Source organism: Manacus vitellinus, unplaced genomic scaffold (genome assembly GCF_001715985.3).
Source record: "Manacus vitellinus isolate BGI_N305 unplaced genomic scaffold, ASM171598v3 scaffold_4_pilon, whole genome shotgun sequence".
In the NCBI taxonomy this organism is placed as follows: Eukaryota; Metazoa; Chordata; class Aves; order Passeriformes; family Pipridae; genus Manacus; species Manacus vitellinus.
Genome location: NW_021940604.1, coordinates 7,941,082 through 8,085,260, shown reverse-complemented (window position 1 = coordinate 8,085,260; position 144,179 = coordinate 7,941,082). Strand labels below are relative to the sequence as shown.

General features: G+C 38.0%; 4 protein-coding genes across 6 annotated transcripts in view; 3 read left to right on the top strand and 1 right to left on the bottom strand.

The window, feature by feature from the left end:
• Positions 1-43,945: 43,945 nt before the first annotated feature.
• Positions 43,946-61,606, bottom strand: NMBR (neuromedin B receptor). Its single transcript, XM_008932377.4, has 3 exons — positions 61,188-61,606; positions 46,718-47,066; positions 43,946-44,358 (listed from the first exon to the last, which is right to left on the bottom strand). The coding sequence occupies exons 1-3, from the start codon at positions 61,601-61,603 to the stop codon at positions 43,957-43,959; spliced, it is 1,167 nt and encodes a 388-aa protein (XP_008930625.1). The 5' UTR covers positions 61,604-61,606; the 3' UTR covers positions 43,946-43,956.
• Positions 61,607-69,243: 7,637 nt separating this feature from the next.
• On the top strand, positions 69,244-72,863 carry GJE1 (gap junction protein epsilon 1). The gene is made up of 3 exons (XM_018077728.2): positions 69,244-69,339; positions 69,926-70,108; positions 70,516-72,863. The coding sequence occupies exons 1-3, from the start codon at positions 69,301-69,303 to the stop codon at positions 70,909-70,911; spliced, it is 618 nt and encodes a 205-aa protein (XP_017933217.1). The 5' UTR covers positions 69,244-69,300; the 3' UTR covers positions 70,912-72,863.
• Positions 72,864-75,469: 2,606 nt separating this feature from the next.
• On the top strand, positions 75,470-110,956 carry VTA1 (vesicle trafficking 1). 3 transcript variants are annotated; one of them, XM_018078181.2, is made up of 8 exons: positions 75,470-75,605; positions 86,106-86,200; positions 89,561-89,688; positions 90,335-90,410; positions 94,282-94,393; positions 101,809-101,985; positions 103,712-103,792; positions 109,812-110,956. In XM_018078181.2, exons 2-8 carry the CDS (start codon positions 86,120-86,122, stop codon positions 109,955-109,957), a joined length of 801 nt encoding a protein of 266 aa, XP_017933670.1. In that variant the 5' UTR covers positions 75,470-75,605; positions 86,106-86,119; the 3' UTR covers positions 109,958-110,956. The 3 variants fall into 3 exon arrangements, with proteins under 3 accessions (XP_017933670.1, XP_008930601.2, XP_017933669.1); XM_008932353.2 differs by lacking the exon at positions 75,470-75,605 and adding an exon at positions 75,943-75,987 and having other exon boundaries at positions 101,812-101,985; XM_018078180.1 differs by lacking the exon at positions 75,470-75,605 and adding an exon at positions 75,943-75,987.
• A 28,643-nt stretch (positions 110,957-139,599) lies between these two features.
• ADGRG6 (adhesion G protein-coupled receptor G6) overlaps positions 139,600-144,179 on the top strand; it is a 114,395-nt gene continuing 109,815 nt past the window's right edge. Inside the window, exon 1 of the mRNA XM_018078311.2 lies at positions 139,600-139,643. The gene's annotated coding sequence lies outside the window, so the exon portion shown is untranslated. The remainder of the gene's footprint in view (positions 139,644-144,179) is intronic.

Below are 144,179 nucleotides of genomic sequence, written 5' to 3'. Positions count from 1 at the left end.
GTTGGTGGAAGGTGTCAGGCAGAAGTGCCATGTGTGCCAGGAAAACCAAGAAGCTTGGAGTAGCTCCACTTTTTTTCTAGAGATATTCAAATTAAAATGTGCTCTTTTAATCCATTTTGCCAGTCTAAGTAAGTTTACACATTAAGTAACAATGAATGTTTTGTCTATTTTCAGGGGTTTGGGGATTTCTTTTGGGTTTTGGTTTGGTTTGGTTTTTGTAGAAATCAGCTAGTGCTGGCTTCTTGGAGAAAAAGTAGGAGAAAGCAAGCTTCTGCAAATATATTATAATGAAAGCTGCTAATGACTGAGATACAAGAATCAGTTGAATCTAATGAGTTCAACCCAATAAACACATGAAAACTGTGCAGTTAATGCTCCTTACAATAATACACAAGATGAACTGGTAGGTCAGTGCAGTAAATCTGTATGATATCTCAGAAGTTAGTCATGTGGGTTTATGGATTTGCCAAGCTGCTAAAGTGGAAGGATAGATAGGGCGAACAGAGGGACCAGTGTATAAGATGAGATAGATAGTCTGGAACAGCAGCTGACGGTCAAAAAAACTCTAGAGGGAATGAGGCTGTCTAAAGGTGCCAGGTCCTTTCTCAAGCGCCCTGTTTTTCATGCTAATGAGCTGTCTGTAGGTCAGGATTAAAGTGTTCATGAAGAGGTAAGTGTCAGAGAACTGGTCTCTGGCAAGCCAAACTCACTTGTATCTGCAGAAAAAAATCTGTGCTGAAGTTTGTTCCAGATTATGTGTAAATGCGTGAATGATGGAGAGTCTAGACCCGAGACCAAGATCAAATATGTGCTAAGTGATAAACCTGGAGTTTCCTGGACACATAACTGAAAAGTCTGGTGGAATTTCAACTGTAGTTTTGAGTGTGGACTTGGTGTGCATTTGTGGGAAACAACAATAACAAAAATAGAACACATCCCAGACAGTTCTTGCAATGAGCTGTGGTAATAATCCTTCTGGTAAGTGGAATGAGTTCCATCTTAAAATATTCGAGGATTTTACCCCTCTATCCAAAATGAAAGTGCACTTCTTAGGCAGTTAGATACCTTCTGCTGTTTTACAACATAAAGTCATTGACTAATAAGTACAAATCATCTGTTGTTTTCAGTGACATACAGATTGGTGGGTTTGCAAGTTTCACAATATCCTGTTACTGCGTTTTGCAGCATTATTTTAGAATATTCTAATTTAGTCTCTTCTATTGTAAAATAGGTTTAGAAGTATTGCAGCTGTATTTTATTGATCATTATCTGTTTTTTAGTGCCCCTGGAATAAGCCTTGTAGCTACCTCTATTATTCAGTTTTCTATTATTCTCATGAATATTTGCAATTTTTCTGGTTTGTTTTCCTGCTGTTTGTTACTCTTTCATGCATTTCACTTCTTGCATACCTGATTTTCCTCTTTTCAGGTATCAACATAGGTTCCCAACTTCTTGCCTTAATAGAACTCCTCTATAATCATGTCAGATCTAAAAATCTCACACAGCGTCTATCTCCCTAGGGTGGTTCCTATTGTGAACACACTTCAGCTATAAACACCAAAATCTCCTTCATATTCCTGATACTTAGACCATCTGATCAATTCATTAGCACTTTCTCTGTTTAGTAACAAGAAAATGTCACTGAATCTCACCTAAATCTCTGCCTGAGAACAGTCAGCCTGTATCTAATCAATTAGGAACTTAAAACATCTCTTTTAAGAATATTAGGGGAAAAAAACAGTAGAAAGGTAAAAAAGAAATGCCAGTTAGCCTCCTGCCCCACCTCCCTTAAAAAAAAAAGGTCAGTGAAGCAGACAGAAACCAGTATTTATGGATATCATATGGCAAGTATTAAATAAAACATTTTGAAAAATGCATACAGGAGGAATAACAGAAAGAGCAGGACTGAAGGTTAATATCGACATCACAAGTGGGCAGATTTATGTGGGGAACCATAGGCCTTTCACCAGAGGAAGTCTAGGAAGGAAGTATTTCAGTCAGGAGCAAAAACACCTATTTCTGAAAAGTACTCTTTGTAATAAATTTCAAGAATAATGCTCTTTCAAGGCTCCTATTTAATTAAAGCAAGACTAACAATTCCCAGACAGAGACTCAGATAATCTGCAGTGATACCATTTGATTAACCCTTTAAGGAAGTGCTGAGAGAAGTAAAAATCAGGATTTTCATGCCTAACTGACAATGCTAACTGGAAGCCACTTGCCATTCTCAAAGTACTCTGTGCAGGAGACATCCACACCATCATTCCCTATGCAAGCAATGAGAAAGTATGAGAGATTATCACTGCAGAAATCCAATTTATGGATTTCTCGCGCTCCCTTGATGTATCTTTTCTGTGATCTTTATACTTAATGATGCTGATGAAAATGAATCAGTCTTCTACTGGGTTTGAATTTGTACCATGAAGAATACAAGTTTATTCTCTCTCCTTTGCATGAGTCTCCCAAATATCATGGGAGACTCTTCCTTAGATAGCAGTATCTCCAGAAGTAAAATGACAATGATTTTTTACTAATTACACTTACAATTTTGGCACCCTAATATAACCATTATGAATGTTATTCTATTGGCTCTTAACTCTTCCAAAAGCAACAAGTATCAGTTCCTGTAACGTGCGACACGAACTGTTAATTAGGCTCAGCTGTTCAGCTTTAGTTTCCCATTTTGAAGCTACCAGAAATATGCTAATTGTAACACAGAAGGTAAATAATAATCTGAAACTCCATTTTACAGCAATTACAAGGAAGCCAAGGTAAATGTGCAAGTTACAAATGGATTTTAAAAGCATTTTCACTGAAAGATAAGGAGATCTATAAGTTTCTGCATTCTTCCAGCTCCACACATACAGGACAGGATAAGAAAATGTCAGCCTTGGTACAAGAAGATGGAAGTATCTTGTTCCTGATACTCACTATTCTCTGGCACCATGGAAGTATAGGTGTCATAAGACCTGACAGGGGACCTACTGGAAGAAAGCAATTATACTCATCAGGTTTGACCAACCTGACAGTTCTAGAAATGCATTAGGAAAATAGCAAGATGACTCAATATTTCCATCTATTGGAATACTGATAGCTGCTGTGGCAAAGTTCTGCATTAAGACTATTACGTTGATGTGGAGCAGCACTGTTTGTCACTGGTAATACAGTAAGCAGACCATTCAGAAATAGCTCTGCCCTTCTCAAGATTGGACATTAAAGTTGGGGGTTTTTTTATGAATTGTAAACTGAAATTTTCTGGGTTTTGGTTTTGGGTTTGCTTTATTTTTTCACTTTGCCATCAAACCTCTGCTCAAACTCATAGTTATTTTTCCCCAAGAGATTGTTTTAAGGGAAACAGACACAGCAGGGGTGCTTTGGGTGACCACAACAATTTAACTATCTTTTGTTAGAAACCAGCCTTGAATGTGAGCCTGCATCCTTACAATATAAGCTGATATCACTACAGATGAGAAGGTTTGTATCGCATCATAACAGAACAGCATGTCCTGCAGGAAAAAAAAAAAAAAGGCAAAGGTGTAACATGTAGACTTTCCCTCAGGTCCATAAAAAAAAAAAAAAGGATGGTAGAGCAGTAGAAATATTAAAAACAAACAGACATACACACAAACTAATAAATATTTCATAAGTATTACATAAATTAAATACCAGCTTTTGTTGAAGGACTAATTTTTGGCTAGCTTGGACACTTTATGCTACCTTATGATGGTTTATGATACATTACTATTTCTCATAGCTACCAAAGTTTCATAATTCCCACTATGTTTTATGATGCCTTTGGTGAACATTAATATCATTCACCAGAGAGTCCAAGCATGACAAGAAAAAAAATCTCAGAGCTGGAACATCTTTCAGTATACAGTGAGGCTGAGGCATAGCAGGACCAGCTATATTCCCTCTTTACTCCTTTTTATGAGGTCAGTGTTAACACATTTACCCTAATTATCTATATTGGCATGTCCTTTTGAATTTCTCTGAAACAGATTCTTGCTTTTCCTTGGAATGTGGATCTTTCAGGGTTGGCTCCTTTCAGCCCATATCCCTAATATGCCTCCTGCCTTGCAATATCCAGAAAAGCAAATCTTCCCATGTGTACTTATTGCTTTTTCTCTGCCAACAAATACAAAGTGAAAGGTAATTTCTTTCTGCTTCTTGAAAAGGTTTCTTGATAAATAAAGAGTTGTAGTTCAGATAACTGCAGTATAGAGCAATACACAAACTACTCACAGGCACATTATGAAAGACTGTTGACACGATTGAACTGAAAACAGATACTCTGACATCATCCTTGATGTCTTGACACATTTTCTCATGTGTAGTCATTTAAAATCCAACCAGAGGCCTTTCCGTGTCTGCTCAGTTTCACCCAGTGCTCTGCACATTGGTACCTTCATTTAGGATTCCTGACATAATTTATCCCCCATTCCCATCACTTTTCTGAAGATCAGCTCCTTAACATCTCTATAGTAGAAACTGGGAATGGGGAAGTGGAAATATATTAAACTATCTCTTGCTTTCCCTTTCTTTTGCGATAGTATTGGTAGTAATATGCAAGTGCAGGATAATGTTACAGGCTTTCCTCAGAGAATGTTGCCCTCAGTCTAATCCTTTCATTAGAAAATATATTTGAAGATCAGATCCTGTTTGTTAAATCTGTTTTTTCACTAGTAGAATTATAAAATTGTAATAAATCTGTTTTAAGAAAAAATATTGAAAATATTCTTGAAATTCATATCAATGAAATTCTGAGAGGAAATATCATGAAAGAGGTGAGACAGGAGTTGCACAAATGTAACACAGCAAGGAGAATGGAAGAGGAGAATATAATAAAAAGGGGCAGCATTTTTCCCCTCTCCCCTGCAAATGGTAGAGCAACTAAAAGGAAGCAACAGAGCCTGAAAATCACAGAGAAGCATATGAGAAGTGGAAACAGACAGAGGAAATTAATAATTTCCTGTACAACCAGAACAATGTTTTCAAGATAAACAATAGGCTTACAAATGAAAACAACAAAGGGAGAAAAAATTTCTAGAGACTATTCTTTCTTCTTGAAATGCTAAACAGCCCAAATTCTCTGTATATTCTGAAAGCAACCATTTTGTGAAAAAGCTTTGTGATTAGGCTAAATTTAGCAAATATAGCACTTGTTTTTTTTTTTAATACAATCAAGTGTGTCTTAAACATATAACAATATTTAGCCAAGAAGATATATCATAGTAACAGCTTTTCATGTGGATACTAGGAATAGACAGCTATAATGCTCTTTGCATAAAATTTTGTGTACTTCTTTATGATAGTTATGTTATTTGTATTAAATAGCAAGTTAAGGATACATTAAATTAAATTATCTGGGGCATCATTAACACATGAATAAAACATGCTTTTGGTAATGTAGAGTATAGTAATACTTTTGGTGCATTTCTCTAACATTTAATGTAGAGAAAAATACACTCCAAGGAGCAGAACACAGCATGGGAGGCCTACAATGCTATCACTCTTCTCACATTGGTGGCACTGATTTACATCAAGTGAGGGTTTGAGATGAAACGCTCACTTTTCCCATTAACAGTCACCAAGTAAAGTAGATGTAGATATGACTTAGGGACAGTGAGTGATGTGGTGTAAGACAACTGTCTGTGGCCTTTGATCTCCTGCAGTTTGTGAGCAACTCCAGAACAGTTCCCACTCCAGGGCCAAGTCACATGAATAGCAATGCAATTTTGGCATCTAAAGGTTGCCAAGCAGTACAAATTCTCAGCTTTGGGAGCAACTGAGCCAAGCACAGGCTAATGAGTCTGATATTAGCACAGTGTGATGGACAGAGACTCAGGTCAGTGGGACAGAGACTCAAGGCAGACAATTCTTTCAGGTTTCAGATTTTGATTCTCTAGTGCTACTGAAAGACTGACAAAAGATGTTCCAAGTTTGTTATTCAAAACCTAAGTACTCAGTCAGTATGAGCTAAACTCATTATTTTTCCTTCTTTCTAGGACTACCAGAGGTAAGACTGCAACTAGTGCATAAGAGAATAAGAAGTGTAGGGTTGCTTTTTCTATGCATTGTACTTCAATAGTTCTGAACGTTAACTTACTTTGATGATCACTAAAGATTTTAAAAACAGTTGCAAATTAATTTCCTGGCCAGAGCAAAATGACAGATAATTCATATAGATTGTAGAACGTCCTACTAGTCATGCTTGACAAGTAAGACATGATGAGTTTCTTTTGCTTCATTTACCCTACTATTTTGACATGAAAATGAGGGAAGGATGTGATGCAATTGCAATATACATGCCAGAAAAGAAGGGGAGACACTGAAATTTTTCTACTTAGTTACAAATCATAGACTGACATAATACTGAATTTTTGTCTATTGTGGATTAACTTTTTTAAAACAAATTGAAAATAATTTCAGTTTAAAAAGAATAAAAAGGAATAAAAAACACATAAATAAATATATAGACAATTTTCTCTCTGCTTAAGAGATATTATCTATCCCTTATACTGATTACACTGTAATTACACTGAGCCTTCATCTTCAAAGGTTGTGTTGGCCCTAAACTCATCCTGTCTAGGGTACTTCACTCTTAACATGTATGAAGGGCCATACAATCAGTCCGAAACAATATTGTGGATTTTGAGCTAGACCGCAAGTCAGTCCCAGCAGCTGTCTGACTTTACTTCAATAACAAGCCTTAGTGTTTTTCTGTAGAATACCTTAGTCACTAAAGGTTTTTACTGATGCAATAGCAAAAATTTTCTAGGTTTCTGCGTTATTTATTTAACATTCAGCTCGGAGGGTGTTTGGATAACATCAGTGGTGGAAGCCTTTGGAAGTCAATGAGATAATTCAGGGGTTCATTAAGCTAATAATTCTCTTTAATATAATTATGTAATGGAAAGATGACACAAATACTTTGCACAAACAGAGCAATGGGTAGGGATTACAATTATTTGGCTTACTAATTAAACGTCCCATTTGGCCTCTTTGTGACAAGTTTAATTTCATAAACTCATCATGCTTGTCATTCCCTGAGTCATGGAGTAGTTAAACTGGTAGACTATACATAAATTTCATGTCCTATTGGAGAACTTTACTGAGACTTTCCTGTGTGTTTGTGGGTTTGGTTTTGCTGAAAATGTTCTGAAACAATGGTAATCAATCAAATTAAAAGCCAGTAGAACTCTGGGTGTTTGATTCAAAGGTCATTAAAATCAGTAGAAATTCTTCATGGATCTCATGGTTTAAGACATTACAATAGTAATGTCAGTAAAAAACAGTAAAAAACTCCAGACAACTGACAGTATGAAGGTTAAATGAATTTGGATACCAAACTACCAAATATGTTCAGTTGTTTGAAGTCCTCAGCTCCTCTGTTGAATGGGAGAGTTAGTGCCATACAGGAGAGAAGTCAAAGGGCAGTTATTGTTGCGAACCCCACCACACCATCAGCTGCTCAAAGAGACTAGAGCTAGTCTTTGGTCCAAATATGTTCAGGTTTAGGGACATAAAACCCACTAAGAGAAACATAAGTGTTACAGATCTTCTGATCTCTGACAGGGTCAATCAACTGTCCGGACGGCTGGGCCCAGAGAGAGGTGGTGGATAGAGTTACATCCAGCTGACGAGTGGTCAGTAGGCTTATTACTGTGATGAGTCCTGTTTAATATCTTTGGATGTGGAGATCAAGTGCAGCCTCAGTCAGTTTGCAGGCAGCACCAAGTTGGGCAGGAGTGTTGATCTGCTGGAGGGCAGAAAGGCTCTGCAGAGGAATCTGGACATACTGGAACAATATGCCAAGGCCAATGGTATGAAGTTCAACAAGGCAGAGATCTGGTCCCTGCCCAGGGGTCACAACAACCCTATGCAGCGCTACAGGCTGGGGGCAAAGTGGAAAAGGACCTGGGTATGCTGGTTGACAGCAGCTGAACACAAGCCAGCAGTGTGCCCAGGTAGCAAAGGAGGCCAATGGCACCCTGACCTGTATCAAAAATGGTGTGGCCAGCAGGACAAAGGAAGTGATTGTCCCTCTGTACTCCATGCTGGTGAGGCCACATCTTGAGTATTGTGTTCAGTTCTGGGACCTTCACTACAAGAAAGACATCGAGGTGCTGGAGTGTGTCCAGAAAAGGGAACAGAACTTGTGAAGGGTCTGGAAAGTAAGTCCTGTGAGAAGCATCTGAGGGAGCTGGGGTTGTTTAGTCTGGAGAAAAGGAGGCTGAGGGGAGACCTTATCACTCTCTACAACTACCTCAAAGGAAGCTGTAGCAAGGTGGGGATCAGCCTCTTCTCCCAGGCAACTAGCAACAGGAAAAGATGACATAGACTCAAGTTGTGCCAGAAAAGGTTCAAGTTGGACATAAGGAAGAATTGTTTCGCTGAAAGGATGCTTAAGCATTGGAACAGGCTGCCCAAGGAGGTTGTGAGTCACCATCCCTAGAAAAGTACGAGAAACAAACGGACATGGCACTTAGTGCTGTGGTCCATTTAACAAGGTGGTGTTTGGTCAAAGGTTGGACTCAATCTTCTCAGAGGTCTTTTCCAACATTAATGTTTCTATGATTGTGTGATAAATACAGAAAGTTTTGATAACTTGATTTTAATTGTAAAAAAGTTTAATAGAAATCTATTTATTGTTCTGAGTTATATTCCTGCCTAATATTCCTTGAGTATGAAAAAATTTCAAACTCTATTTTCAATTTGCATAATTTTAATAAGATGAAGACTCTTCAAGAAAAAATAGATTTCACATTGTTTATCCTTCAAAAAGTAAATATACATCACTCCGATAGAAGCCTGATAAACAAAGGATGCCATAAAAGGGGCTCATGCTTATGGTCTATATTATACAGTTGTTATTAACAGCTGCCAAGGGTGAATGATTCTTTGCACACGCCAAATACAAAATTATTTTGATTTTGTTTTTATTTTCAGTCATAGTGTCTCTATACTTTTTGATTAGGCACTACTGAAATGAGTGCAATGAATCCACCAAAAAAAGCAAGTCTCTGGAGTGAGAGTCCACATATGACATACAAACATCCATGTGGTTATACACACATATGCACTTGCACCTATAAAATTCCTGTTTCTGGGGATTTTTTAATGTTGGGAGAGACCTTTATATTTTCATAACATGTATGCACATTCTCTTTGCCAAATGAAGAATATTTTTGGCATAGTTTTAAATAATTTTTATTAACATTATCACTGGTATTTAGTAACTTGGCACACAAGCAAGGACTAAATCACTGTGCAGTGAACTTTGAAACTGCCAAGACCAAAGTGAGAGATATCAGGCAGACTATTGACACCAAAATGTTTCAAAATTAAGAACACTTATAGTAATCTGTTTCCAAGAGGCTAAAACTCTAGTAGCTGAATCCAGAATAACGAGTTTCCACTGAAACTTAATGCTTTGGCTTCAGAGAGCTTTGGTTTATTAAAATGCACACAACGTAAGGGGGAAAAAAGGAACTTTTAAAAATATTGCAATAATTCCAAATCTTTATTGTATGTTCAGATAAATGCATATATGCTTCACTCATGAGTCTCTGTGCCAAATTTCTACCAGTAGCAGCTTGTTGCTATTAAAAGAACACAACACATGAGAAGATGGTGAACCAGGTGACAGACTGAATCATGTACATCTGTTTTCTCTGGAGACTGGATTGCCTGTATCAGCTGGGGACAAATGAAGCTGAATATAGTTATCCAATGTTAGTGTCTGCCAAAACCCAACACAATTTGGCTAATTCTTTCCTCCTGATATAATTATCTGTTTAGCTGAAGAGTTACCATATTCATTATAATTCTGAACATCTCCTCAATCTATATTAATTATATGGATAATATTATTTAAAACACAGAGCTCACAGAGTCACATCACCAGTCAAGGAAGCACATTAGCCTCAGGCTAATTGCTCAAGTAAATTGTTGGGCTTCTGTATGTATTATTTAGATCATAATTCTGTTCACAGCATAAATAATCACTAACTTGGCCTAAGTCATCCTTTCAGAAGTTCCTATGCATACTTAAAAGGGGGAATTTTCTCCCTTGTGGATAAAGAAAAAGATTTTATTTATCTTTAGGTACCTGTAATTTGAACAGTCATTCCACCAGCAGTGTCTGTACTTTTTCATCATGAAATGGAGGCATTATAAGAATGAAAGTGGAAACCACTAGGTACACAGATTTAATGGGATCTTGCTTCATAAGCCATTTGTAAATCTAAGCAGCAAATGTATTCTACTGCTTAAGGCAGGATAAATGGCAAGTGATAAGGCAGTTGGAATGCAAAAAGCACAAAGCCAATTATATCACTTATAATTGATAAGACAATAAACACAGAAAAATGTGAATACTTGTAGTTGATTTTGTTGACAATCTACCAAAGCCACTAGTTTATGAATTTTAGCCTTGCAGGGACAATTAATCTGGATGTCTTTTGCAAAAGAGACTGATGGAGCATTTTCCCTCACACAAGAAAAAAACAGCTGATATATCTGGATACTCAGCAAATCATAAAACATGTAGTTATCAGTGGCCATCATTCTTTGTACAGTAATTAAAAAAAAAAAAAAAAAAAGAAAACTGGTTTGGCAATGATTCCTGCCATTCAGATGCAGCAATCAGAACCTCTGCTTAGTAAAAATTTTGTGTTGTTTGAGACATCACGACTAAGTTGGCTTACGAGATGGGTCAGGGAGAGTGAGAAAGAGAAATGCATTATGTCTGCTTTAAAATCAATCAGGCTGTATGGGGGGAAGTGTGGGACTCTGGAATAGGAACACTAACACTAGCAGATTGGCTGAAATCAGACCAAATCAGATTTAATTCAGGGTACATTTTCAGTGCAAAGATGTGTTAGGAACAAGACATATAGCATTTCCAATTTTGTAAACTCTTCAAAAATTAAAACGGTTTCTGTCTTTTTAGACCACTCAGTATCATCCTGAGCACACATCCTCAAACATGGCAGGTAATCTGCACCAATGATATTCTCTGCTCGGAAGAACTATGCTTTCCTATGGGGTAGGCGGAGCCTAGTGCTGTCTCTGCTTGCACTTCCCATCCACGGGGTTAATCGATCCTTCAGCACAGAAGGCACATTCTGATCTGTTCTTCAAAACACATTCAGGTTCCTTTGAAGTCTGTAGTAGTGTTTCTGCTGACTTCAAACAGCTTAGGAATAGCTCTGTTATGGGTAAACCAGGAAGAAAAATAAGGTGAGCAAGGAAAAGTAGCTTGCAAAAAAATACTGTTGGTACTGATCTAAAAAGAAAGCATGTATTACATAGCATGTGATAACAAGGCATTCTCATGTAAAAGCTGGGTCACAATCCATTTTACATGCACAGGCATTTAGGGGGGAAATTTCAGCATAATTATCAAGATTGCAAATGGTATATTGCTGAAGCTAATGCTTCAATATGTAGTACACTGCTGAGGCAGAATTTCCCAGAAGAGTTTCATGCCAAGAGACCTCTCAAACTATTGCTACCATTAACTCAATCCACCAAAGCTGACCCTGGAAGCTCTGTTCACCCAAGACAGCCTCTGAACTACCATGCCTTGCCTCAAGAAGCACCTTTTGCTGTGGGTCTGACCTTCCACATCCGTCAGGCACTTCTGTCACACTGTGTGAGCTTGTGTCCAATGATAAATTAGGGACTCTCTGCTTTGCTCTCCATTTGTACTGCAAGCATGCCCTCAGGCATCCTGAGCATTAATATTCCATAGTATCTGCTGCTTCTGAATATATTAAATTAATAAGGAGGTTTCATCACAACCACACAAACACTCCAGGTGTTCTTGGCTACTCCCAGTCTGCTGAGACTTGCTCATTGCAAAATGACTGCCTTTGTACAAAACATTCAGTAATTGAAGGAATTAGACAACCTTCTGCATGAAGAAGTATTTGCTTGATTAGGACTGTTTTCTAGTCTTAGGCTGTTATTTTGAAAATCAGAAGCTTAGAATGCTGCAATTTTACTTTGGTTTGGTTTGTTTGTTTGTTTGTTTTTAAAAGACTTACGAAGGCTGATCTAAAAGCATGAGAGCATAAAGGCTAACTCTGCATTGCAAATATTTTACTTAGCAAGCCACAGTCACAGAATACCAGTGCTATAAGCAAAGTCCTCATGTCAGCTACAGTGCTGTTCTGACTATCCATCTGCTTAGGTTTTGGCAGTAGAAATCACATTTTACTGCATTTTGGAGCAGAAATTAAGAACAGTGGGGTGTATTACCACTCTCCAGATTATATTAGATATGACAGCTGTTTGTGATTGGATATGTGAAAGAGCCTTGCCCCATCTCCTTCAATATGCTTTATGGATTTTTTGGTTGAACTGCACTGAATAGCAGTTGAACTACTGCTATTGGCAGTTCAGACATAAAAGCATTTTGCCAAGCACTACCTCCATCAAGCTTTCTTAGCCTTCTAAGACAAATACTTCTCTATGTAAGCTTACCATTAGGAAATGACCATGATGGTTTTGGAAGAAGAGAGGAAAGGAAAGAGGAAAGTATTGCAAGAGATATGCAGAAACATATTTCCTCTTTCCACTTCTACTAATTTACACACACATCCGTTAGGTCTATTCCATATATTGCTACTATATATACAAAATCCTGGTTTAAAAAGGTACATCTGGAAATGCTGATGAAAATCCTGAAAGCTAGGAAGAACTAGCAATTTCTTTGACTTCTAGCCTATCTTGATTTTCTCTCATTTACTCTCAAATTAACCTCAGTAATTTGAATTTGGCCAACACGTATTCCCAGAAATAATTCAAACTTCATTTGAAGATCCTAATAATAAGTGTGATAGTAAAAATATTGGTTTTGTTAATATTTACTGCTTATCTTGGTGATTTCGATAATGGAATAATTATGGTTTTTGTAAAAGTGCACTTAATTTCTCATCGAAATTATTCAGCTTTAAGTCCAGAACATTTAGCTTCATCACATTTTAATTTTTTTAGTGAGCTGGAAAAATTTTATTAAACCTAGTATTTTCTCTTCCTGAAGATACTTTTACAACAGAATCACTTTGCCTCTCACACTTCCCTTCAATATACTAAACAAAGTGAACCCTTCTATTCTTTTTAAAAAGCCATGTATTACAGACCTTTCATCACTTCCAGTCTTAGCACCTCCCTATGTGCAATATTCCACCATCCTTCTAAAAATGTGGATAGCCATGGAGTTCAGTGTGTTCCTTCTGTAGGAAAAAAAGCCATTTACAGAGGTAAAGCCATGTATTTGCTAATTCGTTTCCTCTATAAGTAAGGATAACACCAGACCTTTTTACTACAACATAACATTGTGATTCTATTCTTAGTTAAGTTTGGAAAATGCTTTTTGCCAAGAGGGGTGCGGCAGCAACTTCTGTACTTGGATCTGGTAACATTCATACATCTTCTTTTTTTTAATTATTTAACGAAACTTGTAAGTACAACTATCTAGCCTTCATTACTTGTGACTCAGTGTTGTCTTTGTCTAATGTGTACATAGGTATTATTATTTTTTTTAATCTGATTCTTGATTACTGATGAGTATATCAAGTCATGCTGCACTGAAAGCTGCTCCTTGAAAATCTTCAATGAAAATTCCTATTCTAGATACTCCATTCACCTGTTATTTCTTATCAATGACAAGGTTTGAGATCTTTGGGTCATCTCTCATCTAATTATCTTGTGCATAAATGCCAGATTTTAATCTGAAGGTCATAAAGTATAAATCACACTGCTTACTCAAAGACTTTGTGTTTTACAGAGTCTTTATCAACCAAACTCATTATCTCAATTCAAATTTACGTTATATATTGTAAAACAGATATACTCTGGGTGATTTTTTTGGTTTCTGGGTTTTTTTGCTACAGTGCTGCCATTATTAATATTCTCTCCCATCACTTCTTTATGGATTGAATCCAGTCTGACTTTTTCTGTTATTATTCTTGAGTAGACTGTGACTCTCCAAGCAAAATAATGTCCGATCTGCAGGAGAAGTAAAACAGCATTTGATTCTGGTGTCATGACAGGCTGTCTGGAGGAAAAGATCAAGACTGTTAATCAGTGTAATATATTCATTAGCAGCCAGCACGGTAGATTATCTTTCTAATTCATTGAACCTCTAGGAACTGGGAAAGTTAGCACTAAACACCCTACATGCTGCACAAGACTTTGCAGTTCACAAGGCACCCTTGCAGTTACTAAGGTTTGTTATATCAGTAGAAATGCAACCGAGAGATTTAAAATTTACGTATCTGTGACCTTTATACGTGATTTTGTATGAACACCGAATCCAAATGCAAAATTTGAAGGATCATCACATCTTTGCTTGCAAACTTTGAACACTATTGATTTTGCTCTTTAATTTTTGTCTCAGTCGTATCAGTTAATAACAGCTTTGGAATGTATATGCTTGCTGATGTTGCTATGGTTCCCTTTGCTGTGCTGAGCAAAACCCCATGAAATGAATTTGCATTTTGCTGAGAGAAATCTGTTTTTTGCTTCTTCTCACCAGGAGATCATTCTTTGTGATATTTCAGTCTCTTGCTGAGAACATTGTCTTAAAATTGCGGAGAATCATGGCTTTATGTGAGGTGACAATAACAAAAAACACATGTGGCTATTCTTAAAACAAATACTATTCTTTATCAAGATGCTGTGTTGAAATGTAACAAAGGTTATTTCATCAAGTTAACAAAACAAAAAGAAGAATCAAACAGAACTCAGGACACCGTATTTAACAATAATTTATTGTAATGGTGCAACAAAAAGAATACCTCAGACTTTGTTTTCTTCTTTTTTTTTCTTTAAAGATAGAAACCAGAAGAAAAGAATTAAGGTATTTGAATATGTGCAAGAAATAAAGAAAGTTTTAAATTGCTTTTATTTTCATATTTCAATACTAGAAGAAGATGAGTCATATATCAAAGAAAACCTTCTAATGTTTTAGATTTTCACCCTAAAATTGAGCAAAAAATAGAAATAAGCTATTGCTTCTATAAGCCAACATTTTGTGTTACTGTCTGATGTACCTAATATTGATATAATCTAACTAAAGTGCTTAAATCATGGGTTAGGGAATAACACTTGCAAAATGTCTACATCTCCTGAACTGATTGTGTTTATAGAAAAAAAACCCAACCCTACAGATACTATAGTTGCAAAAATGTGGTGGTTTGTTGTGCTATTGGAAATACAGGGATATAATTTTGCTACAGAGCTCTACATCAGTCTAGAATGAAAAGGCTGCACCATGAGAGTCTAAATGATGCTCACTGCCAGGATCCTTGTGAATATGCAAAGACATCTATTTATCTTGAGGATATATGACTTGCTCCTCTTCTCAGCAGGCAGAGACATGACAAAATCTGGAACCGGAGGCCATAGAACACTGCGTTTTCTCTTCATGTACCCACACATATTGGAGTGTTGTTGCTAGTGTAACTTAAGGCAATTTATTTGCTCTTCAAAGCAGAAAGGAAGAGTTTAAATTCCCCGCCTTAATGAAACATGGACTTCGGAGTGACAGGAGACCACTTCCATGGCACTCCTTTTCCCTCCTCCTTCCTTCCCTAGGGCTAGTGAAGTAAGGACCAGGTATTCCCAAGGTAAAACGTTAGCACTCTTCCTGGTATTAGCAGGTAATAATGCTAGCATTTATAGCTGCAAGTTCTGTCAGAAGGGAAGAGAAAAGTTGTTTCTTAGAGGCAATGATGCAGAAGAAAGCAGGCAGGATGCTGCAAGGATCCTGTCCTCTCAGGAAAGGCTGTTTTACTATATGGCACATTTTAATAATAGGGAGAAATGAACCAAATCTAAACATAATTTGAGATCTAATAGTGCATTCCAAAATGTTCAAAATATTTAAAATCTTTCTTTATAAGATCTGCCAAGTAGCTTGTGAAGCTGCTTATTATTCCAGGCCTAGGCATCAGAAGATAGTAACAACTTCAACTCAAAATGAGAAAAGCTGATGACTAAATCATCCATGAGATGTACTGGAATTATTTTCCAATGCTTGACTTAGACTCATAACACCTGCAAGCCCTACAGTATTAGAAAACATTGCTAAAGTGTTTGTGCCTAAGACCAATTCTCAGAAAGAAATCAGAGAGCACATGTTCATGAGCTGAACTTAACCCAAGCATAAATAAGAGAGAATTTGCACTTTAGCTTCATGTAAAAGGACATTCTTCTTCAAAAGCTCAGTCAGATGACTGATCACAGCTAGCAATTATTCAAGCAGATAAGTTGAGATTTTGTCATTAATGGAGATGGTAATTGAATACATTGATTAATGTAATTAAGGGTAATCCAGCGTTCAGACTTTCAGTCTGAGTCAGCATTAGATATTATTTAGAGTTTTATTTTGTAGGAAGCTCCACTTATTCAGTTTCTCAAACTCCATGCAAACATCTCTGAAAAATATTAGAAGGTGTTTTGCTACTGGAGGTACTGACTCTGAGTGAGATAAAAATACCCAGTTGTTTTCATAGAGATACAAATGCTGAATCTATTGAAGTAAGGAAAGTTATGTGTAATTCTATTTTCTCCGGTGTCCCTGTCATATTCTAGCATAAGTGTCTCAGAAAGTTATAGTCTTTGAGAGCAGAGTAGAAATGATGCAAAGCATCCAGATGATTTGTTCTTTCTTCATATTTAACATGGTCATAGGAGCAAAGTTTGCTTTTTAGAAGATAATAAAACTTGAAAACAAGAGAAGATCAGCCATATCCCTTAAAAATGTGGTAAATCATTTGCCCTCTTTCCTATGGTAAGCAGGCAGGAATATTTATAATTTATTTTAATATAATTTTTAATTTATTTTAATATAATTTCAGTACAAATATAAAGACCTTAATTTTCCACGTCGTTTGTGTGGCATCAGGGAGTCAACTGAAAACTGGCTGGCCTTGGTCATGAACACCACAGGATGCAGTGTTTCCCTGTGCAGTTACTGTTCGCATCCTCACAGATATTGCTTATATTTAATGTGAGATGACAACAACTGTTAAATGCAGGATGACTTCCCTTTACTGTCCAAGAGATAGAAAATAATGGTTAATTCAGAAAACTTCTTGTGCCTTAGTATCTTTTCTCCTGAACATGTAGCTCCTTAGAATCCCATTTCATGCTATATTATTAATTGTGCAAATAGCCAATAGCAGATTTGTACAAGGGAACATAAGGTTTTACAGGATCTATCTGCTATTACAGTGAAAGAAGCCCTGAGAAATTTAACAGGACACTCCTTTTTAGTGCAGTAAGGTGTTTTCAGCTTAAAGCCTTTTTAACTTGCTAAGGTATATCTGCTCTGGGAGACCTGCTTGAGGCAGTGGCACGGGATGGCACGTTTTCCATGGCATGTAAAAATGTTTAGTGGCCTAGATGATGGTCCTAGGAAGTACTCTTAAGAGTGACTTATAGAAAATCAAAGTGAAAACCACTTTGGGATCTTCCAGTATTAAAATCAAACTGTATCATGATATGATTATGTTTTTTAATTTTCTTTTTTTTTCAGTTAAATTCAAGAAGATAGGAGTCTAAGCCAACACTGCAATGAGTATAAGGTTGACAGTAATTTTCTAAGGAGTGAAAAAGGGTTCAGAGGGGGTTTTTAATGACATTTCTCTGACTTGATGCTTTATTAAGGAGAAAAAATGAATGGAAGAAAATTCTGGAAAAGATCATGTAAGTCAGTGTTTTAGGACAGTAACCAGCTATTCTGGTTAATTCAGAGAACAAAATAAGTTACTGTCCTGTTAATACACAGAAGAAATAGGCCAGGTCAGTGGTAATCATCAGTAAGGCAGATTATGAAATCACAATGACTGGAATTATCCATTTATTTCAAGCTAGAACGCGTATCTCTTTATCAGAGACAAAACATCAGTTGTTATACTTGTTATAGAGAGCCTTTAAAGTTCTTCTCAATTCATGTTATTTCAGGTTTCACCTGTATATCTCTTCTTTCACCCCAAGAGATATACAGTATTATTTCAGCCTCAGAGAAGTCTTCATTGGAGATTTCCTGACAATACAAATCATTCTGAAAGTTAAAGAAGCTTATTAAATGTGTTTAAGCAAATCATTCTTCCTTGTGATTTAACGTTATACCTGAATTCCCATAAAATTATACAAGTCTATTATCTGTGAAGGACCCACGATGAATAGATAAAACAGAATTTTAAAACTGATTTTATCTTCCTTTCACTAGGATGGTTCTCTATTTCATTTTGCTGCTATTCCTCCCCTTTCTTTCTTTTTTTTTCTGTTCACTCTTTGCTATGATAATTCAATAGTTGTAACTCACACTATCCAAAACCACAGTGTCCATACGATGAATAAGGTGATTAAGAAAGGGATTACAGCAACCTTCTTTGAGCATAAAATAATTACCTTCTAGAAGACTGTCCTGTCCTATGTTAGCAATGCATAGAAATTAATAGAAATATTGTTGTGTTACATGCAGAAAATAAAACAGACAAAGGGATTAATATTTACAATGGCTGTGACCAGGACTGGTTTTCTTCCCAGTCAAAGAAATCAAATACCTTTAATATTATTAAGAACTAATGTTGTGCTGAAAAGGCAATACATTTTGTTAACTCATCAAAGTGGATCTATGTATTCAGACCTAAATGAAAAGTGTTTCATTTATAAGCATTCTCTCTTTTCTATAGCTGCATATCCATTAATTTAGCTCTGTCTTATCTCATTACTGAAAATTACTTAGCTCATCTTCCTGTCGTCATTTGAAAGTAGTTTGGTTAGGAAAGAACATCTAAGCTCTCTTCCTTGTGTTTCTGGTTCCTTGGGCATTGAAAAAGGCATTTCCATTGTGTGGTACCTAAAAAACATCAAGTAATCCTAGTAATGGAAGAACATTCTTGTAGCAGTCATATGAGTTAGCAGACTGCGGTAAACAATGGTGGGAAACCAAGCACATGCTCTGGGCTGATATCCTGGTGAGAATTACTCATTACATCTATGTTATTCTGTGCTTTTCAGTGGTCATCATTAGCAACAGGAGGTTTTGTCTTAGGTCACAACTAAGCGTCCACCAGGGTAAATAAATAAATAAATAAATAAAATATCTAGAATGAAATAGAGCAACAAAATGTGTTTTTTCTGTTAATAGAAATGAAGTCCACCTCCCATGAAAGCAGAAAGTTTTCCTTGCAAAATCATTAGTACACCTTGCAGGTAAGTAAATAAGTGGCCTGAATTATGTCAAGCAGCTACCTCTCTTCAGATTGGTTCTATAACATTTGATACTATGTTTTTATTTGTAATTTGAACATTTGTCTGAAGTATGAAAATTTCAGAACTCAAATAATGAAGTATGAGTTATCAGCATCAATACATTGACAATTAAGGTAAGTTTTTAGATAATTTTGTAGCAATGTATTGATTTTATAAGGTTGTCATGGTCACAGATGATACACCAGATGATACACCAGATAATACACCAGCTTTAGAATGAATGATTCCAACAAATTGGATGCACAAAAACCAGTCTTCTGTTGACACTTAGAAACTTGGTAGCCAGAAAAATTCATTATCACAGTATTATATCATCATTTGTATAACCTGTTATTTAGTTAGTCAACTGAATTTTGCTGAACCTTAAAAATAGTTCTATCTTTACCGTACTCTTAGCTTAAGCAACAGGAAACAACTGTTGCTGTGTAATTGCTAGTAGATGTTATTTTTTTAGTAATAATCCTGTCTTGCGCTTATGTTTAACACAAATTTTTCCTCTTGCACACAAAAAATGTTTATTCAGAGAAGGATATCTAGAAACTATAAAGTATACTTTATGGCTTCCTGATGCTGTGCGCTGATCTGAGTCAGTATGAAGGCTATACGAGATAAGAATTGGGAGAACACAACTGCACTGCCTTTTTGTGCCAGATCTTTCTTTCACTGCAGCTGGTAGTGACAGGGACATTACCTAGAGCAGCTTTAAACTAGTTTTTCACTTGAAGCAGCTTTTGTTAATTTGTACTGCCTCAAAACAATGAGCTGAAATGTAGACAAGAACATGAAACGCTCTGTCCAAAGATCACTGGCTAGCAATAAGCTAGTTGTCTGGCAGGTGTTTGTAGGCAGACATATGTAGAAGGACAACCAATTTGTTCTGCAAATAATAATAATTAGTGACTTTGCAACTTGCAGTGATAGTCAGCAGCTACCAGTGAACCAGCATCTGGAGCTTTCAGCAAAGGTACACAAGGCTTCTGTCCCAATTTGTTTTTTGAGTCTGCCTCTCCAAAAGGCAGTCTTAGGCATACTTTCTCTCTATGTCATGGAAGCTGTTGCAGAAAACACCTGGTTGTTCCCTAGAACATGGATCCTGGAGGATTTGGACTGTCTGGTATTCATCCAATCCCCACAATATCCACCACACCCACCCCACAGTCAACACAATTACTTTATTGTAATTAAGGTGTCAGGTGATTTGGGCACACTCTGCAGGTTTTCCCCTTTCCAGTTGCTTTCAGGAGAGGAAGCCTCCAGAGAGTGCTGTGAGAGTTGAGCAATATCACCTAGAAATAAGCAACCTTACTCCTTGCTTCCCAGATAGACCTTTTTCACAGAAAACAATATACAGTAAATTGAAAATACATCAAGCTGTTAACAGCAGCTGCCAGAAGTCCCACAGGTACTGCAGTTTTATCACAGAGCCACTATCTCTTAGTGCAGCTTCCTTCCTGCAGGCTATGAGAGCTTCTGCATGGCCAAAAGGCATACAGCAGCTTACTGACACATGTGCTGAGTAGATTCAACTTCCCCTAAACCAGTGTCCTGCTTCCAAGGTCACTTCTGCCTGTTTCCCCTGCTGCTTTATCTTCAGGCTAACCAAGCCACTGCTTGATTTCATCTGCCTACCTCAGCCTGTCCTGTGTGTCCTCTCACATCCCTGTTACTCTATGAGAGCTTCTTGGCACCTCCCTGTTCTTCACAGATGGTTTATCTTCTAACACCTACTTAATTCTAGGTAATGCTGGCAAGCAAAGGAATCACTTCTCTCCTTCCTATCCTATTCACTCCTGTCATTTACTCAAAAGCCAAGATGGCCACAAGCAGATTGCCCTCTTTTTCCAGCATTCAGTACAGTGGATCCACCATTCAGTACAGTGCGTGAAAACTGCTCTGTTAGGATTATTGGCTTCCCTGACAGGTTTAGTAGAACACATGCTTTAGAAAAGGTAAACCAAATGGTGGAAGGTAGGATGGAAGCATGTTAATCCCAAGGCTAACTGGAGAATTAGGAGACAAACTCACTGTGGATCCCCAGAGAATATGGTAGATTGGTAGGGTATACTAGTGAATAACATTTAGATGTTGAAACTCACTGCATACATTTCAACTTCTTGTCTACTAACCTCATTAGTGCCCACTGTGATAATTTTCTGACTTTTAAAACCCCAAGTATGGCATTTGGGGAACATTCCTCTCAAATAAAAGTCTTCTGTATGTCTTAGAGAGTTGCAGCCACTTCACTTTACGAGTGATGGACTGAGCCACTGCTACTTATGGTCCATTACATTGTTGTAGACACACCAAAAGAGCACTCCTCTGCCCAATGAAGAAAATATTTCTCTTTCTGCAGGGTTGACTCTTCAGCTTCATTTTCCTCCCAAGAAAAATCTTCTCTGTGCTTATATTGATGAAAAACCGTAAGCATAACAAAAGAATTGGCTTTAAGAAAACAGCTAGAGGATTAATCACTTGAGAGAAATATGTATATTTGGTCAGTTCTGAGTACAGGAATATTTTGGAAATCCTGTGTCAAAACAGATTACATTTTCTGCAGAGCCAGAATATCTGCCAAGAACTAGTAAAAAGTAACAACTCTGTTTAAAAGTACTATGTTGAAAAATTTTTTTTAAAAAAAAGAGATTTGAGGTTGAATATTATGAAATACTATTCTGGGGAAGTGAACTAGCAAAAAATGTGCAGGGCCAGTCATTAGGGGATTAAGTAACCTCAAATCTCATTCAGCTGTGTCAACAAAGAGTTTAATCCGTTGTGGCTTACTACCAAAATGTGAAATTCACACCCTTGGAGAGAAAGTCTTAATTAGAAAAGGTACCACAGTACGTACTAATCAACCCTCTTCAGTCATTACAGATATGCCGAAAGCTGAATGAGCATGAAGTCTGGGAACAAGGGAACTCCTGAGAGTTTTTGGAAATACAAGATCCACCTGAGAAAATATTATGTATTACACGTTCTAGGTAATGAATATTGTCATTAAGGGAGAGAACTAAGGCTAAAATATGCAAACTTGGGATTAGGCTTTTGATTTTTCACCTTTTTTTTTACATAATAACAATCTTTCTGCATATCATTCTTACGCTTCTTAACAGCTATGAAATAGTTTTACTATGAAGTACTTTTATAGATAGGGAATGAAGAATCAAGGAAAACACTTTTTGTCAGTTTATCAAAGATACTTTCAATTGAAAGCTAAGATGCATAGTTCAGAAGAGCATTTTTTTGTTCTAAGTAAGATTGCATTTATCATGCCAAGAAAAGGAAAAAAAATGTTCTTATAGAAATAAACTGTAAGATGAGTAAAATTCAGGCTCTCAATCCTCGCACTGTTATTTCCTGAGTGGTAAATCACTGAGGGTCATAGAGTATACAAAAGGCAAGTGATTTATGTTTTAGCATTTACAAAGAATAAGAGTTATGAAGCAGATACTTTGAGTAGGATGTAATGAAAATATTTGCCTAACTTTACACTCAGATTTCATAAATAGGTAATATGACATTATTTTTTTAGCATTGGTTCCATTCTGCTAATGCTTAAAACAGCAAAAAAGAGTAGGAACCTTCAAAGATACTCCATGGACACATATTTACAAGACAAATACATAAGTCAGAGAAAGAAAAGAAAATAAATGAAAGACACATCTTAAAACACATCATGGCCAGGAAAAGACCACTCCAGCGCTGTTTAACATCCTTGTATAAAACATGGACAGTGGGCTTGAGTGCACCCGCAGCAAATGTGCCAACAACACCCAGCTGCATCATGTACTCAACATGCTGGAGGAAAAGGATGCAATCCAGAGGGGCCCTGGGAGGTGAGCGTCTGCAAACCTCATGAAGTTCAACAAGGCCAACATGCACCTGGGTCATGGCAATCCCCAGTATTAATGCAGATGAACTGATCAAGAGCAGCCCAGCCAAGAAGGGCTTGGGATGGCTGATGGAGGAGATGCTGGACATGAACCAGCAATGTGCACTGGCAGCACAGAAAGCATCCTGGGCTGCATCAAAAAAACAGGGACAGCAGGTTGAGGAAGGCAATTCTGTTCCTCTATTCTGCTCTTGTGGGATCCCCCCAGGAGTACGGCATCCAGCTCTGGGTCCCCCAGCTTAAGGATGTGGACCTCCAGGAACAAGTCCAGAGGAGGGCCACAAAGCTGACCAGAGGGCTGGAGTACTTCTCCTATGAAGGGAGGTTGAGAGAGTTGGAGTTCTTCAGCCTGGAGAAGAGAAGGCTGGAGACACCTTATAGCAGCTTTCCAATACTTAAAGGGGACCTACAAGAGAGCTGGAGAGGGACTTGCTACAAGGGCATGTAGCAATAGGTTAAGGGTGGAATGGCTTTAAACTGAAGGAGGGTAGGTTTATATTAGATATTAGGGAGAAATTATTTACTGTGTCAGTGGTAAGGCACTAGAACAGGTTACCCAGAGAGGTTGTGTACTCTCCATACCTGGAGGTGTTCAAGAACAGGTTGGACAGGGTTTTGAGAAACCTGATCTAGTGAGAGGGTCCCTGCCCATGTCAGGGATTGGAACTGTTTAAGGTTCCTTCCAACCCAAACCATTCTACAGTGCTTTGTAATTATCGTGTCCGTGTTTGTTATGCTGGACCAGTGGAAATCTCAGCAGCAACGTGCACTATAACACACCTAAACCTGCCTGAGACTGTATATATGATTAGAGAGTGCAGTTATACAAGCACACAGACCCAACACATAAATATTTAAATTAACAGTTCTGATTAGATTTGCAGCTCATCATAATTTTTACCAGGACAATCCATTGAGTATTAATTCTTATCAGTACTTGTGTGTGTCAGTGTGTTGAGGGAGTATTTGGACTCTTGTCCAAGTATGTCCAGGCTATGACTCTGTTTTCCTGCAATGTAACTCATGCAGAGTTACAGCCTGTGACTATCAGGTGTACGTATAAGGGATTTAGTGGAGGTGTAGCATATCCATCAGCAGTTCCAGTCTGTGCATAAGAGAAGTTTTAGATGAGGTTTGTAGGGACTGTAGGGTCTACTCTGCCTGCTCACACAGTCCCAGGAGGGACCAAAGCACCAGCACATTGCAGCCTTCATATCTTGCATGCCTGAGTACCCTGAGTACAAATTGTCCTCATGGCTGGACTGCTCAGCTGGTGTTCGTGATGGGAATGTACTGTGGTTCCTAATGCTCCTAAGGTTGTTTTTTTGAAGTAAGGTCAAGTTGGTTCAGTCAGCACAAAAGGCACATTCACACTCTAGAAATCTGCTGCTTCTCAGTACAAGGCAGTGTTTGAATGTAAAAACTGGAAAGAAGGTATTGAGATAGCTTTTGCTTTACACAATAGTTTGAGTATTTTTCCAGACATGATCTGCCCTTGAAATTTCCAATATCTGCTCAGAGTAAAGTAGCAATGTCCTGTTTCAGTAAGGCTTTTAAAATAGATGTAAGGCCTCTTCTGTCAATACAGGATGTCGGGATTTATTTTAAAAATAAATAATGGTGTTTTATGGTCCTTTTACTTACTTTTTCAGCTACTTCCCACTCTCTCTGTCATACCTCTATTAAAAGTGCTCCTCCAAATCACAGTAAGGGTCCTACCACAAAGACCTACCATTCTTTTTTAAGATAATCACTAAAAAGAGAAGTTTCCTTTTTACTAGAACTCCATATATGTGGTAAGTTTTAGAGACCAGCCTTAACGTTATTGTATTATCTCTTCCTGAAAGGCATACTGGTGCTGCAAGAACATGTCTGTATTTTTAGGCATTTTCCTGTCTTACCTCTATCCCAGCTTCATATCAGTACATGACTTTGGCACTTGCTACATCCTCCAGCATATTACAGACTGTAATCTGTAAACATCTTAAGTAATTTTCCTTCCTAAGTACCATAAACTTTATGTAGGTAAAGTTAGTTCTGTATAGTCTGTGAAGTCTCATATATTACCTCCTAAGACTTAAAGGCTGGTCTCAGATGTCTTGTTTCCCCATCCATAAAACTATAATCTTATGAGGACCATTGATTTTTCAAGTTAGTGTTCTGTCTTCAACTCCCACCATAGCAAAAGTGGGTTTGTCTTATTATTTAGCCCGTGGAGTTTTTCCAGAAAGAACAACACTAACTGCCACAGGAATGGGGAAGGAGAGGAAAAGCAAAGTGTTATTTATCACCGTAGCCTGGGGGTGTAAAAACAGACTGAGAATATAACATTCTTCCTTTTTTTTAAGACATTTCTATCATGATATTACTGTATAAAAGATTCATTTCCAGCTTTGGGTTTTTTTCTTTCCCTTGTGGAGTTGAAAAACTCTCACCAAATTTAAATAAGAAGAGAAAAAATAGCTCTCTTAACTGCTACAGCACAAACTGCAGCATATGAAATTGTCCAGATGTTTCTCATGGTGTGAACAATCAGAATGCCTGACAGAATGGAAAATCCTTGTGTGTACATTACATTGCAGTACACAATTAGAAATGCCTGCTGAAAGGAAGCAAAAGAAGCTCCAACTCTTCAAAATCACTGATGAGGGATGTGTCACCCGATTCTTCCTTTCTGTTTATGTGACACTTTACCCATGCATCTTCCTTTAGAAAGGGCTCCCCTAGCAGGAAGATGTGCAGATACATCTACGGCATTGACTTGTTCTAGTCACCCATACCCTAACAAAATACAGTGAAGTCTCTGAAGTATGTTTCCCCCTGGACTTGGTGAAACCAAGTCAGATTTTCAGAGTAATGTCTCCTATTTTGGGAGACCTTAGGAGCTTCTTCTCTGCTACCTTCTTATTGTCTTCTTTCATTATTTCCTCATCTGATGCCAGAGGAATTCCTCCTCCTTGATGAGCATGCCACCATAGTGCTCTCATAAGAACATGTATAATGTCCAACTTGTTGGGCATGCTGAGCAGCTATTCAGTTGCACAAGAAAGTCTGCAGGACTGATCAAGCTGTCTTTTCCAGACATGGAAGGGAGGGGTTTTTTTGGGGCAGTCAGTGAAGCATGCACTATGGTACTTGGTACAGTGTTCTCTGAGATACTCAACCACTTCTGCTTTCAGCACTGGTCTTACAAAAGTTATGCCTTTCTCTTCTGGCAAACACCATTTTTGCAGATAATGGCATTCTTCTGTTAATGAGTCCTGAAAAGCAGGAAGGATTTCGACCACTTTCTTTGCAACAGTTCTGATGATTACAATGAGGAAGGACTGCGTACAGAAAAACAGAGTGGGTTCGTTTATGACTGGACAGCAAAAAGCTTCCTTCTAGTTGCAAGATTGTATAAACATCCAGGCATTCAGGCTGTGCATTACTCTGGATGAGATCATAGACATATACACTGCAGCACACTCTGTAGAAGGTAAATTACACATCAGTGTTAGATGTCTAGCCTATATTTGAATGGATGATTACAGCGCAATGAAGCACAATGTTAACTTTTACTTTAGCTTCATTAACATGAAATTAATACAATATTGTAGTTGATTTATCAACAGACTAATAGTGGTCTGGTTTTGTGGGGTTTTATCAAGTCCATTTTCTTGATGAGTGCTGTGCTGTTAGCCATCCCCACTTTAGACAAATGCCATAAGGCAACACACTCTCTGAAGGGTATGGAAGCCCTCAGCAGGCCTATGGGAGTGTCTACTCAGCAGTAGCAGGTATGTGATTTATTCTGGTTCCCTGCTATGTATGTATGGTTTGTGAGGGTTTTGTATCCTTTGAAACTTATTTGCCACTTAGCAATGAAAGTGCAAAACAGATGCACTGCAAAATCAGCATTCTTCAGTTGATTACACGACCTATAGTATTTTCTGCTCACTTGTCATATGTTATGTGGCTTTATTTGCCACATTTTAGAAAACACAGGAGAACTAAAAAGTCATAGACTTGACATTTTCTCTTATTCTTTATAAGTACTGCACACAACCATTGATCCAACAGGATTTTGTGAAAGACAGCTACAAAAAAGGAAAGTTTTAATCTATTTGACATGACTGAAGGGTGTACCCAAGGGCTCTGCCTGCAGGGTATGCAGTAAAAAGAGAAAATGCTTTTGCACTAAAAATTTCTCTTGGTTCTGCCATTGTGCAAGCTCTGGGAAAACACTGAAGTGTTCTGATGTGCCATGGCTTCACTTTTGCAGTGTCTGATATTAAACTGTGTCAGAAAACATCTTTATTTTCAGTGGACAGACTGATGGAATAACCACATTTACCTTCTGTCTTTCCATCAAATTACTGTGTTGTGCTTGTTCATAATGATATCTTTCACATTAAATAAAAGCCAAATGTAATGTAGTTAATATAAAAGTGATTTCCTGGTAAAAATTCTCAGTATACAGGACAGATCCTTTAAAACTTGACCTTTTGCGTATATCACTTCTTCATGGGGACTGTCAAACAGTTCCCTAGATCTAAGACTTATGCCAGAGTTTGAATTGGGCAGTTTGTGTTCCTCTCCTCAAAACCATTAATTTTTGCTTGATTGAAGTAGTACTGTAATTTTTCTTAAGAGATTTAATTTTTTTTTTTACCTAAAATGTGACATTTTCAAGAGGAACTTGTTGAGATTTTTTTGTATAATTTCTTTTCTTGGGAAGAATTTCAATTTTTCTAACAATCCTAATGGAAACCATCACATGGGACACCTGAGTTTAGTTTTCAGTTGTTCTTTGTTGGTTTTGTGCTTCTGTGGGAGTTACAGAGGCTAAATGAGATGAATAAATGGATTTTTAACAGGCTTATTACAAGGAACATTTGCCAACATGTTCTCAGCTTGAAACACAAAGCTCTTAAGATTTAATTTTTAGCAGCTTTTCTCCAAAAGTAAAATTTAATTAGAACCCAATTATTCTGCAACTCAGGCAACTGCTGAGGTAGTGCAATGGATATTCGGTCCCACATGGTCTGATTTATAACCCACAAGCACTTTGAGGAACTATTGTCCTCTCTATATTTATATGCATTTCCTATGGATATAAATAAGAACTGTATGACTGGTTTGCATGTATTTGAGAAAAATTTAAAGTTGTGTGAGAATATTTTACTATATATTTACTATGGCTTTACACCACCAAGAATAAACATGCATAAATTCATGTTAAATTTCAGGGCTTGAGAGTTTCTATTGGAAAGATAAAGTAAGAGAATCTGAAATATCAGTATCACCTAATTCCTTAGTACAGAAAAACCTTTTTAGAAAATACAGAGTAAGGTTTCCTGTTTTGTACTCACACCAATGTAAGCCCAAAATAATGTTTCTGAACTCATGATTTCTAGTTATTCCAGACTTAAAATGAGGTCTTAACAAACATCTCTAAGCTATATGTCAATCCATTAGCATAAAAAATTTTAAAAAAAGACCAAAACCAAAGATCCAGACTACTGTCTTACCTCCATCACTTTTCTTTCAGAGAATTCCTGACACTTTTAAGGGCTTGTATCTGAGATTACTTGCTAGTTACATGACCAAAACTTATAGCAGAAAGTATTTTCATGCTCTCTCTATGTAAGGCGCAACATAAGGTACAAGACAATGCAGGGCAGAAGGGTCAAAAGCAGTTGGCCTGAAGAATTGGCCCTTCTTGACTCATTCTTTACTAAGTTTTGGTCAAATTTCAAGTGAAAAATAGCTGTGATTCCTTATCTTTTAATATTTAATGGGAAATGTTAATGATTAGGTGGTAATTAGTTGCTTACCTGATTAGCATTTCCTACAAGGTAATTTGATGTGGACTTAGGTTAACTTGTAAAGCTCAAGCTATTTTTTCCAAAAATCATTTTGGGTTTTCAAAATGGCTTCTGTAAGAGAGAAACCTATATTTTAAAAACAATTTTCTGAATGGTCAGCATGATGATCAGCTTTGGCAGGTTAGCTAAATGGCAGTAAGATGCCAAATACTAAGTAAGTGTTTTGTTAAGACCTAAAAAACTTTTCTTTTTTTGTAATGGAAAGCTCTTCTTACTTCTTCTCATTCTCTTATATACAAGAGCCTTAAAAATATTGTGTCTATTTTCTCCAGTTACAGAGTCTGATTGTAGACCTGACAATGTCATGGGAATTGTCAACAGCTCTGCTTGTTGGCGTCTGAATGTCACTGAATGCTGATACTGTACATCACCACTAACTTCTCAGATCACACTTACATCTACAATCCGAGCACTGCCACAGAAAGCTGATGAGCATTCCCAAAGAGAAAGAAGGACTCTATGACCTCCTATGTAAACAATCATTGATCTGCAGGATACAATCATGGAATCATAGAATTTTTAAGGCTAGAAAAGACATCTAAGATCATCAAGTCCAACGGTCAATGTAGCACCACTACCATGATCACCATTAAACCACGTCCTCAAGTGTGGCAGCCACATGTTTTTTGAACACTTCCAGGTACGATGATTCCACCACTTTCCTGGGCAGTCTGTTTCAATGCTTTATAACCCCTTCTCTGATTTTTTTCTCCCCTAATATTCAGTGTAAACTCTCCCTGGCACAACTTGAGGTCATTTCCTCTCATCCTGTCATTTGTTACCAGAGAGAAGAGACTGACCCCCACCTGGCCACAACCTCTTTTCAGGTAGCTGTAGAGAGTGATAAGTTTCCCCCTGAGGGAAACAGCCACAGCTCCCTCAGCCACCTCTCATAAGATTTGTGCTCCACACCCTTCAACAGCCCCATTGCCCTTCTCTGGACACACACCAGCACCTCAGTGTCTTTCTTCTATTCAATGCTTGATTACACACTGCTGAAAGGTAGAAAACTCCTTAGCAATGTGCTCCTTTTTTAACCCAAACCAGGCTGCTACTGTCATTATAAAATAATCATAAAACATCTTTTCATCTTTGAAAAGGAGCTGAGAAGATGATTATCTTCCTAGCACGTACTTGCCCATTTGGGAATCTCACAGGCGCACTGGCCCTCCTGTACATACTGTGTAAAAGACCATTTCCTCCTCTCTGCACGTAGTTTCTGTCCTGTATTGCACTTGTGGGCAAAAGAGCCAAACTGGGAATTTGCATCTGCTCGGCTTTTAATAATATTATTCAGAAATACATCTTTATTAGCTGCTTTTCTGGTCAGGCACTGCTAAATCCTGTCCAGGTATAAGCTGATTTGAAGCTTTGATGTTTAATTGAAATGTATTCTCGAGCTGTTGTTAGTACTGGTCAGTGTGCTGGGAAATGCGGCCTGACTTCTTGTGGTACAAGCTGCCAGTGTGATGCAAACACTTCGTTTCAATAAAGGTTAAACCCACAAAACCACTTTTCTCTGTAAACACCACACAGAACATTCAAGAAAACCACAGTAAAAGGTCATTAGAGTGACAAAGGAAAGATCTCCAAAATTATGAAATACTGGATTTACAGTGATCCTTACTATCTTTAGCTCCTTCCCTGTGCCATGTATAAAGAGAAGTCCTATGGGAGTGGTTTGTGGTCCTAGAAGTCATGATACCAATGATGTCTCACTCAAAAGACAAGAGAGATGCACCAGTGATTTTAGCTTTTTCTGCTTTATCAGCACTCTGGTCCAGCAGCTGAGCCAGGTTACTAGAAAAACCTGGCTATAGATCATACAGCCATGGAAGGGACATTAAAGATCGTCTCGTTCCAATCACCCTGCCACAGGGAGGGACACCTTTCACTAGACCAGGTTTCTCAGAGATCCATCCATTCTGGTCTTGAATAATTCCAGGGATGGGACATTCACAACATATCTGGGCAATCTGTTCCAGTGCCTCACCACCCTCACAGTAAAGTTCTTCTAATATCCAGCCTAAACCTACTTTCTTTCAGTTTGAAGCCATTCCCCCTTGTCCAGTCACTACATACTCTTGTAAATACTTTTTCTCCATCTTTCTTGTAGGCCCTCTTTTTCCAGTCACCTGGGACTTCACCTGACTGACAAGTCTTTTCAAATATGGAAAGTGGCTTGGCAACTACATTAGACAATTCCCTGTGAACTCTGGGATGCATTTCATTGGGTCTGATAGACTTAGGTACATTAAGGTTCCTCAAGTGGTCTTGAACCTGATTTTTACTTAAAATGGGAGATACTTGGCTCCCCCAGTCCCCGTCCTACTGTCCATCCACTTGAGATGTGTGGGCAAGGAGGTTGCCATTGAAGACTGAGAAAAAAAGTTATTGAGTGCTTCAGTTTTTTCCATTGTTACCAGTTTTTTCAGTGTTGTTCATCAGCAGGGGTACACCTTCTTTGACCATACTTGTAGAAGCCTTTCCTATTACTCTTTGTGTTCCTTTCCAGGTAAAGTTCCATCTTCACTTCCTCACAAGCTAACTTCATATCTATACCCTTCCTGGGTTACCTGTCCTTTTTTCCACTGTCTGTGTATTTGTTGCTTTCCCTTTAGTTTGACTAGCAATTCCCTACTCAACCATACTGATCTCTTGCCTTCCTTGCCTGATTTCTTGCTCCTGGGGATTGCTAACCCTTGTGCTCTCTGGAAGACTTCCTTAAAAATCTGCCATGTCCGTTCCACCCCTTTGTCCCTGAAGGCAGTATCCCAGGGGATTCCACCGACTATCTTCCTGAAGAGCTGAAAATCTGCTTTCCTAAGTTTCAGGGATATAACCTTACACCTTACTTCACCCATACCCCTCAGGACTGCAATGCATGATCACTGCTGCCCAGCCTGCCTCCAGACTTGATGTTCCTGATTAGCTCACTTGCATTGGTGACCAACAGACACAGTAAAGCATCCCCTCTGGTAAGGCTGCCTATGACCTGGCTTAGGAAGTTATAATGTTAAACTGAGGCACAGGAGCCCATACAGCTCCTGGGGGTACAAAGGTGGTTTGGAACACTACCATTCCTTCACTGAGTGGAAACATACTATAGGCCCTGGGTTTTCTTCAATGAATCTATAGGAAAATGGTAATAATGAAACATCTTGAATATATCTGCTTTTGCCTGCGGAGGAAATGAAAGCAAAGAGTGTCTAGGTATGGGAGAAGCACTTAAATGAGGCTTGTGTGTAGTAAAAGCTATAATATTCTCTGTTCTGGCATTCTCCCTTCCGGATAGATACTTCCCCTGCTGCTGACAGCTTCATTCTCTGCAGCCTCAGAATCAGATTGGAAACACTGCTGTAGATTCACAAGCCTACCAAAAGCTACGTTATGCTTTTCTGATCTGAAATGTGTGCGCTGTTACAGATATTAAGTAACTCTGCTCTCAGACAAGCAAAGCTGGTGAGGGCTTGGCAACATTTAGTTTCAGACATTGGGATGCTTAAAAGTAAGGGTACTTTGCAATTTTAGAACCAGCAGTGGTTTTAGATAATATTGATTCTATTTCACTGTCTTAGAACCCTAAGTTATTGATTCTATTTCACTGTCTTAGAACCCTAAGTTCTAAGGATAACTCCAGACTTTCATAGTTCTTAAAATACAAACAGTTCAAAACTATGTATAACTTAAGAGTGGAATTCAAATCTCAGCTCAGCCTGGGCAAAGGGCTATGCACTGCTCTGCAGAGCATTGCAAAAAGGCCAAGAGACACTACATGTTGCTGGGAATAGTGGTGCTCCAACTACAATAGTCATGGCACACAGGCAACAGTGAGTTGTCTAGGCCAGGGGCTGCAAAGACTTTCAGCAAAAGGAGACAAATCTTGGGTTGTGTTTAGAGTTTTCATCTGGGGTTTGTAGTGACAAGGGTGACAGTCACAATGCACGGAGAGAAGACACAAGGGGCTCTACCCTTGTCTTTTATGCCTAAAATACATATGACATTTTTGTTAATAGTTCAGATGGAGCACAGATACTTTCCAAAGGTATTCACCTGTGGTGGAGCTGTTTTTCCGTTATGCATATAGGGACAGGACAAGAAGGAATAGGATATAGCTGAAACATCTTTTCATCCTATTCCTGCTCTACTTTTCAGTTCCCAGTTACTGTGAGGCTGCTACATGCCTTGGCCTTGCAATGAGAAGAATTTGAGAGGACTGAAATTAGAAGGATCTTATTTGACAGGCAGGTAAGCAGTACATGGTACAAATGCAGAAGGGGCTGTCTGCTATAGAGCAAGGTCTTGCAAAATTGCTAATGTCAGCAGAGACATCTTGTCTCAGATGCCATGTAGATGGGACCCTCCAGCTTTATGGAAGCTAAGGCAGCAAGTTGCATTCACACTCTACACAGTGGGTCAGCTGGAGGTAGACTGTTGAAGATGCATAAGAAATGCAGTCCATAGGCACTGGGCAGCAGTAATACAGAATGGTTCATGAAGCACTGAGAAACATGAAGAGTTAAAACCAGCTAAGCTGTGGTACCATCCTCCCCTCGAGAAAGACAGCATTAATATCTCCTTTTGTTCACTCGAGAGTATTTTTTCTGAGTCAAACATCCACTACAAGGTGAATCAATAGAGCACTGAGCCACTAATGATGCAAGGCTTTTTACTCACAAATGACTCAATTTATTTAAAGAATGAAGTAACAAAATCCACCTCTTGACAGATTAAAAACAGTTCACCAGATTACTTAAGAATGGCCATATATTATACCTTTTCTGTTCAAAATCAATGCTATAGAAATTTTCTGTGTGCATCATGTTGTAATACAAAATCCAAGCTTAATTTACGTCATACACCTAACATCCTCAACTATACTTCCTAAAAGTGTATAGTATCAAGAAATAAAGAAATAAACAAACAAACAAAGGCAACGACATTATTTTTGGCTCCAGTATATTGCCATTTTGCTACTGACTTAGGCCATTAAAGTCATTTATTCATTGAAAGGAAAATGAATTTTTTTACATTCTTGATAGCCACCAAGACAGAGTAGAATAGGGAGTCAGAAATAAGTCAGAAACAACTACAAATAAAAGCAACATGTCAAAAGTGTATTAGACTTGTCTAAATCAAATCAGAAATCAAAAGCAGATCTGTCTGAGCAATATACTTTTCATGCCAACCTGCCACTTAAGCAGCTGCAGAATGTGCTTTAATGTAAAGCATGCAGTCAAGTTCTTCAGTCAAACTTGCCCCTTCACTCCACTGACCAGGACCAATCCCAGAAGTGCCTGAATGCACTCGTGAACTGTACTTAGTTCTATGTTTGTTTTATATTTCCATAACTTGAAATATAAAACATTTCATCTCTTTGGAAAGCTACACCTCTTGAGCCATAGCATGCAGAAGACATTTCAGATGTCTTGTAGATCCCAAGGGACCTCTAGCCTACTAGAAGTTTTATGCTTTCAGACTGTGTTTGCTGAAATGCCGTCATGCTGGAAATCTGAGTCAGTAGAGACCATTTGAAGAAATATCTTTTTAGTCTATCCTTTTGCTCATTCTTCTTTCTCCTATAACCGTTTCTGGCACGGCAGATGGGACCCCAGTAGCAGGCAGGTGAACGAGAAGACTCAAAGAGGGAAGAAGCCTGTAGCAGGTGACACTGAGCATCCTGTGTTACAAGTACCACAAACATGCAGGTAGATTTTCAAAAGCATCCAGTGATTCTGTGAGGTCGAGCTGTGATGTCATTGAAGGGCTGACTATTGTACAACAGGCTCTTATTTTAGAAATAAATGAAGAAAGAAATGTACTGGAAATTTTCAACTTAACATGAGGCCATTTAAATTATGAGAAATCATTTTTCTCTTCAACTTCTAAATTGACTCTCCCTTTGCTTGTATTTAGAATCATAGAAACATCAAGGTTGGATGAGACTTTAAGATCATTGGATCCAACCGTCCACCCAGCACTACCAATGTAACCTAAAATACTAACACATATCACTCAGTGCCAGATCCAGAAGCTTCTTAAACACCTCCAGAGATTATGACTCACCCTGGGCAACCTATTCCAATGCCTGACCACTTTAACAGTGAAAAAAGTTTTTTCTAATATCTATTCTGAATCTCCCCTGTCTCAGCTTAAGGCCATTTCATCTAGTCCTCTCACTGCAGGTGCAGCAGAAGAGACTGGTCCCTATCTCACTAGAATCTCCTTTCAAGTAGTTGTAGAGAGTGATGAGGTTCCCTCTGAGCTTCCTCTTCTTAAGACTAAACAAACCCAGCTCCCTCAACCATTCTTCGTAAGATATATTTTCTAGACCTTTCATGAACCTTGTTGCCTTTATTGGGTCTGGCTGAGCTGGAGTTCATTTCCCCACAGTAGCCCTCACAGTGCTGTGCTTTGTATTGGTAGCTAGAAGGGTGTTGATAACACACCGGTGTTTTGGCTACTGCTGAGCACAGCATCAGCACTGTAACATTCCTTCCTCAAATGAGAGCAAGATCCTGGGAGGGGACACAAGTAGGCCAACTGTCCCAAACTGACCAAAGGCATATTCCAGACCATATGACATCAGCTCAGATATAAGAGCTAAGGCAAGGAGCAGGAAGGAAGGCATTCATTGTCTGCAATGGTTGCCTGCTGAGGAACCATTATGCTTACCAAAGCCCTGCTTCTCGGGAGTGGCCGACCATTGCTGCCCATGGGAAGTAGAGAATAAATCTTATTATCTTTTGCTTCGTTTTTGCCCACGCAAGCTTTTGTTTTACTTTGGCTTTAACAAACTGCCTTATCCCAACCCACGGGTTGTTTCCATCTTACTCTCTCCCCTATCCAGCTGGGAAGGGGAGTGATAGAGTGGCTAGGTGGGCACCTACCGTCAAGCCAAGGTCAACCCACCACATTGCCCTTCTCTAGACACACTACAGCACCTCAATGTCCTTTTTAAAGGGAGGGACCCAAAACTTAATGCAGCACTCAAGGTGTGGCCTCACCAATGCCAAATGCAGGTTGGGATGATTGCTTCCTGCTGGCTACACTATTCTTGATATTGGCTAAGATGCCGTTGGCCATTTTGGTCACCTGTACACACTGCTGGTTCATGTTCAGCTGGCTGTCAACCAGCACTCCCAGGTCCCTTTCTCCTGAACAGTTCTCAAGTCACTCCTACAGTGACTGTAGCACCTGTAGTGCTGCATGGGATTGCTGCAACCCAGCTACAGGACCCAGCACTTCGCCTTATTACTCCTCATGCAGTTGTGCTAAGCCCTTAATAGAGTCTGTCCAAGTCTTTCTGCAGAGCCTTCCAACAATCAAGCAGATCAGCACTCCCACCCAACTTAGTGTCATCTGCAAATTTATTTAGGGTGCACTCAATTCCCATGTCTACGTCATCAATAAAGATGTTAAACAGGACCAGCCCCAAAACTGAGCTTTGGGGAACACCGCTAGCAACTGGCTGCCAACTAGATTTAGCTCCTTTCACCATAACTCTCTGGGCTCAGTTTTTTAGCCATTGGACAGTCCACCCATCCAAGCCATGAGCAGCCAGTTTTTCTAGGAGGATACTGTTGGAGACAGTGTCAAACACTTTACTGAAGTCTAGATAGATGACATCCACAGTCTTTTCCTCATCTACTAAGAGGGTCACTTTGTCATAGAAGGACAAAGTTGGTCAAAGAGGACTTGCCTTTCATAAATTCATGTTGGCTGGGCTTGATCCCCTGGTTCTCCTGCATGTGCTGTGTAATGGTGCTCAGGATGAACTCTTCTGTAACCTTTCCCAGAACCAAGGTTAGGCTAACAGGCCTGTAGTTCCCCAGATCATCCTTCTGACCTTTCTTGTAGATGGGCATTACCTTTGCTAATTTCCAGTCAAATACTGGTTTGGCAAGTTCTTTCACCAGTTCTCTCATTACTCAGGGGTGGATACCATAAGGGCCCTTAGACTTGGGAGTGTCTAATTAGCATAGCAGGTCAGTAATCATCTCCTCCTGGGTTATGGGGGCTTCATTCATCTCCCCATCACCAACTTCCAGCTCTAGGAGCTGGGTATCCTGAGGAAACTGGTCTCAATATTGAAGACTGAGGCAAAGAAGGCAATAAGTACCTCTACCTTTTCCTCATTCCCTGACACTGCACTACTCTCTGCATTTGACAAATGAAGGAGACACTCCTTGACCCTACTTTTGCTGCCAATGTATATATAGAAACTTTTTTTGTTGTCTTTAACTGTAGCAGCAAAATCAAGTTCTAGTTGGGCTTTGGCCTTTCTCATCTTCTCCCTACATGACCTTGCATCATCCTTGTAGTCCTTGCAAGTTACCTGACCCTCCTCCAAGAGATGATAGATTCTCTTTTTTTCCCTAAATTCCAGCATAAGTTCTCTGCTTAATCAGGCCAGTCTTTTTTCCTGATGACTTGTCTTTCTACACACATGGGGACAGCTTACTCCTGAATATTTAACAATTCCTTTTTAAAGCACACCCATCACTCCTGGAGTCCTTTGCCCTTCAGGAAAGTCCCCTGACTCTCAAGGGACTTTGTCAATCAATGTCCTAAGTAGGCCAAAGTCTGCTTGCTGGAGGTTCAAGGTGGCAGTTCTGCTGGTGCTCTCTTCCTTACTTCGCCCAGGACTGAAAACTCTACCATTTCCTGGTAACTATGTCCAAGACGGCCACCAACCACCACATCACCCACCAGTCTTTCATTGTTCAGAAAAAACAGGACTACTAGAGCACCTCCTCTGGAAAGTTTATTTACCAGTTTTTTTAGGAATTTGTCTTCCACATACTCCAGAAACCTCCTAGACTGCTCCCTCTCTGCTGCACTGTATTTCCAGCAGACAACTGGCAAGTTGAAGTCACTCATGAGTACAAGGGTCAGCAAGCATGAGACTTTTGCCAGCCACTTGTACAATGTCTAAAGAGCTTATAGCTATCCATTGTAGTACTCTCGTTGTGAGAGTCATCCCACCATGTTTCTGTGATAGTGACTACATCATAACTTTCCTGCTGTACAGTGGCTTCCAGCTCCTCCTGCTTGCTGGCCATACTGAGTGCACTGGTGTAGATGCACTTCAAATGGGCTAATGGTTTTGCCTCCATCCCAGGTATGCCACCCCTAGGCTCATCTTTAGTGAGCCTGGGTGTGGTGGGGGAAAAAAGGTTTTCCCCCTGGAGTTAAAAAAATGGTAACCCCCAAGGGGGTGGTGTCCCTTGGGGTTGAACCAATCAGCGCTCCTGCAAAATATAAACATACCACAACCAGACCAGAAAAGAAGGATGTTGTAGTTGTTGGGAAGTGGCCATGTTGTAAAGCCACGAGGAGAAGGGGCAAGAGCCCCTCTGGGGAGCCACAGCCCCCCAGCCCCCAGTTGGAGTCATAGAAACTCAGAAACAGTATTAAACTGGACCAGAGTCTGTGACTAAGAAGCTGAGAGTCTTTCTCCACTGTGAGTGGGCAGCAGGAGATACTAAAAGTGGCAGCAGAGCAGCAGTGGACACAGAACCATGGCAGAGAACCAGAAAGAGATAAGATGCAGCAGAGACGGCCTGCAGCCAAGCAGGAAGACACAGAGATCTCTAACAGAGAGAGACAGAGCAGGACTAAGCTCTACAGAGAGAGAGAGTTTGGAGTAAGAACTGAAACAAACCCCCCAAACCCCTCTGAGACCTCCTAGAGAGGAGGAGGAGATGGACTCCTATTTGAGAGGAGTCTTGGAGTGCAGCATGCACCGGAGAGAGGAGCTAAGAAGCTCAAGACATCCCAGAGCTGGACTGGGACGGCCAGACGGAATGCGGAGGGGGTGACCTTGCCCCTCCCCGCCACTGCTGCTGCCAAGCTAAGCTGGCAGTTATGAGACAGAGCACAGGAGCTCTGATAGAACTCTTGAGGCAAAGGCTTTCAACTGAAAGCTGCCCGAGACGTTCTGACTCAGGGGTGAATCCCCTGAGGAAAAGGACCGTCACAAAGACCCCCTGCACTTCGTGATATGACGTGGTGACGCGAGCTTGTCCCTGATATTCCAGTCCACGGGAGAGAGAGGGGGTGAGAGGAGACCCCTCTTGTGTATAATGGAAGGAGATCCAGCTACAACAGTCCAGCTACAGCTGCTGTATGGAAGAGGAGAGACGTTGTTCTGAGAGTGGAAAGGATCTCTTCCTTCTTCCCTTCTGAACTTTTATTGGACGGAGAAGAGATTGATCCATTGTAAATACTGATTTATCATAGGAGAGACAGTTAAGATTATGTATATGATGTATTGTAATATTTATTTGTACAGTGATTGTAATATAATTCCCTTTCCCCCCATATTGAGTCTTGTGTAGTGTCTGGAAAACCCCTCTCACTGGGGTGAGATGTGGGAGGGGGGCTTGGACTCGAGAATTGGATTTTAAGGGTCTCAAACTACGACACTGGTCCTATTACCTTCCCCCTTTGAGCCTAGACTTCACAGCCTGACTAACTTCTGGGACATAATTTCTGTAAACCTATTTGACTGAGCTAAGAAAAATATTTATGGGGCAGGCATGTTGCAAAGATTTGTTCCATATTGTAACTGAAGTGGTTTTGTTGAAGATAATTATCATGTCACAGTGTAATACTAAATGTGGTGCCTCAGGTCAGTTAAGAATTTAACCATACTGACATTTCAGAATTCACCAGTGTATATAATGCTTTTATGACTGACAGGGTGGAGTGACAAGATGCTATCAGACTTATTCTGTACTAGCTTTAGTCTAGAGAAAAAAAAAGTCTTACACTGAGGAAACAGTAATTACCTCTATTCCCTCATTTTTCAAACACTGAGAAGGGATGGTAGTTTTCTCAATTGTTGCAAAAATATGTTTGAAAGACACCATCTCAAAATTCAGGAGAGGAAGACAGAAAAGAACTGATGTTTCTGAAATGAGAAAGTTTTCATAACAGAAAGAAATAATCAGGTGGTATTTTAACAACTGTTTTAGCACAGATCTAAATGTAGTATGTGAAAAGGTGACATGATCTCATTTATGGATTTCCTTTGTTTCTTTGACTACAGTTAGAAGAAAATACTTCATAAAATGTGTTCTACAATCATTTAATTGTTAGCAAGTAGTGTTCTCTGAAAATAGCTTTATACATACAGCTGTACTTGTATACAATATGTACAGAAACACAGTAACAGACACTTCCAAAATGTGTATATTGGGCTAGCAATACATCCAGTAAAGCTCCAGAAAGATTAACTAATTCCGGCACGCCATGCTACAAGAATTTGAGAGGAGCAATATACAGTTTAGGTTACTTACTCAAAACAGACTTGGAGTATTAGGTCTGGGAAATAATGAACAAAAATTGTGCGGATTTCCTGACAAGAAGGAGTTATAGTCTAGAACACCTTCCCCTCGCAACAAAAAGAAACATAATGTAGCCTGCAGTTCTGCCAGAAAGCTGGCTCATGCTGTCCATAACACACACAGCACTTTAAGATGCTGAGTGAAGAGTATGAATCAAACACAAGCATCAAATCTACTACAAATTAGATTATTATTTTTCCAGTAGGGCACCTGTATCATCTGGTAATGTCCCCATCAGACAAATGCATTTAGGAAATAAAGAACACAATGGATTTAGAAGTCCTGTGAAATGCTATGCAGTGTAGAAAGTTGCTAAACAAAATCAGGAGCTGGGAACCAGAAAAAAAACAGCACAAATGAATGGGAAACTTGATTGCAGTCAGTGATCAGCACTAAGAATTGACAAAGGAAGATTAAGCTTTTGTGGTTTGCAGGTGTGAAATATTTGTGAGTAAAAAGGATTCGAGACTGATCAGAAGTGCAGAATCCAAAACTTTGGGAACACTAGATTGTGGAATACCATTCCTAAACCACGACAGCTGACAATTTGCTAAACCATTACACACAGATTTACAAGTTCGAATCAATTGGCTCCTTTGTGTAAAGCCTTCCAAGGAGCCACTGAAGCCACAGGGCAACAGCAATCAGCTAGGGCAGGTAGTATGGAGCTGAACTACACTGAACTTTATAAGTTTTCTCATTTGAATGCTGCACACAACTTTAACTACATTATATCACCCTATAGGTCCATCCAACTGGACCATGCTGGTTGACATTAAGAACTTCAATCTGTTACTTTCCCTGTTGAGTGGTAACAACTGGGGATTTTTTTTCTCAGATAATTCGCTATATCATGTACAGATTACATCAGTTTAACTTCTTGCTGCTTTAAAAATTGGGGTAGGGGTATGACTAGTCTTGAAGACAGGGGAATTGAGAAAGAAATGTTGAACTTCCGATGGTTCCACAGTTACAAACAGAACTAAATAAATGCAAGTGCATAAATAAGGACAAAAGGAATAGTGAGTTGCTACACTGCATTAGCACTTCAGCTTTTGAAATTATAAGGCTGGAAACTAATTCTGAAATCCAATCTAAATTTCTAGTGTACTTTTAGTATTCACCTTAGACAAGTCACTGCAGAAGTCGAGGATACAATGTTGTGACAGATCTGTACTGGTGCAGTTCCAACCAATTTCAAAGAGAAAGGTATTTAAAATTACATTTGGCTCATGAACTGGCCATAACAAAATAATTTCACAAGGTGCCCTTATCTGCCATTACTGCCCCTTCTCCTAAGAAGGACACTGTGAGCATTTTCTCTCTGAAGCTCAGACACAAAACAAACCCTGCCCCAGCTAGCCTCTCACCTGGCTTGGGAATAATTATTCATCTGACACCGTGCAGCTGTGTAAGGGGGAATCAGCTCTGACTCCTCCCAGAAGCTTTTATATGAACAGCCTTGCTTGAGCAGCAGAAATATGTTTCCATCTTTGTGCCTAGTTGACTACCTCTGTTGGCATGTGAACTGATTAAAAAAATTTTTAAAAAAATATATTATTTTAGGGCTGAACTTCTTGCTTTCTTGAGATCTGAAGGGTAGTTTTGCAAACTTTGTATGGAGTATCCCTAGCAGAGATCTGTAACTGAAAAAAAGAGGAGCAGATCCTCGTAGCAAATTTGTTCTGGACATGATGGTAATTGGTACTAGAGCCTCACACAGCATTCCCAGTTGTTTTAATCCCAGGTCTGCACTGACCATGTACCTTGAAAATGTCCTCCTAGGAATAATGACAAAGATGTATGCTGCCCGTGGCACTGGAATGACTAACAAAAACATTAGAAAATCATTTTTTTAGGCAGCTCAGACAGGATTTTCAGAAGTGCATTGACTATTTATGCACATGAGCCTTCAGGAAAAGAAAAAGTGTCAGATTTCCAACAGTACTGGAGCCTTGTTGAGACTGGTAAACAGTGTGTGCATTAGGAGTAGATCTAGAAGATAGAATAGAATCAAGATAGTTAAAATTGGAAAGGACCTCTAAGATCATTGCATTCAGTCATTAGCCTAGCACCACCATGTTCACCACTAAACCATATCCCCAACTGATATATACACACTCTTTTTGAACATTTCCAGGGATGGTGATTCCAGCACTTACCTAGGTAGCCTATTCTAATATGCCTGATCACCCTTTCAGTGAAAACATTTTTCCTAAAATCTAATCTAAACATTCCCTGACACACCTTGAAGCTATTTCCTCTCGGCCTGTCAGTTATTACTTGGAAGAGACTCATCCCCACCTGGCTTCAACCTCCTTCCACAGAGTTTTAGAGACTGATAAGGTCCCCCTGAGCCTCCTTTTCTCCAGACTACATAACTCCCGCTCATTCAGCAACTCCTCATAAGACATGTGCTAAAAACACAGAAAGCAAACAGCTGGTACTGAGCAACCAATGCCAGCTACTCATGCCAGCCACCCATGTTTCATTAGCTGGGGGTTGTTTCAGGCTAGGACTTGTCTGACCCATGGTCTGGATGATCCTTAGCCATCAGAGTATGTTGAGTGCGCTCCTGCATGGCATCCTTCAGTTTGGTTTTGTCTGGTATTAATCTGGGTTCTGCACTCTGAGATCCTGCTGAGCTGTATGAAGACTTGCCACAGAACCCCTGTGAAGTAGCCACTCAGAATTTTACCTTCTTGAATGTTCAGCCCTCCCAGTACACTTAGCATCCTTCTTAGCTGTGTACTGATATCAACAACATCAGTTAGCAGCAAATATATAGCATGTAGAAACTCTAAACTGGTGCCACAGTCTTAACAGTCAGAGAAATGAGCTTTCAGACACTGAGTTCTAGAAAACCTGCATGTTGCACACATTTTTCTTTTGATATGTTAACCATGAAAAGAATGAAATTTTAGCAGATAAACTTCTGACCTCAGCAGCAAACAGAAGCTTCAAAGAGTAAAATCTCATCATGTATGTCTACCAAAGTGAACAAACAAGGTGGATTTCAATGAGGTAAAGATCTGGCACTCAATACTTGAATACTTTTTTATCTGAAACTAGAATTTATGTGTTGCAATGGCCCTTTAATTGAGTCCAAAATGCCTAACAGTCTTAATGAGCAATGTTTGTAGATACCACACAGCTAAAATAATGCAAAATCTATTAGAGTAAAACATAAGCCTGGATCAATATTCAGTTGAAAATACATATTTTTTCAAATCGGAAAATCTGAACTTTTTAAAGCAATATTATATCAGATACCCTACTTTCCTTCATGTTAAACACATACTAGCATGTCCTTTAAAGTACAGTGTAACACCAGTCAGTTTTGGTTTCTCAGTAAAATGTACTGCTCATTTCTATCTAAGAGTCAGACTAGGTGTGAGATAATCTGATACTGGCCAGACTTTGAGAGAACCTCTATTTTGAGTACTTAGACAGTCTAATCATGAGAGCCAAAAGTGAGTTACAAACTGCAAATAAAATGTTCAAATTTGTTTCACAGTCAAAAATTACACATGTTAAATCATAATGACATTTCTTGTTTCAAGTTGTGCCCATTCAGTTGTGTCATGGTAGTTGCTGTGTTCCTGGTATTGCTTTTCAGGGAAGTCATTTGAATGGCAGAAGAGTTGTGCAAGTAGCTGGCAGATCTCTCTTGCTGAGCTTTCTTTCTGCAGCAAAGCTGGTTGTTGAAATGCCTTCTGAAACTCTCACTGAGAAAATACAATGCAAATGGGTTGACACAAGAATTGCAGAAGCTTAGCACTCGGGCCACTAAGGTAACAACCATATGTCCTGTTGATGGATCAATCTTATTGTAATGAAAAGATCGGTACATGTATAGCACATGGTTAGGAAACCAGCAGATAGCAAAGAAGCCAACAAAAACTAGAACAATTTTTGCCAGACGTTTCCGAGTTTCCATCTAAAAAGATGAAGAGAACCCAAATGAACAACAATGAATAGAACTACTCCACATAACAGACTTAATTAAAACATGTAGTATTTTGCTTTATATTAGCTTCAAAAACTATCATAAGTAAGGCCAGTAAAAATGCTTCCTTCAGGGGTTGAATTACTTGTCCCATTTCATTTACTTTCCTTTCTCACTTTCAGTTTACTTTCACTGACAGATCCTAGCTGTTTGCAGTTACACAAGGTTGCTCTTTCTATACGATATACACAGCAAGACTGATTCATGACCCAAGGAAACACTGGCTTTTAGCCTAAAAGTGAGCTCCAAAGGATGTCATGAACCGTAATCTTTTCTGACAAGATCTCAGTGCTTGGCTTGAAACTTAAGTTTTAGTTAGAAAGCTATTTAGAAAATGTTGGCTTTAAAATCTAGAGACATTGTGAATGAAATGTAGAGACATTACTAGGGTGTTAGCCATTCTATATATATATACATATATATTTATATCCCATTGTTTTTCCTGAAGTGCCTCAGCTTGCCCCTCTCTCCTAGAGAAACCACCAAAACTGCATTACACAGTATAAAGCATCTTAATTCCAGGGTAAAGTGAAAGGTTCCATTAAATCTTCAATAATGACATGAAATGTACCTTAATTTCAGCACTAAGTTATAATGGATTACAGTGACGCTACTGAGAATGGCTGAAAATTTGGCAAGATATGAGCCTACACAGTGAATCCAAAGTGAGACAGAGACTGAACAGATAGAAGGCACCAAAGAGAGGCAGAAAGTTTCTTCATATTCTTCCTAAAAGATTTATTATGTATATGAGGTATGAAAATTTTGCAAATGCGGGAAAGTTTTCTAGCTCTGCTCAATTTTCTGGAAAAAAAAATGAAACAAATTTATTCTAACAGGGTTTCAAAATTTGTGAAATTAATCTTTAAGTAGTTTTCTTGTCTCTATCTAAACAAAAAACAGTGGGGAATTCCCAAAAGATGGGAAAACTCTAACATTTCAATTTGGTCGCATTTGCACTCATATTGCAAGAGCAAACTAAAAGGTGCAGAGGCAGAGAGTGAATTTTACACTTGGCCTAAAGAAACATGATTTGATAGCAATAGTCTGAATTTATTTCCTCTTGCTGGAAGACATGCAAGTATACCAGAATTTTCTATTCTTCTGAGCCTCATAGATTAAAAAAAGAAAAAAAACCAAGTAGAATGAAAAAATATGTTCTTACTTTGAAAATACATGTGAGTTCAGAAATGTGATATAAATTAAACATTTTTTTTCCATCTAGAGAGTTCAGCCAAAAGGCTCTCTATATTTCACAAGAAAATAAAATAATACCTGAAGAGCTAATATGTACGCACTTTTGACAAGAAACAGACCAGAGTAGAAATGAAATGCTGCTCAAAAAGGACATGAGGGAATGTAGCCTTTCCTTTAAATGAATATGCACATACTATATATGCAAGGAGATTTCAGTTAGTATGGAAGTAGTTTTATAAAATACTGGAAGAGAAAATCATTCAAAGTTGTTTTAATAGGTGTAAGTATTTTTCTCTATCACTACTAATGCTTTTGCAAAGTGTTCAAGGCACTTTCACTGCAAAACTGGTGTTTGTACATGTAAGTGTTCCTGCTAATGTTGCTATCTTACTGCTTCCTGTGCCTTACAGGGAAGATGGCTTTGTCCGGCATTTTAAAAAGCTTTGTCTCAAAGGTATACAGAATCTATACCAAGAGTGTTATAGCATCTATAACAGAAAGGATATTAGAAAAGTGAGAGTTCAGGATTATATCCAAGGAAGATCTACTAAGAAAGTCAAAAAATAATCAGTTAATGCTCTGTGTTCATCTTTTCAGCACTCCTTGGTCTGAGAAGACCTTAGATTTCCTACATAAATTTTCCCTGCTTATGTCAGTTTTCTCATTTCCAAGCACAAATAAAAGAGGGACAATTCTCAAAGATTTCTTTCCCAAAATGGCTGCCTATAGAGACAGGTGAAGCCTGTCTACATTAACTACAAAAAACATCATTCTTTAGTAAGAACACAAGTAATGGTTAAATTAACAGCATATACAAGCACATGTACCAATGTCATTTACTGTTAAGAATGTGGATTGATGGCATTGAATTTATATTTTTCCTTGCTCATATTAATTTACATACTGGGCTTAATACTGAGTAATTGTGAAAACTAGGAGATTTTTCAGATGATCCTTGTCTTAGTTCATGTGGAAACTGAACTCATCTTCTGTAAAATCCAAACTATTTGGGTGTTATAATTCCTTTACTTTCATTTATAAGTGTATACAAAACACAAATCTTTCAACAGGATGTAAAAAGCAAATTGCTTACCTGTCTTTTGGAATGCTCACTGTATTCTCCAGGGATGTTGTGAGCACTTTTTATTAAACTCTTTGCAATATGATAGTAGTAGATACTAATAATCACAAGAGGCACAAGGAAATATACAAGGAAAAGCAGCACAGAATGGATCTTTGGGTGCATGTCATCTGTCATGGGGTATGGTATGCACGCTGTGAAAGTGGCATTATCCGTGTCATTGATGTGAGCCAGTTCGGAGAACACTGCTTCAGGAACTGCTAGGAGCATGGAGATTACCCAGATGGCAGTGGCTTTAAGACAGGTCCACAGTACTGCACTGGAGGTCTGGATGTCCATGGGATTTACAATTGCTTTGTACCTGAAATTGATCAAAATGCAGATGCAAATTAAAAGGTATTCAAATTCAACATGTGATGCACAAGATCACTTCATGGCTTTGATTAAAATAATATGTTTTGCTCTTATTTGAAATGTCAAGAGGCTTGTAATCTTTCTTAAATTTGCATTCTCTAAATCTCTACCTTTATTTGTATACATATTCATCAGAGGTGGCAGAGGGAGGCACCATAACCTGTGGCTGTAGGTGCCCGTTCCAAGCCAGTGTGGTGAAAGCCCAGAATCAGCCATGACTCTGCACTTTCTTTCTCCAAATACCCCCCAGCAAACCCCCAAATGTGCATCCTACCTCTGTATTTCCACCTCCCTCTTCTACCAGCACACGCACACTTAGCATTTCCTTCCTTCCTCAGCTCCTGAAGCCCAGGGCTCCTTCCTGTCTGCCACCATAGCTTTCCTACTCTAGAATAGCCCCAGTCCTCCTCAGAGGAATATATACATCTCCATAAAGTCAGGCAGAAATTACTCCCAACAGCCTGCAACTATTAAACTCTTACATAAAGTAAACATTTCCACATCCATAGTTGGAAGCTGCTGCTCTACACTGCATTTTGGAAAACTGTCTCATAATATATGATTACATATAAACCTTTGTGGAATTGATAATTTCATAGCCCTTACAATGAAAACAGGAAGAATTGCAGAGAATGGAAATATCACTCTACAGCAAAGTAAAGTAAACAAACAGAGGTAGACTCTGGTCAGGAATTATTTTATTAAACAATATCATTGCAGGAAGGGAGAAAAACTGAAATTTTCCACAAGAAAATGTACATGCTAAAAGGGCAAATATACTTTGAAAAAAATTTAGGGGGGATATCTTAATGTTTTCCCTAGATTTTTTAATTTATTTTTTTTGTAAGTAAGTTATGCTTTAACGTTTTTATTAAAAACTAAACCTTAAACAGAACATTTCAGTTTGTCTAAGGGGCGGTAATTTGGAAGGTTGCTTTGTCTCATAAGTTCTTTTAGCTTTCTCAATTCTTTTGTTTTTATTTTCAATGTGATTTGAAACGGCTGGGTTTTTTTTCTGAAACAGCAAAAGTTTTGAGAATTGGAAAAAATATTCTTCTTTAATATCTAAAGGAAAATTTGATAAGAAGAAAGGAGTCAGGAGAGATTCATACTTCAGGTACATAACTTCATCCATCTTCAGGTCTTTCTAGTCAGTGGAGATATACTTTCAAAGAGTGATTCAGATTTCAGGTGCATTAAATCACACTCTCAGGTGTTTATTTTTCTCTGTTAGCTATACAGTGAGATTAGACTGAGAACTCTAACTTAGATGCCTATCACTTTGTGATAAAACTCCATATCCAAGCATCTAGATACACATACATGCATATAGACATTTAAATATGTATGGCTATGAGCAGGGGTCTAAATACATACCAAGGGTTAGTTTATACCCAAATATAACATAGTTGCTGAAGGGACTGCTGGAAAATGGAGTTGTGATCCCAAATATCCTTTATGGCTACTTTGCAGGTCCTGACAGGTAGTTCATAGCTTCTCAACACCATGAGCAGATATTTGATGAATTTTGGATTAAAGCTGTACCACCACACAGCAACTTTGAGTTTGCTGGCAATCAGCACTTCAGCTGGCTATGCCATGAAAATGTCTGGAGCAGAGCACTGTCTTGGTATCTTTTCTTCTGAGAATATTTGAGTCAAAATGTGCCTTGGAGTCCTCTGTCTCAGAATTGTGATAATTTATTTATCACTAAATAATTGAAAATAATGTCTATTTATGTGCATATCTTCTCTGAATTCAGAAAGATTTTTACTGTATCTTCACCCATATCATGCATTAGAAAATGAAACTTGGCAAACTGTCTTTGTTAATTTATGTTTACCATTTCTCCTAATGCACAATGAGAAACTCCCTGGACACCAAGGTGTAAAGAAATCCTTTATACCGCCATAAGAAGGACAGAAGCTTCTTCACAAAGCATGAATACTACCCAACACAAACTGTGACCTTATTATTCAATAACTGCTTCCTATTGCTGTCCGCCTTGATTTCATTACATAGAGACAGACCCTCTATTTCATTTCATTCAACTGAGGTGACGTCAAGTCCTTACATCTGCTCATTTTTAAAAAAACTTTACATTCTTTGGGAAGAGCTGGTTTGGGGTCTTTGGGGTATAGGGAGGGCATTGGACAAAAATAATATATTGTACTACAGATTACTTTTAGCTTTTCTTTCCCATTGCATTGCTTCAAACTATTTTGACCACAGCCCTATGACCCAAGACAATGACCGTATCACAAATAATTGTTTTAGCATTTGTTAATCTCTAAATGGAAGATCTTTTCAGAAGTCTTCACATTAGAAAAAGATGTGGCATATATTTCTACTTTGGCTGTTTCAGCAAAATATCATGCTTTTCCTTGAGCTATGACTGACTCCAGTTGGAAGGCATTGGAGCAAAGTGCCCCTTTTCACAAAACAGCTGAGTTTACTACAAAAAAATTTCTTTTATTCTACTTGCTACTTTACTGACTACAAGTGTCCTTCTTCTTCCTAGGGCTCAGTTCTTCACAGTACTCAGTGTCAACGAGAAGAAAAAGACACTAAGTGCTGTACAAAATCCATCATCTTGTTCATATCTTTGCAAAGATATAGAGTAGAAAGAGACAGGTTACAGATAAAATCAAATGTAAACTGAATGAAATGAGAAGTGTTCCCAAAGTGAATACACAAACTCTTTCTTTGTATAAAACCAATGTAAGGCTAAAGCATACCACCAACCATTCAAATTAAAAAAAGCATATTTTCCGTCAATTAAAAAACACCAGTAAATTGAGCAAAGGTGCAAATTAGTCAAATTAATAAATAAATCCATCTTTTCCTTTACTTCGCTGATGGAAAAAAAGCAAATTATAGATTTATGTGAAGTTCAGGAAATATTCATAAATATGCATTTGGTTTTAATTAGAAACCTTCATGTAAATTCTGTCTTCCTATATCCTTTATCATTATGACTGCTGACAAAGAGACCCCAACTCAGGAAACACTTCCTTTCTGTGGAGCTGTGGTTTCTGCCAACAGACACAAGCACAAACTTGCCCATTCTGCAGATTGGTTTTGTTTGTATAGTGTTTTATCAATAGAAAGAAATCTCCTCCCTTCTACACAACCCCAAAAAATTGATGAAAAGAATATCCTCTTCCTCCAGCATTATAACTTGTTGCTACCTTATAAATACCAATCTATCTTATTCTCCTAACCTTTGTTTTCAAAGCCATTCGTAAAGGTATTTATCAGCTTCAAACTAGAATGGAAAGCTCTATTCCTGTCTCTGCTGCTTCCACAATGCTATTCCCCTCCCACACACTTGACTTTAAAAGAAGCTGCTTCATGCTTAGAGCTAAGCTGTCTTTCCACTACATTGCTGCTTCCTTTTCTAGAGTACTTAGTTGTGATGACCTTAAAAACAAACAAACAAAAAAAACCCAACACGAAGCATCTAGACAACACTTAGGCAGCAACTGGACTAAGATAACAGCCAACAATTCCAACCAGAATTGCCACAATATCTCCTTGCCCTTTTGATTCTGGATTGTCTGTTGTCATTTCTTAAAAACCCTTCAGATCAAGGACTTTGTTCTTGTTCCTGTTTATATAGCACCTATCACAAATAGGACACTAATTTATAATCTAGTTTTCTACATGCCATCACAATGAAAATAAATATAATAATGAAGTGTCATAAAGCAAGGAGAGACACAATTCAGGGAGGGCAAATCCATATTATCTGGCTTTAATTTTCATTTCAATCCTGAAGCTGGAGGGGTTGGTATAATTTGCCTACTCATAAATAAATTTTTTTAAGTGATGTTGCTGTGCCATAGTACTGCATTTCCTGAAAACTAGAGTCATTTACCAAAACCATTCATGTGATAATCTTTTATTGTGTCACTGCGTGGTGATTTCAAACACAAAAAACCTAACAACATAAAACATATCTGAATAGAAAACACAGCTGTATGGTCAGTAGTTGTTGAAAATACAAATACCATGTCCATTCCACTACAGTAGAATGAAATTTTGGATAGGACCAAAGTCCTTTTCCTTGTATGGCAGTTCATTTGACTCAACTCCAGTTGAATAATTAAGAGGAGAACAATTTATCTAGCCGAGAACAATATGGGATCATTTGATGTCCCACATTTGTGTTGTGGGAATTTCTTTCACAACAGACAAACTGTCTGAAATTTGCATTTATTCTATTTTATTCTTACAAATTCTTGCAATGCAAAAAAGATATCTTAATGTGTTTTTTTCCACAGATAGTCCCAATATTTTTATTCTGTGCTTATCTCTTAAAGGCAGAGAATTGCATTCACTCAGGAATGAGCACCTCTTGATATAATGAACAGTATTTGAAATGAAGACCAGCAGACCATGTGTAAACACACTTAAAGTGAATGTCAATGACATGTGTTCTGTGTTTCTTAAGGGGAAAATCCCAAGATTTTCCCAAGGCAAAAAAGTTTTCTACTACAGAAATATGCTTTGTTGAGCCAAAAAGCTATCAATAATGCTTCGACAAAAAAGTCTGATTTAAACTTTTGGTTGATGATTTCTCCACCCTGAAAACAATCAAAACAGAAGTTTCCCAGGATGATGAGTGTTTCTGCATGAAATATATTACCTGTCCTGTCCACTCAGTGTATCAGAGAAGAAATTTTGGTTTTCTTTTTCATTTTTGTTGTCTTGCTACTTCTTCCCCTTGCTATTCACCTCACATTAGATAACTATGCTTCTTACAAGCTCGTACAAATCTTGCAATGCTAACTCATTGCCCACAATCTGGATTTTTAGTTCTACTTCTCTAAAGTCATTTATTTATAACTGCAATAGTTAAAAGTACCATCAGTAATTTCTTCAATTCTCCTCCTGAAAGAAAAATTAGTAAATTGTTTCAGTGGCTATTATTCAGAAAAGTTCATATATTTCAGTATTCCCAGTAAATTTATATTTAAGTTTGATAATTCCAAGTCACTCATCAACATATGTTCACATATCTTAAGACAAAGAGGCGTTCATTAGAGTTGCAGTTTCTCTAAGTTTCTACTTGTAGAAAAGAGAGGAGAGACAAGATGAGATAAGACAAGCAAACATGAATGTAATCTAATAAACACTTATGTTACATTTATATGAGCAAACTAAATAGTGCTAGAGTCTATTCTTAGGCCTGGAGGACAAGTGGCATTGGCTGGACATCCATGACTAGTTCAATTCTTTAATATCCCAATATGAGACCACCACTTCCAACAAAATTAGGCAGTTTACACTTCTATTGGTAATGGCCTCTGAGCTTGTGTTTAATACTGGATCATGCCTAGAAATTGTTTAGGAGAATATTGATTGACCCGGGTGAAAACCACACCATGAACTGCTCTAACAACTGTTTGACAAATGGTTGACTTCCAGCACTCAGGCCTATGCTTTGGTACTGTTGAATATGGGTTTGTGAGTATATATATATATATGAAAATATATATATATAAAACATAAATATATGCAAACATATTTATGTGTATGGCAAAAACCCCACACACTTTCAGGTGCCTGGTCCCAAAAACATTATCCAGAAGCCTCGCACAATGGTGGCCCGTTCCAATCTGCTGTGCACATTCTTTCTTAACTTCTAAACTAAGCAAGCAGTTGTATTTCCCCTGCTGTGCATGCCAGGATTGTACCTACTTAGCTGGCATCTAAGCTTCATTAGGATCCTGTAGCTAAGCACAGAAAAGCTGAGGAGCCTGATCTCAAAGTTGTGTTTAAATAATGACTGGAGCACACCAAAATCATTAACCTTCACAAAACTGCCATGGCAAAGGCAGCTCTGGTACCTGCCTCTCCAAGAACAAAATGGAGCCATTCATTCAGCCAGGGTGTCTGAGAGTCATTGATCAGGCCTGCTAGACAGCAGCTCAAAATTAGCATTTCACTTGTGAGGAGAGAACCCTATTCTTAAAGTACAAGGCAGTTTAGCATGTGTATTCTCTTGGCTTTTATTGCCTTTCTGGAGCATTTACCTCATTCCAACACTAATTTGGGATTCTGGATTTTGGATTCTGCTCTGGAGGGGTGGAGAGGCGGAGGGGAAAGTCAGCACCTAGGCTAGACACTAGGCATTGCAATGTGGAGCTAGGACACCTTACCTACTATTGGCTTTGTTCACTCATTCTCTGTTCTCCATTTAAAAAAAAACCACCTGGAAAACAAGAACTAATCTTGTTTTATCCTTCCAGAGTTTATCTTCTGAAACTTCAAGGGTCAAAAGACTTTGAGAAAAGAGAAACCCGTATCTCCAAATGGGCTTGATCCAAATTCCATTGATACCCCTACATTTCAATTGATGAGACAGAGATGCATGCTTATCTGCATATTCACGGCATGCTTACTACATGTCTCCCAGCAACAATATCTATACATATTTGAATGAAGAAGATCTCACAAAATCATCACTGATGGAGCAGAAGGTCAATAAAAATATCAGTCACAGACACTAAAGTGCCTGGAAGCAGAAATCCTGAGTGTAAACTACGTTCAGTGCCAGTTTACCTTTATAAAAGTTCTGCTGTTACAAAACATTTCCTCCCGTTTCCTTGAGGAACTCAGTTATAGTCCATGCCATGGCAGATAGCATACTATTGCAGAGAACATCACATGGTCAGATGATTTTTAGAAATGTTACAAGCCAGGAAGAATTAAATAACCAAATCTCTATTAATATATCTAGAACAGACTTAGATTTTACTATTTGAGAATTTAGATCCCAAATCTCTAATTTCTAAATTCAAAAAGCAGCAGCTTCATTTATTTGTTCCAGTATTATCATCTAGAAGGCTCCACTCTGCCACTTTTAAAAAAGTTTCCAGTTCAGTTTCATTTGCAACTTCTATTCTTAGTCTACCTTGAAATCAGTGTAGATGGAAAGAACAAGTAAATACCATGGAAAAAAAGTGAAGATTAAAAAAATCAGAGGAAAAAGTTAATATAGCAATCCTTAAAATACAAACAATCAGACAAACATGGAGCCAAAACACAAACATGACACTATTTTTAAAAAAATACTGTGAAAATCAGTTGGAAAAAAATGAAACCATATTGGGGATAGTCATGTGAGGGAAAAAACAAAATCATACGAGATACAATGACAACATATTGAATAATCCATTTCTTTCATGTTTGTACACACACCACAATTTTATTTGTATATATGCTCACACAAAGCTGGAAATATACAAACCTGTATGCAGCAGATATAATTACACCAAGCTTCATGTGGGTTGTTTGTCTCTGGTTATTTTCTCTGATATCTGACAGGTTGTGTGAAGTTAATGCCAAAACACACTTCTCTGTAATGGACACCAAAGGAGGTTTCCTCATACATTCCACAAATTTCATGAACTAGTAATAACTTACTTGCCATTTGTAATTACACTATCAAACTTGGCTGAATCTCAGCATAGATTTAGAATTTCGTAGTAGAGATACATGTCTAGACCTAGGGATTGTAACTGCATATACATTGTTTCATTAGTACATATAAAAACACATAAAAATAATTTAGCACCAGGAATATATAGTCTGGAAGAATGGTTCTGCAGCAAAACTCATATGATAAATACAGAAGTTCTTCTATAATTAAACTATTCAAAATGAGGACTCAATTAAACTGTCCCTTTTCCGGAGAATATTTGAGAGTTCCATCACACTGCACACATAGAAAAGAGATCTATTATTTATTCTCTAACAAATTTATCATCACAGTAAACATGTAAAAGCATTTCCCTAAAGAAAGCACACTTGATCTTTGACATAATTTCTAAGGACATGACAAATGCAGACTTGAGGATTCCAACAGTTTGATTTGTATTAACCCATTGCAATGTAATATACAAGGTAGTTGTGTACCATGTCATGGCAAGAGCCAAACAGATAAAATAAATGAATGGAGATTTACATGCTTGGTAAGAATTGGGCTGGATTTGCTGTTTAGCAGTTATTTTGTCTGTCCCCGGCACAGGCTTTTACTGAATTGACCAAAGAAGCAGGAAACAGGAGGGATGCTTTTGAAACTGTCTCCCAGGGTTTAGGTTGTGGCCTGTGAAAGGCTACTGGACACTGGCATTTGCATTAGTCAAAGCAAAGCTGGCTGTTGCCAGCGCAACACAGCCACTGCATTGATCACTGACCAGGATAAACATCACAGCCATTTCTCACTTGGCCATCCTCTATCTAAGCTGCTTCTGTATGAGTTGAAGAGCACACACAGGACACAGGCACAAAGGCAGGAGTTTAACAGATGTAGGTGTCTGCATGAATTTTGAGAAACAGTTGCCTAACTTGGGAGGAAAATGTTATTTACTGAAAAATCATTTTCAGCTGTGTAAAGACGGACACAAGTGGAATTTCTCCAACAGTTGATTTGACTTGCCTGGCTTGGACAATATTACCCTAGAATAGTTAACTCTTTAACCTACTCCAGACATAAAATTCTTTCTGCAATGTTCTGTGGGAGTTTTCTGACATCTCTTTTGTTTCTTCTGAAATATTTGCCATCATATTCTTTCATCTGCATAAAATGAATATAAATCAATAAGAACATTTTAGAGTGGAGATAGGTGAGAACAGGCTTCACTGTTTAACTTGACAAAGGTGTTTTAGCAAGGTTTATTTTGTAAATCAAGTTGGCACACATAAACTAAAATACAAGTTGAAAAAATGTGACAGACAAAGCTTGCCAAATGACTCTTATTTTTCTTTTGCTTTGCCTGTTATTGCACAATTATAACCATGTTGCTACAGCCTACAGTGAGAGAAACATCTGGACTGTGATTTATTTTAATGTTCTTCAGTGACTCATTCATTCAATACATTTACCTCAAGTGTATGTGTTTCTAAGAAGATTCATACTTCTACTTGGTCCATATAATTTTTTTTCCCATCTACTATATACAGTTTTTCTCCTATACAGATAATCTTTCATTTTACCTTTGATTTTTTTTCTTTATTCTTCAGTTAATTTTCAAGATGTCATTTAATACTACTTTCCCTGTTAAGGCTCTTAATCCCTGAATATCAGCTATTAGAGCTCAAAAGGAAATCATGTCCACTTTCCTGCTTCACCTGCTCCACCACATGTAATAAGAAATGAGGATTTCACATTTCTCCAATCACAGTATTTCAGCCTGAATCAGCATCTTCCATAACAAAAGAAGAAACTGTAAGTAAATTCTGAAAAGAGTAAAAAGAAATTTTTATTAAGGTGCTATTACTAATGAAAAACCTAAAGGAGTTATTAGTGCAGCTTTTTACACTTCTGAGCGTCTTCAAAACACTTCCTTAGTTCCCCCAAAAAAGGGAGACAATAGACATGCAAACTGAGCCAAAATGGATTTTGTTACCAACTGTCATCAGAAGTCATCACATAAATAGTAAACTTGCAAAAACCATTTTTTATCCTTTTTACAGTTTTAAAAATACAGATTAATATCTCACACATTTAAAGCAAATAAACAAAGAAATAAAACCAACAAAAGAAGGATCAAATAGTTTAGCTATGCAAATCTATAGAATATATTTTAAATATCTCAGGCACTGTATTTAGTTATTTAAGTATGAATTTAAATTTTCAAACTCTTACCTGGTTAATCAAGTATTTGTCTCATCAAAGGTGTCCTTACGTCACACTTTTTAGAAAGAAAGCAAAGAAGATGCTATTTTAACTGCAGCAGGGTGAGTTCAGCTTTGCTGTCTCCATTAGAGTGTAGCAGGACTGCATTTGAGCTAACACATTTAAATCCTTCATTAAAAAGAAAATTCAATGTAGGAAAAGTAGCAGAATTAAATTTAATCCTATTGTTACAGATTACATTAAAAATGAGGCATAAACCACAGCCAAGGAGAAAAGGAAAGACTATGTGGGACAAATCTAGAGCTGTTTGAAGACACTGACATATATTCCTTCAAAGTTTACTCCAGTGTCTTGGCATTTTGTGGGTACCACACAATAATGCAGTAATGGCCAAAGGCACACATTGTTACTCACTCTTAATTCACTGCCTCCTGAGCTTTTCCAGCCACCCCTCCACACCAAGGTTTATGTGTCATTCAGACCGCTAGCTCTGAAAAGCACCTTGGAAACACCTTTCTGTTCTTGCTGTCTATGTCTTTACCCTACCTGGATTCCTTACCAGGAACAGGTCCTTGCCCTACCTAGACTCCTTCCCAGGAACAAAGCAGCAAGACCTCTTACTCTGAGAAGAGAGTGAGGAACCTCATGGGCCCAGTTTGCATTCTGAGCTAACTGCATGGTCCACCATGGACATAAATTGGAAAGGCACTCCTTGGAGTAGTGAACAAGTTCATGGGATGGTCCAAGTCAGATTCATCTGTGGTTTCTGCCCTTTTTTGTAGTGAGGAGGTACTGGCACACATTTTCTTCATGTGTGTCATGCTGCAGTCCCTCTGGCAACACTTCGCAATCTTTATTTTTATCCTCCTTATCAAAGACCACACCAAGTCCTAGGACTTTCTCAGTAACATCCTTTAGATCTGGTCAAAACTGCAGTCCATGAACCCTGGAGAAACAAGCTCATCAGAGACCCCACTTTTAATTCCTTGTCCCATCGCATCTTTAGGACATGCATCCCTGGCCTTCATACATCAGCCCTGTGGGCACTTTCAGGGTATGTTGAGTGCTATTGGGGGTGTTCTGCCCTATGGTGCCCTTAGTTCCTTTTATTTTGTTGTTTTGTATATTTTTCTCCTTCAGCCCCCTTCTTTTTTTTTCATTTGTCATACACTGTAATTACTAGGTTTTCTCTTTCTGTAATCCACCTTCTCTTTTTTCCTTGGTTTTATAAACCAGAGAAATATTAACATTTCCAGACGTGATCTGGTTTCTCCACAATAGAGAAGAGTGGCCATGGGGGGCACGGGTGCTGTCCCTACACATCTCCTGCATGGCAGTGAGAAGGGATGTCTGGCTCAGCAGCACAGCTCCTATGCTGCCTTCCCCTTGCAACCTGCTCTCACACCAACACCCTGCACCACCAGTGCATCATCTCTACAACCGCCACCATTCCCACCATCTCTACCACTCCCATCCCTCTCTGCCCCAACATGTGTGGGGCTGCATCTGGGCACCACTCCCTGGTCAGTCAGGCCACCAGGAGTTCAGGGATGGGAAGAACCAGCTTCTATTCCTCTGATGGGGGTGGGCAGCAACCTATGCTGTGTGCTGCTAATTTCAGTTTCCAAGTGTGCTCTAGGGAAGTCTGGGAAGAATTGTTAAAAATTACATATCATGTTTGTACACATACACAAAGAAACCCCAAACCCAAAACAAAACTCAAACCATCTCAGTACAAGATAAAGAAGCTTTCAGTTAAAAGGTGCATGTTTGTCAGACAGAAAGCATTACTGATGCTGAAAGGGACTTCTGTGACAAAAATCCATATGAAATAAAGCAACTTTAGAACATATATATATATGCAATTAGTACTATTTTTTCTTCCTTAAATCTTCAGTTTGTTGGTAACAGTCATTCAGAGTTTATAGCTTCTGTAGCTGCTTTTGTTAAATTATCAACATACATGTAAACCATCATGCAGAATTTCCACATAAGCAATAAGTGCTAATTACACTGTGGAAACCAAGACAACCTTCCTTATCCTAATTCACACAGGCATGTTGCAAAGAATTCTAAATATTCCTAAATCTGTTCCTTAGTGGAATCAATGTCTGGCATTCCATACAGTCCCATGGTAACAGGGAATAAAAAGCAGGAAAGGCTTTAATTATCATATATTAAAATGTACTTTGAGCATTATCTGTGAAAGAGACAGAGAAGACATTGTGTATCAGACCAAATATGTACTGGATTATAATGGAGCCCATGTAGTGACATCACTACATACAAATATTCTATGCTAGATTCACTTATCTAGAGAAAACACTGCACCCAGCCAGGCCTCACCTCCTCAGCACCTCTTGGGTGCAGGATGCTGCCACCACTCCTGATCTGCCTGCATAATTACCCATAACTGATCTAGTCAAGACGACACATGTTAGGATCAGGCTACAAATTAGTGTGATGCAAACCCCTCCACACCAGTGGACCCTCTAGTTCAACACAAGTGTCGTACAAAAAAAAGTAGATGTGATTCCAGCTCAAACTCCACCGACAGTTTAGCCAGCTTCACTCAGCGATATCTTGGGCCCCTAGGAGACTGGTCTCTGAAGTCAGTGGCTGATCTTCTGACTGGAAAATAAATGCTTTTTTTCTCAGTAACCAAAAATAAAATTGCAGAGTTTAAAGAAACAGAGTTGTTTAATTCCTAGTAAAACCCATTTCTGACATTGGTATATACTGCAGACTCCAAAATGCTAGAGGAATGTATTTATTATGAGCTTATATGATCTCAGCACACAAACTGAAGCTGTTTTCTGGTATGTGCAATCCTAAATGCTTTCAGTGTAAACAGATTCAGCATTATTACTTCTTCAATCTTTACTGATATTAAAGGAAGGATCAAACAATGAGTGCTCCAAATCCATATAAAAAGCAAATGAATGAACACTTAAATCACTGGCATTCTCTCACATTACATTTCACTGGGAAACGATCTCCACTACAAGCAACTTCTTCCCTTTTCAAATAAGATACCACAATCATAATTTTAAACAGTGGAAATAGAGCAGAAAGAGCACTGCAGGGTTTCCTTGGCTCTTTAAGGACAGATTTTGACATACTCTTTAACTGAGTTAATCGGAGTGCTACAGGTGTTCACTTTAAGGTATGTTTTGCAAGCTATTATTAAAAAAATATAACCAATTTTCATAAGTTATGAAGTCTTTATAGACAAGTGTGTTCAGTCCTGATTCGAATACAACTGAAATTTATGTCTACTGAAGACTATCCTCAGGTATAATCAAACAATTTACTGAATTAGCAAAAAAAACCCAAAAATTACAAGACCCTATTAAAAAAAAGGGGTTAAGTTTTAAAGAAAGTTTAGTTTTAAAGAAACATTACTGTAATTGTGAAGATATATCACTAAACTCAAGACTTCACATTATGCACCAATATAATGCAGTGCCTCGGTTTAAAACCCAACAAAATAAAATGTGATAATTTCTATGGAGAAGGAATTAAATATTTTCATTTCTGACTTAAAAAAACCCTGCTTAGATAACAGAAGAAAGATAATTTCATTTAATTCAAGGTTGCAATTACACTGCAAGATTTTGTCTTTCAGAGCCTGAAGCACAGTCCAACAGGCACTCAGTTGTTATAAATTCCTTAAGTACCCATTCACAGTAATTGGAAGGAAAAATTGGGGATCCAGCTCTTTGTTTCTTCCTAATTTGACAAGTACTGAAGATGAAAGTGTTACTTTCTATTTGTTTTGGGGTATTTTCTTTTTTTTCCACTTTTCTAAAAGTTCAGAAGACAAAAAGAATAGTTTGAACAAAAGTTTAAGACTGACAATTACAACAGAACAGTTTGGATCCTCTGAATTCCCAGAAGCCAAGCTAGTTCTGGCAGTCACCTCTGGTAACCTGCTCTTCTACTAAGGTACAGATACACGTACATACACTTTCTCAGCAGAAAGAAACAAATTGATTAAAAGTACCTCTGTGCTTGACTCGGTTTAAGTTGCTCACTGCCTGTTAGCATAACACTGTGACTTGGCAAGGGTCATATCTGGCATCTAAAACCTTCCTCAAAAGAATAAGATTTCAGTATATGGCCTGTTACAGGCCCATCCCAGAGGCGCAGAAGACAGGGCTAAACCCAGTTTTTGCAGCTGACACCCTGGAAGCTGAAGGCCCAGGCACACCCATTTCCAGATACCTTTTAACTCCAGTTAATACCAGACTTGCCATCCTCAGTGAGGGAAGCAGCACGGGCACCTCACAAGCTGGAATGAGGGGACTGCAAACCAGGGACACCTTATCCAGAGGGGCACTTCACCTTTCATGTTAGCTCCGGCCAGCCTTTGCCCAAGCTGCAGAGAGCTGAGAACTGGCAGCCCAGCTTTCCTACCTGTCAGCACTGAGGGCAGTGAGAGTGAAGACGGAGACACCAACGGAGGTGAGCTGGATGACAGGGATGAGCTTGCAGCCCAGCTCCCCAAAGAGCCACTCCTCAGAGAAATACCGGGAGGCGTCCACGGGGACACAGGTCACTAGCAGCAGCAGATCACCAGCTGCAAGGCTGGAGATGAAGATGTTGGGCACACTTCTCATGGCACTGTTGGAAATGAAGATCTTCATAAGTGTGATGTTACCCAGCAAGCCGACAGTGATGATGAGGAGGTAAAGCGATGGGATCACACAACGGATGATGAACATGGCCGTGCCCTTCTCTGGGGGCAGCAGGGCTGTGTCGGGCACCAGGTGGGCACTCCCATTCTCCCCAAGGGGCATTGTTGTGAGCTCGGGTGAGAGCTCTGGCTCCATCCTCCAGCTTCGGGTGGACTGAGGGTCTCTAGCGCAAAGTGCAGTGGGAGCCACTGGAAAGCTTTACTTTTCTGCAAGTCAACCAACTTTCTCCCCCCTTCCCTACTGCCTTTCTTCCTTCCCCTTCTTTGACGAGTTTTTTCCCTTCAGAAATGCAGAAGAATGTCCAACGGTGCAGTGGCAGGGGAGGGAAATAAAAATTCCCATCTTCTGCCCCTCGGCTTTTCGCACAAGCCTGTCCCAGTGGGCAGGTGGGCAAGAGATCCTGAGCCTTGCGGGCAGCGAACGCCGTCAGGACAGCGGCCGCCTGCCCTCGTCCCCGGGAGAGCCCTCGGATGCTCGGTCCGGCCACCTCCCCGCGCGACCGCAGCGGCCCCGCGGCCGCCAGCGCTGTCCAGCGGCGCCGGCGCTGCTCGGCCCGCAGCTGCGGGCGGCGGCGCCGGAGGCGGGGGCGAGGCGCAGAGCAAGCTGCCTCCTTACTCCGCAGCCCCGGTTTATACCTGGTACCGGGAGGGGCCGCCCCGCCTCTCCTCCTGCAGGCGCCTGTGCCCTCGCCCCCAGCCCCGAGCTGCCGAGGTGGATCTTGCGCGAAAGGGAGAGGCGGATCCCGGAGCCGACGCCGTCCCGCGGGGTCCCAGCCCCTGAGCGCGATGGAGACGACGGGAGGAGCGGGAGGGGCGAGGGGAGCTTCACCCCCCGCCGCTGCCTTCCGCAAGCAGTCCCCGAGAGGTGCTCTCCGCCAAACCGGAGGGCTGTCCGCCACGTCGGGCAGAACGCGGGATCGCCTCCGGAAACCAGTCTTCCAGCATTTTACCCAGGTGAAACCACGGCGCTTTGAAACGCAGGGTGACGGGGAGCGAGGGACTTGGAAATAAAGCGATTTTATTCCTGACATCCATTTGTGGGTTCTGCATAGATTTTACTCAAAGGCATCAGCTGTGTTTAAAGTTTTAGGGTTTGATTCGCGAAGTTGCATTTCATAGTGGTCTCGACATGGAAAGGGAGACAGGTGGTGTCTTTTATCCGTGACTTACTACGCAAATGGTATAACACAGTGGAGAATGAATGTTGTTTGCCTTTTTCAAGAGTAGCATTTGTCCCTAGTGTTTCTCGCTTTTCAGTGAGGTAATGTCTTTTACTTCCTAGTGTCTGCACGTGTGTAGGCTTTCCAAACAGTTCCATCTGTTTCCAGCAGAAGCCATGAATGTACATAGCCGTGTAGATATGCTGGAAGACGGGCAGACCTACTGAACTGAAGTTTTCAAGACAAAGTATTAACGCAGAGGAATAACAGCATTAGCCATTAACATGCTCTGCAGACTTATTCCTTTATTTCTTTTTTTCAAAAGGAGGATGTATGAGCTTGTAGCAAACTTGCTTATTCATGTTATTAAGAGTTCTCTTGAAGCTCTGTGAGTTTAGGACAGGTGTATGGAGAGTCTGTCCACTCAAATATCAGAAGCAAAGCATGTCCCATGTGCAGTGATACATAGTCTGTCCATGGCATGCTGTCTAGTGTAGGAATTAAATCAGAGATTTCTCTTAAATAAATTTTTACTAAGATTATCAAACAAAAAGCATTAATGTTTCTTAAAAGTTACACCTCTCTGTATCAATTGATTGATCGTTGTGATTCTTCTCACATCCCTGAAGATATAAATGTGTTAAAGTTGTGTAAATTACTGATTCATATAATGCTGAATAATTTGTTAGAGACCCAGCCAGTGCTTCGCCTCAGAAAAGATCAGGCTAGAGACTTCACCTTTACCACTAGGCGGCTCATTGGAATTGTCACAGAGCTCCTCTGGAAGTGATTCTTGTTACTGATCAAGTTTCCTCCACACAGTGTTAAATGCATCTACAGTTCCTCCGAGGCAGCCTTACTGATGGCTTAGATATTTATCTAAATTGGTGTGACCCTCTACTTTGCTGAGCATACATGAAATTTTCTACGATCATCAATATTCAGGTCTCTGCTAACGCTCTGAATCAGTCTTTTTGGTTCCTGTTGCGGGATCTAATATATGTCTTTAACACTGTGAGCTACATTGTAACGCTGAGAGTATGATCCTTTTGCTAATTTATTTGAAAGTGGGTTTATATATGAACAATCAATATGCTTCCCATTGGGAGAACAGTTTAAATTCAACATATATTTAATATTAATTTATTTGGGACAAGAGGAAGTTGAGTCTTTTTGCATGAATATCATCAGAAGAACACTTTAAAAGCTTCTATTGGCAGAAGCTTATTGCAGTTTGAGTGGAGAGAAGTGAGACTCCTTGCTTTTTGTTGCACAATATTACCACTCCTAGTGCTGCCTTCCAGGAGAATTTCTTCTATCCTAATAAATTTTATCTGTCCTTTAGTCCACAGTAATTCCTAAGGTTAAGGAATTAGAAACATTTTCAGTGTGAATTTATGTTCTTGATTTTTATCGGTACTTGATTTTATCTACTCTATGTTTTTCAGAACTCTGAACAGCAAGGAAATAAGCTTTGGAGAGTGAGTGACTCCAGCTCAGAGAAAACAAAAATTTAGATTATGATTCTAGTGTTGTTCAACAGATGTCTGTGTAAAGACAAGGGAATACACTCAAACAGTATGAATATAATTTCCCACAGAGGCAAAAAGGTATTGGGGGGAAGATCCACAGACCCTGACATAAACCAGTCGGAATTCAGATCTCCACATAAACTGTTCTTCATTCTCTTTTCAAACAAAATCAGTACACCCACGTCTTTGGATCTTATTTCAGATTACAGCCCTGAGACCATCTCGTCATGCAGCTGTGACACAGTACTTGGCACAAGAGCAAGGGATAGAGTGCCACAGGTAAGTGTCCTTAGTGAGAAAGAAACTGCACAGGCACAATCAGCCAGCACAGATAGAGTGTATCTGGGAATGCAACACCATAGGGCAGGAACCACAAACGTGAGAGGTAAATACTCTTCATCAGTAATTCCCAAACGTAGGGATTCATCAGTTCATGTAGGAATGAGGAACTCCACACACCTCACAAACGCCCTCTACCGAGAAGTTGTTCTGACAGAGAAAAACACTTCTTTCCCACGTTTGTGCGGCTCAAAGCACTTGATAATTCCAGGGCTAATTCCAGATTTGCACATCACAACAAGCTTTGTGTAGTCCCATGAAAATTCAAGCATATCTGCCACCAAAACTACCTGCAGTACGAAGACTTTATTCAGTATGTATGCTTGCACATTAAATGAAAACTGGGTTCAAATGCAGCCCTGGAAGTGATCATGTTTGAAAGCCTGATCATCAGTCACATTAAAAAGAAACATGGCAACAACCAAGGAAGAAATAGTATTTGATTTTAAACACTGAGCATCGGGAACCAAGCCTTTCAATAAATTTTGTAGTATCACACCTTAGACCAGCAGACACAGCTGGAAAAAGTGGGCATGCATTGTAACAGAGAGTGACTTCTTCCAGACAGTCAAATGTACAATAACCTTAAGTAACTCCTGTTTTCTTTCTTGTTACTTCTCAATAGACGCTTTCTTATTTTGATGGAGGGTTTTTTTGGCAGAGATTTTCATTTCAGCTTCTTGAGTTAGGGGCTCTATTTAAAGGACAAGAGGCTACTGAAATAGATCATTTCCCCAGGTTTCAGAATACATAACAGGGTTTGCAACTGTTCCTATGTGGGTAGCTAGAAGTGGGTCCAAGAAGCAGCTGGGAAGAGTAGGCAGAGTCGAAGAAAGGCTGGGAAGGAGACAAGGTCTCTCTAGCTCGGTATGAAATACTCCATGTTTGGAGTCAAGGAGGACAACTGTTCAGTTTCTAAGATCACATCTCTAAGACCAGACCTCAAACTCTAAGGTTAGACATTCAAATATCAAGCCTCTACAATTCTTTTACTAGTAAAATAGCACTGGAAGTTAAACATCTCATAGGCATTGCCAGTGCACTCCCTGGGAGAAGCTGATATGAGAAGAATTATTCTAAAGATAAGAATTATCGTGGATTTGTGTGGAGAATGTCACAAATAGCATAAGCTAGAAAACTAAATATGTTTAAAAGAGAAACACTAAGTTCAACTATGGCTGCTCAGGGATAAGCTAACTAACATATGTCTGATATGTGCCATGTAGTCCTTTCCTCTTCAAGACTCCAGGGAACAGAAGAAATACCTACATTCTGTGGTTAATGCTGGGCTCTGTCTAACACCAGTACTATATCCCTGGAGCACTGGGCTACAAGCAGAAGTTTGTGGCCTCCCAAGCCTGGAAAGCTCCAACAAACACCAATATAGAAATTCTTCCTGTTAAGTCTGTATGGCTGGGCAAACCATGTGTAGAAAAGAATACTAGTGATTCATCATGTGTATTTCTTAACTTTTTTAGATTAAAATGACTTTGAATTCATTTTAAAAAAAAGTGGGGAAGAAGCTGTATTTATGATACATCTTCCCATATTGTGTGGCATGGCTGAGCCATATCCCTGTCCAATAAACCTAGACACTAGTCCACCCCTCTCAGCTCTCAGACTTTACATCCTGCCTCCTATTTTTTGTGCCACATATAAATCAGCAGTGAGGAGGATCTGAGGAAGTCACCTGACTCCTAAGACTCCTGGCCTAGTGGAAGGTGAAGCAACCTCCATCTCAGATCCAAACTGAAGTGCAGGCACCAGTCTGCAACTGATAGAGGCCTCCACTGGACCTAAGCTTCAACACAGGGAACTCTGCAAAGCAAAATGGAAATTCAGGTGCTTCCAACATTAGACAAAGCTGGAAAGCTGTCAGAAGCAGCTGTTCTCCAATATTTAGCATGCTACCTCTCTTTTTGCAGAAAAAAACTTATTTTATTGATACCTATTCAATTTTTTGTGCTGTTTCTTTCATGGCACAAGGGTAATAGGGGCCACTGCATTTAACCATTCTATTAAAGCAATGAATTGGGTGCTTAATGTTAAACACACAGCTCATCCCTCCAAGCACAACTGCAGCTTTATGCATGCATTTAGATTCCATTTGTTTTACTATGATTTTTCAGTAGGACTCCAACTCATTAAAAGGTTAAAGAGCACATAGCTGAGTTGCCAACTTGAGTCGAAAGACAGGCTTAGGACTGACTTGGAAACAAGTGTGATATCAACATCTTCCGTCCCATTTGTTTGTGATAGACAATTAACAGACAGCTGCTTCTATAGATTCAAAACAAATACTGATTTTCTGTCAACAAAGTCCCACGGAATGGCTTGAGTTTTGTCAGCAGACTGCATTCAAAAGGACTGCACAATGCCAACTTACTCTACTTCCATCTCAAGTTATCCTCCTAATGTGGTGTTGCAAAGCACATTATTGAACACACATGACAAAAGAAAAACATTGCTATTAGTTTCTCCTAGTGTGAAGATAATGGGATTCCTGTGCTTGATCTCACATGGCAGGTATTGAGCCACTTCAAACAAAGTGACAATTTTATTGTGGGCACATTTATCACACTCAGGGGGGTTTCAGTGCAGACGCTCATGGGGTTTGTACTGGGTTTATTTGACGACCTCTCCAGAATTTTTTTTTTTTTTTAGTTCAGTGCAGCTGTATTCCTTATGTGTTCCCAGAACTAAATCAGGGCATTGCCAGATAACTCTTCTTTTAGCATCTTTATCACAGGACAGAAATTCAAGTTTCCATAGTGCTGTTTCTGAAGTTCTACAGAGAATGATTTGATTGTCTTAAGATTAGATGATCTAGTCAGGTAAGTAATTACATGATCCTCACCTAAAAATAACAAGATACAAAGTAGCATTTGTATAGTGCAGCTTTTTTACCTAAAATGTGTTCTTAAATATTGTTTCTGTCTATAGTGGAATCAAATGCTGACCAAACTTCATGACTATTGTGTGTTCATGTGCATCAATTAACGTGCAAATAATTACTACTATACCAAGCATAATGAAAAGCATGGAAAGATCTATCTTCATTTAGAAACTAGGAAATTTTCAGTTTTCCTGTTATTGCATTTATAAACATTTCTGCTTAAAGAGATGATAATAAATACTAAAACAAGTATTTTTTGAAGTATATTCAGCAGCAGGTTTTCAATAGCAATTCACATTTTAAATAATGAAATTATTGAAATATTACTGACATTAAACATCTGCACAGTGTGCTGAGCTAATTTAGTCATTGCATACTATTGTGGGAACATTCAAATTACTTTTGGATGATAATTAAGCTCCAGATATATTATGTACTGAAAAACAATTCACTGTTAGCACAATTACCGCGTTTTGGTGAAGGTTAGTCACACAGTCTGGGAACCACAGTACTTTATTATAGATTACATACCACTATGAGGCATTATTGCTTTTAGTTCATTCCACATACGCAAACCTCAGCATTCACTCTATGCAGCAGAGCAGAGCAGAGCAGCAGATTGCATTATTAAAAGTTTGGAAACCCAGTCTCGGTATTACTGATACAGCACCTTTTACAGTACTCCATGAGATAAACAGACATTTCATTAACTGCCTGAACTAGAAATTGTAGTAAATAACATGTACTTATTGAAGCATTTTTCAACATCTTTGCAATTGAGCTACTTCAGCAGACACAGGGCAGATTCCCCTTACAAAGGATGTTCTGATGTCTTACTACAGTTATTTTAATGATGTCATTAATGCAGTCACATCGAGGTACCTTGTACACACACAACAGCTAAATCCATACATAAAATGAACAGTGATTCCCATCTCTTCCCTCCTTCTGCCTAGGCTTCCATGCCTCTGAGCATTCATCACAGAGGGAACAATGCCTTTTGTTACATCAGCCTGAAGTCACGCTGCAACCAGTTACAAGTGAGGTTATCTCATGATAGAGGGAAAAGAATAAATGCCCCTCTTTGGATTTGTCGTCTGGATTTCACTTTCTTGTGCGCCCAAAATACCAAATAAACTATTGCGCTCCAGTGACTGACAAGTTAGCATTTGCCCCTTTCCTGTCTTCTTCTTCCTCTCTCCATCTTCTCGTAAAACTCCCACTGGGTTCAGACCACTGAGTTGAGGTAAGTCCTTGAGGCTATTTACCAGCAGGAGTGTCTAGCATCCGTATGGGCTCACATGCCTAGCTCTTCTAGAGATCTTTCAACTGCACATACTGAGTAAGCTGGCAAATTATCAATTGCAATTATAGCCATTAAGTTATTAATAGCAATTGTAGAGTGGTTAATAATATTTAATTCAATTGCTAGTTCTTTGAATTCAGAATTGTGGACCAACAGATTCCAAGTCTTGTTGTGTCCTTTCTTTTTTACTGGACTTAGTTAAAAAGCAGCTATTAAACTCTGGATGTTCCGGCTCGCTGGGTGCCGGGTCCTCCAGCCGACGGCAGCCCCGATAGCGATGCGCCGGGTTCTTAAGCGGGACCGGGGCCGGGCCGGGGTGATGGTCGGTACAGCGGCGGTGAAAGGCCGGCGTAAGGCAGCGGGGCAGGGGCAAGTGAGCAGCCGGCAGGGGGGCGGCGGTGGCGGCCAGCGCTGCTGACGGTGCTGGCGCTGGGATTATCGTCGGCGCCAACTGACCCCCCGCTTTTTGCTGCGCCTGCCGGCCCGACCGGCGGGGGCCCGCCTGGGCAAAGGGCGGGACGAGCCGGGGCCGGGGCAGGGCCGGGGCCAGGGGGGCCCGGCTCTGGTCGCCGCCGCCCACGCAGAGTACCTTCCCCAGACATGTCCCCCAACTACATCCGGAGCTTCTCGGAGGGATGTGTGAGTACCCGGGGGCGGCTCCCCACGGCACTGCCCGGAGCCGGGGTCTGGCCCCAAACCGCGCGGGGGCCGCGCCGCGCCCGCCGCCCCCGAGCACAGGGCAGCGGTGCTGCCCGGGCGGGACGCTGAAGGCGGCTTGAGGGGGGCTGTGAATGGCCCTGTGGGGACCTGAACTTTAATTTGCTGGAATAAGTATGGTTTTAAGTATGGTCGGGTTTGATGGTGGAACGGCGGTCCGTGCTTTGCCATCACCTGACATCATGTCAACAGCAAAACGAATAGACTTTGGGTCGAAACGCTCAGCTCCGTCTGGCGCGTTCTGCAGCAGCGGAATACAGATAAAGGCAGTGAAACAAATGAACTGACAACTGCTAGACAAATGAACGTTTATATAAAATTAGTAGGAACAATAAAAGTGTTGTAAGCCGTTATTTTGTTAGAAAGCTACTGCAGCCTTCATAGGCAAACTCTTTTTAAAACAAGTAGAATAAAATAAATATTTTGGATAATGAAAATGAGCAGGTAGACCTCCAACAATAACAGTGTTCATTTTTGTTTTTATGGTGAATAACCCTGTGACTTGCAGCTCAGGCCACCAACGGTAATTGGCCAATTCCACACTCTTTTTTTTGGCTCAATTCGAATGTTTTTCCTTGGCGTTTTGGGCTTTGCTGTTTATGGAAATGAGGCCTTGCATTTCAGCTGTGACCCAGACAAGAGAGAGGTTAATCTTTTCTGTTACAACCAGTTCAGGCCTATAACTCCTCAGGTAATTATCTTTTTTTGTTTGTTTGTTTTTTTAATTGCAAAAATCTAATATGAAGAAAATAAACTGCAAAATTTAAACATGAGTGTTCCATATAAGAAGTAGTAACTGACTGGGCTAATTATCCCTATCTTTTTTTCATTAGTATATTCCTTTTAATAACCCTTTATCTGTGACTAAATATGGATTTGTGCTTTCTGTCCTTCATGACAACACTCCTAATGTTTCAGAAACCAACTGAAATTTCAAATCAAAACATAACAGTGATTTTTACCTTTATTGTCATCTAAGTGTTTAAACATTTAATACATGTTAAAAACAGACTTGCAAAATGTTCCAATATGTGTGCATTTTAACTGTCCCTATGCAGTTGTAAATGATCTGACAGCTACCTTTCTGCTACATTTTAGGTATTCTGGGCTTTACAGCTGGTGATTGTACTCGTACCTGGAGCCTTTTTTCACCTTTATGCTGCATGTAAGAGCATCAAACAGGAAGATATTCTCCAAAAGTCATCCTACACGGGGTTTTATATCTTCTCTGTTTTCTTAAGGATTGTCCTCGAAGTTGTTGCTTTTTGGCTTCAGATTCAGCTCTTTGGTTTCAAAGTGAACGCAATCTACATGTGCGATGTGGGAGCACTTGAAAAAAAGTTTAACGTTACCCGGTGCATGGTGCCAGAGCACTTTGAAAAGACAATTTTTCTTATTGCAATGTATACATTTACTGTGATTACAATGATCTTGTGTGTTGCTGAAATTTTTGAAATCTCATGTAGAAGGCTAGGTTTCTTAAAAACTCAGTGAGGTCAACCACTCCTACTCATTTACCACCGTGTCCACCTGTAGTTTTATCAAAATTATTTCAAGCCATAACAAAAAACATCTCCTGTCCTCTATGTAGTGTTGCAGAAGAGAACCACACTCACGATTACTGCTGCAGAATAGTCATCTGACATTTACTCCTTATCTAAAAACTACCACATTATGTGAATAATCTTTGTTTCCATGTCAAGACTAAAGACAATAAGATTTACAAGAGTAACATATTTTCATGACCTGCCACAAACAATAGTTTCGCCTCCAGAGGAATGTCTGTATGTGAAGAGGAGGTAATTTATAAATGTACTGTTATTCACAGGTTTTCTGAATGCATGCGATGGGGGCTAATAAGGTTATTGACCTTCCAAGAAAAACTATTCCAAATTTCTTACATGTTCTTATGGCTTGAGAATTAAGCGGTAATGGTGGATAATCTCTGAGTACCAGAAAGCATTTGAGCATCTTCCAAATTAGTGCCACTGTTACAACCTGCATCTCAGCTCCCTAGGGCAGAGACTCCTGGTTAGAACTGTGGGGACAACATATCCATCAATACTAGCTTGCTTTGTAGTGGTCCAGCTAGTTTCACGTGCTGGCTGGGAATCTCCTTTTATAAGTGAGAGAGTCACATGATATTCTTTGTGCTGACTGGAATGCCTTACCCTCCTTATGTTTTGGCTTAACATGTAGAAGATTTTTAATAATTTAGTATGATCTCATTTTGAAAGAAGTAAAGACTTAATTTTGCATAAGAGGCTTAAAAGTGTCAAAATAAAATATCGAAGATAAGCCTTCTCTAGACCCAATAATGACTTGATTTCAGTGAGAGTTTTGCTTGTGTATGACTGCAGAATTGGGCCCACAGAATTTTTTCCTGTATGTGTCACACCTAACTTCCTGCTCTGACTAAAGTTCCTAGAATAACAGCTAAAAAAGAAGTCTGCATACTAAAATTATTCTATGCAATAAGTGTATGTGGTTAGGTTAGGTTTCAAACTTTATATAGGTATCAGATATTTTTGTGTGCAACAGTTTCTTCTTAGGGACTAATAAACATATCAAATTTACAAGTGATTTCCTTCTGCTGAAGTGAGATAATGGAAATAAAACAGATTTTGAAACGGGAAAGAAAGGAGGAGGTAGTTTCCTGTATAAAATATGTAAGAATAGCAATCATAACAATTAGCTATTTTCTGTTTGTTTTTCAAACATAAAAACTTGAGGTCCCAGTGACATTTGGGTCCTTTCAGGAATATTTGGAAAATTCTGGAAAAATTATTACCAAATGTTTTAGCACCAATTGCTACTTATGCAGTCCCAAACAAGGTTGTAATCCTCACTCACAGTAGTAGTCCTCGTTACATAAATGGAATTGCATGATTTAGGTGTCTTGGATTTGATTGAATCTGGGCCATTTAAAACAAAGTGGGTGACAATTAGATGTGTGATTTTTTAAATATGCTGATCAAGAACAAGATGATAAATTTCAGTGCATTCACTATATTAAAGCATTAATGTTATTTTTTTCCCTACGAGAATAAGATATATGTTGTCTTAAACAAATGTCCAGTCAACACCATCAGAATTGTTCAATACTAAACTTACTTGTAAGTTATTTGATATTTTCAAGCATTACAAGTGGAATAAAAATCACTGTGCTAATTTCTTGTTTGCATAATGTGCCATGTGCTTTGGTTGATACATGTTTAATTTTTCACTGTATATGTCAGTATCCATCTGGAATTATTTTTTGCAACTGAAACTTGTAATCTCAGGTAAAAAAACCTTTTTTTATTTATAAAGGAATACAGTAGATAGAACTACTAAAAAGAAGAATTTACTTTCATGTGCCAGTTACAGTTGTGATCAATGGTATGCAAATCACAATCAGATATTTGTATAGTAATAAAATAACTTAATCACAACCTTGTCAGTATTTTCCCTGGTGCTTAATAGTTCCATTGCTTGCTGTTCTTCTTCTGTAGTGTAGATTTCCAAACACTTCAGAGAGGTCAGAGGAGTGCCAAAACCCCCAAGCCCTCAGGGCACGTTCTTGTTAACCACCAAGAGCCTTGAAGTACTAGCATGGGACTGCCTGAGGACCCCCAGGGGAGCTTTAGGAGCTGGATTACCCAGCACTATGCCCTTTCCCTTGGTGGTCAAAATCTAGAACATATTAAAAAGTTTCCTTCTTGTAAATGAGATACAACACCAATTTTCCCTGCATTTCCTGTGAAATTAAGATAGTCAAATTCCTCTGTTTTTCATTTAGAAACAAAATGTGCATTATTGCCTTTTAGTGCAAATGTTTTTCTGTGACTGATTCTGTCATTAGTGTCTGGAACAAGGTGATGGAGATATTATCTTCATGTAAAGAAACCATTTCCCCACAGTTGTCAACACTTCTTTTTCCTATATTTGCTATTTGCCCGGCATTCATTGTACTCTCAGGGGTCTCTAAACTTTTCTTTTGCCTGGTCTCCCAAACTCCCACCACTTTAATCGTCATTTGCATTGTTTTCTATCAGCTTCCTTCCACCCTTACTCCCTCTGAGATTGATATGCCTTCATGTGTTTCTCTGTGTTACACTGATTTTAACTCAAATGCTTAGCATATATTTGAGATGATCTGAAGGTTTGGGGTTTTATTGCCTTTATGAAGGGAATTATATAATCCACTTTGGGATTCTTTGATTCAATTCTATTTCTTTACGCAGTGAACATGAAGTCCTGTCTCCCAGATCACTGAGGAAGCATTTTTGTTGCTTACATCAGGTTCACGCTGTAAATGCGTCTTTGATTTTTTTATTGTTCTCCACCATACTTGAGCCACCTCATTTTCACAGACAGCACTCAAAGCAATCCCCAGCTCATGTGTTTGTAGTCGGTTTTGTCTCTAGTCAGCGATCATGACCATTTTAGTTCTCACTTAACAAAGAGCTGTAATTGTGATGTGATTGCATTTACATCAAAGATATAGCTGTTCTGGGCCAGCCAGCTTCTAGTATACCACCACAACATCCCAGTCCTGTAACCACTTCTTGTTCTGTTCCCTTCTTGGCATCCTTTCTTTTGTTCAGACATCATTTCCCTTCTATTCTCTTTTCAGCACTCTCCCATGCCAGCAATGAGACAATGCAGCCATCTCTTCTACCCCATGCCTCCCTCCAACACACATCTTTTTTTATGCCCTGGTGCATTCACATTCTCTTGCCTTGCAGACAGTCATTTTGAGACCAAGAAGAGGTTTGGCAATAGGAATATCTAGAAGAAATTTTAAAATAATTTTAATTATGCTGTCATAATGAGAAGCTGATAAGACACTGAAATAATTTGTGAGATCCATTTGAAACCATTTTGCTTCAACAGTTCACGACTTTTGCTGTTCTTATCTGCTCTCAGCAAAACCAGAAATCTTTGGAGGTCCCTCCAATAAGAAGTTATCTGGGAAGTAGTGATCCTACAAGATGTACGTTCCAGGGCTGGTGGACCTGCTGACAGCTGCTGGGAAGCAGCCCAGCCCCAGTAGCCAGACCACGGTAGCATACGGCTTCTCCAGCGGGAGGAAGGGCAGAGGTCCAGGAGAGAAGGTGCAGTTCAGCCCACAAGGGCTCCCCGGACGCCTGGTGAGCCTTGGCGCAGCCCAAGGGGCAGGTTTTTCAATCTGAGATTTTACTTGCCGGTGTACCTCCACGGGGAGGGTCTGCACAGCTCTTTTGGAAAGGAGACGAGGGATGGGAAGGGCGAGGGCATAGCCGGGGCCAAGCAGGGCCAGGGGAAGCCGCGGCCGCCCCGACATCTCCAGGCCCTTCCTCACGGCTGCTGTGGGACGCGCTTCAAGCACTAAGGGGCCACGCAGGTGGCGCTTGAGGGTGTGGGTCCGCATTGGCGGACAGACGGACAGACGGACAGACGCGCCGCCCGGCGCGATGCCTCCCGCCCGGCCAGCCAGGCGGCGCAGTTTCCGCCCCCTCTTGCCCCCACGGCCCCCGCCCCACGGCGCCCGGAGCCGGAGCGTATTACAAGCGGCGCGCGCCAGCCCCGGGAGCGAGAGCTGTGCCTCGGTGTCGCCTTGCGCACGCCATGGCGGCCCCGGCCCTTGCACCCCGCTGCCGCCGCCACGCTTGCAGAGCATTCAGCACCATCTGCGGACCGCGCAAGGAGGCGGCGACAACGCGCGAGCCCGTTGTGGTTCGTACTTACTGTACTGACTTGAGCGGGGCAGGCGGCCGCGGCGCCGGCCCCGCGCCCGCCGGTCCCTGGGCTCGCGCCCACCGCCCACTGCCCACGCGCGCCGTCCAGTCGCCGCCGCCGGCGGAGCGCCCCTCCCTTCCCTTGCCCTCCCCTCCCCTGCCTTGCCCGCCTGGAGGGGCCCGGGGATGTGCGGCGTTTGCCTCAGGGCCGGTTGGCGAAGGCCCCACCTCTGGGCGGTGCCGGGCGGTCGCGGTCCTGCCCCGACCCGCCTCCTGTGGGCTCTGTCCTTTTGCGGAGTTAAAGGCTCTTCGCAGGCGGGGGTGCATGCCAGCAGCCCGAGTGCGTGCTTGGACACGCGTGTGTGAGCTCCAGTGTTCCGTCAGTGTTGGGATAGCTGTAATAAGTATGGTATAAAATAATACTCGGGAGCCTTTTCGAAGTTTTTCTCCTCCTGAGAAGACCTCCTTTCTGTCCTGTGTATCTGAGTAAGCGTTTAGGGTTTGAGAGTCTTGGGTCCTGCCAGTAGTGTTCATTTTGTTTTCTGTAGGGCCTTGTCACCTTCTCAGGGTTCTCAAAAGGGGCGAGTGGGTGGCTCTTTTTGTTCCACTGAAATGAACACAGCAAAATCTTACTGTAAAACTTCCTAATTAATAGGCAGATTTTTTAAGCTGACATGGCTTCTAAGCTAATGGTCGTCAGGGTGGACTGTGAGCCTTTCTAAAAGACTTTTCATAGCGAACTAAGAAATGCGAGCCTGCTGTTAGTGTTAAATACCTGTTACAGTTAAACCACACTGGGAAAATGCCTCAGATCACCAGAAATGTCTGTTTATGTCTGTGACGACCACTACCCTTAAGGGGAAGGAGGGTATGTAGTCACAGTGTTGTTTGTTTTTTTCTTTTTATTGAGATGCGAGATCATCTGAGGGGTTTACTTGGCTTGTCTTCAAAAAGAGCTAAAAAATAGATATAGTTTAATTTGTACGGATGAATTCATGAAATTGGATCTTCAGAAAGCTCTGAAACATTTGTCAGTTCAATGACAGAAGAATAATATAAACTTTTATGTGTTATGCAGGAATACTGTGCTAATGTGGAAAACTGCAACCAGAGAAGGGACATAGCCACAAATTAGAACATTGGTTGTTCTCAATAGTGCTTGCTCTTTATTTAATGGCAAAACATGAGGCAAGGCACACTTTGTGTAGCAGGAATCACCAGTTAGGTCAAGTTGCAATGATTTTTTGGTTTGGTTTTTTTTTGTGTGTGTGTTTCTTTGGGTTTTTCTATCAGATGTAACACCCTATTTGGCTAGACAAGAAAAACACTAACACTTAGTATAGATGACAAGATACAAGTCTATTTTTATTTTAAAACAGAAATGGTTAAGTGTCTGAACTCTATTTTTCTTTGTCTTTTCAATTCTGAAACTTAATGTAAGTCTTATTGTAGAGAGAAAAAAAACCTGTGTTGGATAATTACCATTTCCTGTAAAGTTGTTTGCCTTGTCTGTCCTAAGCAGTCTGAAAATTTTATTTTTTCATTTGAATACTTCAACACATCTGATTAATTACTGAGTACAGTGAAGGCTATATTCTAATTAAAATATTACATAAAGTGAAAAACAGTGGCACCTCTTTTTCAAGTTAGGTCTTGCTCAGATCCTTTGTTCTTTTAGATACACAAAGGAGAAGAATTAATTTTCACCCGTGTTCCACTGGTGACACTTATTTCCTCCCCTGGTGGATGAGTATTGTCTGGATTGACTAAAATGTGGAACTCCTGTTTCGTAGGATTTTTTTTTTCTTCATTTAGTTCTGGCTTTGAAGCAAAAAGATTTATGAGCCATTAATTTTTAACATCGTGGGTTTAGAACAATTATGTGAAATCCCAAAGTATTAATTATTCATATTGCTACTGTCCAAAAAATGTACTGCATATACTGCTAGCATTCAATGAATAATAAAAGCTTTACTGAAAAGATAGATTTTTAAAAGTGTGGGTCTGGGTATACAAAAAAGTTTCAGGATACTTTTCAGATAACGTTTTGAAAGCAGTGCAGATTTATGTAGAGTTAAAGCAGTGTTTCTCATTAGATGCTTCACTGAAAAAAGTGAACATCTCTTTGTTTAGCCTTTGAAATGTGTTTCAGAGGAGCTCTATACATTTTCTATAATGTATTGTGTGGAGGGAATAGTGTGAGGAAATCTCGGTGTGTGCTGGAACATGTGGTGTTCTCTGTGCTGGTGCTTCTCTACCAGCCTCATCTGCAGATGCATGACAGGCACTGTGTGTCCTGGGACCAGGAGGCTGGTGTGGCCCGGCAGCCAAAGGGGGCCCTGCAGTGACAGGTCATGTGGTGAGTCAGTGCTGCACCTTCTATCCAAGGCTGCTTGCACAGCCGCTCTGTGAGGCAGAGCCATCTGACTTTTGGTCATCTACTGGGTGTAACTATCAGTCTGAAGAGTGACGTCTTTATAGCTTTGGAATATTGCCATAAGTGGCTCATACCTATAACAAAGCTTTGGTCCTAGTATTATTAATGTTTCCATAGCACAGAAGTTGTCAGTACAGACATATGTTTGCTAGGTTTTGATTTATGTTCATTTTAGTTAAATTCCACTTGTATATTTCTGATAATAAGAGCTGTGACACGAATTAATTTGAACATCAGAAGCAAATATCTGACAAGATATGTTTGCAACCTAAAATATTGCTTTCTATAGCTTGGCACTAAAATTGTCAGGAGTAACTACTTACTGCCTTGTTAATATTTTTGTCTCTCATCAGCATCCATGAGAGCTGGTAGATAGTGCACTCTTAAAGCTGAGAATTTAAATGGCAGTTACACATTTTATTTGCATACACTGTTTTACATTTTTGTCTCTTATGTTTTTTGGGGTATAGTGCATTTTAAGCATTAAGCTAGCATAAATCAGTGGTGCCACCTAAAGAAGATACTGTAGTCCTTCTCTGGCCTCTCATTCCCAACCCCAGTATGATAAAAGCCAATAGTAAGCTATTTTTCATCCAGGCCAATTCACTGCTTCTTAAACAACTGCACTCCCACACAGACAAGGACAAGGAACAGGACACCATGACGTGGGGTGAAGACAGGACTCCCACTTTTTTGATATTGCTGGTATATATTAATTTAAAGAAACAGTAATTTAATGAACATTAATCTGGTTTACACCGTATGAATAGCTACAACAGGGATTATTTGTAGTTTTCAACTGCCACATAATTTTCCACGTGAGAAATAAAATGTAGAAGAATATCAATGTTCTTGCATGCTGTAACACATCACAGATACTTTTTGTTGTGGTACTTCCTAGAAACACTGCAAAAATTAAAAAATGGGTTTATTGATGGTAGTCCTGTGTATTCCTTACAAAACCTTTGTGCTTAACCTCCTTTATAGGTATTCAGATTCCAAGCAGCATATGATCAGTACCTTTATATGTTGTGTGTAAACTGTTACTTTCTCATCTCTGTCGTTAGTAGATGGACGTAATTGATTGAAGCAATAAAAATATGATACTGTCTGGAAGCAAATATAAATTTACTTGGTTGTTAAATGTGTTCTAGTTAGAACATAGACTGTAAAGAAATAAAAAAACTTTTTTTAAGTTGTGCAGGACATGATCTCACAAAATAATTCTCCTTAAAAAGAGATTAGACCCTTAATGGTTAATGTATGTAGCTGTTTCAGGTTCAGTAAAGGTCAGCTGATTCAGCAGGTATAAGGGAATACCAGAAATCTGTGCTACACTGGTTGTCTAGCAAAAGGCAAATAATTCATTGGTAGTCAATAAAATAAATTTTTATGTTGAAAACTTAAATGAGTCTGACTGTTTGACTACTTTGAGATGTTATTCTACAGACACAAGGAGGCAGGCTCTGATAAAAAAATCTCTGGCCTGTAATAACTGAAGAAATTATATCTCTGGCATAGACAGTTTGACTCAGAAGTAATTTTTTTAATAATTGTAAGTCTTGAGAGCAGCTGTGTCTTCCAAAAATTTCTAGTTTAGAGTTTAAAGCAAGATTTTCCTTAATGGCTGTTGTTTCAGCCTTTCAGTAGTGTTTTTAAACTCTTTGCAAAGATGATTGGTAGTTTATTTTGGACTTCTGTACTTACTGGGCATCGATGTTCTGATTCAAAAGTATTGAGAGAATGCGAGTGAGTTGCCAGAAAGGGACTGATGTTTCATGATATATAACACCCTAACACACAACAGTGTTTGGATATCTAATGGATGCAACATGAGAAATTATGATTCTAGTAACTTCCGAAAAGCAGAGCCGTGATGACTTTTGCTTTACAGTGTACTAAACATCAAAAAACATTCATGTGAGATCAGTAAATTTGATCTTAAAAAAGGTGTGAAAAATTCTTCACTTTTAAAATTCTTGACATGCAAAAGCACCAGAGAAATGCTTCTGAAGGATCTTAGTATTGTATTAATGTTTCTGGTTTTGTGAGATCAAGCAGGAGAGAAAAAGCAAAAGAGACAATTTTTCTTCCCAGAACTAGTTGACAACGTCTTGAACCAAAAGATTTCCAGGGCACGAAATAGGCTTCTTCTTCCAGTTTAAGCCAAACTGGAGAGTGTTCCACAGAAGTGCTTCAGATTTGTGCTCTAATCACTGCAAGCTGCTTTATCCTTGTGACTTGGTGATAACTAATCCAGAGTAGCTGCTTTGCCCTCCTGTTGCATTCTAGAGATCTCAATTGCTATAAATCCTACATTTAATGTAGTTTTTCTGATTTAACTAGAAATATTTCCTTTTCTTTATTAGACTGTAGAGACAAACTTCTAAAAATACTGGTAATTTAAATATTGTACAAAAGCTTAGAAGCTTATGAATTCCGCATATAGGTCTCTTAATCAAATTTTACAAGATCAAAATTAGTCCTTAAACCAGACTGAAATATGGTAGTGTGAAATACAGAGTAATTTCCTAGGATTTGTAATAGATATTACTAGATTATTTGTCAGCTAACCTTAATAGTTACCACTTGTTTGTCATTGGAAATTTTGTCTCACCTATTTGTCTTGTTTAGAAGTTGCTATTATTCAAATAAAATGGAATTGTAATGTAACTTACTGTAACTGTCAGGAATTTTAAGTAAGAGACATTTTATTTGAGATCATTTTGACTTGACAGAATTTGTCTAGCATGTTACGTGACCCTGAATTATACTGCTATGAGTCCATTTTCCTTGCTAAAATTTAAAATACTGTGAAAGAACCTGAGGGGACAAAGGGGTCATAATATTATGCTTTTATTGTTATGGGTTTCTTAATTAAATTTGTTTGTAGTCTTCATTCCTTCTACTTTTATATCAGATCTTTTTTTCTTACATTTCTCCTTAAACTAATTTTACTTTAAAATAAATATTTAAAAGTAATTTGCTTTCTCTGGAATGTTTTAGGTTTTTGAATTGATGCTACCAGTCCAATATCTTGTCTTTTGCCAAGTTTTCTTCAGCATCTTATAATGAAGAGGCAGTATAAGGCCCTTCAAAGTTTGTTTGTTAGAACTGTTAAATCTATTTTTAAAAGTCTTTGGATTCAGACAGCTTGCACTTAGCCATGTAGAAATACCATATATTTATGATTTGCACACAGAAATTGCATGACTGAAATATGGCACATTAATGTTCATGAAAGCAAGCATAATTCATTTTTATATGAAAATATGTTTCCAGTAGTATCTCTTGCTTCCTACATTTGTATTCCAGCTGTTGGCTTCCTGTACCAAGCAGTTAACAAATGTTTTTCTGTCAGTGGTTTGACAAAAGGAAGAGGAAGGTGAAGATTATGAACGAGTAATAAATTACAGCCTGAAAAAACTTTCATTCCTTAATCAGAATAAAAATATAGCTAAAGTTTACTGCAATGTTATTTGTTAGTATTTTATCGCAATCTGTTACTCTCAAATGTCGAAAATATTCCAGTTGCTAATATTTTTTCTTTTTGAATGCCAGAGAATTAAATATGTACAGGGAAAAAAATATAATCATTTGATCCTGTTAGGCCAAGAAAAAGAAAGATGGGTAGGAGGACAGAATTTAGAACATAGAATCAGCGTTTTGTGCATGCTTGCTGGCTGGAACTTTTGTTCTCCAGTATTTTTTACTTGGCACAGAGTTAGTTTAAAGTGGGAGTGAGGGGAGTTTCAGTTGTTATCCAAACATAAATCTGGAGTAACTTAATGTGTATGAGAATGAATGCCTGGCACATACTAAAGACAAAATACTTTCTCTGAAATTGTGCTGGGTGTTAGCAAAGGAAAAATAACGTGACATAAATGAAGGCAAAGAAGTTTCTGTAAAGCTCACTGTATAATTCCATCCAGCACACCCACACTTAGTATTTACTGAACAAAGATTAAGGGCAGCAAGTCAAGATGTATATTTTGTAGTTGTCTTGGCAAAACATTTTTGTGAGAATGATAACTTGCCAAGTCTTTATGAATTTGAAGATAAATGTCCTGTCTGCAAACTGGGAGCAAGCTCTCTTTTAGTTAATAATTGGCAAAACAGTTCTTTGTGTATAAAATTACAAGTGACTTTAGCTCTACTTATAATATTCGTTAATATTTAGACATTAGCTCTATGTAGACTCCTTTACCTTTTTAGTGCTTTACTTTATGCATATGCTACTGTTGTTGGCTGCATTAAAGTCTTTTTTGCTACCTGATTTCGATAAAGGGGGCAAAAAATAGTTGTGTCTGTTATTAGGGTGAGTGCATAAAACAAAAAGAAGGAATAATTTCATTCATCTGTTTGTTTACAAGAATTCCAGAACTTCATCACAAATAGTGAAGAGAGATGAGAATTACAGGTCCCTTAATTCCCAGATTGTCTGCTTTCTTCATATACTCCATTTAGGCTGAAAAACTTGAAAACTTTTACAGCTACAGTGCATGGATGTAGTTGTCTTTTTATGTCAGCATTTCCAGAAGCTTGGCTTTTCACAGAGGAATTTTTTTTATCGAATGTTACTAAGCAAATGACCCCTTTAAGTCTAGTTGTTGAGTTTTACAGTATATTACTGCGGTCATTAGGGGCATGCACTTTGGACTTTTTTTTTCTATGAAATAATTTTGATGTAAAATGGCATCTCAAGTATGGTATTTTATAAGGTAAAATAATGCATTCGTAATACAGAACACTAAGAGGATTTCTTTCTGTGGTGTCCATACTGTTCGGGAGATTAACTTCCACTTGTCAGAAGTTGAACCACTTCCATTAAAGCAAAAGTTTTGTGACTTAGCCAGCACAGTAATAATACATGCCCCTACTTTTGCAATATTACAGGAACCAAAACAGCTGTATTTAAAGGAATGTAAATAATTACTCTCTTTTCTCTTAGATATGGGGGGAGGGGGCAGCTGAACTCATGTCACTGTGGACTTTCTCAGCAGAGACCTTGGAGGCAGTAAACTTTTAGCCTCTTGCTTATGAGTTATTTGCTACTGAGATTACCTGTCAACATAAACATGGCGGACAGCTCTTTAACCATTAATTGCCAGTTTAAAACTTGACTGACGATATTAACACTGGAAAGTTACATTTTGCTCATTGCTGCTGAAAATTTAGTGGGTTTGCCCATTTGCTGCAAGTTAGACAGAAAAAGGGCATTAATAGATTTCCTTCACTAGATGAAAACATATTTTTCAGTTACTATTGTGTATCTTTACTATAAGTAATACTTGTGTGATGAAGTACACACAAAAGTAAAAGATATGCTAGAGGCTTCTAACACCTTCATTGGCAAAGGTAGTAGTATCAAAACCAACACAGTCTTACAGATAACCTACACTTGGGACGTTTCAAAATTAGAGAGAGCAGAGAGAATGGCAAAAGATGCAGACATGGAAAAATCTGCATTTGGAATTTAATTGTTTGCCTTAGGAATACAATGTATTAATACTCAAAAATGGAAAGAGTAGAACTAGTAGACACTTTTTCCTGTTGTTGGTAATAAGGCAAGAGATTTGAAAAGAAATTGCTTACTGCTTGTTGCTTTCAGATTCACTCACATATTGCTCTTCATACAGATAATTTCAAAAGCAAAATTTTGAAACATTAAAGATATTTTCTTATTTCACTGGTGTCTTTAAATACCAAATTATTTCCTGTCTTCCTGTTTTGTTTCTGTCTCTAGAAATCTCTAGTTCTTTCAGTTTTTCAGCTATTTTACGTGCTGTTTGCTTGATTAAGTTTAGTGATTGTTGATAGAGGTTTTCTATCCCAAAGCCCTACTTTTGACTAGAACAGCGCTGAGTAAAGCAGTAAGTGTGCCTAAAAATACTTAACAACATTTTGTTTGGCAATGGTCTGAGATTCAGACTGTGGAGAGTGTACTTTTTCTTCTATATCTTCAGTTCATCAACTGAAAGTGATGTTTGGGGAGATTTTGACTGGAAGGGTATGGTTTGCATTTTCTGACCTGCAAGTTGCCTTATCCTTCATTACAATCAGGTTCTTTTATCAGTGATATCTGAGTCAAGACTACCTTTTAGTATGGAATGCTACTAGGTAGTGATACTCTGTTAATAGTATTTTTCACAGACATCCTGCTCTTTCTTGATCACCACTTACTTGAGAAAGAAGGAATAGGGTTTGCCTTTATCTCAATGACTGCCTCATCAGACGCCTGTCTAGACAGGTTTGTTATGCAGTAGTCCTCCTTTCAAATGTATGTGAAGAAGTGAGTATGCAAAAAGTCTGGACTTCAAAAGTTCCTGAAGATCACAGTAGACTCTCTTGTTACAGTAACTTAAGTGTGCTTTGACCTTTTACCAGTTAATAAGATCTTTCAGGAAATCTCCTATACAATTTATATAGGCACTGATCCAAATTGGGAATTGGTGGCTAAATGTGGTAACTGTCTCATATGGTCCATTGTGTGGTACAGAGATGTAATTGCTGTGACGGATGGAACACATTCATCTCAGGTGACATTAATTGTCTGTAGGATGTCTCTGTTCTTAGTGTCTGTAGAACTGCTGCTGCTAGAGCACCTTCATGTTTTCTTGGCAGTCTGTGCTTTGGATAACAGACCTTCAATCATGAGTGACCTAAGGACTCTTGGGCACTTTGGTCCCAGAATCTTCCGTTGGCAGGAAAGTGGTGTTGGTATGGAACATTGCTCGATATCAGCCACAGTGTAAAGTTATATATGGACAAGAAAAACATGTTTCTTAACTGTAACTATTGTTCTCTGACCTGTGTTTTCTGTATGTTCAAGACTTGCTCTTCTGCGTTTGTTCATTGGAGTGTCTGAAGGAGTCTTAAAGTTTTTCTGAGCCTCTGAAATCCTAAGAGGGGAAAGGGCTGGCTTTTCAAGGCTGCCTACAAAGCCTACAGATGGCACAGTCCTGTAAATACACCCCTTTGGGTATTAGTGAGGAAAAAAATTACCTTGCTTTCACTATTTAAATGGAAGTATTTGCAAACAGTGTGAAAAAAGCCACATATGGGTAACACAAGTGTAACAGTTAAAAATCAGGACATCTTTTAATTATTAAACATCCTCAAGACTAAAGACATTTGCAAGATCCATTTATATGGGATCAGAGTTCTTTTTATGTAAATGAGTTATGGAAGAGATCTGAAGATGCATACTTCAATAAGTAAGATAAATCTATATCCAGTAATGACCAAGGGTATTCTGAATTTGTCACCCTAATGCATGTTGGTCTCAATTTATTTGCTTCTGAAAACATCTGAAACTTCCATCTATCAAAAAGAAACTACTGATCTCGATGGCTTATAGGTTTAGCAACCCTTATATTAATTCTTAAGTTTTATATTATTAATTTATACCATTAAATGTGTTCAGGGGAGCTCACAGTCAAGGATTTACTTAAAAATCAATTTAATTGAAGACTGAGTATTAATTCCTTGTCATGTGATGATGGTATTTTAATTGATGGTAGATTTTATTTATTTCAGTGCCTTAGATACAATCTCTGTCTCTTTCTGTGTTTGAATTTGTTTGAAATCTAATTTCAACTTTATGTGTGCTGGTTTAGTAATGTTTAATATTAATGTCAGCATCTTGAAGATAAATAAGGTGGGCTTACGAGTACCTATCAGTCATTAGCTTAGTATTGTCACTTGATGAAGTCTACATAGCACAGAAAGTGTCCTGTAGGACTGCCTTAGAGGTCAAGAGTGAGAGTTAGTGGAATGCCTTTTTTGTGGAAGATGTTCTGCATTTGGTTACTGAATGTTTCTGTCCATTTTCCCTTCTCTGTGCATGTTAATCCTATTAAATAACAGTTGTTTGGGTTTGCTCACAGTTTCATGAAGCCTATAAAGTTCTGCCATGTGCAAATCTAAAATTCATGGATTTTGGTAGTAAAAAGATAATTTTTGATCAGAAGGTGTTCATCATCATTCATTTTCAAGATCATATTAAAAACTGACAAATCTACTTACAGATAAAGTTTAATAAAGCCTGTCTTGTCTGTTTTAAAGATCAGGTTTTTGTCTTGAGTTTTTTGATGTTATGTACATGGAGATAATAGATGCTTAATTCTGTTTAATAAAGTGGTGTTTTAAAGCTAACTGGTTCCTACTACATGAAGTTCCATTTTTGAGATATATACACACACTCTCAAATCGACTTGAAGTTCCTATTTGAGAGCATTGCAAGCAAGGGTAGTGATAATTTACAAAATCACTTAATATTGCATAATAGTGATACAAACATCAATTTGAAATCAGCGGGAGTAGTCATTGGGGAAAATAAAGCATAAGTCTCACAAAAATATCTCCTAGTATCTCTGCAAGACCAAGCATATCTGGATTTCACTGTCATTGCTCACTAGTACTGATGTCATTACACTGTTAAACCATGAGTTTGTCTTTCAGATGTGTGGGAGGCATTGCTTTGTTTGCTAATGGGTTTTGCCTTAGATAATCACTTTTGTTGTTTTTGTGTTTTGTATCATTTCAAGGCCGTTTGTATGCAATGCAAACAGGGATGAAGATTGATAGTAAAACCCCAGAATGCCGTAAATTTTTATCCAAGCTTATGGATCAGTTGGAAGCTGTAAGTAGAATTTATCGCTCTCCTTTAAAATGATTCATGATATTACTTTAATTTTTATTTAAGCTTCTGCAAATAAGATCTCCAACATCAGTTATTGATGCAACTGTTCTGTATGCAGGCACATTGTATGAATTTAAGTTGTATGTAATAAATTGGCAGAAGGATTTGAAAAGGTAAAGGAAGAGGTAAAGCTGTATGTGTGTATGTATGCATGCACAAACATAACTAAAATTTTACCATAAGGTTTTGTGTAGACAACATGAATTACAATACTTTATTCAAACATATTCCCATGACAAATCATAATTCGTTATGAAATAAATACAGGTGTTCTAGACAACCTTTTTAATGTATTTGCCTTTGATTCCTTGAAGTGTGTGAGTGTTATTTTCACTGTAGGACTCACTAGCCTAGTCCTTGGATGCTTTTGAAAGTTTTGACCTAAAACGTTGTACCCAGGGAGTTTTTTAAACTGTAAAAGATAAAGATACTTCTGATCGTATCCTCTGTTAGAGATTGGAGATTTCATACTATGAATTTTTGTAAGTGCAGTCTAATCTGTGTCAGAGATGACCGTGCCATGCTCTTTGAATGGATCTGATCCTATTAAAAAGCCTTAAATAGAACAGATTTAAAAAAGGTAAAGTTATTGTACAAATGGTCAGTTTTAGTTCTAGGAGCTGTTTATGTTCTACCTTGTAGAACAATATTGTACTACTACCTTGTAGTTTTCAGTATTCTCAAAGGAAGAAGTGTGTAGGTTTTAAGGTTTAAGTGCTCATTTGGAAGCAGAAAATAATGTTGAAAAATGAAGCAGCAGTTCTTTGTATGTTTACTATTAGTAATTCTGTCCGAAATCTAGCCACAGCAGTGCCTGAAGGGTTTGTGCAAAACTAGTACAACAGCCTTCAGTTGTGAAAGGTGGATGCCTCATCTGTGAAAGTATTCAAGACCAGGTTGGATGGGTCCTACCTGAGCAACCTCATTTAGTGAATGGCATCCCTACCCATGGCAGGGACAGTTGGAACTAGATGATCCTTTAAGTCCCTTCCAACTCAAACCATTTTATGATTCTAAGATTCTTCAGAAAAAAAAGGAAACATGAACTATTTGGGGTTTTTTTCTCACACCTTGTGCTTCTTGCTATGTTTTATCACTGATCTTTGGTAATGGAAAATTCAGCGTACAGCAACTTCTTAGTGTGTTATTTCATCAGATTTTGACACCTTCAATGAGTCTGGTTTCATGTTCAGAAAGGGAGAGAGGTGGCAAGAGAGGTGAGATTAAAACTCCAGAAGAGTTTGCTCTTCATTTCCTAAGGATTGTTGAAATTTGTTGGATCCCGTGTGGTACTGCAGCAGTTAATCTGTCTACAGCATTCAGTTACCCCTTCTGTTTCAAAGGTGGAAAGACTAGAAGAGCAGCAAATGTCCATGCTTTCATCTTTCAGTTGCTGGTAAGATTGTCTGTGAGACAACTGATGCACAGGCATTGAAGGTTCTTCCATGTATCTAAGTGGTGGAAGGATGGAGAGAGCACCTCTAAGCAAATCTAGTACAGCAGTTTTGTGGGCTGGGAAACTTGGGTTTATGGAAAAGTTGGACCTCTGCAGTAATGTAACAGCAGCCATTTTCAGTCTGCCCTTAACCACCAGGGGGCACAGAGAAGCACTGCAGGTCTGTGCTTTCACTGGCGCTGCAGTTGGGTGTTTTAGAGGTTAAGACAGAAGCTTGCAAACAATCCTGATCTTTACAATACCAAAGAATAAAACCGTGTAGATATAGCTGGAAATTACCAGATCCGTCCTTTGCAAGAAACGTCATAATATTCCAAAAACATGAATTAAACACAGTGATTTTGTATCCAAAATGCATGTTTCCCTCAGAAATATTTTTACATAAAGTTGTGTTGTTTTGCTTTCCTAGTACATGACTGTTTCATTTAAATGTTTCAGGGTTTTTTTTTTTTTGTAAAGTTAAACTGAAGTGGCTTGGTTTTTAGGTTCAAATTTTGAATCAACATTTACAACACCAGTACTGCTTTATTGAATCACAGACTGTGTGATGGGTAATTTCAAAAGTAAATAACTTTAATATTTTTAGAAGTGTATGTAACAGTGTCACTTGTATGTTTAAAATAATCTCCACTGAACGTCAGATCAAGTATAGTTATTCAAGTATAGTTATTTTCTGAGTGTGAGGTATATAGACAGACTGGGGAAATATATGTGTATGCAACCAACTTTTCTCCTGAGTTAGCTTCTGTTTCATCTCAGTTACATATCTTTCAATTTACAAATTATGGTATTCTCACAAGAAAATTACACTTTGTAGAACAAATACTTTTTAAAAACCACTTAGAGTACTTGGTGATGAAAGTCTTTAAATTTAAAATTCTATTTGGAAAGCTTATACTTCACTATTGAAATCAAGTAACTCTTCTGGCAACATTCTATGTCTTAAAAAGTTGGCAGCAGTCTAAAAAATATGGAAATGCAGCCTGCATGATTACATTTTCTTCACACGCACAATGAAAAATAACTACCATTCAGAGATTGTTTTTAAATCTTTTGGCAAAATAAAGGCTGCAGGTTAGTATCATGCAGTGTTCCTGTTTTTGTTCTCTAAGGATAACCTGAGATTTCCTCATGTGCAAACAGTAAGCCTATTCATAAGCTGTAAATCCACCTGTTGTAACTGTTAGAGGATTGTTTGCTTTACTGATTTTTATTAGGAAACCTGAAGATTCTTGTACTCTAACATCTTTGAAAAGAGGTCTTGAATTGAAATACAGTGCTTACACTGAAAATTCCAGTAAATCCATAGGTCACTAGACCAGTCAGGGTAGGGCTCACACACTTTGAAAGATATAATAAACTGCAATTAAATAAGCTTTATAAGAGCTTGTAACTTAAATAAGCTTTATAAGAGCTTTTTTTATACATGATCACTCTGATCTACAGCACCTTTATAAAGTGTGGATTACTTTACTGATTGAACTGTGTTGAATCCTGACACAGGCTTTGGAGTGCCTGGTCTTTTGGATACTAAAGGGAAAAACATCTGTAGCTATTCCTTCACAACTTTTACAGAGATTTTCTGTGGTTTTTATAAATATTTTGTGATTGAAGATTCAGAGCTACTTTTTCATAATGTTTCTCTCTCCAAAAGAATGTGCCTTCTCTTTCACACACCGCTTTTAGCATTTTGTTATGTTAGAAGCTGGAAATTTGTAAAACAAAGTGTATGTTGTTTCTTTTTAAATTGTATTGTCCTTGTTTAAGTCAGCAGGTTCATTTTGTGTTTGCAGAATTGCTAGGGTCTAATAAAGTAATTGATGTATTTTTCCAACACTTTTCAGATGAAAAAGCAATTTGGTGATAATGAAGCAATTACTCAGGAAATTGTTGGTTCTGCTCACGTGGAGAATTATGCTTTGAAAATGTTTTTATATGCAGACAATGAAGACAGAGCTGGACAATTTCATAAGTAGGTGAAAATCTTTGGTTTTCTTATCTGAATTAAGCTGCTGGTCAGGGAATGTGAATATCCAAACTCCCTTTAATTTGAATGGAAACAAGAATTGTGTTTTAATGCATTCTTTTCTCTTTTAGAAAACTTGATTTGTTGCTACTTGTACGTCTCTAACTTCACACATTATCTGGTATCCTCCTTCTTATGTTCCATAAGAGGCTGTTAACCTGCTGGCAAGCCTTCTAAAACCACAGGCTAATACTGCACTTTATTTACATCAAGCACGTTATAGTTAAATAGTTGTGATGATCCATTATGTGGTTTGGTTTACAGCAATTACTATGGCATGTTGATGTATTTTTCGAAATTAATATAGGATTTCCTATGTCCTACATGGAACATACCAAACTAGAATCTAAGTACAGAACACATGAGCAGTTTTAAAACATACTGAACATTTTCTTCACTGTAGTCAGGATACTAATCAATATATTGCTAGATTTAAATGTTGTGAAGCAGGTTCTCTAACATCAGATTAAAAGAAAAAGAATAGTGATATTTGACTTGAAATAAGCCATTATGATCTAAAAATGACAACTTGTAATAGTATGATTCTGAAGACTGACATTACCAAGTTAGCGAAATATTTTCTCTTTTACAGAAACATGATAAAATCCTTTTATACTGCAAGTCTCCTGATAGATGTTCTAACAGTATTTGGGGAGCTCTCTGAAGAGGTAAGTGTTAGGCATACGACTGTATTATGTGATTGCTTTTGCTAGCACAGATGTTGCCTTCATAATGTGTGAATATGAATTTCAAAGAACGTATGTTCTGATTGTATAGTCTTATGCTTGTTAGTAACTCAAAAAGAATTGTACTAAGTATTTCAAATAAATCATATGTGAAATACTAGACAACTGTTACCTGTTGGAGGATGCTTTATGGGAAATATCAGTTAGAAATTCAAAGTTTGATTATTACTGTGGGTCACATAGCATTACATTGAACAAGTGGGAATGCTTATAGGGAAAAATGATAAAAGGTTCGTGGCTTTTTCCGCCTTTGCTTTTTTCCATGCCCAGTTTGGAATTCACAGACTCAACATCCTGTTTGTAAATCCCCAATCTGATAAGTGTGCCTAATGTGCAAGTTGTGCTTGCTCAGTTTAAAATGCAGTTGTTGTGGCTACTTTCATTTGTAAATATTGGAAGGAGGGTAAAAAAATGGTCTTAATAGTGGTGCACTTCTTGTATACTATGGGATGTAAGTGTAAATATTAAAGTTAGGTCTTACCCCAGAGAAATGCTTGGCCAAGAGTTCTTTTAAGATTCTGCATCATCCATTCCCTGAGACTATACCAATCTAAAATTTTCATTTATCGAGAGGCTCAAGTAAGTTTGCTCTTTCATGTGTTCTCTTAAAACTGGCTGCTCTGCACCCTGACATCCTTTACTGTATCAAATAACATTTTCTAGAGCCAGAGAGTGAATGCATATTGAGTTGGATTGAAAATACAATCATCTTAGGCTGTAGGAATCCAGTGCACAGGTCAGTGCGCTGATTTGGTGACTCCTCAGAGGTCCTGAAGCAATCCTCCTTTGTAGATGGAAGAAATTTTTATTAATGTTTATGTGGAGTGCTAGTAGTGGTATGTTTATTACTCTGTGTCAGGGGGTTTTGTTGCTGATGCTGAAAGGACAAATATACTTTGAAATTGGAAAGAAGCAGAATTCTCTCATTTTATTTAATCAGTGAAGACAATAAAAGAGAGTGTACCAGAAATACAGGAAACTTCTGTATAGCATCATAACATTCCAACAGTGTCCTCATCCAGTTTCACACGAAGGAATGATGGGACAAATATGATGTGACTGTCTTAGACTTTTGCAGAAGCTTTTGTTAGCCGGAAGTAAGCTCAACCTGGCACCTGGTTATATAGTATGACACCTATATTCAGATCATCTGCCTGTTTTTTCAACATGTAATTGCCTTCATATATATGTATTATCAACTACTAAAAGGCTTTTAAATCAACAACAGAAGGCATAGAAAGCAGATATTTGACACCTAGAATCAGAAAATGGGTATTGTACTTAATATGTACTTTTTTAAATGGCAGTTGTTGATTATTGGGTAGTATGAATGGATTGTGTCAGAAATTAAGGGTGAATGTTCTATATCTCAATATTAGAAGTAGACAAAAGGATTTTCTAGAAGATGTGTTTTACGAGACACGGCTTTCATCAGGTCAGTAGGAAGCTGTGTGGTAGTAGTGTTCTTTTCATTAACCTTAGTAGTAACATTCATTCAGTAGGGTAGTCTTCCAAAAAGGGACAGCAGTGCATATTACAAACAAACTGAACACAACAGAATTTTGCTTCTCAGTTCTGGAATGATAACCTTTGCAGTTGGGATGCATGACAGACATGACACTTTGTTCCTTTCTCCTTCATCCAGCATTTTGGGCATGGGGGGTGCTTGGCTCATTCTTAAATATGCACTCCTTGGGGCACCACCAGCCTGGCTGAAGGTGTCAACTGTGTCCCACAATGGGTCTGCTGGAGCTAGTTATATCCAACGTGGGGCAGCCCTGGCTTCTCCTCACAGACACCACTGCTGCCATCCCATGTTGCCAGCACCTGGGCATGGACACCTGATACAACAGCATCTTCACATTTTATCAATTGCTGTATTGGAGCAGAGGGGAGATGTACAGACTCTTAAATATTGCCTAATAATATTTTCTAAAAGTACTGTACTGTGGATTTCTGCATTTTGTGGCTCCTAGTGTGTTTGTTAATAAAGGAATTTAATCTGTAACACTGACTGACCAGAAATGATTATTAAAAGAAAGCATTTAGCAGAAAGTCAGGTTTTCCAATTGCACTTTTTGCTTCTGAGGTATAGTGAATGTATTTTAATAAACCTGTCTTAAGGATAGGCTTTTTTTCTGAAGAAAATCTTACTTGCAAAAATGAAGACTGTATCTTTCTCTTGGGCTTCATAAGGGTCCTGGTGGATACAATGTATTAAATATGAGCAAGGGAGCTTGCTAGAGATACCTTTTGTATTGTGCCTCTCTGCCCTGTTCTAGATGACAGTGCATTAGGCTTTGTGAAGTACAGTATTAAATGTCAATTTATTAATTCTCAGAAACTTTGGATTTAATTTCAACCAGGACTTCTAAAGAGACATTGGTCTACCTCAGTTTCCAAACCACTTTACCTATGATTGTTAGTGTGGAAATTTGAGTTCACCAGTACCTTGCAGGTGGTGATGTTGATGTGAAGCATGCTATCACAATCTGCATTGTTGATTTGACCAGTTTATTCTACTCATCCTTCTAAATTTCTCATCTCTGTTTATATTCAGCCTTGTTCCTTGATAAATATTACCTCAAAACTGTCAGAACTGGTCATTTCTCATATAACTTATGACAAAGTAGTTAATTTACATAATCAGTTTAAGATTTATTGCAACAATTGAGAATTCCTGGATTAAATAAACTGTTGAAACAGTCCCAGGAAATACAAAGTGGCTAATCTTCAGTTCATGTTTTGACATGTTGAAGGTTGTACCCGGGAACAGTAAAGTATATTTTAAAAAATGAAATGGAAAATCTTAAAATTGTTAAGATTCTGGCATTTATTTCAATCACTCATGTTTTCTGAAAAGAAGAATTTATGAAAACCCAGGTGAAATGCTTTTCCTCAATTTCTCTTTCCCAGAAACTGAAAATAATGAAAAATCATGTTGATTTTTTTCAATTTCAAACTGTTACCATGGAAATGGAATCAGAAAGGCAGGCAACCACTTTGCTTCTCACTGCTATTGTTTCTTACTGACACCATTTCAGAAAAGGAGAATTGGCAAAAAAATATATTGACTGTCAATATAATAATTATTTTTAAAGACACGTTATTTTTTCTATTAACTGTACTATTAAGGTTGTCATTAGCAGTTCGTTTAAATTTGCAAAAAAGGTCCATCATCTGAATTTTAGCTATGTTGTGAAGATATTAAATCAAAATATTATATGTCCTAGAATATCCCAAACAAATTACATTAATCTGCATCTATATCAGCCTTTCTGTATTCATGCTTTTAAATAAATTTTTTAATTTTAAAATAATGTAATTAGAAAAGATTTTATATTACTGGTCAGCATCAGTCGCATTTTAAGTTTCAGGTATTTAAATCTAAAGTGAATAGTCATTTTAACTTTATGGAGATAGGAAACTTTCATCATCATGTTACATCGATACTTCCTACACAGTGCTCTGCATTTTGTACCGGTATGAATAGATGGTCTTGGTATAATTTATTTCCTTTTCCTGACATGCTGCATTAATCGAAGATCTCCATGTTTTCCTTTCATGCTGAGATCTTGTTAGAGCTGTTATCTTATTTTTTTTTTAATGCACCTGTTAATTTCACACATGTTGTTTGTCTTTAAAGGGGTGTCAAATGACAGAAGAGAAAGCAGTCTAGTTTTCTAATCTTCTCTCAAGGTGGAAAACATGTTTATATTTCTGTTTTGAATGCATAAATTCACATAAGTGAGTGGGTGAGTGGGTAAAATGTCTGGCCTTTTCCCTTCCCCAGAACGCACAGCACAGGAAGTACGCCAGGTGGAAGGCAGCATACATTCATAACTGCTTAAAGAATGGAGAGACTCCTCAGCCTGGCCCCATTGGAATGGAAGGAGAGAGTTTCGGTATGTTTTTCTTTTATTTTCAAAAGAGCAGAGGGCTGTGCCAAGACTGAAATGGATGGTATGCACAGTTCTTCAGGGAGCACCCCACAGGAAGCAAAGCTTCCCCATTTAATGTTCCATTCACAGTGGACCACCTTCTGCTTTTTCTTTTCCGCTTCTCCTACTGTTAATTTTATTGGACTTTACTGTTTGATTGACTTATTTAATAAAATATTTTTTTTCTTTGTAGTAGAGATTATTATTTTGACTACAGCTACTTTCTAAGAAGGCATCGTCAGCTTTGGGCCAGAACTTTGTATTTCTTTATTAATACCCACGCTCCTTCTTTTAAATCTGTTCTGTAAAGTTATGATCCCTTTGCCAGTTTATCCTCTTTCAGAAGTTACATAGGATTTGAAAATGAACTGATCATAGGTGAATTCAACTTCAAAGCAAACACCTGGTTGTGAGACAACGCCTTTCTCCCTGTACAGTATTGTGGGTTTCAAAACAGGTCTGCTGTTTTTCAGTTGGATTTCCTGCCTCTTTCTCAGTCATCCACCTTTTCCTCATGTCTTCAGTTTTTCCCTGTGGTCCTCTGACTACCTGAGCTTCCTGTACAGGATTCCTTGAATCCTCTGTAACTGTTAGGTAAAGTGGGGATTTCCAAGCACATCCACTTAACCAAAATGAATGTTTATTACAACAGGCTGTTTTAAACCTCCTAAGTTACGACTTTTACTGTCTTCTATTTAATACACTCAGACCTGTCTAAATTGCTGCTAATTTAAAAGACTTGGCTCTTCAGTATGAAATGTTAGGGACATTCAAAGCTTTCTCATTTAGAGCTTTTTAAAGACAGATACACCACTTTGAGCAGACATGAACTAGCCTCTCTATAAAGTAACAGAACACATACTAAGCAGACTCTCTCTTACTGGATCACATCCTAATCTCTTCTGAGAAAGACAGCTCTGTTCTCTTTTTTTATTATGTGTATATTTACTAAGAGTAACTAAACAATCAAATCAGAGTTGCCATATTTTTATTTCTAATCTTTTTAGATGTTACCCTACTTCTAAAGTAGAGATCTGCAAACTTCACAGATGTGTACGTGTTTTTGTGAAGTCAGATGAAATCATGTGCAAAACTTTTTTGGTTAAACTACTAAGCCAGAAAAAAGTATTACTATTATGTGTGCAAACTGATCATGTTTTTCAGTTATTGATAAAAGCAAAAGATATGCAAAAATTATTCATTTCTAAAATATATAAAAATAGAAATTGTATGTAATTTATTAAACTAACTTTGAAAATATTTTCACCCATTTACTTTTCCTTTGATTGCAGTTTTTCTATGCTTAATGCTTTGTGGATGTTTAGTTCTTTTTGCGTTTAACCAATTGCTTTTGATAGTGATCAGTTTTATTAATAAGAGGTCTCTTTGTTTTTCTCCTCAGTCAACACAGATTGAATATGAATTTTAGAGGTTAATCTCTTACGAAATAGGATGTCTTTGGAATGGATATTTTCACTATGCAGATTAAAATAGACTAATTCTGCACAATGACAATAACCTCTATGTATCATTCTTCACATACCTAATGAAAAAACTAAGAACATTAAACATTTGAAGTTTTCTTCTGACCTAGTATATGAGACTTTGTACGTATGCACGCACAAGTATAAATATATCAATCACCTATATTAGTACATAAATTCATAAAACTTATGTAGCCACCTCTAAAAGTGCAAGTTGCAACTCCCACTGCAAACCTCATCACATCTTTGTCAAATTACACCAGTTTGATGATTTAATGAAAAATGGAACATAGGGGAGAACAGTCTTTTGGTACATTGAATGTAATGAATAGCTCAGTTAAATATTTTTAGTTTTAAATGAGTTCTCTTTAGGGGTCTGACTCATAGTGTGGTAAAGCTCACCTGATCATCTGAAACAAATTGTGAGTAGTAAACAACTGCAAAAATAGAATTTCTAAGTAAATATTACAAAGCTTTTGCTAAAAATCTGTATGTGCAACTTGTGTAGAAGCTATTCCTCAGCAGCAACAAATAGGTTCTCTCTTCATTTTATTAATATGGAATGCAAAGATAACTGACTTGCTCAGGGCTGCAAAAGAAACTGTTGTAGAAGTGAAAGTAGAATTCAGGGCCTTACTCAAATCCTTAGCACTCATTGCAGTTCAGTACAGGTGAATTGGTGAAGACTTGCTCTCATTACCAAGTTATATCTACATGCAACTTAAAAGGGACGCAAATGCTGAGTGAGCCAAAATTTTAACATCCTTACTGTTAGGGAGCCTGCAAGATCTGTAATTTGGCAATATCTTTTTATATTGTTGTTGAATTGTATTTCATGTAGAAAGATAATTTCTCACACTTTTATTTTTTGAGAAATGAAATGAAAAATACCTTTTCTGACATTTTAACATCTTTATCGATGATTTAGATGAGGGGATTGAGTCCATCATCAGCAAATTTGCAGATGACACCAAGTTGGGAGGGAGTGTCGACCTGCCAGAAGGCAGGAGGGCTCTGCAGAGGGATCTGGATAGACTGGAGAGATGGACTGACTCCAATGGAATGAAGTTCAACAAGGCCAAGTGCCGGGTCCTGCACTTTGGCCACAACAACCCCATGCAGTGCTACAGGCTGGGGACAGAGTGGCTGGAGAGCAGCCAGGCAGAAAGGGACTTGGGGGTGCTGATCGACAGGAGGCTGAACATGAGCCAGCAGTGTGCCCAGGTGGCCAAGAAGGCCAATGGCATCCTGGCCTGCATCAGGAACAGTGTGGTCAGCAGGAGCAGGGAAGTGATCCTTCCCCTGTACTCTGCATTGGTGAGGCCACGCCTTGAGTACTGTGTCCAGTTCTGGGCCCCTCAGTTCAGGAAGGATATTGAGGTCCTGGAGTGGGTCCAGAGAAGAGCAGCGAGGCTGGTGAAGGGACTTGAGCACAAGTCCTGTGAGGAGAGGCTGAGGGAGCTGGGGCTGTTCAGCCTGGAGAAGAGGAGGCTCAGGGGAGACCTCATCACTCTCTTCAACTACCTGAAGGGAGGTTATAGCCAGGCAGGGGTTGGTCTCTTCTCCCAGGCAACCAACAATAGGACAAGGGGACATGGGCTCAAGCTCTGCCAGGGGAGGTTTAGGTTGGATGTTAGGAAGAAATTCTTTACAGAGAGGGTTATCAGGCATTGGAACGGCCTACCCAGAGAGGTGGTGGATTCACCATCCCTGGTGGTTTTTAAAAAGAGATTGGATGTGGCTCTTAGTGCCATGATATAGTAATTGGAGTTGGATCAGGGGTTGGACTTGATGATCTTGGAGGTCTTTTCCAACCCAACCTATTCTATGATTCTATGATTCTATGATTTATTTTGACAGTTAACTCCACAGTGTAGCTGTCCCTAATGTTTTACACAACCAAGACAAAAAGTTTATGCAAATTAATTTTTATGAGAAGAATCAGTAAAAAAGTTTCAATTCTTGCTTTGTGCATCATAAGAAGAAAAGCAGCATTGTTTGAATGTACGACTGGACCTTCCCCATTCCTTTCTGCTTGCTCATTTTCTTCCTCCCCTAGCAAGTGGAAAAAGTCTGTTTAAACAGAGTGAAGCTAGGTCTCTGAAGCTTGACAAATTACCATTTTTTTCCAAAGTGTTGGGGGTTTTTTGTGATTTTTGAAAACCATACTGTAACTCTTGGAGATGTTTTTACAGCAACATAGGCATGCTTTATGCAGTTCTGCTGTTGGATTCATGGATACTTTTGTCAGGATGCCACCATGGAAACCTTAAAATAACATGCTTAATTTATTAATGCAGTTGGAATACAAGTCCTAGAGTACATATAAAGGTTACTTAGCATTTGCCCTAGGTCATCCAACAAGATTTTATACTAATGGAAAAAAATGGAAATATTTAAAAGTTCTAAATGGTTATAGTATAGCCATAGTAAATAAATGAAATGTAATTGCTTACACTGCAATATGTAATATGTAATCTACATTTATATTACAGAATTTGAGAAAACATTATTAGTTCCAACTAGTAGAAAGAACATTGTATGAAAAGTTGATGCACTTTGGAGTTTATTTCTCAATGTTGTGGAAAAAAATTGGATGTATGTATTTTTTTTTTAGAAATCAGTGTTCCAATAGAACCTTACATTATGAATCTTATAGCAACATCTCAAGCAAAAGAGAAACAATGCAGCAGAATGAGAAAAAGAAAATATTTTAAAATTAAAATTGATACCTTTTAAATCTCTGAATTCATTAAAAATAGGAGTCCATAGAATTGGAGAAGTCTGGACTCCTTAAAAATAAAAATTTTTTTACTCTTAAATTTAGCGCACTAAGCTGCTGAAGTTAAGGCATAAATGGTGCTTCCTTACACTAGACAAGGAAATCCCATTAAGCCTTGAGAATCCTCTGTTTGTACAAAAGTATCTTTGGATAGTTGGTTATGGGGCCAGGGATATCAGTCTTATTTCACAAAGTCTTGCGTTCCATAAATAAATAATAATTTTAAAAACGCAAACAGATGGTGTGGGTATACTGTAGCTTTGCAGAAAATATGAAGAGCTTATGGATTCAAGCACAAAGGTTTATGAGGTTCCAAGACAAGAAACTCAGCTGGAGCTGAAACGACATGTAAAACAATTGTGTCACTGTTTCACAGCCTAGTATTTCAGCATCTTTAAGCAAATTGCAAGGAACTTTGAGTTCTAAATTACTACTGCTTTATGAGAAAATAATTCTCTAATTTTTTTTAGTGTTCATTCCCATTGCCTGGAAAAGATTATTTTTTTTTTAGTAATGTTATGGATGTTCTAACTGCAGAATTTAAAACCAGTTTGTTGACTTAAATGTTCTTTTTCAGCAGTGTGAAATCCTTTTATTTGGCACTACTGTTAAAACTATTCACAAATACTGCAAGTGCGTATCTTAAAATGTTTCTAATACTTTAATCTTTGATAAAGAGTTTTTAAATATTTGCTTTGCAGGAAGAATACTTACAATGCTTTGATGATATCTGGGCACTTTAAACACCTAAGAAGAGTTAATTTAAACAAAACTACTTTTACGTTTAATACAGTTTAACACTGGCCAGTTGCATAATGAGCAAATCAAACAGTTGAGCTTAATCTTTTGGTACATATACCTGATTAAAAAGTAGATTGCCTTTATTGAATTTACCTTTTGCAGGCACTGTAATTAAGGATAGTCAGCACTGGTAACACTGGTTTTGGTTGTTTTTAACATTGGCAGACTTTTTTGAGTTCATGTTTTCCATGGCCAGTGCTGCCTACAGCATTGCACTGTTACAGGAGTGACAAGAGACCCTGAACTATGCAGTGAGGAACTTGAAGCTGAAACTGAGAATGTCTTGGAGAGAAGATGGGATTACTGCAAGAGAAACAAAAGTATGGGGCAAGAGGTTGCAGGGATATGAAGTCCTAGTGCAACAGAAAGAGAAATCAGAATGGGACTGGAAAAGCAGATAAGGGCAACAGGAAGCTACAGGGGGCAGAATAAAGGAATAAATGCATTAATGGTTTAAGTCTGGGCATGAATTTACAGGTAATTTTTCCTAGTTGAGATACTGAGTACAGTGGAAGCATGTTTGCTCTTACTGCCTCATTCTTAAAAGTGGCTTAGTAATTTTTATAACAACTTTCCCGAAATCCTAGCTTCATGCAGATGCCCAGCTTGGAGAAGCCAACTTTATACCTACAATTTGACAAAGCTATAAATAATTGGTAGCAGTGTTACAAGTAATATTGGGCAGCGTTACCTTCAGACAGCATGATGAGTGTTGTACATAACTATTTCATTCATCTTATGTGTAGTAAGCCTCTGTGTTTTTGTTAAATGTATTTTTTTCTGAAACTGATTTTTTAAAGTTAACACCAAAACCACTGAAAAATACAGCATTCAAACTTATTATCATTGCAATATTATTTAAAAGACATTCATTGTTTACCTTTGAACCTCAAAAATAAGCAATTTTCTTCTCTTTTTTGACAGTTGTCAGGCATTAATTTTATTTCCATGCATATTAACCACATAATATTGTAGTATGAATTACTAGCAAAAAATATAGGAAAGGAAAAATCTGGTTCCTTAAGATACCCTTTGTCTTCCAGAAATCTGCGAGATGTTTGTTTGCCTATGTCAGAAACAGTTTAATAAAACTACAGTGTATTTATTAGTCTAGTAAAAATGTTCTAACAACAATACTGTTGATTTTACTCTGCTTTATAGCCTTTTATTTTAGTAAATAGTGTTGTGACTTAAAAGATGTTAAGTGAAGGTAGCACCTGAAGTTTTTTCTGGAAGGAAGAGGGTCTTACAGGGGAAAAAAATCTTATATTTGTAATAGTAATATTTTTAACAGTAGGTGGTTTCATTATTAAGCAGTATAAGTGTTTGAATAACATAATAATAATAATCTTGTGTAGTTGAAGATCAGTATGGATTTCATAAAGAACATCTTTTTCTAGCTCTACACACATATGAGTTTTGTGCTCCTATATATTTTTTTTTTCACTTTCAAGAACTGTCTGTTAAATAAGCAATTCCCAAAACTGTACTTGTTCCATCTGACATTACTGATACAGGAGAATACATACACAGCAAAAGAAAATTAACTGTTTTAAATTGAACTGAATTCAAATGAAGGAGCAGAAATCAACCATGTTCTAAAGTAACTGGATCATTAGCATAATAAATTGATCACTAGCCTTTAAAGCAACATTGAATAAACTAGACCAGAACCTTAAGAACATGACGAGATTGAAAAATAATATGTAAGTTCTTTGTACATGCTATGGGATATATTGTTTTTGTAGAACATTATGTACTGTAACTGTTCTAGATACAATTATGACTTAGCTAAGCTGCACTTAGTTTTCTTGTTTGGTATTACTTTCCCAAAGTTCCTCTTTTTTGCTATTTATCCGTGGTTTGATATGGGGTAAAAGGATTATCTAGTTTTTTACGAAGAGTTTGTAGGGCAAATACAGTTTTCCATATTCTGATTCATGTATACATTAAAATATAGATTGCTGCATGTTTGTACATCTTGTTTAACTACTGTGGATGCAGTATATGAATGTATAAGGGATTGTTCTAATGAGAAAGATTTCTTATATTCAGACCAGTAATGAAATGATCCTTCAATTTGAACAGAAGAGATCTTTGAAAGTATGTGAGTTTCTAGATCTTTATTGTATGGTATGTTACTTTTTTATTTTGTCAAATCAATTGTAGGTGGCTTGGGTTGATGTTTTATGGCACACTGTGGTGGCAATTTTTTTACTAATAAAAATTCGAAAGGAGGTTTTAAAGAAAGCCAGAGTTTTCAAGTGTTTGTACGGAACAGCTGCAGTAATTCCTGTTTTGTGTCATCTTAGCAGATGTTGAAAAGGAAGAAGCGGGGTCATCTTCTGTCCATAGTGGAACAACTCAACCAGCATCATCATCTACATATGAAGCTAACAACACACCAACTAGTAATTACACTGGCATACATATACCACCAGGTGCCCATGCACCAGCCAACACTCCAGCTGAAGTACCTCATAACACAGGTATGTCCAAAAAATCCATGCCTTTACTGAGAGATGAACTCTAGCCCACTTTCCATTACCTATAAAGTAGAATAACACAGGTATTGTGTGGCAAAAGCATCTTCATAAGATAATATTATAAAAATGCCATAGGGAATACTTTTTTACGTTTTTTTAAAAATGTGTAATTCATATTTTGGAGCACTTTGCCAGGAGAGATTTATGGACTAAAAAAATTACTATCCCTGCAGACAGACTTTTTTGTCTTCTCTAGAACCAGTAAAATGATGTTGCATCGCAACATCTATACTATAAAGCCCTGTTTGTATCTTTCACTTGATAGATGAAATTGTGTTATTTCATTTCATATTTGGCTTTCCCTGTGCAGATGGGCTGTCATTCTTTATGCGGGAGCATATCCAACATAGTGTTGAAATTGCTACAGCAGCTCTACAGCAATAATGCCTGATGTACTATTCATACTCTTCTTCTTTTTGGTTCGTGCTCCTTTTCCTGTGCAAGTACTTTACTGTGATTGACCTCAGACGATATTATTAATGGGAATTTTATCCCTACTGCTAAACATATTGCCTCCTACATCCTTATTATTATGTGCCAAAGTTCCTTACCAGTTGCAGTATTAAAAAAAATTGTCTTAAAGGATTGATGAATACAACTTTTTTACCTCATGGGACCTTTTTATAATAACCATAAAATATAATGGTTGATTAATAAGATTAAACATTTTATTTCAATCCTGATGATCATTTATTGTTTAGATACTTTTTTATATTATCGAACATGTTTTTGTCACACAATCCCTCCTTTTACTTTCTCATTTTAAAAATGCTTCAACCTATGAGGAGTTCAGGATGCTCTTTTTTCAGTTTTATCAAAGGGAAATCCTTCAGATAGGTGGGGTTTTTTTGGGTCTGGGAGGGAGAGTGTGTTGTTTTTACCATATCTGAAAATTATGGAGTATGTGCCTTGTTGGAATACATGAATTTCATTGCATTATGTAGTTTTAACCCCATCAATCATTCCATGCAGAACAGATAATTTAGAAAAATGATTATACCATCTTCCTACATAGCAGATGTTGTAGAAATAAGTTTATGTTAGTCTGCTATGAACTGGACATATTGCAAAAACACTCTTTTGGATCTAGGCAAATGAGTGTGTCTAAAATGGGAACACATACAAGAATGTTTCACAGCATGAAGTGCTGTTTCTTCTAGCATCACCATTTCTCTTTTAAATCTAGCTAGCTTTTTTATTTTCATCAATTGTTTTTGAAGTAATTAGGAAGGAGATAGCTTGCAAGTGTTAGATGACAGGCATGAGGCTTTAAAAATAAATAATAGAGATTGTCTCTGATATTAAAATGTAGAATTTAAGTTTCAGACATCAAAGTTAACACACTTTTCTTTAGCAGGTTTTCCTCAATGCTCTAGGGAGTCTCTTGGAGTAGTGTTTTCCTATCTTTTTGATGCTTGAAATTAAATTTCTGTGAAATCCTGTACTGATAAAATGGATGACAGCCTGTATATTCTTCTGTATAATTTTATAAAACTTTCATAGTATGAAGTGAGGGCTTTAAAATTATTTGTTACACATTTTCTGAATTAGTAAGTTATCAGCTGCTGAATTTAAAAATCATTAGGTGTACCTGTTCCATTTTGTTTGTTTATTTTAAAGCCTATGAGTAAAAATAACCCAAGTCCATCTTTTTTGCATTGATTTGCAGGAGTGACAAGTAACACCATTCAGCCTGCTCCTCAGAATATTCCTCTAGTCGATCCTTCCCTTTACAGTGCTCAGTCTGGAGGTAAGCTGGTGGCATTTGTATTGCTTGTACATGGGCATACTTGGTCCTTTTTGTCTCCCCTGCACTGCAGGAAGGAGTTTGAGAAATATTGTCATTGTTATCTGAATGCTACTAATTCCAAAATTTTAAAAAGAATTGACATCACCTAGGCATTTTTTTGCTAAGAGTTTAATCGTTTCTGAAAGCGTTGTTGCAGTGTATGGTTAGTGCTGTCTATCTGACTGTTTTGAACCCATGAGCTACCATTGTAGGGCTTTTTATTATTTATGTTTTTACTTCTCAGATGAGGTTCTGATATACTTAGCACAGCCTATATTCCCAATGACCTTGCTAAATTATATTTTTGGTCATTAATACACATTCCCTTTACTTAAAATTTATTCTACAGGGTCAATATGTAAGTTATATATTCACTTCATTAAATAATTGCAACATTCCAGTGGTGGTTTTGGTGCAGCATAATTGTTATGTGTGCTTGTTGACTACAAGTAGTACCCATGTTAAATGAAATAATTTATAAGGTATTGCTAATTATGTCATTTTGATGTACCATTTAATCAAGGCTTTTATCTTCTAAGATGCCATCTGCCTTTGATGTTAAAATCACTAATAACCTATATCATGTATTTTTATGTCTGCTTGCATGCTTTGAAGTGTGCACATAAATGCTAACCTTAGGGAAACCAGTGAAAGAGTAGTGACTGACAATGAATCTGGAATCATCCTATATTCTAATTTGAACACTCATACATTTGGACAAATTAACTGGTTTCTAGGAGTTTTTCTGTCCGTGAAATAGATATTTATATTATTCAATATCTGAATGGTATTAGTGCATTGCTACCTCTAACCACTTAGCTGTGATAACCTGGTTTAATAAGTACATAAATAAAAAGGAATTGAATGTGTTTGCGAGATTGCGTAGTAAGTAATATTGTGTGATTAAGAGCCTTGCTAAGCACCATGATAAATCTTTAACTTGACCTAACCTGAGTATTTGTATGCCTGCATTCCTCCTGTGCACATCTGTTGTGTCACTGCAAGTCTGGGTCTTGGAACAGCTCAAAGTTACATTCTTATGAGGGAGTTTTGCAGAAGTGCACTGGAAGAGGTGATACAGGTCATACAGATTCTCAGTTCTAAAAGCTTAGAAAATACATTTTCAGTTGTGTAGGAGTTCAAGAGGGCATAGGGCATGTGTCAGTCAGCAGAGATGCAGTGACAGTTTTGTTTGTATGTGTAGAATTAAAAATCTTGAGAGCAATTGAAAGCGTTTGTCTGTGCCTCTCTCTGTCCTATTGTGCGTGCCTGGTCATTACCCAAAGCATCCTCCCCTCAGCTATACATGTAAGAGTAATGGCAGATACCATTCTTCTCATGCTGCTGAGGAGTCCCCTTGATGCCAACAGTACTCTGTTACACAGTAGCCTTGTTCTCTGACCCATAAGCAGATTGAGAAATGCCTGTATCTCAAGGGATGTACTAAACTCTGGGACTCAGGAGCCCCCCCCCAGCTCCTAGTTGCAATATATATATTTGGGCTAGATCCTTGCTCTGTATTGAGGTAGGTACCATTCCCATGGAACTGACGTTTCCTTTGCATGGGAAGGAGTCAATGTTGCCCTCCAATAGATCCATAGAGCTAGCACAGTGCAAAGTACACTTGCTTCATGATTAGACACAGTGTCTCTGTCTATACTAACAAATTATACGTGCCTATAAATATTTGGCATGGAGAACTGCTGGCACAGAACCACTCACATCCATACTATTAAACTTTTAAACCTTCTAAACAAGGTAGCTTGTGAAGACTGCTTGTATTGAACAGTCTGTAGCCTGCTCTGACCACAAGTCATGTCCAGGAATTGTTTGGGAAAGTGCTAGTTTGCTTGGGCCAAAACCATACTGGAGCGTGTTCCAGCAGGTTGACACTGTAGACAGTCAAGTTTGAGTGCTGAGACGTGTTCTTTGGCACTGTTGAATGTGCTAGTATAGACATAGCCAAACAGGATATTCCACATATTCCTGCAAGACTCCTTCTGGTAGTAAGATCAAATGTATATCTTTAGAATAAATGATATATTTTCTTTCCTTCCCATAACATGAGAGAAGCAATTTGATTAATACTATGATGGGAGAAAAACTTTTGGTGGAGAAGAGTTGAATATTTTATCAAAAGAAAATTAAGTTAAAGGAACAGTATTCTTTGATTTTGAGTCAGCATGAGTTGTCCTGTCCTGTGGGAGCAGGTTTCAGAGATTAACATGACTTCTGAAGTGTCAAAACTTTTGCATTTAATTACTGGTTAATGTATTTTACTACAGAGTGTAGAGCTACACAGCAGCTTTGTGCATGTGTGTGTGCACTTGTCTGGTGTAGTTTTCTTAAAAAATTTATTACCCCTAGATTCTGCTAACACTACATGCATTCATAGTTGTGCTACACAGTTTTTATAAGGTCTTCTTACACTGCCATATGCTCCCTTCCACAAGTGGCATAGTATAGAGAAAGCATTTGTCCATTCTAGTTGTGTGTATAATAATGTAGAAATAATAATTTGACATTGAATGTGCTTTTATGATCTGAAAAAGAAATCCTTTCAAATATTTCAAGTGCTTTAATGGGGAAAAAGAGCATCTTGTTTCAAAAACCATTTTTTACCTTTACCATCACTGTTTTTATGCACCAGTTTGTGTGATTGAAATATTCTTAAATCAACTGCCTTATATTTGGGCATCACAAAAAGGAAAAACATCTGATGGGTAGAAGAGGACACTAGGGAGAAGCAGATATATCATGTAAAATACACGCTACTTTCATTCTAAAACTGCTTTTTTCCCAACACGATTTTCAGCAGTTTTAGTCAAATCATTTTCACTTTGTGTTCTTAAACAAAAAGAATCATGCTTTGGATTCCATATGCCTTTCATGTTTCAGTAATATAACTACTGTGCTAATAATTGCAGACACAGAAGCCGGTTTGTTTCAGGATAAATACAGTAAACTTTTCCCATCTTGGTGTTGTTTCAGAGCTCAGAATCATAGGATACTTTAGGTTGGAAGGGACTTCAGGAGGTCGTGTGGTTCAACCCCTCTGCTCAAGGAAGTGTCCTGTAAAACCAGTCACTCAGGACCATGTCCTTTGTGTCTCCCCCTGCCCATGCACTCTCTCTGTAGTACAATTTGCTGCACTGAAGGAGGAAGTTTGAGAAAAAATGTCACTTAATACAAAAGGCAGCTTTTGAATTTCTCCAAGGACAGACACTTCACAGCCCCTCTGAGCAACCTGTCCCAGAACTTGATTACCCTCACAAGAAAAACTGGTTCCTGATGTTCAGACACAACCCTCCTGTGTTTCAGTTTATGCCCATCACCTCTGGTCTTGTCACTAGGCACCACTGAAAAGAGCCTGGCTCTGTCCTCTGTATGCTCCCCCTTCAGGTATTTATATACATTAATAAGATTCCCCTGAGCCCTCTCTTCTCTAGGCTGAATGGTCCCAGCTCTCTCAGCCACTTCTCATATGAGAGGTGCTTCATTCCCTTAATCATCTTTGTGGCCCTTCACTGGACTTATCACCAGGATGTCAGTCACTCTTTCTTGCACTGAGGAGCCCAGAACTGGACACAGCACTCCAGATGCGGCCTCACTAGGGCTGCAAGGGACAGGATCACCTCCCTCAACCTGCTGGCAATGCTCTTCGTAATCCAGTGCAGGATGCTGTTGTCTCTCTTCACTGCAAGGGCAGATTGTTGACTCTTGGACAAATTGTTGTCCACCAGGACCCCCAGGTCCTTTCCTGCGAAACTACTTAATCCTTAGAATATGTAGATTAAAGTTGGTAACTCACTTCTGTGTTTATACCTTTGATGTAAGGCAGTCATTACAATTAAGTTTCACGTTATTTTGAAAACTTAAGAACACAGAACTAGTTTATTTCTATTTTGTTTGTCCATTGTGAGGTGCTGATTTCAATAGGAGCTCAGGCTACTGAGTACATCAAAAGATCAACACCCTTACTGTGTAAACTTTGGTTTATAAATTTAAAACTGTTAACTTTTTTCCCTCAAGTTATGTCATAATAGCATCTGAAGTAGATTTCATAATAAATAAGGCTTTATGCCAGCAAAACATTAATAGAGCTCATACTGTAAAAATAAGATTAGACGGGTGAATTTAGGCTTGCTTCCAATAAATTAGTTGAATACTGGACTGATGCCTTGGCCAGTTTTTAAAGAATGATTTTGTAGTTTCTTTTGGCATCATAGCATAAAGCCACTTTGAGGGGAACTGGTCTTTTATAATTCCTTAAAGATGTTCAGTAATGTGGTCGCAGATTGACCCCAGCTGCTTCTACTCTGTAACTTTATGTATGCTACAAAATAACCGAAGTGCGTGCCTGTGTTTATGCACTCCCTCACGTGTATTTACTCACATGTGTACATATTTTAAGAGATGTAATATGGCTTCATTTATTCAGCAGTAAACTAATATACATTGCAATTATAATGAGCCCACCAAGTTTTTATATCCCTCAATGCTTATATTTATTTATTGAAGGGAAGATAAGTAGAGTTTTAGAGTATGTTTTAAAAATTGATAAATTAAGCTTAAGAGCACTTACCTTTCTGCTTTTTATTGGAGTAGGGTTGTTTTGAAAACCAGCAGACCAGTCTAGTTTTTGATATTACCAGGTTTTTCATTTTATTTGTTCAAAAGCTGTTCTTAAATAATAAGATTGGGGGAAGGAAAAGCAAATACAATAGACACTTTTTGATAAGAACTGAGATTCTTTAGTAAATGTTCTCACAGTATTGCTAACAACAGTTCTCTTTTGAAAGAAAGGATCCAGCTAACTGAAGTTGTGCCATAAAAATGGGTTTAACTATATTCATGTCATTGCTTAAAATGTTGTACTCAGAGAGCTAAATCTTTGTTTAATCAATTTTTATATAAAATCTATGGTGCATCTGTGTAATCTGTTCACTGCTAATAAAATGCTGTGTTGGAAATTATTAAATATAGATATAATCTTTAGTGTTTCATTTAATTATTTATCCGTGTCCATAAAAATCCATCATTTACAAGTTAAATTGTTCTGAAAGAACCTTAGTAAAGGTTTTATAATTTGTCCATTGGTTATTGGAGTGGCATGGGATTAGCCTTAAAACTCTTAGTGAATTTATGGGTGGAAGGAGGTACAGTAACATAACTGTGCTTTATTTTATGCACACATCACTGATGCTATTCATATATAAAATCTTCTACCAGTTAGGGCATAAGTCCCTACTATGCTTTCTTGAAGACTGAATGCATGTGTTTGAACGTTGCAGAATTCCCAATATTTTAACTTATGTTAAGAAAATATTCTGATTAATAAGTAACAGATGGTTTATACTATATTATGAGAATATTTTTTGCTAGTGTTCTCCAGTATTACAAAAATGGGCACATTTAATGACATCAATCTTGTTTCCAGTCATCTTACATAAAATTGGAAACATAAGAATTATTTGGAAAAACAGAAATATAAAATGTGTGAAAACATGCTGGTGAGGAATTCTACATTTTGAAAAGTTATCCAGTTTAGAAGGAACAGTTTCTAACTCAAATGTATTATTCCTGAAGAAGAGAGCAGAGTAATTATACTGTGAACACAAAGAGCACTGTCCTTGTTTCTTACAGGTTGTTTAAAAGCTCTCCTCTGCTGCCTTAGATGAAGAGCACATCTTTCTCAAAGGTCTTGACTTTTGAAAGACACTAGATCATACAAATACCAGTGTTTAGAAAGGTGCTCGTATTTTTCAAATGCCAGAAGTAAAGAAGTTCAGCATTATATAAATGGAAAGAAAAGAGAACAAAAGAAATTCCATAGCTTGGGCTTTGTAGTACTACCACAAATATTAGCCTGGTTTTCATAATGATTACCACAAGTATAAGTCTAACATAAAAATCATTAGAAAGGAAGCCTAAGTCAGATTTCCTTTATAGTAACTTTGTAATACTTATGTTTTTGCAGGAGAAGTCCGCTTGACTCCAGAGGACTTTGCCAGAGCTCAAAAGTATTGCAAATATGCTGGCAGTGCTTTGCAATATGAAGATGTGAGCACTGCTGTGCAGAATCTACAGAAGGCCCTCAAGTTACTAATTACAGGCAGAGAATGAAGCCTTTATTCAACAGATTCGTCTTTTGCCTAAAAAACTAACATCTTATTACTGTACCTGTTAGGGTAGGGGAGTTACTCAGAAATTCTCAATTCCATCACCCAGGACAATGAAACCCCTTTTCATTGTCAGATTAGCAATTAATGGTACAGTAGGAATCTCTGTTTTCATCTTACAGACAGTGGAGCTAGAAACATGAATGCAGTGGCTTGTTGTAAGCAAAATACTGAAGAAAGTACTATGAACGCCATGCAAAAGTTAGAATATTTGCAGTATTTAGATTATCAGAATGGGAAAATGCTGACTGTAAAAGACTTGAGAATTAGGATGTTCTGTTAAAATTCTTACTCTTATTTTATTATTCCAAACAATTATTTAATAAGTATAATAGCTTTAAAATGGTAACTAAGATTAGTGCTTTCCTCCTAAAATGAGAGAATGTGAGAAGGCTGACAGATCCACAGTAGGAAGAACTTTATTCTGTAAATGAATTATTTCGGTATTTGTATTACCTGAGACATAAGTCAAGGTTGAGGGAGACTTGAGGACCTTTGCATCTCATTTTAAAATGTACTGGAGAAAACATCTCTTGTTACTTCAGAGAGAATAATTTTGATGGTGTTCCAACCTAAACCCCTATAGCTGCATGGATTGCAACATGTATTCTTCATTATTGGTTCTTGCTCCTTCTGTGTGAACACTTTACAATTTTGTATATGTGAGGGAAATTAAGGGAAAGTACTAATATTTATCAGCAATGATCCTGAAACTGGAGGCAGAGATTCTAAACATGAACTTTTAGGGAGATTTACTTCATAACTGTTCCATCTTTTTAAGAGACTGAAAAAAAAGCTTGTTCTTCAACCAATAAAGCAGTATAGGTTTGTCTCTGGTCTTAGTGTCATAGAGTTTCGTTTTTTCAACTAATATTTTTCCTGTCTGCTTTGTTGTGGAGACTTTTTGGACTTGGGATTTAATTAAAATATCTTGGAAACTGGATTTTGAGTCTTTATGAAATCTACCCTTGCAATTATAGAGCTCTTGATTGTTAAAAATCCCTCTATGCTGTTTAAAAGAAAGAATAAGTAGTCTTTTAACTGGCATGACATAATAATTGAGTACAACATAAAACATGTCTGATTTATGTTATAATTTAAATGACATTTTATCTCTTTCTTTCCAAGCTACTGGATCAAATTTACATTTTTATAGCTGTACTGCTTTGCAGTGACTAAAACAAGTCTTATTCAAAGCAAAAAGATGAGGAAAAGAAAATCAAACATAAGTACGCATTAAAGTTTAGTTGGTTGTATCCTTTTAAGAGTGTAGAATCTTTGTCAGCAGATTTGAAAGGGGTAATATGAAACTTGTAAATGTATGCTTAAGCACTTCAGTTGACTGAGATTTTACAGATAAAACATGGTATTTTTTGTGCTGCTTTCTGATCTGGTATAGCATGCTAATCTGAACAGCGCGTTGGGTTAGATTTTAATTGTTTTGGGAAACTTAGAATAAAACCATCTGAAACTTTTTTGACAGTAATTCTACAGATCTGAGCAAGAACTCTGTTTTGTACAGTGCTTCATGCAAGATAGATCCCTCATGTCAGTAGTAAACTGAATTACTGAAAATTATTCTATGTATATAATTATTCTTTTACACTGTAACATTGCTATGAAATCCATTCAGCATTGCTATAAAAAAAATCAGAAGTTGCTTCCACTTGAGGATCATACTACTATTTTCTAATACCAGCATCAGTCCCCAGCATTAGTAGGAGGAAATTCAGTTTTCCTGTTTCTATTTATAAAATAATACAAAAGTCCCAAAGATTTTTTTATTACATGCAAAAATAAGCAAGCTATGATTTAATTTGAGGCTTTTAAATTAAAATTGATTTTTTTTTTTGTGATTCAATGATGTGAAATGGAAGTACGTAACTAAGAAGATTGAAAATGAAAATTGAAGTATTTCTTAAAGCGTGTAAAGTATTGTCTGTTGGCCATGATTATACTGAACCTCTTGATTCCTCTAGGAAATCAGGAAATCATCAGTAAAAAAGCAATAAGCAATGTAAAAGTCATAAGCAATTTTCTTGAATGATCATTTACAAATCTATCAACATTCTTCGGCTTCGAAAGAAGTAAAGTAAGTGTTCCTGAGGGGAATGGAGATGAAAATGCTAGTACAAAACTTTTAGAATTTCTTAAAGAAGCTATCAGGTCATTCTTTCTGAAAATAAATTAATGTTTAGAAGATATACTGTATAAAATATCATGTAAAATTTTAACATATCCGAATACCAACCTTCAGATAACAATACTTGACTTAGCATATTGAGTTTTATTTTGCATTAAATACTTTTGCTCTGATCATTTATTTTTCAGTTAAGTTTTATAAAAGTTCATGAAACCATGTTTGAAATTGCATCTTTAAGCTGCTAATGTTTGATTTAACAGACTGAATATTTATCATCCAAACTGATGGCAAAAGTAAATTATAGCAAAACATTTCCATTCCATTAAGTATAACCTCTGGGACAGTGTTAAATACAGCAGATAGCCCAAAAGTACAAACCAGTGTTGTAGAACTGTTCGAAAAGTGTACACATTTGAAAATGTTAGGCTGTAGTTATTCCAAATTGGAATTTGTCCTAGGCACTGGAATTTAAAATTGTAAAATATAGTGTGAGCTTTTAAGTGTTGACTGATTCATTTTACAGTTGCTCTGAGTGATAAAGTATCAACCCATAGCTTCTCTCAACTGATTCCCATAACATACAAGTACGGTGTTAAATAAAGGAGAGTGCTGATTCTGTTCCATACTGCAGTCAACAGCTCCCTTATTCAATGTGATTGCCACCTACATGCTTGTTGACCATTCTCTTTTGAATTATGCGTTCTTAATCTTCTCAGTCTTACTTAGAAAAGGAGAAAGAGGCATTTTCTGTCAGATATTCCATGTTCAGTTTTGCTGATCTTGTAAGCTAGAATTTTAGTAAATCTGTTCAATGTTTGTTACTTAAAAGGTCTTTTGTATTACTTTATGTTTTTGCAGTTCTTTGTACTTCTCTCCAGGAAAAGTTCCATATTACACTTCAGGATTCCTGAAAAAGTCTGTTAAGTGTCTTGTGGAGCAGGTGATCCTTTATGAAATAATGGAGATTTTTTCAAATATGCATGAATTGGATTTACTGGTACTGGAGGCAGTGTTCTCAAATTGTTGAAGTAATTTAGGTGGAATTTTTAATGATGTCCTTTGTAAGTGAAGTTTCAGAAGCACAGACTTAAGTATGATCACATTCCAGCATGTGATTGTAATTGTAGTTTTTGAGACCGTATAATATTGACCTATGAAAAATTAACAACAGAGAAACTTACTGAGGTAGAATTTGAGAGGCGGTGAGTGTGCAGACACATGTCTGTGCATTTATAATATAATGTATGTAAATTCAATGGTGAGCTATAGGAATGCCTTCCAAAAATCATAATTACTACCTTTTTTACAAGTATTCAGAAAATATCAGGTACAAATATATAGATACTGCTGACAAATGTTGTTCTTAATGCAAATGTACTAGCATTGGACCAAAAGCTAGCATTTAATTGTGTGGTATTCCAAATGAATCGTGTTTGATTTTCTCCTTTTTCATGTCAACAGTAAAACAGGAGCTAGGTACAAAAAGAATGAGAACACAAATTTAGGGGAAGTTAGATTTACTAAAGAACAAATATGGTTTCTGTTATTGTAAAGGCTTTGTGGTAATGTTTGGATTGAGATGGGAAAGTGCCCATGCTTATAAAGTATAATTCTTGCTTTCTTTTAAAATGTCCTTTGTTGTGCAGTTTATGGAATTGGAGCCTGAGCCGGGATATCTGGATTAGGAAAACCTGGGTTTTGATGCCAAGTTTCTAAACCACCAGTGCAACCTGATACTGACAGCAACTGTTCACAATCACCTCAGAGTACCTCTTTTTAAATGTTGCAGTTTTAACCAAGTTTGTTGGGAAAAGTAGCAATGCTTTTTTCCTACTGCATCACCACCTTTGAGTGCACAGCTGCAGTAACAAGAGAAGAGAAAATATGAATTTGCATTAGATATTTCACTGTCAGTGAGAAAAGAGTATCAATGCTGCCAGCAGAGCTTTCTTTGGCTTACAAGAGTATTGGAGCACTCTGATCATAAATGTTGCAAATGCCCTAAATGATCTCAGAATAGAAAACCTGTAAATAAGAGTATTGAAAACCAACTTGAAAGAGAGGAGAGAAAAAGAAATCATATTCTCCACAGAATGACAAGGGGTGCAGAAATGATTGCAGAAGAAAATAGAAGAAATACTTAAAATCCCACATGGGAATGGAGCAGGACAGTGATTGGAATGAGGTTAGAGTTGTTGTCTGATTTCTTTAGAACCTTGAAAGAGATGCAAAAACATGCCTGAAGATTACAGGAAGATAGGAGAGGTGGAGAGGAGCACAAGAATGACAAGAAAAGAAATATACTTTTTTTTTTATGCAGACTGGGAAAAATGTGAGTTGTAGCACCAAAGAAAGTTTTCCGAGTTGGTGAAATTATAGCAGAGACTAAGTCTAGCTCTAAAAGGGAAGCAAAAAAAATACAAGTTGACAGCATTTTGAAATGAGAGAGGAGCAGATCCTCTCATCCTTGGAACCTGTGCTTGTTATTATAAGCACATATTTATCAAATAATTAAAATTGACTTGATGTGGCCCTTTTAGAAAACTTGGGAGCTTGCGTAAGTAACTGCATGGTATCTGCAGAGAACTACAGACATCCATGTTTGCCTTGAAATGCTGTCTGCTGATTTTGTGCTTTCCTTCCTGCTGTGATTTGCCTCCCCATTTTGAGTGTCTGTATTTAATCTGTGGTGCTCCCATAGCTAGAGGGGAGGTTGCTTTATTTGAATACAATGCTAAGTATGAGTGATAGTGCACATGTTTAGACATTCTCAGGTAATTTGCGAAGATTATCCGATCTGGGTTTTAGCTGGTAGGTGCTATAAAGAAGAAGGAAGTGATTGTACTTTCCTTCTGAGCTTCAGAGGCTCTTTGACAGCAGTATGACTACAATGTCCTAAGAAGGGTGTATGGAAATTAACTTCTCAGGGCTATATTCCAAGTCAGAGCCCAGCAAACTAATCTCTGGGAGTTTGGAGACCTCCAGCTAAGCAGTTGGTGCAATTGTCAACTTTTCTTTGTCTCAGTTAACCCATCTTTAAAATGGGCTTCTTTAGATTTAACACTTCTTAATATAGTCAGGATTTTTGTAATTCTGACAAGTAACAACCAGAGAAGGGCTGATTATTATAACAAGTTCCCAAAATAAATAGAGATTTTAGGAGAGGCAGAGTAGGTATTAATATGTAGTGAGAAGATGTATAATGAGAATGGAAAAAACGGAAAAAAAATTTGATAATATAATTTGGGAGGCAATGGGAAGGCATGAGGAGATCTGAGATATGGAAACAATGTAATTGTAAGTGACAGGCAGCAATTTTTATAGAGTAGTAGTATCTAGTGCAAATCTTAAAATGTTGGATTCATCAGAAATCCAGCATAACCCCCATTCTACAATACTGAAATAAGTATTAGTACAATAATAAGAACTTTAAATGGAATAAAGCAATGTATTTTTTAAAAAAAGAAAGCTGTGATCAACTTCAGACCTGTTAGTTTAACCACAAGAAAAAGCTTACTTCAGATTGTGAACAGAAGTCTTGGAAGTTCAAACGTGGGTATGATAGCATATAGTATGTTTTTTCTTGCCCTTTAATTCTGTGCCTCATCCTGGGTGGTTTGGAATAGTCACGTTTTAGAAAATTAATGTAATTAATTTAGATTACTCAAATTGAAGTAATGCTTGACATAAGACTCTAAAAATACTTAGGTTGAAATAGATTAACATGAGAATTGAAAGATGGATTTAAGCTGGTGGAAAAAGAGATTGCAGTAAATTATAAATTATTTTCAGGATGGAAACGAAGAGAGGTCAGCCTAAGGACACATCTTGTTTCGTGTATCAGTGATGTAGATTGAGGTCACCGTCTAAGTCACATGTGATTTGCGGATGAGATGAAGTTGGGAATTATTGCAAGACCTGCAGGGAACTGGGGAAAATTCTATGACTTGAACTGAAGGACTAGACTGGAGTGAAACTGAAAACAAAAACACGAAGTCATTCACTTGGGTTTTAAGAGAGTATTTTTTTAATAAAAATTAGGATACTGGAAACTGAAGCAATTCTGATAAGCTTTGCCTAGTACAGTGAAATAATGAGAATTTAGGGTGCAGATTCTGTCAGTACAGTGAGTAAGTACACTGTCACTTGACAGTCCTGGGTTTGATTCTCATCATTGTTGATGAAAGTTATTTACCAGTACAAGATGCAAAGAAGGGCTACTGAGATGATGAAAATCTTATTTATTGAAAAAAATTAACTGTAGTTACAGAATGGCTTTCTTAAGGCATTAGGGACGAAGCATTAATTTATTTTAAGAGAGCTTGATGAATTTATGGATTTGATTGCAAGATTGTAGTGATTCTAGAGTTAAAATTTCTGTTTGTCAAGTTGATGAGCTTTGGGAAGGTTTTTCTGGCTTCTGCTCAACCTTGAGTAATTGTTCATCACCCAAAATACCTGAAAGTGTAACTATTAGAAAAGGTATTGCAGCACTTGAGACATTGTGATAACCCCATTTCTCCCAATGTTTTCCAGTGATACATAATTTCATCTTTATTAAACCTAATGTTTGTTATGGAGCATTGTAAGCATTTTGTGGATAATAGTGTGGGGCAGAATGAAGAGATATTTCTAGATTGTATTAATTCAATACCTAATATATGTTTGCTTGTGATTGTGAAAGAATATCCACAGTCTGCATGTTTCTCAATGCAGACACCTTTTAAATTTGCAATATGAAGAGTTTTTCAGAGGTTGAGATGTAGAGCATCAAGATATGGCACTGTTCAAAATAGAGGCCATATCTCTTGGTGTGAATACAGCTTTGCAGGAACAAACCCATACTGAAATCTCTGTAAGCTACTGTAAAAAAACAGCAAATATTTCTTCTGTGCTGAAGTTAATCAAGTGTATCAGCACAGTCTTGGGAAAAATACTTTATTCAGTGTAGATACTAAATCTGTATTTGTAAAACAGGCATGCAGGTACTCATAACTGCTGCACTTAAGCTCAGCAGCCTTTTGATAATAGAAACCACACACATCTCGCCTTTATCTTACACTTATTTTTCTGAGTAACTTCACTCATGTGAATGGTCCTATTGCAACAGTAAGAGTACTCATATACATAAGTGTTTGCTGTGTTCAGGTAGAAAGCTTTGCTTGTTGAGTAAAATACAGCTGGAACAATGGTAATGGCATTAATGCATCCAGGTGTTGGTATGCTAATAGTTCTCCAGACTGGAGGTTCTAATCTCAGAATCTTTATACTGGCATATTTTTTCAGCCATTTTTCTGAAACTCTTTGTCTATTAAGACTTAGATTTAAAGTAGTTTCTTGAGATTTTGGCAAGCAACTGGCAGAAGTACTTTGCAAAGATAGTACGTTGAATCAGTCTATACCTTGGTAGGTTCCTCCATCATCACTCCAAAACTAAGGTCTTACTGACTGGCACTCACTGAGTGGCTAAGTTCAACATACCTGCCATTATACTCAACTGTCTAGGAACTTTGGCAAAAAGTACAAAAGACTTCAGAAGAGGGTTGTTTTGTTCATGTGACCGAACACAGTAGCCACCATGTGTACTGCTGCCTTTAAAAACAGTAAAGCAACCAGAACTGAGTGGCTTTGTTTATAGTAGGACTGTCAAGCACTTCATAACATTTGAAGACTCACTAAATAATTTCTTCTGGGATTTGGCACAAAAGTGTTGTGCGAGTCCTTGGGCCTCCCAGGAGGATACCAGAGCACATGGATTAATATCTGTTGTGGGTGTCTTGATTCCTGAAGAAAATTTATCCTGCAGTGAGAAATGTTTAACATCTGTATAGTGAGCTGGTCATTTTGATAAGGATAACTACTTCATACTTTGTGTCACTAGGGGACCGCCCTTCACTCTAAAAAATAGTAAATCTGAACTTTTTGTGGAATGCAATTAAAATTATTAATTCTCTGTGTGTTCCAACTTAGACCTAATGCCATTTTAGATGCCATTTATCTCCAGTGTTTGACAGCTGGTAACCTCAGACATGCTTAAAATTATGAAATAGTTTTTCTTTGCTACATTTGAACTCTTGCTCTTTTTTTTCTCTTCTAGAACTTGTCCTATGAGACTCCCATTCCCTCATTAGACTTTCTGATAGAGTCAGAATTTCTGTTCATAGAAGTTCATCTCGGTTGTCTTCTTGGCTTTGTCTGTAAGCAATTGGCAGTTTTATTGCAGAGGTCCTCTCAGTAGACTGTGATGAGGTGATATGGGAAGAGAGAGAACCATGGATGACAATGGGGCAGATGCTGCTGGAAATGTACCACTGAAAAGGAGTGGAGGAGATGGTTGAAAGGAGAAATTCATTAGTTAACACTGTGGTATCTATAAGTAATACATCATAGAGGGAATTAGTTATAGGTAACTAATGTCTCATAAATTTTTTAAGACACCTTTACATCACTAAAATGATCATAGCATGAAAAATGCAATGTAAATTACGAAGTTATGTACATGAAAAATAGAAAATAATAGAAAATTTAGGGTGGCTATTCATATTACCCTTTTTTCCAGCTATGCTCTGTGCAGTGCCCAGTAAAAGGACTTCATTTGGAAAGCACATTTTGCACAAAAATTTCCACAGAGAGGTGGACGGAAGAAAGGAAAAATGAACCCAGATTCTAAAATAAAACAAATGTTCAAAATTTAACTGCCTACGTCTTTATTGCTATGAGTGTTTGGGGAGAAGTGTGCTTATTTCAATACTGTGAGGTTCTGTCTTTATTCTATGTGGGCATCATTCTTGTTAGTATAAAAGAAACTACAGTTTCTAATGTAACTAATATTTGTTTCTGGCAAGATATAATTGAAACCAAGATTTTATATATTTGAAGTCTCTCAGTAGTAAAATGTAAGAGAGGCTAGAAGTGGGAGAGGAAACTACCCCAACAAAATTCACTCATCCTTCAAGTATTTTTCTTAATGGATTACACATTGTTTCATTTGATTGTCCAGAATGTGAGATTTGCACAGACCTTTTTTATTCAGAGTTTTTACTAAGTTAAAGTGCTCAACTAACTACTCTTGTACTTTGTATTGTATTTTAGGCTAGGTAGAGGCAAATTAAAAAGTTGGGGAAGTGTTTGCAAATTTGTATTTTGCCTCATAAACATTTAAACACAGCACATGCATTTCTATCTGATATTTTTTAAAATGCCACACTTTCCACTGAATGCAAGTTCATAACCTGTGTTACAGCATTCACAAACAAGCCAGCATGCTACATGATCACACTGGAATTTTTTGCAAGCATTCAGCTATTGAATGCAAATAAACATTTCATCAGTGATTCCTTTCCCTGGCACCACAAATTCAAATTAGTGTCATCAAAATAGGCAGGGAGAGAAGAAAATTACCTGGTGCAGTTCTGCATGAAGAGAAAGATAATAAAATTCAGCATATGAGCATCTATCTCTGACTTAGTAATGTTTGATTCTGTCATATCTAATTTAGTATCAAGATGTCAGATTTTCTGCTTATGGGAGGAGGAATCTAGAGCCATGGAGATCTTTAACTTAAATGATGAAATTAGCACTTCCATGGGGACATAATTGGACCTTTCAGTAAGTATGTGGAATTCTCTACAGAGAAGATTATGCAATATGATTATTTATGTGGAATAAAAATTATTCTTTTTATTCTGTTTACCACTGTCTGATTGCTTTCAATTACTGTTCCATGCATGCAACCAGCCTGTTGGTTGCCTTGCCTCATGAACAAGTCATGTGAACAATTTAAAAGAAACCAAATCCCACCCCTCCAATGTAGCAACAGTAATGGCAGGTACTTTAGGCTTGTCAGTAGGGTTTTTTTTAAAACCATTATGTTGTAAAAATTGTGTGACTTGCTGGGGAATGGCTTGCTTTGTTCTCTTGGGATGGAGCACACTCGTACATATGTATGCTGTTTTATGCATTGCTGCAAGTATGGTTTTCATGAACTTGTGTAATTGCTACAGGAACTGTAGGTTCATGGAGAAGGGACAGATATTCTTTGCTGACATGTGATTGCAGAGCATGTAAAGAAGTGGGGAAAAGGATGGGCAGTGGGTATAAACTTATATCCTGATTGCCTTAAGTGGAAGCAAAGATAATTAAAACAAAAAATACTCTTAAAATTCAGTTCAGATCTTGAAGACTTAATTTGTTGTGAAGATTTTAGCTACTAAACTGCTCCTAAAAATTTTTAACACAAGTTCAAAGTTTATACAGACTAAATGTCATCAATTATTGTCATGATTTTGTCCATTTCCTTTACAATACGAGGGTCTAGTATCTGTGGAGCACATGGTGTAAAAAGAACTATATATAATGAAGGGGTTTTTTTCTGTCACGTGTACCTGTACCTGTATTTGCTACTTCTGAGATTTGCTTGGGAGTGGAAGTTGTAACTACCAGCTGGCATACCCCCATCTGGGCACTTGTGGAGAGCGGAGTGTTCTACCTGTGCCATGATATTGTTGGCATGCTATAGAATTTCCTTTTTCCTGGGATACAGGTTTCCCCAACTTCTCACTTTTTGTTCCAGATCTGCATTCTTACTCAAAGCAGCCTAGCTCTTGATGGAGGGATTCACTTATTTCTGTATCTTGCCAACTCCTAAAAGTCAGCAAACTAACCAAAGGTGATTTTTTTTTCTCTTTACAGTATTTTTCTTGAGCATCTTATACAAAACAGGCAATTTGTAAACTGCAAGGAGAAAATTGCATCACTTCATATGTGAGGGTTTTTTGTTTGTTTGTTGTTTGGGTTTTTTTAAGTAGCCTTATTCCACATCGGCCAGTACTGTTTTTTCAGTTGTTCCTTCCACTATAATTTTAAATGTATTATTTCTCAACAGGATCTTTGTTTATTTTCTCTAATTACAGTTTTGGATGTGAAACTTGACTAGATTTGTCAAAATGACAATCCAGTGAACCAACACTAGTTTAGGGGGAAAGGCCATGGATCGGTATTTTGTAATGCAGAATCCATTTTGATAGGGTTTTGCTTTGTCTTTTGTAAGACTCTTGGATGACAAACCCTGAGGATATGTGAACCAAAGGAGAGTTCAAAGCAGGCCATTGTGTCAAATAGCATCCCTGAACTTTGCATAATTCTAGCTGTCGTTATCCTATGTAACTGCTGCCTGTTTTCTATAGAGAGGATTTATCTATTCAACAGGTGTGCTGCTTTTCTTGATTGGGGATTTTTGTTGTCTGTTTGTCTTTAGTTTAGACTAATTACTTTCAAACAGGAGTGCTATTTTGAAAAGAAAATAAGATTTAAGTATGTATTTTATCTTGGAAGCTGCTCTGGTTGGTATCCAGTAGCAGTACTTCTGACCACAGTATGATGCATTATGACAGAAACAGGATGTAAGCATGCCAGAGTTTTACAAAGCACCCTTTTTTTAAAAATGGGAGTGTATTAATGTGTTGAATGAAGTATATCCAGTGTCAGTTAGATACAAAGGAATGGCCATCTCTTTGCAGACTAATTGGACTTCCTACTTTTGCCTGTTTGGAGTCAACAGTTACTGTGCACTTGCTTGGCAAAACTAGGAGGCATGCAGAGAAGAGGATCAGGCAGAGCTTTTACTTTCCTGCCTTCATAATGGATTTAAACTTCTAAAGGAAGAGCTGTGCATTTCTGTTTAACTTTGCTTTATGAATGATCCCTAATATGGAATTAGGATCAAAACAAAAAAAAAAAAAAGAAACTAGCCTTTACTTTGATTCTATGCTGGATTTATATTATAACATCTAAAGTTTTAATTTTATTTTACTGGTAAATTCTTGTGAGTCTCATTCAACTAGTGACTCTTCATCTATTAAGCATGTTTTCTACTTTCTATAGCACAAGCTTAATAAAACTGATTAATTTTAAGAAAAGTTGCTATTAAGAGTAACCAAAATCATAAAAGGTCCAACAAAGTGCTTCTTGCTTCACCTGATACAATTAATTAATCATAAAATTTACTAATGATGAAGTTCTAGTATATTTTATTGTCTTCCCAAAGAAACATGTCATTGGTGTACAAAAGATTACATTAATTCATCTCCAGAAAAGAGAGATCACCACTGTGGCTATTCCTCAATCATCCATAAGAAACGTACATGTTGGAGGGGTTCTGACTTCCCCAACTATCTCTCTGCTTCTCTGCAAAGACAGCTGGCAGTAATAGCTATTCATAATTTTTTTAATCAACCATTCTGAAATGTGCAATGAGAATGTGCAATTACAAAGAGTATTTTCAGCACAAATTCTGTTCTTCTAAACTGTGTTTCCTTAGGATCCCTATTGGCATGCTTTGCTGCACTGGTGCAAGCATGAGACGGGCAGTAATTGGGGCAGACACTGACTCACACTATTCATGCCATTCCCTCTAACCAGACTTTTGGCTTTAATGGAACAGTGACTACATCCATTTTACTTGTCTGGTTGAATCTGGTATCTGGTGCTGCGACAGATTACTCCTGTGAACAATCTAATCTGCCTCCTCTGTTTTAATCCCCTCTTCCACTGTTTTTCTGCTGTTTTCCTGTAGGTCTGCCAAGCGTGAAAAAACGTACATGTTCTAATGCATGTTTTATATCAATGCAGGACCCAATAATTTAGACACAAATTATGTCAGTGGTGAAGAAGGTAAACAAATGGGAAACAATACCTTCCAAGTAATTTTAGGACAGGATATCTAGGTAAATTCTGCTTCCCAGAGCCTGTCACAGGTTGAATCTTACAGAAGACCATCTAAGCACTCAGCATCGCTATGGAACTACACAAGAGATACACAACTTGTTCCACATGGCATTTGAATTATCCAAATGCTAGAAAGAGGATCATAGATCATAGAATCATTAAGCCAGCACTGCCAAGTCCATCAGTAAACCATGTCCCTGTCATTCAAGCAACATCTATAGCATGAGATTTGTGTCCAATTAAAAGGTTGCTTTATAAATCTCATTTTTAATAATGACAGCGTTGGAGACTAAATAAACCATATGTGGAATTAAATGAGTATGGTGATTCTAGAAAGTCTAAACCAATCCTTTCTTTTCATTAGTGTTCACACTTCTAATTTCACACAGCAGTTATGCTGGTGTTTTGAGTTTTAGCTGTGCTTTAGGCTCGGCAGTCACAACTCCTAGACTGATAATAATGGCACAAAGTGTTACAAATTAAGGCTTTGTACTACCATGCACTGCGGAAATTATCACAATGAAAACAAATTGTATGTAAACAAGTAAATGAGTCTAATAGGACCAATTGTATTGTCCAAGTGAAATAAGGAATTTTGGATTAAACCTCTTTGACTCTCTAGAATATCAGTATTAAAGTTATATCTTTAACACACCAATTCTGGACAGATGCACAGAAACATAAAGAGAATGACAACAGGTGTAACAGTTATTTTCGAATGCACCAACTAAGTGGGAGTTTTAATTGCCCTTCAGTTTCTCTCTTCACTGGGGAGAAGTAGCTATAGTGAAATATACAGTGACATGTCATAAGATCTGATTGTATTAAACTTACTGCATGTATAAGAAAAGGGTAAATTGTAAGGCCAGTGTGTGTATTCTGCTGATGGAACACAGTATGGGGCTGCGTGGAATTTATAGCATGTTTTCACCAATCAAGAATTAAAGATTCATATTTCCACCTTTTCTCATTCCCAAATAGGTGGAGTTAATTATTCCATGTATGATAGGATGATACAGTATAGAATAAAACTTTAGAATCATCATATCCCATTCTAAAATGCCCATAGAAAAGCAAAATCTTTGCATTTCCTTCATATGTACTGTTAAAACCTCTCTGTTTACAAAATACCAGGCAGATGCTTGTTCAGTTTAAATTACCTGTCTGCCCAGGTGAAGAATTGTTCTGGAGAGCAACTTCCATATAGACCTAGAGTTCTTGGAACAAGCTGAGTAAGCTTCAGGTATGTGTAGTCTATGAGAATTGGAATTATAGGTGTATAAAATTTAGAGAAAGCAATACATTTGTAAACTCTGGTGTCTTCATTGTTACTAATGCAACATTGTCCATTCCAAAGGCAGCCTCCTGGTTTGATATTAACATTTCTCATCTCAATGATACTTTTGATGACACTGAGAGCTTTCTGCACATAAATTCTTTGCATAGTGGTATTCTCTGACATCTCTCTTTAGTTGTTTCACCAGAACTGTTGATTTTGACTTCTTACGTCATAATCTTGCACAAACACGTGGAGAATAAAAATCAATTAAGTAAATGAGAACCTCATCCTTAAAGTATTTCTCTGTGAATGACTTGAAGTAGATTAATGGCTCTGTTTGTACACGTATTTTCCCTGTTTAGTATCTAATATAGTAGCACTATCACCTATGAAAAATGATTAGCCAAGTACTTGTCATGTGAATTTATATCCTGTTTCCTTGCCACTTATCAGAAAGCTAGAGGTGATGTGCTGTTTCTGGTGTTTTGTTCCCAGAGGAGTGAGAGGTGCTATAGCTGCGGCAAATGTAAACCAGGCAGACGCTGGAGACAAGGAGGGGGAAGTACGTTAAGTGCTTAAAGGTGGGTAGTGTAAATATCATTTTCCCACTCCCCATGCTGTTGAAATCCCAAATATTTAGACCAACTGATAAAGCCAAAAGAGAGCTCTTTGTTTCCATGTGCAAAGCAAGAGCATACTTTTGAAGGTTGTTTAGCTTTAAGTGAGGAGCATTATTTTAGCAGAAGTAACCAGAGTTACCTTAATACTGCTAACGCAAAATTGTGGCAGCTTGGGTTTCAGCATTGCTGGTTATCCCTTCTGGCGTAGGGTTAGGAGTGCTAGTATAGCAATGGAAGCCTGTGTTGGGCTGCCTTGCTGCCAGCAGTACTGTGAATGGTTGCAACAAGTGGTTTACAGTGCTTTCTGAACCTGGGTTTATTAAAATATTGGTATTTGTATGTTACTGTTTAAGTAGTCAGATTATGCTTAAATCATTAAATTAGAAAGGTTTCTCTGAACAGTGAAGTAACAGTGTCCTCAATTACTCCTATGTCCATCAAATTAAGCATTTTGGTGATGCCCTTTACTGGAGAAGAGCTTACTTCAGGAATATTATTTCTAATGCATTAAATCTGCATTTTCCATTAGCACAGATACTTTAGTCACTGATCATGTTCTGGTTCTTTCTCTCAGATCAAAATAGCATTTTTACTGCTATACCATAATTGTTCAATTTTGAAACCAGTGTGCACTGAAGCACCTTTGGAACCATACCAAATCCAATTTAGTCTGCCCAAATGTTTCCTGTTTTTCAAAGGGTGCATGCAAAAATATTACTAATAAATTGTATGTAAAGAAGTACTTGGTATCAGCTATACTTCTGTAGTAGATCCCTTTAGCAGAAATGGAACAAGTGTTTTCTTTTTTATATTTAGGTACTTTTAAAGTAAAATTTTCATGTGAATTGCCTTTTCCCAGGTGACTAGTGACAGGACAAGGGGAAATGGCCTCAAATTTTACCGGGGAAGGTTTAGATTGGATATTAGGAAAAATTTCTCCACAGAAAGGCTTGTAAAGCGCTAGACCAGGCTGCCCAGAGAAGTGGTGGAGTCCCCATCCCTGGAGGTATTTAAAAGACATGCACAGGTGGTGTTTAGGGACTTGGTTTAGTAGTGGACATGGCAGTGCTGGGTTAGTGGTTGAAATCAATGATCTAAAGGGTCTTTTCCAACCTAAATGATTCTATGTTTTTATGGATTAGATTTTTGGAAAAAATGACTTTTTCTAGCTGTGGATTATAATGCAGCCAGACAGCCATTTGCTAACCCATTCATGAATTGAAATCTTATCTTACTTGATGAGTGTTCTGTGTCAGATGTAAATGTCAAGTACTGCTGGTGGTGATTCTCACCCTGACTTTTCCAACAATTCAGTATCTATAAAAAAAACCAAACCACAAAATGTTTATTTTGGTATATTCTCCCAGCATCTTTCAGCTTCAGTTGTAGTTCTATTTACTGCAGAGAAAACTGTTTGTGTGTCAAGGTCATAGTCCTCAAAAAGGCCAGAAAGACAAGTCTCCATATCTCATCCTTGCAATATTTCACACGTTTCATTAGATGTATGTCTGCTCAGTGGGCAAATGTGGTCTCTAAAGAGTCTGCATGTTGGTTTCACTATCCTTTACCTGGAAACCTTACTATTAACAGGCTTCCACTTCTCATAATGGAAACCAGAGATATTTCTCAGCTATATCCTTAATGTATTTCCAGTTAAAGTTGGAGGGAGGGTTCTTGCTGATGTGGCTGGTAAAAGACAAGATAGAAATACTCATCAATACAAGCTCAGATGTATTCTGTAGCTCATACAGAGGGGAGGGTTGCATTGTAAACTTCAAGTCCCGTTGACGAATACATGGAGAGGGTATCCAGGCAGAAGGCACAATCTTGGCACATAACGGAGAAAACAGAAACATAATTTCCTACAGTGACAGGATGAAGTCTAGTAAATGTTCTGTTACCATGTGCTGATTTGTCATCTGACAAAATAAAAAAAAGACTTTGGAAGGAAGCCCAAAAGTTTTAGAAGCTCTCCTGCAAGTCAGCTAGACTGAAGCAACAGTCAAGAAAATGAATCTCAAGAGAAAGACAATACCAACAGTTTAACTTACAAGGAAGGGTAATACAGACTTTTCTTCAAAAAACATAGCTCTAGTCTCTTAAAGCACATGGTGGAAGATTATATGCACGAGCCTGCCATCCCATTACCTCTGGAAAAACCTGTAGAGAGTAAAGACAATGTCCCATTAATGCTTTCAGACCTGGAAAAAAAATATAAATTCTGAATTATGGATCATACAGATGCATATGTATAAGAAAGGTGCTCTGATTTCCCAAGAGTGCTTGGTGCTGTGTGTTTTCTTGAGGCGACTGTGACAAGAAAAGGGGGCATCTTACCTTCTTGTCTTGTCCAGGATGTCTCAGGCCAGAAAACTTGGAGGAAGATTGCACCATTACTTAAAGCAAGCAACCTTAGCAAGGAAGAAGCATTTTCAAATGCTTTAATTTTTTTCTAATTTATCTAGATCTAATGACCTTTCTTCTGAGTCATCAGGTTTTAGTTTATGTTTGAGTATGCCAGTACAGGTAGAAGGTCTTGTTGGGATGTTCAGTACACCCACTTCCAGATCCACCATGAAAGGGTGGGCTGTCTTGAGACCCCATGATGGAGTCCAACACCTATGTACTATGCAGCTTTCAGTAAATGTGGCAGGATTGCCACATGCAGTTAAAAACCTACAACCAACATGTTACAAAGACAATTGGTAGAGAGAAAGATTAAGCAATATGCATTCCAAGTGAAGGAGGAACTGAGATTCAGTATCAAAAGAAGAAGTAAAGGGAAAATTTAAGCCCTGTTACAATCCCTGCCTCATGGCATTGCAGCAGTGAACTCTAGTCAGGAAGGTGGATATAATTCCATGAAGGATGGGATGGAATCCCACTTGGCACCTAAATGAGCTGGTGGTGTGCTAAGGTGAAAACAAGTGGCTTTGATCATAATAGGACAACTCAGAAAACCATTCCAGTTCCTAGAAGCAGTGAGGGGAAAGGAGCCAGATGAGCACAGTCTGGACGATGCATAACTTCTTTTAGGGAATAATGTTCCAGAAGGCTGAGACTTCATTCACTTTTTAGGAGAGGAGAGGAAAAGGGAGATAGGACAAGGTGGAGAGAGCATTTGTACCTTGAGTTCTAACACTGTGTAATAGGAAATTGAGACCAAAGAATGACTGCCAAAACCATTGCAGAGATGGATATGTTATTGTCTCCATAGACATATTGTTGGCTTACCATTATACTTTCCAAAAATGAAAGCCAGATTCCTTCTCCTCCTCAAATTTTCTTTGTTTAGGTGCCAGTATCATTCTTGAGAGAGAAAAAAAATACAGCAATTGTGTGGGGTCTGTTTCCATCCTTTGGTTGCTGTGATTGAATTAAATTGCAGTCTATTCTCTTTTCCAGTAATTCTGTAAAATCCACTGTAGGAGTGGATGGCAAACTAACAAATATTATAAATGGTCATGACAACCATTACAAAAAGGTTTTCCTTCATTTGGTGGCCATTTGAGGGAAGTCTAGTCCCTTTATTTCTCTGCAGACACACTGAAAGGATATTCTGAAGAAATACTGGCAAACCATAGACTATCATTATTTTAGAATAGTTTCTTCTGGTATAAAGGGAACTATGTGACTCTAAGAACAATATCATAATAAGGGTGTACACATAAAACTTGTGAATCATTGATTCACAGTCATTCTGATTAGATTAATCCTAAAATATGTTTGCACTGGGAAATTGCAGTTTCCTATCTTAAAGCTTATAACAGGATATGTCAGGAGTTATATATCAAGTTCTTTGGTACTGAATTTAATTATTCACTTCACATCTCACCATTAAAGTGCCATACCAGTTGAAAAGTCTTCTCATTATTTTCAAAAATGTCCAATAAACATGATAATGCCAGTTGCATAATAGGAATTTTGGTTTAGATGCTTATATGTATGTATATATAAATGTAACTGGCTTTTCAGGAAAATAAGCCTGTTATAGGATATAAATCTGAGAGAGGAATTTTTTCTTTCCCTGCTTCCCTGTAAGAGAAACAGAGTTCGAATAGGGAAGGGGAAAGGGAATCAACTAGCCTTACAAAAGAAATGGCTAGCCAGGCTGCATTCCTAGCTAATGGTCCATCAAATGCTGGAGTGAGGGGGGGAAGGTTTTGGAGAGGTGGGGAGCTGGCAGACAGGACAGAGGACAGGGCAGACCGCAGAGTTCTCACTCTGGGACGGAGACGGGGGTCTGCGTGCCTGCATTTGGAGAGGGGACCTTGAGGCCTGCCTTTCTGGCTTCTCATCCTGGTCAGCTCTGACTACTGGCCTCAACTTGCCTGCGAGCTGTCTCTCGTCTCCAGCCCGGACCTGCTGTGTTTTCATCGGAGAGTTGCGTGCCCACAGGGAGAGAAGGGAGGAGCTTTGAGACACTGTCATCTGAGACAACAGTGAGTCCCGTGGGAGGGAACTGCTTCCCTTCCCCTTTTTCTCCCATTGGGGGAAGGGTTCCCATTCTCTTTTCGGCTTCTCCCATGATCCAAGACCACCCCTCAGAACCCCTTCCCGTGTGGTGACCGCCAGAGCCCGACAGCGCCCCCTGCAGGTCACCACAGAGCACTGCAGGCTCTGCACCTCCAGAGATCCAACAGCGCCCCTGCCAACCGGGATTAGAGCTGCGCTAAAGACAGAGAGGTATTCAGACTTTTTCTTTTGTTCGAAGGGAACTTCTGGGTACAGGACTATTGTTTAGCTGTTTTTATGTTCTGTTACTGTTCTTACCAATATACATATATCTTTTAATAAAGGGTTGTTATTTCTTCTTTTCTTCCACACTTCCTCAATTAAAACCCCTTAATTTTTGAATTTACAATTGCTGAGAGAGAGAAGTTTGGTCTGTCTCATAACTCATCCTCTTTAGCAAACATTCCAGTCTCCTCAGACTGAGACAAAGCCTCAGTTTGCATGGAGGAAAATTTTGCCTGTATTTTCTCAGCATGTGAAACTCAACATGTTTATCAGCGGTATGCACACAGTTAACAAAATCAGCAGTGAGTTAGCCACTGTCAGCATTTCTATTTAGAGGAATTAGTTAAGGTCACACTTGTACCTGGAACTTTTTGAAAAATGCTTGGGCTTATTTTGAAATCAGGAGGAGCATTCTTGCATGTGAGAAGTAGAAGGGTAAGATGGAAGACATTATTTGCAGTGGCTTATAAATACAAGATGGTGACTCCAAAGCTGTTGCAGATAAAACAGTGTCAAATGGAGAGCAACTCTGAGGAGAAGAGTTTTTCAGTATTGGTGGATGAGAACCTCAGCATGACCCACCAATATGCACTTGCAGCCCAGAGAGCCAGCCATGTCCTGGGCTGCATTCAAAACAGCGTGGCCAGCAAGTGAAGGGAAATGATTGTGCCCCTCTATTCTGCTCTTGTGAAACTCCACCTGGAGTACTGCATCCAACTCTGGAACCCCCAATATAAAAGGACATGGACCTGCTGGTGTGAGTCCAGAGGAGGATGACGAATATAATCAGGGAACTGGAGCCCCCCTCCTATGAAGACACATTGAGAGATTTGGGGTTGTTCCACCTGAAGAAGAGAAGGCTTCAGGGAGACCTTACAGCAGTCTTCCTAGATCTAAAGGAAACTTACAAGGGAGTTGGAGAGTGACTTTTTACAAGAGCATGTAGTGATAGGACAAAGGTTGATGGCTTTAAATTGAAAAAAGGCAGGTGTAGATTTGATACTTGGAAGAAATTCTTTACTGTGAGGGTGGTGAGGCCCTGAAACAGGTTGCCCAGAGAAGTTGTGGGTGCCTCATCCCTGGAAGTGTTCAAGATAAGGTTGGATGGGGCTCTGAGAAACTTGGTCTAGTGGAAGGTGTCCCTGCCATGGGCAGAGACAGTCTTTAAGGTCCCTTCTAAACCAAACAATTCAATTATCTTATGAATTTTTTTATTGCCTGTTAACATAACCTTCTAATGATTGATTCAGAAAAAGCTTTAACAATTAAACAAACACCAAGTGACACACCTTTCCTAGGTTCAGCTTCAGTCAAATATCACTTCTCTACTCTTCCTGGTTTCAACTCCCTTCATTTTCATCACCTGTTGCATTGAATCATAGAATCAACCAGGTTGGAAAAGACCTCCGAGATCATCAAGTCCAACCCTTGATCCAACACTGCTGTGGTTACTAGACCATGGCACTAAGTGCCACATCCAGTCTCATCTTAAAAACCTCCAGGACAGTGAATCCTCCACTGCCCTGGGCAACCCATTCCAATGCCTGATTACTCCCTCTGTAAAAAATTTCTTCCTAATAACCTAAACCTCCTCTGGCAGAGCTTAAGACCATGCCCTCTTGTCCTACTGCTGGTTGCCTGGAAAAGAGGTCAACACCTGCCTGGCTACAACCTCCTTTCAGGTAGTTGTAGAGAGTGATGAGGTCTCCCCTGAGCCTCCTCTTCTCCAGGCTAAACAACCCCAGTTCCCTCAGCCTCTCCTCATAGGACTTGTGCTCCAGTCCCTTCACCAGCTTTGTTGCTCTTCTCTGGACCTGCTCCAGCACCTCAATGTCCTTCCTGAACTGAGGGGCCCAGAACTGGACACAGTACTCCAGGTGTGGCCTCACCAGCGCTGAGTACAAGGGAAGAATCACTTCCCTGGTCCCACTGGCCACACTGTTCCTGATACTGTCTCAGTACCTTTACAACAGGGCACTGCATGAAATTGGCATTGTTGAATAATGGTTACTTTCTGACACTCCTTACTTACTCTTTCTGCTCTACTCCACTCACATCCAGCGTGAGTGACTCACATGCCATAGGCCCTCTGGGGTGTCCCTGTTCTGACATGGGTTGTCCAAAGCTGAAGTCCCTCAAAGCCATAACTCCCTCAATGTTGGGGCACCTCCTTCGAAGAGTGTCTCCAACCATGTCCCAGGCAATGTCCCCTTCGACTCTCCTCTGTTCTTCCTTCCCCTGGCAGCTATTGCTCTTTCTTAAAGGTTTGAGCACAGGTGCTGGGTGCTCCCCTGTATCAGTGTTAAGCAGGCTACTCACACAGGTTTCAGAGCCAGAATGATGGGTTGCCTATGTGGGTTTCCAAGCCATGTTAATACAACTTTCTCTAAGAAAAGCTCCAGATTAGTGAAATTCTGCCAGCTACCTTTCTTTCAGCTGGCTTGTGCCAGCTTGCCTCCCTCATTTAACAAATCCACTTGCAGAGTTTGAGGATGCAGTGAGGTGGGATGGAGGGTGTGTGAACGAAAAGAGATGTATGTAAAAGTCTGTAGTCTGAAAAAAATGACAGTATGGGAAATCATTTGCTTTATGAACAAAAAAAGGAGGAAACCAGACTGGGAAAAGAGAAGATTTAAGGTTGATATCCTCTTGCATTGCCCTGAGCACTACAGGGAACAGTGTTGTTAGTTGGGATATAATAGAATCTGCAGGATTGGGGTCTCCACAGCACAGTGAGGATCAGGAGAGGAAGGGCAGTATGTCCTTGTAAAGAGGAGGACAGTACATGTTGAAGGGAAGACCATACTGTAGGTACCAAAATTTCTCCAGGCCGTTTCTTTCTATTGTTGGTATCAACACCATGGGGGGCCAGTCCTGCATCCATCAAACAGAAGACGATTTTGAAATTTTAGTGCATCATGGCTGTGAGAGGAGTGACTAAAAGGCTGCATTTTCCATGGTTTAAGCAGCTTGAAATATAAGCAAAGATACATAAATAAAGCATTAACCAAGGGAACATAGATTTTTGGTTAGACAGTGTTACTCTCATTTGGATTCCAGATCTTAAGTGTTGTCTTTGTGATTTTACTCACTGGGCTGTGCAGGACTAGTTTTTATTATATCTGTAATTTAAATGAGTAATTCTATCATAAGCTAGAGCTAAAATAATAAACTAGAATACAATTACATCTATATAGACACAAGTGGGTTCTTAGCTCCTTTATTAAGGTAATACTTTACTTGAGCAACAGATATATTTGCAAGATGATTGTTTTTCCATGTTATTTTCAGAATACAGCACTTCTTTTTCAGTGTGCATCTAGGAGTTCTCGGTTTCTTTCAGTCCCCATGCAGACAATGTATTAGTTATCACTCAACACCCACACACACACATATGAGTGTGTATAGGATACATATGAATATATTTTGGTCATAACACACAACATTTTCTCTGAAGATGGAGTCTTCTGTACTAACTATTCACACTGTCCTGCTGTTTCTTATGCAAATCAAGTAGAAGAGGTATGGTCAGTTGCCAAGGAACTATTACCTCAAGGGAAAATAAACCCAAAAGCTCAAGCATTTGAATCTATTGTGCGTTTAAAGTAAAAACCTATTCCATGCTAAAAGAGACCCAAATCAGAGGGCCTGCAATCTCATCAAGGCTCATTGATAGATTTGGTTTCATCTACTACCTAAAGTAGAATATGAAATTTTACATCCCACTTACCTGCAACAACTTTTGCATTATAAACTAAACTTGCAAAGAAATTCGCCCCATGCTTTAGCAATCTAATTGTCAAGATGACTTTTTTAGGCATGCCATGATAAGGCAACCCTACTGTATCACCGAATTATTTTCCTGCTAAGACCGGGCTTGGGAGTGTGGTGAATGCATTACAGTCAAGGGATTTTTTAATTGTGCTTCCTAACTGCTTTTACATGATTCCCAACAAAAAAAAAAAATGTTAGTGGGAAGCTTAACTTTGTATTTTCTGAAGAAGAAAGCCTCAAGGGCCACATTTTTTTCAGAAGCTTAGACAATAATGTGTAAATTGCACGTATTTGCACTGCTGACGCTGGGACAGATGAATGTGCTTTCTGGCTAAGAAAAGAACAAATGCTTTCCCCTTGTGCTGGAAATTCACAGTCTTTGTGAACTTGCTTCCCTGCATCAGTCTTTGTTCAAACCTACTTTTCTGTCAAAAATGATCTATTTGTTATTTCTTAAAAACACCAGTGCGTCACAACAAATTTAATACAGTGCTCACATTTGCTGCTTTTTTTTCTACACGGTGGCTTGAGCAGAAAGTGCTTGAAGACAAAAACAGTGATTAATCCATTGATGATCTAAACAATACAATATTTAAGTCCTTGCAGTGCCTCATATGATGATTTTAATACATGTCCAGCCTATAGAATCATAGAATCATCTTGGCTGGAAAAGACCTCTAAGATCAAGTCCAACCATTAACACAACACTGCCAAGTCCACAAATAAACCATGTCCCTAAGTGCCACATCTACACATCTTTGAAAATAAATCAGTGTGTTTAATTCTGGTCTAGTACGTAAGTTATTTATTTTCAAGGTGTCCCCCCCCCCGCTTTGTAACAAATTTTAAATCTAGTATAATTCAGAAAGCATTAACACTTCACTTATTTAAAAATATGAAAACCAATGGAAAATTAAGAGAAACATTGCTCAATAAAAATTGGAATATTTGCTGTGTCCCCACATAAAACGAGCTTTTAAAGGGATATCTTGCTGTAATCTCATTAAAAAGAGCATTCAATAAAGGAGTATTCCATAGCTCTTAATATTCCCAAATTGGATAAGAGGGAGGGGTAATGTTGTATATTGTATTGAAGAGGATGTCCCAGTATTAATCATCAGACTATTTTCAAACAACTACAAAATAGATGCTGATGGGGAATGCAATTCTGCAGTGTACACTCTGACATTTAACCCCAAACCTTGTTTATAAGAATTGTCCATGGGTTCTAACACACTGACTAGATTATGCCTTCCTATATTTTGATTGTTAGCAAAGAGTGTTTAAAAACAGAATGGTTTCTTATGAATGTACTCACATTCTGCTGAAGATTTGAGAGCAAAAGAAAAATTCAGTCTTTTCTCCTGTTTCTTTCCTCCTGACCTTTTTTTTGGATGGGGAACAATTGGAGCTAAAAAACAAAGGATAGAAAGTCTCATCTCTTCCAGGAATGAAGCATTCTGAAATTCCCTGTCTCCCTTTCTGCGTTTATCTGGCAAAGCCCCAGATTCTGTCACCAGTATTTACCCTGCACAGATCCTTATTCACAGCTTAATCCAAAGCCTGTTGAAGTCAGTGGGAACCTTTCCCTTAACCTCAGGGGCAATCTGCTCTGCTTGTGAAGGCAGAGCAGTTTCAAATTATTTCCACTGCTGATTGCAGTATAAGTACTTGTTGAAATCAGTAACCTATCCTGAGATCCAACATTACAGCTAAGTTGATGATGTCTTAAGTTACTATTATAGTCTTTTAGTTGTGTTTTCAGAAGCTTAACTAGTAACAGCGGCCAGGAAAAAAAAAAAAACAACAAAACCAAAACCCACACCAACCAAATACACCAGATAAATGACTGAGAGTAAAGAAATTGAGAACAATAGTACAGTTTCAAGAGACAGTCCTCAATAACCATCACTAGAGACATCATAATGATTCTTCTTGTCTTTTGAAATGCCTATGTCAATAATACAAAGTTATTTAGTTATGATAACTCAGAAAAAAAAACTTAGATTTTGTCTAGAGGTTGCTTTTAATGATAGAGGAACTTCTTCTGATATAAGATGAAGGGAGAAAATTTGGATAGCAGCTTAACAGATATTCTTCTTAATGACTTCATATGAATTTGGGGCATTTGGACTTTTCTGAATCTGAGCTGGTTATTTATGGAAACTCTACAAAAAGTCCCATTTAAGTCTTGCTGACTATTGAACCAAGTAGTGTTGGGAGCCATTCCAGGCAGGCTAGATCAAATTCAGCTCCATTTTCCTCACTAGCTTAATGGATGTCTGCATTCAAGTTCACAAAAAAAAAAGGAATGAGAAATGGAGGAAGAATGTAATGATTGTAAATTCATGGCTTTTAATGATTTGGATTGTTCATCCTTATAATATTTAGTATAGTGGGCATTATCTCTACACACACTTTCTCACATAATATGTGTGATACCTAAAAGCAGTGCTCTGAAAAGTGCATTTACAGTTCCATTGTGAAAATATTTACAAAAATGCTTGCTTCCAGTGTATGAACTCCAGGACCAAGTTTTTGCATCATCTTTTCCACATCCACTTCCTTTGGATCTAATAATTTTAATTTTCATAAACTTAATGTTTATTTCATATTTTTAAAGTTTTTTAAGTTTTTCAATTTAATGTATTGTTTTCCTTCTGTACCTCCTTCTGTCATCTTCCACTCTTTCCTCTTCCCACTACAGTGTGTCTTGCCATTTTTTTGCTCTTTAGCAGTATTTCCATTTCTCTTCTCTCCCATTATGTGGCCCTGCCTATGCCTCTTCAGTATCTATTTGGTTTATCCATCCAGTCTTCTTCTACTAATTAATTTTCAGTGCTTCTACCATTTATCCTGCATCTTCCTTCTTAACTTCTCACCTCTCTTACTCACCAGCTAGATTTAGTTAAAGGATGTTTTCAGGCTTTTATATCTTTCCCTTCCCTTTTCTACATAGCACATTATGAGAGAACTGAACTGGAACCCAAAAGACACACTCCTCTAGCACATCTCCACTTCCTCAGAAAAGCCATGGGAAAAACACAGCAACACATATCTATGGGCCTATGCATGCTGTGCATCAAGAAGCACAAAGGAACAAACACTTCCCAAAATTTTCTGGATCTTCTTAATGACCCTATAGATGTTTGTCTTCTGTCACCTCATATACTCACCCTTCTTCCTCAGTAGTGATTATGGTTTTGCACTCCTTTGTTTACATATGCCTTATTTGCTAAGATGCTGTGTGAAATTCCAGTAGAGGGTGGATCCAGTTGCCTATTATTGAGCAAGGAGAAGGTGGAGGTGGAGCGCTTCATGCTTAGGGGACAGAAAGATAATTAGGAAGCCTTTGTGCTGTTTCCTTTTCCATCATCATCCAAAAAGGCATGAGAGAATAAGGGCAGAGAGGAGACAGGGAGGAAGCATGTTTTGCAAGAAGAGAGAAAGGACAGCACCCAGAGGAACACCCATTCTGAATATCTAAATGTGGGTTCACTTAATGATACACAGAATAACTCTACTAACACATTAATATTTCCAGCATACTACTTTAAATGTCCTAAGGTGGGTATTTGAAAGTGAGATTCCAGTGCTGCTGACCTTTTCATAGAAGGAGTTTGGGGTAGACGTTGCTGCCTTCCCACGGTATAGAGCTAACATGTCTTGTCCATAAGTGGAATGGTATAGACCTGCCATAAGAGAAACGTTGGCCCTCACCACGGTCCCATTCACTTCTCTGCTGAGACTTTAAATGAAGATCCCAAGGCAGATGTGAGCTATGATGTGATGATGGTAAAACCAAGTCATTCAGAACTAGACTCCTATAACTTAGGACTTAAAATAACCTGTATATGAGATCATTGCTTTAGGGACATAGTTGAGCTGCTGAGTCATTAACACTAACTGGTTTGCCAAATACCTCTAGCTTAATAAATTACTGACAATATCAGTGTCGTGAAATTAATAAGCAACACTAACATTCAACTGTCTGAATTTCCTTTTCTATTTGAAAAAATAAATAAGTATGTTCAGAATAGATTAGACAAAGATTAGCTGCAGGAAGACGTTTCAACATCCTAATGAAAATGGTGAACTTCAAAAGAATTACTATATTTTTTCAATTAATCTTTGTGGCTTGCCAAAAAATATCATTAAACTAAGTTCAGAAGATTTCATACAAGGGATTTCTTTGGAATTTCTCTTTAACTCTTTGCATTGTCATGATTGCCTACTTCTAAAGAAAATGATTTAAAATAGCAAAATAAGAAAGTTAAATGGGAATGATATTCAAACACATTTAAACTTTGTGAATCTGGAATATTTATACTTGTACCTGTATTTACATTATTTGCAGCGGTTTCTCTCTGTTTATTGCAATAGATTTCTGAGATTAAGTGTATATAAGTAGTCAGCAATTAATATTATTAACAGAGATTTTGCTTATTTCTTTTGCCTTAGAAACACAGTAACCCTAATAAGTGTTATAATGTAAGACTTAGAGCATTTAAGTAATAGCAACTCTCACAGTTACCTAGACCTTATGTCTGAAATACGAAGCAAGCCACAGGAACACAGAAGCAGCCCCAATTCCTGTGCTGTGGGATCTGTCCTGTACTCCTGTGTCCCGCTCTGTGGGCAAAGCTTGCTCCTCGCTCCAGTAATGAGTGATTTCTTCCCTTGGGCTGGGATTTGCTGTGGCTAAGCTACTGTCTCTTGCTGCAGTTGCTTCACTGGTAAACACTGTCCTGTGCCTTTTTAACCCCAGCCCTGAGGAAAGGGTTGTGGTATGGGGGAGGATTACGCTGCCAGTTATATCTACATTTAAACTCCTCCTGGCAGTCAGGGGTACAGTCGGCAGGATTATGCTGCATATCCATACAGTCCCTAATATATCCATATATCCCTAATGCTTAGGGAAGTAAAATAAACAGTCTCCAGGTCCTAGCAAAAGAGTACAGGAGACACCTTTAGTGAAGGTAGAACTGGTCCATATTTTCCAAACAGAAATGAAAAAACAGCACTTAAAATTTTCAAAAATATAGATTAAAGTTGAATAACATTTATTTTAAAATCTCAAATTGAAACAATTTTACCATCAACTATTTGTGGGGGAAAGGTGTGGGCAGAAGGGGCAGGAAGGAAAGAAGGAGGGAAGGGGGCTAGGAAAACTTTATAATGGTAAGAATGAAGTACCAAAGTAAAGCACAGAGTAAAATGGAAAATATGTTCTTTTCTCCTTGCATATTTTCCTGTGCCTTGTCAAGCCCTAATTTTGAGTTAGAGAAGTAGAGATTCTTTGTTTCTTTCCCCTTCCCCACAAAATTTTCCAGATCTTATTTATTCATCATGGACAAATAAAACCTCAACTGTTTTTCTCATGCACTCTCTCTTAAATTAAGCAAAAAAGTATAGATTTAACCATCCAACACATGCCCTATAGAAGTAATACTAAAAGATTAGATTAATTCAATTCCTGAGACTGTATTTTAGGATGTTTTACTATGTCTTACTATATACTAAAAACTGAAGAAAATGCATAAACTTTCACAAAGGATTTAAAATATTTTAAATATTTTAGAAAAATTAAGTGACTTGAGGTATGACAAGTTAAAAGCACATCCAACAAACACAGTCTTAATTGCATTTCACTGAATGGGATATTCATGGGACTGCACATTCACATTGCAGTACAAGTAGATACAGTCTTGCTTCTATGATGAGAGTCACACCAGTGTTTAAAAAGAAATAAAGTAAGTCAAAAACATATGCGTCTAACTCATCTTTCACAATTAATTGAGCATGTTCAGTGCTAGACTAGGTCTTCTATGACAATTCTGAATTAAATCTATAAAGCTTTGATGTCTCTTGCTCCACTGCTGACTTCCTTCCCCTGTTCTTGCAGCTGGTCTGCGGAAAGTGACCACTGATAACTCTCCTTATCCGCCACAATCACATAAACATACTCCTGTTCCAGTATCATTCTCTTAATGAGATTGTGCTTTTGCTTTTCAGGTTTTTTTTCACTGCTTTTTACCTTTTTTTTCAATTATATTCTGCCTGTGAAAGGAAAAGAGAGATACAAAGAAGAAGTCACAAGGAGGCCCGCAGAGATGTGGATTCCAAATCATTTTATGGAAAAGTTCATGTTTGGTGAGGCAAATATATATTAACCTAGTGATTCTGAACTCATTTTGGCTCATCTAGCAGTATTCCTTTGAGTAAATAAATTACAATCTGTTTCAGATTAGTTTTCCCTCACAGCTTTTTCTTCTTTAGTTGCAGGATGTTGGTACTGTGTCAGGTCAACTTGGAATAAAATATGGTGGCTTAACTGGAGGTTCTGGAGGTAGGTGATCCAGTTTCAAGTGGAGCTCCATGAGCTGGACATGGTTAGGAAGTAGCCAGATAACATTATATACTGTTATATAACCTTTCGGTGCTCATCACACCCTCCTCAAGGTTCCAGCTCTGTTCACTGATAGAAGTCTATACAAACACCTGCAAGAATCACAGTTATTTTCAGAATTTGATATGCCTCTTCACTGTGTGCAATGCCTGCAACCAGCGAGAAAAGGAGACCAGTGCCTGGGAAAGGAGTTGAAGGCAGACAAACACTATTTTAAGGAAGCTATGAAAAACTGGTTCCTATCGCTGCCATAAAGTATTTTAGATTGGAAAAAAATAATTACTAACTGCTGCATTTACACTTCCCTATTAATTTTTACTATGAGAAAACCTGAGCTCAACAGGAATACAACTAAAAAATTCAGAAGTGTTATAAATATATCACAGAAATCTTAAGGGAAAATAATATCCTAACATTTTTAGTCTGGACACTTAGTATGTGGGTACTTTTCTGTAATTTTGCTCTTAATCCGTCTCTCTGTCAGTTTTCTATTTGGAAAATTATGGTAAATCCATGTATTCGCTTAAGTATACTGTGTAATCAACCTTTCAGATATTATGATGAGGGTAATTAAAAATGTACTTCCAAAAGTTCAGGGCTTGGATTTTTTTTCTCTGATCAGTACCTTTTTATTTTAATTAATTGCTCTCATACTTAATGAGCCCTGGGAGCCCAAAACATGGGTTTAATTGTTACTCTGAATTCACACCAGAGTCTGTCCTATTTAGTTCAGCTTTTAAAGCATTCCTAATTGTTCAGTTTGGGGTGCTGAAGGCTGCCAGACAAAGCATTACCTGTATCACTCCAACCTGTGCTTCAGGCTCAAGAAACTGTCTCATTTCATTCTCGTCTTCTGGAACAGACAGTATATGCACTTCTGTAATTTATAATAATGCATATGTACAGGAAATGGAATTTAAATTATAAAGGCAGGTCAAATTTTTACATAGTTTTGAACCAATATTGTTGGGGGGTTTTTTTGTATAGTTTATTTAAACCTGGAATTGCAAGTACTTTTTCTCATATCTTCAAAACAATACTTTACAGTATTATCCTAAAACATTGGTGTGGAACTCCTGTGGTTTCAGCCTGAACACAGTGAGAAGTTTCAGAAGAGTAGTGGGCAGCTAGTTAATCACAAACATGGTTATAGCTCATTTTTTCTTTCATTCTCTTAAAAGTTAGAAAGGTTTTATACATCTGTATGTTTACTGTTTTCACCATAGAACTACAACTCTGCTCTTTGAATCCTTTTTTTAATGTTGCATTTGTGTTTAGTATCTGATTTCCATTCTGCATAAGTATATTATTTTTTATGAAATGGGAAAAAGTTAATTGATTGTGATTAACATGCAATTATTACTATTTCTATGTGATTCTACAATTTTGTTACCACTTGTGCAGTTTTTACAAAGAATGATGAATGAACTTCATACTGTTCACTCTGGTTTCAGTTCTGATAAGCATCCAAATATTTTGATGCTTACTCAAAACTTATCCAAACTTTCCTAAGCTCTTGAGTCTTCAAAACTAATCTGAACACTTAGAGAAGGGCTTTCCTCGTGAGGTTTCCAGTTGTTCCACTAGTGGAACCTGATGGAAATACCATGAAGTCAGCTTTTCTTCCAGTTGCTCCAAATATTTAACATCTGGACAGAAACTGGAAGTGAGAAATCCTGCCCAGAAGTTGTATTGTAGGAAAAGTTGGGTTCTAAAAATAGGTGAATGACTGGGTTTTTTAACTCCTCCAAACTGGCTAATCCGTGACTGAAAAAAAAAATAAATCAAGAATCCAGAATTAGAGATTAATAAATTTAACTGGTACCATAAAAATATAGCCCTACTCAGCTGAAACCTATTGCTCCTTAGAATTTTTTTATTTGTGAAGTAACATATGTGGAGCAAAATTCAAATTTGTTGACGTTTTAGAATCTTTCAGGGATGAATATTTATTCTCATTCCAGCCAAGTATGTATTCATTCATGAGAAGGTTGTACACAGATCCCGGCAGGAAAAGGTTATCTTGGTCTTGTACAAAAATATTGGTGTGTTTGCTCCCAGCATCAACACTGTGGGAGAGACCCCAGCTATCAGTGTAACCTTCTCTAAATAGTTCCAATTTCAGAGTTAATCTATTGAGGAGGTGGGGCAGTTTAGCTGATGTTGAACTTACCTTTCAAATGACTTGCCGCCACAGAGCCACATTGGATAGCTTAATCCGATAGCTTACCATGTTGGTTCATATCTAAGAAATTCAAAAGTATACTTGGCAGAATTATCTCTTTGATGAAGCCTCTATTTTCACTACTGAGCTTTTTCCCCTGTGCTTTATATCACACCGAACTGACTAGCTCTCCCTGCATATCTGATTCTTTCTTACCAGGTTTATCTTCCTGTTCAAACACCAGACACCATCTCAGATCAGGCTGCCAGTAATTTTTCATTGCTGATAACAATCATCCTACAGGTTTTTTATAGTAAGAGTGCATCATCATGTAAAGTGAGCACCACTTCTAAGTTCAATCATTTGAAGCTAGAAAAAAGTTATGAAGCTCCTCTTCCCCTTCAGAGAAATGAAAGTTCAGGAAGCAAAGACCTCCAGCATCCTCTCAACCCCACAGATTAGAAATGTATGCAAAACACCAGTGGCAGCATGATCCAGCAGGCTAAGGTTTAGGACCCCTGGAGTGCCTGATCAAGAGTAAGGAGTTGAAATGGGTTCAAAACCAAGAGTGATCAAAGATATCAAATATTTTGTGAAAACTATCCAAATTAATTTGCTGCCTGATCTATCTCGTGCTTTGCTTGAGGTCACAGACTTTACAGGATTTTATGGAGTGCAATGTGTGCAGGCACTGGATACATCATGCTCTCAGCACTTCATCAAAGACATCTCACCTGGCACAATGCACAATGTTTTAGCTAGTGGTAACCTCCCTGACAGGAAATATTTCATAACCTAAGTTTTATGCATATGAAAGCACACAGACAAAGTACCAATGAAGCAAACATCTGAGTGTATGTTAGCCCCTGAACTTCTGCACGTGCATTGTAAAAATACATTAGAGTTAAAATTCACTTTTGCTTACTTTCAGGAGATAAAAAATTAAATTCAAGAACATACATGTCAGTGCAATCATTTATAGGCAGCTTCACCAATTACTAACTTGAGTCAATACAGTCCTTACAATTTCCTTGCCTCCCAAGTTCCTGGAAGCCCATGTTTGAATGGAACTTGGTCAAGCACGCAGGCTGCGTGCCATTGCTCCCTATCTGCTGGGTCAGCAGCCTCTAAAACACGCTCACTCACTCAGCACTGTACTTAGGCAAAACCATTGTGCCCCTGCCCAGTACTTAATTGAAACCATTGCACTAAGGGCCACAGTGAAAACTGACTTGCCACCTCTTCAGTCTCTTACTAATGGGAACGAGCTTTGTCTGGAAGGCATCTCAAATCTGAAGGGAAAATATCTCCCTGGGGAAAAAAAAAAAGAACTAAACAAAGTAAAACACACTCCTGATCCAGTTCACACTACCTTTATACCTGAAACAGAAACATAAGGCTCTTAATCTCTCAGACAAGGGAAAATAAGGGAAAAGGAGCTGTTTAGAGACCTCCTGGCAGTAGAAAAGCCAGGAAGTTTGGTCAGATTGTCCTGTGGACTATGAAAAATGAATTCTGCAGTGACCCAGGTAGGGGCAAACAAGGCCGATCGGTGCTGGGAAATCTGGGAGCTGATTAAGTAGTCTTTAGAGGGATAGAAGACTCTCAAAAAGGAAAAGCTGTGGGACTGTAGAGATTACTTAATGTAAAAGCACAGTGAAACAGAGTCCTTGTCTGCTATATGTCAACAGTCTGAAGTACTTCTTGAATTCTTGAATTTTTGAATTGATGTGAACTGCTGTTCCCAACAGTTCACATCAATTCTGCTACATCACCTTTTAGACCAACACCCAGACTTTGATCCTGAAAACCAGCTTTTGAGAGCTCACCTTTGAACTTTCAGATTCAGCTGTGGGTATCTATCATGTTTTCTCCAAAACAGGAGAATGACCAGGCAGAAAGCCTGGAACGATTGTAAAATGCAAAGATAACTTTTTTTTTCCCCTTGGACTTTTTGAGAATGCATATGATCTTGAATTTTCTTCATGAGGTTATAGCAGTGCACTATTTATATTCAGCTTCCTCTTTATTGTTCCAGGTTAAGTGTTTTCTCTTTTGCACTGTTATGGGCAATAAAGTTTCAGTATTTGCACTTCTTTGGAAAATAAACACATATTTTCCTAAATGAAATTGATATAATAAAGAGGAAATTTTCGAAACAAAAGTTCAGTGAAAAATCATGTGTCTGATAGGTTAAAATGAAGTATACAGACAAAAAATATGGTATTTCATATTATTTATGAACCATTCTTTGACATTCTTATAAATATTTTTGGAAGTCCATGCAAAGTTGCACAAAATATAAGGAAACC

Excerpts from the sequence above, each read along its gene's own strand:
- NMBR (XM_008932377.4), bottom strand. The coding sequence starts at position 61,603 with ATGGAGCCAGAGCTCTCACCCGAGCTCACAACAATGCCCCTTGGGGAG. Across the intron at positions 47,067-61,187 it reads ACTGCCCTCAGTGCTGACAG|GTACAAAGCAATTGTAAATC; the intron begins GTAGGAAAGCTG and ends GATCAATTTCAG. Across the intron at positions 44,359-46,717 it reads GTGAGCATTCCAAAAGACAG|ATGGAAACTCGGAAACGTCT; the intron begins GTAAGCAATTTG and ends TCATCTTTTTAG.
- GJE1 (XM_018077728.2), top strand. The coding sequence starts at position 69,301 with ATGTCCCCCAACTACATCCGGAGCTTCTCGGAGGGATGT. Across the intron at positions 69,340-69,925 it reads GGAGCTTCTCGGAGGGATGT|CTCAGGCCACCAACGGTAAT; the intron begins GTGAGTACCCGG and ends TGTGACTTGCAG. Across the intron at positions 70,109-70,515 it reads TCAGGCCTATAACTCCTCAG|GTATTCTGGGCTTTACAGCT; the intron begins GTAATTATCTTT and ends GCTACATTTTAG.
- VTA1 (XM_018078180.1), top strand. The coding sequence starts at position 75,951 with ATGTCTGTGACGACCACTACCCTTAAGGGGAAGGAGG. Across the intron at positions 75,988-86,105 it reads TACCCTTAAGGGGAAGGAGG|GCCGTTTGTATGCAATGCAA; the intron begins GTATGTAGTCAC and ends TATCATTTCAAG. Across the intron at positions 86,201-89,560 it reads TTATGGATCAGTTGGAAGCT|ATGAAAAAGCAATTTGGTGA; the intron begins GTAAGTAGAATT and ends AACACTTTTCAG.